Source organism: Argentina silus, assembly GCF_951799395.1.
Source record: "Argentina silus genome assembly, chromosome: 6".
Taxonomy (NCBI): domain Eukaryota; kingdom Metazoa; phylum Chordata; class Actinopteri; order Argentiniformes; family Argentinidae; genus Argentina; species Argentina silus.
The window spans coordinates 17,193,436-17,303,435 of record NC_139660.1 but is presented as its reverse complement, the minus strand read 5'-3'; the positions used below and the strand labels follow the sequence as shown (position 1 = coordinate 17,303,435).

The 110,000-nt window shown below is 44.5% G+C and overlaps 11 protein-coding genes across 17 annotated transcripts in view; 6 read left to right on the top strand and 5 right to left on the bottom strand.

Annotated features, from left to right (window-relative positions):
• Positions 1-14,463: 14,463 nt before the first annotated feature.
• pdcb (phosducin b) lies at positions 14,464-15,079 on the top strand (the record flags this gene model as incomplete). Its single annotated transcript, XM_083672286.1, has 1 exon — positions 14,464-15,079. Exon 1 carries the CDS (start codon positions 14,558-14,560, stop codon positions 15,077-15,079), a length of 522 nt encoding a protein of 173 aa, XP_083528412.1. The 5' UTR covers positions 14,464-14,557.
• Positions 15,080-18,824: 3,745 nt separating this feature from the next.
• LOC310805403 (protein odr-4 homolog) lies at positions 18,825-21,807 on the bottom strand. The gene is made up of 7 exons (XM_083671070.1): positions 21,720-21,807; positions 21,578-21,634; positions 21,269-21,400; positions 20,792-20,873; positions 20,318-20,527; positions 19,485-19,556; positions 18,825-19,053 (listed from the first exon to the last, which is right to left on the bottom strand). Exons 3-7 carry the CDS (start codon positions 21,305-21,307, stop codon positions 18,986-18,988), a joined length of 471 nt encoding a protein of 156 aa, XP_083527196.1. The 5' UTR covers positions 21,308-21,400; positions 21,578-21,634; positions 21,720-21,807; the 3' UTR covers positions 18,825-18,985.
• A 2,797-nt stretch (positions 21,808-24,604) lies between these two features.
• Positions 24,605-44,549, top strand: tprb (translocated promoter region b, nuclear basket protein; the record flags this gene model as incomplete). 5 transcript variants are annotated; one of them, XM_083671844.1, is made up of 51 exons in its annotated part: positions 24,605-24,755; positions 25,072-25,176; positions 25,285-25,358; positions 25,493-25,589; positions 25,686-25,789; positions 26,449-26,613; positions 26,816-26,908; positions 26,996-27,076; positions 27,291-27,378; positions 27,554-27,694; positions 28,068-28,174; positions 28,384-28,581; positions 28,723-28,830; positions 29,124-29,350; positions 29,624-29,787; positions 30,072-30,208; positions 30,536-30,684; positions 30,976-31,138; positions 31,305-31,439; positions 31,672-31,812; positions 31,995-32,172; positions 32,864-33,030; positions 33,307-33,459; positions 33,669-33,785; positions 34,090-34,293; positions 34,495-34,682; positions 34,867-35,014; positions 35,265-35,402; positions 35,634-35,765; positions 35,960-36,090; positions 36,361-36,571; positions 36,920-37,066; positions 37,380-37,578; positions 37,714-37,910; positions 38,354-38,433; positions 38,552-38,748; positions 38,937-39,221; positions 39,329-39,477; positions 39,624-39,704; positions 40,010-40,225; positions 40,326-40,481; positions 41,207-41,300; positions 41,632-41,792; positions 42,139-42,189; positions 42,271-42,362; positions 42,564-42,667; positions 42,790-42,888; positions 43,045-43,186; positions 43,402-43,520; positions 43,745-43,846; positions 44,239-44,549. In XM_083671844.1, 51 exons carry the CDS (start codon positions 24,605-24,607, stop codon positions 44,289-44,291), a joined length of 7,119 nt encoding a protein of 2,372 aa, XP_083527970.1. In that variant the 3' UTR covers positions 44,292-44,549. The 5 variants fall into 5 exon arrangements, 3 of the variants coding, with proteins under 3 accessions (XP_083527970.1, XP_083527969.1, XP_083527971.1); XM_083671843.1 differs by having other exon boundaries at positions 42,136-42,189; XM_083671845.1 differs by lacking the exon at positions 42,790-42,888 and having other exon boundaries at positions 42,136-42,189.
• A 14-nt stretch (positions 44,550-44,563) lies between these two features.
• Positions 44,564-52,987, bottom strand: prg4b (proteoglycan 4b; the record flags this gene model as incomplete). The annotated part of the gene is made up of 12 exons (XM_083672344.1): positions 44,564-44,706; positions 45,592-45,720; positions 46,199-46,306; positions 46,623-46,779; positions 47,149-47,285; positions 47,467-47,553; positions 47,980-48,825; positions 49,003-49,317; positions 50,346-50,423; positions 50,880-51,002; positions 52,271-52,387; positions 52,921-52,987. The coding sequence occupies 12 exons, from the start codon at positions 52,985-52,987 to the stop codon at positions 44,591-44,593; spliced, it is 2,280 nt and encodes a 759-aa protein (XP_083528470.1). The 3' UTR covers positions 44,564-44,590.
• A 1,163-nt stretch (positions 52,988-54,150) lies between these two features.
• scyl3 (SCY1-like, kinase-like 3) lies at positions 54,151-61,014 on the top strand. 3 transcript variants are annotated; one of them, XM_083671319.1, is made up of 14 exons: positions 54,151-54,210; positions 55,455-55,660; positions 55,751-55,966; positions 56,116-56,229; positions 56,526-56,582; positions 56,718-56,820; positions 57,028-57,139; positions 57,380-57,457; positions 57,680-57,819; positions 58,163-58,350; positions 58,602-58,773; positions 58,994-59,164; positions 59,254-60,059; positions 60,295-61,014. In XM_083671319.1, exons 2-14 carry the CDS (start codon positions 55,496-55,498, stop codon positions 60,355-60,357), a joined length of 2,385 nt encoding a protein of 794 aa, XP_083527445.1. In that variant the 5' UTR covers positions 54,151-54,210; positions 55,455-55,495; the 3' UTR covers positions 60,358-61,014. The 3 variants fall into 3 exon arrangements, with proteins under 3 accessions (XP_083527445.1, XP_083527446.1, XP_083527444.1); XM_083671320.1 differs by lacking the exon at positions 54,151-54,210 and adding an exon at positions 54,823-55,077 and having other exon boundaries at positions 55,781-55,966; XM_083671318.1 differs by lacking the exon at positions 54,151-54,210 and adding an exon at positions 54,823-55,077.
• Positions 61,015-61,251: 237 nt separating this feature from the next.
• firrm (fignl1 interacting regulator of recombination and mitosis) lies at positions 61,252-69,865 on the bottom strand. Its single transcript, XM_083671396.1, has 23 exons — positions 69,806-69,865; positions 69,216-69,304; positions 68,906-69,010; positions 68,577-68,717; positions 68,291-68,453; positions 68,058-68,142; positions 67,756-67,894; positions 67,346-67,429; positions 67,171-67,235; positions 66,868-67,016; positions 66,332-66,461; positions 65,937-66,123; positions 65,459-65,541; positions 64,800-64,851; positions 64,390-64,479; positions 64,113-64,298; positions 63,733-63,849; positions 63,539-63,634; positions 63,263-63,373; positions 63,018-63,122; positions 62,805-62,885; positions 62,576-62,710; positions 61,252-61,627 (listed from the first exon to the last, which is right to left on the bottom strand). The coding sequence occupies exons 1-23, from the start codon at positions 69,840-69,842 to the stop codon at positions 61,406-61,408; spliced, it is 2,652 nt and encodes an 883-aa protein (XP_083527522.1). The 5' UTR covers positions 69,843-69,865; the 3' UTR covers positions 61,252-61,405.
• A 2,997-nt stretch (positions 69,866-72,862) lies between these two features.
• On the bottom strand, positions 72,863-74,420 carry LOC310806132 (14 kDa phosphohistidine phosphatase). Its single transcript, XM_083672115.1, has 3 exons — positions 74,224-74,420; positions 73,382-73,506; positions 72,863-73,169 (listed from the first exon to the last, which is right to left on the bottom strand). Exons 1-3 carry the CDS (start codon positions 74,366-74,368, stop codon positions 73,077-73,079), a joined length of 363 nt encoding a protein of 120 aa, XP_083528241.1. The 5' UTR covers positions 74,369-74,420; the 3' UTR covers positions 72,863-73,076.
• A 3,556-nt stretch (positions 74,421-77,976) lies between these two features.
• LOC310806216 (E-selectin-like) lies at positions 77,977-83,997 on the top strand. The gene is made up of 17 exons (XM_083672258.1): positions 77,977-78,042; positions 78,228-78,303; positions 78,445-78,831; positions 78,994-79,098; positions 79,228-79,419; positions 79,606-79,797; positions 80,034-80,222; positions 80,361-80,546; positions 80,796-80,987; positions 81,224-81,412; positions 81,551-81,736; positions 81,986-82,177; positions 82,369-82,566; positions 82,710-82,898; positions 83,011-83,124; positions 83,319-83,340; positions 83,447-83,997. The coding sequence occupies exons 1-17, from the start codon at positions 78,040-78,042 to the stop codon at positions 83,505-83,507; spliced, it is 2,673 nt and encodes an 890-aa protein (XP_083528384.1). The 5' UTR covers positions 77,977-78,039; the 3' UTR covers positions 83,508-83,997.
• A 2,111-nt stretch (positions 83,998-86,108) lies between these two features.
• On the top strand, positions 86,109-91,219 carry LOC310806291 (E-selectin; the record flags this gene model as incomplete). The annotated part of the gene is made up of 9 exons (XM_083672343.1): positions 86,109-86,409; positions 86,729-86,836; positions 87,501-87,686; positions 88,175-88,282; positions 88,606-88,791; positions 89,606-89,785; positions 90,214-90,303; positions 90,487-90,508; positions 90,629-91,219. The coding sequence occupies 9 exons, from the start codon at positions 86,109-86,111 to the stop codon at positions 90,675-90,677; spliced, it is 1,230 nt and encodes a 409-aa protein (XP_083528469.1). The 3' UTR covers positions 90,678-91,219.
• Positions 91,220-91,784: 565 nt separating this feature from the next.
• Positions 91,785-100,200, top strand: selp (selectin P; the record flags this gene model as incomplete). Its single annotated transcript, XM_083672342.1, has 19 exons — positions 91,785-91,844; positions 91,942-92,020; positions 92,243-92,635; positions 92,813-92,920; positions 93,104-93,289; positions 93,408-93,599; positions 94,975-95,160; positions 95,311-95,499; positions 95,693-95,878; positions 96,385-96,573; positions 96,767-96,952; positions 97,104-97,292; positions 97,456-97,641; positions 97,793-97,981; positions 98,108-98,296; positions 98,616-98,801; positions 98,895-99,083; positions 99,369-99,491; positions 99,742-100,200. The coding sequence occupies 19 exons, from the start codon at positions 91,785-91,787 to the stop codon at positions 99,801-99,803; spliced, it is 3,267 nt and encodes a 1,088-aa protein (XP_083528468.1). The 3' UTR covers positions 99,804-100,200.
• Positions 100,201-102,791: 2,591 nt separating this feature from the next.
• lmx1a (LIM homeobox transcription factor 1, alpha) overlaps positions 102,792-110,000 on the bottom strand; it is a gene marked incomplete at both ends in the record, with an annotated part of 8,323 nt that continues 1,114 nt past the window's right edge. The window contains 6 exons of the mRNA XM_083672341.1: positions 102,792-102,934; positions 103,237-103,419; positions 103,759-103,858; positions 104,338-104,415; positions 104,687-104,859; positions 104,981-105,198. Of these exons, the coding sequence (XP_083528467.1) occupies positions 102,792-102,934; positions 103,237-103,419; positions 103,759-103,858; positions 104,338-104,415; positions 104,687-104,859; positions 104,981-105,198 (895 nt within the window). The remainder of the gene's footprint in view (positions 102,935-103,236; positions 103,420-103,758; positions 103,859-104,337; positions 104,416-104,686; positions 104,860-104,980; positions 105,199-110,000) is intronic.

The following is a 110,000-nucleotide window of genomic DNA, read 5'->3' as shown; positions in this document are numbered from 1 at the left end:
TACAAGAAATGACACAATTTCACATTATTGCTTTCTTCTGTTAGCCTTAGAATGACACACATAGTTGGAGGTTAATCCTGCAATGACAGCTTGAAAATCACCATTCACTCACTTACACAATACTAAGTATTCCAACTACAGACCACATGTTACTCATCCATTACATTACAGTTTACACAGGAGTCAGGACCATGGGGTTGGGCGTGGGGTGGGGGTGGATGGGGATAGGGATGAGGGTGGGGGTGGGGGTGGGGGTGGGGGTGGGGGTGGGGGTGGGGATGGGGGTGGAGATGGGGATGGGGGTGGGGGTGGGGGTGTGGATGGAGATGGGGGTGGGGGTGGGGGTGGGGGTGTGGATGGGGATGAGGGTGGGGGTGGGGGTGGGGGTGGGGATGGGGGTGGAGATGGGGATGGGGGTGGGGGTGGGGGTGGGGGTGTGGATGGAGATGGGGATGGGGGTGGGCGTAGAGCTGTTTGCGGTTATAGTGGCAACTGACGTTAGGGTGAAGTTAGGGTCAGTTGTAAGGACTCATGGCCTTATGATATCCATGAAAAGGAACTGAGCTCAACCCTGGGGACCACAGGGTTCCTCTATTATGACCTCCAGTCAGCTCACAGAAAACGCACTCTCATCAATCAGGCAACAGTTTGTGTGGAGGCTAGTGGAGGTTGAAATTGCAAGACGGGCTCATTGCAATGCATGGAACGGAAGGAGGATGTGTTCCCATTTCTATCTCCACCAGCCTCCTCTTGCTTCCACTCACCCCACCATAGAGTACAGCTCTTGGCTCTTCATGTTTAGCACAAGCACAATGCCAGTATTATATTAATCATTCAGAGATATGATCAACTGTCAAATGCGGTCATGGGAACAAATGTTGGGACATAGTGCACTTATCTGGCATGCATAGGGAACGCGGAAACTCTGAGATGCGACAACGGAGTTGACAATCATTCCACTCCTCTCCTCTCCCTCTCTCACTCTCACAACCCCCAACTACATGGAAAATAAGCACTGCACCACCATCTGGACTTTCCAACCGCCGTCCAGCCCAGAAGAATCTGTGATTAGGTTATCCATGTTGTTTGTTACTTCAGCATAAACATTTTCAAGTTGTTGCTGCTCCTTTGACTCTGTTGCTGGTCCTTTGCTGCTCCTTTGACACAGTGTGGGCTTTGAAACCCCTCTGTGTTGGACAGATATATAAATCATTTAAGTTAAAAGTGTAGGAGAATCTTCTTGTTTAGGTGTTCTAGTTTACCTTGCTATGAAATTGACTTAGGGCCTGGAAGCGTGGGCTTTAAAGAGCAGAGCATCATGGTTGTGTATGTTTAGAGGTCGGCGAGTGGGGAATGATGTAGGGAGAGAGCAGATGTCCTCCTAAATGTTCTTTTTTGAGTGGGTATGATCAGAGAAGCTACTGCATATCTGCATATCTACTACATACCTGATATTATCAAAGTGCTAGCAATTTTACAATCAAAAGTCTGGTCTTACATAGAAAGTGTATTATGTCTATATTTTATCAGTGGAATGAGAATGAACGAAAATTAAAGATTAGGTAATGCACACTGTCTTTGAATATATTTTGGAGATTGATTTGAGTTTTTTAGTTGCATTACTTCAACATTAACTCTCCTTTCTTGTTACTTGTGGTCACATGATGTGCGTCCTCTGCCACCACTGCCAGAGGAACTGCAATTTTTACTCACTTGAATGATAAAGTGGAACTGTCTCAAAAGGGCTGTAGTAAAATTCAGATAATACTTCATGCCAGATTCAAACATCTGTATCATATACACATATTCAATATACGTACATACAGTCCATACACCAAAACATTTGGTGCTATTGGCCTGGCATTCATTGTGTGTACTGCGCTCAGGAGGGAGGCTAAAAGTCATTCAACCTGATATTTATGCCTGACTAGTTATGTGAGAAAATGCAGCTAAGGTGAAGACTGTGTGGAAGTTTCTGATAAGATGAATATGCTTTATATGCTTGATGAATATGCTTGGTAAGCGTTCTGAGAAATCAAAATGATATTTGACTACCGATTATACACAAAACACATTTGTAGCTGCTTCTTCTCAGATCAGAATATGTAGCCACAGAACGGTGTTGGCTAATTGAGCAAGCCCTGTGTACTGATTAAGTTAAAGGTAGACTCTGGAATATGACATCACACCTGTGAAAACAGAGAAACTGTCATCAAAGATATTTATCTCTTCTCTGTCCATTTTGAAAGTCTCTGGTAGTTTGTGGATGTGTGGGTGTGTGTGTGTGTGTATGTGTGTGTACATGCTTGTGAGTGTGAGTGTGTTTGGGGTGTGGTATGTGGGATTGGTGGCTGTAAGGGACAGTGGAGGACATCTGGGAGAGCTCAGCTGGTTTTGGTGTGCACTGACTGACATAAACACCAGGGTTTGTTATCGGCGTCACCATGCTGATACTGTTACATCACCCCATTACAAAAGTCACCACCACAACCTGTTTGTGATATACTGGTAGTTCTGAGTCAGGGTGAATGACTATGTACAATATCCATAGTTACTGTCTATGAACTCCTGCCTATCTGTCCCTTAAATGGTGTTATTTCCTAAAGATCTTTAAAGAGATGCTACAGGATGTTTGTATCATTTCAGCCACTAGTTGTAAAATTAGCACTCACAAGCCAAAAATGTGTACACAAAATAGACAAGATATTGTCAAGAAATTACCTAATTGGACAGAGAGGGACACACCTCCCTACTCCCATGAGCAAAATCTTATTTTGCTAAAGTTTGTTGGCCTTCAACAAAATTTGATAAAGACAAACACAAATTCTGAAGCATCTTGTTAAAATGTACAGCCATAATTCCAGTGATACTAGCCTCCAGCTCTAAAACTATAAACCTCTTCAATCCAGCTGTGCCCCCAAGACGTAGAAGAAACATTTGGTCACATTCCTAACATTCCAGGCATCATGAAGCCTACCTCAGAAGTTGGAAAGAAATGTTAAAAAAATATATTTTGCATTAGCATCTTAGGAAAATCATGTAGACAGACACATTGTCATCTTGCTCATATGTGTCATCTTAACACATATGCACACACATAATCCATCTGCTATTTATATTGCTTACTTATATGCTTACTGGTTATACTGTTCATATTGTTTATACTGTTTATACTGTCCATACTGTATATTTTTTAGTACTTCTATTTTATTTTATTTTATTCTATTTTAAAACGTATTGTTGCACTACTCTGTGGCACTGTCACTTTTGCATTTCACTGTATACTTGTATGCACGTGACAAATAAAGAATCTTGAATCTTGAATCTTGAATCATTGCAAATTGTATTGCTGGGAATGCCTGTTATTTGCAACCGACGGATATGGTGTTTTGAGCCACACTGGGTTTGCAAACCTGAATTGCCTAACCTAAGTTTGTTCATGTTTCTTTGGTAATAACAGTATGGGCTATGCAATGTCTATTTGTGATGCAGCGTCCTGGCATACTGCGTAATAGTGGTACATCCTTGATGGTTTCAGTTACCATGTACTCATGTCTCTGCACTTAGTGTATTTTAACTCTCATAGGTGTTGAGCCTCGTGTTATCTCACTTTATTCCACTCGATAAAACTTACTGTCACTGTGAATATGGGGTGGTTACGTCCAATGACAATAGCCTATAGCCCTAGTGTCATGGTGAGGTTATTCGAAGGCGGTTTAATTGCGGGAGGATAGCATTAAAGGCCTAGGTGTAAAATACACGTCCCTCCACTGTATACTAGAGACTATACTATGCAGTCTGTCGAGGACAAGGGTCAGGGTGGCCTATCACCAATGGCGGTTTATCCCTAACCCACTGAGTGAACTCTGTTTGCAGCTGTATTTTGTGTTCCTGCAGTGACTCCCAGTGGTGAGTCTAGTCTACAACACAACATGAGTCAGAGCCCGTCATTCTTCCCCTATGGGAGCTATAAAGGGGGCCCCCTCATTAACAGAAACAAAAACATTACGTCAAATTAGTAATTCTGATTTTAAATCTGTCATCTGTAATAACAAGTAATAACAGGAAGCAGTAGGGGGGGGGGGGGGGGGGGGTTGCCGGTTGCCGGTCGCTGAGTCACTCCCTTTTCCCACTCCACACACGCGCATGGACGCACAAACACAAACAGAGAGAGTGAATCAGGGGTCTCTGCACGTTCAACAAAACCACCAAACCGCTAAGAGGTATTTCCTCCGCTGTGAAATATCCTGCCTGCGCTGACCTTGTCTTCTTTCCCAACCGTATGTGTGTAATGATGAAGGGAAATTTACTGACCCAGTTGACATATCGGTCTGCCTCCACTTGGGCCATGTGTGTGGGGTAACCTGGAGAAAGAGGGGAGGGGGGTGGGGGGCGGGGGGGGGGGGGGGGGGCTCCAGGAGAGTTCAGAATCCCATGTCTGTATCATCCACACAAGTGGAGAGGGGGTTCTTCTGTTTGTATGCCTCTTCTGTACTCCCTGAATCCACTCCTAAGTTTTTGACTTTGGCACAACAAACTCTTTAATTCTTTTTTTTTAATTTAATTTTAATGATTGATTGAAAATTAACTTCATTGAATGATGAAAGTTTGCAGGCTGTGACAAGATTACAGGTTTCTCATTTGTATTTGTGTGTGTGTGTGTGGGGGTGTTTTAGAGAGAGAGAGAGAGAGAGTGTGTGTGTGTGTGTGTGAGGTCTCCAAAAGGTCATGCAAAGGAGGATTATGTTTTACATCATACAAAAAGAATCTGCTCTGTTCTCCTTCAAGTAGACCTGCCTGTCACCCTACACAAGCTGCATGCGTTGTTCTTTGCTCTGTGCATGCCCTTTAATCACTTGGCATTGAGATCCACTTAGAACAATCATTTAAGAGACAGTATGTAACCACAATGAATCATTCAGACCAATGTGGTGGTCATTAGCAATCTTCTCCATACTGTCCAGCACACGTGCATACACTCATACGCAGGCAAAGACTTTGTCATGCAGACACACGCAATCAGTCAAAAACATGTAGACAGATAAAGACACACACACAGCTATGCATACATGCATAGACAGATACAGACTCACTCGCATGCAAATTCAAATATCCCCACACCCATGTTGAAGACACTCAAACAGAAACACGCACACAGATACTCTGACTAAACTCAACTAAAAATTGATTCATATGGGGTGAGCTCACTCCATCAGTGGTTAGTTGTCAAAAATCTGATAGATGCTTGATTATTTATCTACGAGACTAAAGTCATCAATTTCCCTGCAACACCTTAATTCATTCATAATTTATTCATTGATGCATCTGTTACATACTGTAGGTATACAATACAGTATATTCTGCAATACAGTATATTCTCTCATCTGTTGGCTTCACTTGTCAGCAATAAATCAATATCAGCACCTATTAGCTATGCAGGGTAAACACACTCTTTATTGCATCAGTGCTGTGAACCTGATTTGCCTATAGGAACAAAGATACGTTGCTTGGTTTACTGTAGCTACAACGCTGCGTTCAAAAGTTCACCAATGTTGTGAGGAGTTTTTCAGCCTTGATTGATTTGTTTATTAGTTTGACTGAAGCAGCCGCCAGCCCCCAGCTCACCTCTGTGGTCGCAGCCTCACTGTAGGCAGAGGGAGAGAGAGCTGCATGCCAGCGGGAGGGGACTTGGCAGTAAATAAATTCTAACCAGAGGATCATGCCCCCTGGAGGCAAAGAGCAAAACTGAAAATCTCCAAACAAAAAATCTCACTACATCACAAAGTAATGTATTTATCTTTCTCTCTTTGTGTGGATTTTTGAGAAGATAATTATATATTTTACTGTACTGTCGTGTGAACACAAAACATGAGGACCTCTAGGCCTGGATGAGCACTGAAAACATCACGTCCGGTTTCTCAGATCCATTGAAGATCTCCATTGAAAGTGCTTTTTGGTCCAGGTCCAGGAGTAGACTTAATCTGAGTCAAGAGAAAATGGCTCTTACATCTGCAGCGTTCTGTTGCAGTCTATCACCTAAACATCCTTATTCAACTGGGACTGACCCCAGTTCATCATAGGTAGTCACGTTGTAAAAATCCCTGTTTATCATGTTCCTTCACAGAATAAGACAAAGTCACTCTTCCTGTCTAGATAAATAGGCCAAAGGAAAACTACAGCATCATGAAATGACCGTAGTCCACGTTCGTACAGACCACAACTCACTAAGCTAACACTCACACACTGTTAATCATCCATCCCAATAGAACAGAATGGAATAGAACAGAATGGAATAGAACAGACTAGAATTGATGAGAATATTCATCAGTCAAGACAACAAATTGTTGATTTTGGCAGAGAGGCTGTTTAGCCATCCCTCAGACATCTCTGCCAGGAAAAATATTGTGTCAATCATAGCAACACCTTGGTTATTCTCTCTACACCAATGTCAACATTAATTATCACTATTAGGTGTGACACATCTGCAATGTGTACTGTCAACATGAAAAACAAAAACATCCTGCCCGTTTTAGTGGTCTACATATTTCTTTGAGAAAGTAAAGTGAAAACAACAACACCACAAAATACCAATAACATGCACAACCATTCAGCACAGAGATATTGTTGTGCAACAAACGCCATGGGAACCATTACTCAAATAAATTCCAATGAAGTCGCACCTGAGCTCTTAGGCCCGTCCCACGTCATCACATTGAGTGACAAATCAGCCTGGAGTGTGAGGGAATCCATTTTGCAGCTAAGGGCCGGCCTACTGCCCTTCTACATACCAGTGGGAGGTAAGGTGACTAACCTGAGAAATATACCATAAGGAAAAGGCCACATACATTTTACGACAGAGTGGGAGAACTAGTCAAATTGCATTCAAGTGCTTAAACCCACAACATAACACATAACAATGGTACAGGAAATATAGGCAATAATTGTATTTGGATAATATATCATTTCCTATATGGCATTATATTGTACAGTTTTCATTTAGGCTAATGGCACATCAAATTATAACCCTTAGTAGTCGACCATGACGTGAGATGTCTCAGGAAAAAGAGCAATCAGAGTTGCCTACTTCTCAGATGGCAGTAATGTACGTCAGAACACATATGGTTCCTATAGAGTCTCCTCATGATATAATGGTAGAATGATATAATGGAGGAAAATTCCGAAATGGAACTGCACTCACAAGGGCTCTCTCAGCTCTCCACACAATGTCTCGGCTTACACTCTCCCTTTCTCCCTTTCTCTCTCACACACCCAACCTTTCACTCTTATTGTCTTCTTTTCTCTGTATCCTGGCCCGCTTTTCATCCTTTCTTTTTCAACTCATCTCTCTCTCTCTCTCTCTCTCTCTCTCTCTCGCTCTGTTATGACTCAGATGAGTCATAAAACATAAACCATCCACACTTCAATCACTCCTATGGCTTTTCACCATCTCAAACACTGACACATGAATGGTTAATAAGCAATACAATGACATCTCAATGGCATCAAAGGCTGAGCCCTGCCCTCCTTAAATACTTACGTACTGTATATCATCATGTCAACAAAATCAACTAATCAATCACTGATTTAATACTTCTATTAATCTCTCGACACACCTTTCCTGTGTGCCAAGATAGAGCCATCAGTGGAAAAAGATTGTCAACATTCCAAGTCAATGACCAAGTCTAGAATTCTAAGCAGTCCCACTGTAGGTGAGAATGAAGGGTGACTGTCGTGCTAACCATGCTAATGGGGAGGAGTTTAGCTAGTTTCCAAACGCTACGACAGAATAACACATTATTTGGAGATATCGTCAAGATTAAGCAAATTCTGATTCATCTGTTCATTTCATTGGTCATTATTATTGTGTCATCCATTCTGACAATCTGCCAGTGTTATTGTCAGACACACCATATCAATACCTGAACAGATCAGCGGGTTTGATACCATTCCTCATTCCGTTCCATGCATTACAATGAGCCCGTCCTCCGATTTCCGACCTCCACCAGTCTCCCCTGGAACAGATGATAGCTTGAGAGACAGTGCATCTTATGACCAAGGTAATACCTGAGCCAGTTGCATGCTAGCTAGCTTATTGTCTATGCTGTCTAAGCTAGCTTAAGATCTATGGTTCAAGACAGGGAAAGCAGGGGGACAGGGTGGCAGACTAATAGAGAGGATCTATGATGGATGACGCTCTATCCTGGAGTGTGGTGTTAGAGGAAATGGGGTCAATCCTGTTACTAGTCTGTCCGTCTCATTGTGTACACTTACAGTAAACACCAGGGGAGGCTGGTGGAGGTAGCAATCGGAGGACAGGCTCATTTGAATGCATATGAACAGAATGAGGAATGGTATCACGTGTTTGATTCCATTCCTCATTCCGTTCCATGCATTACAATGAGCCCGTCCTCCGATTTGTACCTCCACCAGCCTCCCCTGGTACACACTTATCCCCTTTTATTGTTGGACTGTTTTTGAACTATAGCTTTCTCTCATTCTCCCTTTACATCTAATCCTTTTTCTCTGTCTTCCACTACGGAGCCCTAGTGGACAAGATGCAGGTCATTATTATTCTTAACAGACAAAGGGCTTAGAATACAAATGACAAGTAAGGAAAGTTGAAGCGTCAACAAAGAGAGAGGGAGATAAATCCATATATAAGTGGAAAATCTGGAAACCGTTCAAACTTTCAAAGACATAGACATAGTTTCTATCTCGTATTTTAAATTCTCCCATGAGACTCTAACCACACTCAGCAGAGTCAGGTGTTTCTGGTCATGTGTGAGGCTGTGAGTGTGTGATCACACGCTGTGATCTGACAGTGATCAGATCTGGCAAGATGACACATTGAGTCCATTCGGGTTGTGCCCTACTGTTAACGCACCACCTGTTATACGCAAAGAGAAATCCAATCACTGCATCATGAGTACATTTGAAGAATGATGGGCAGAGTTTTATAAAAATGTACATGTGACATTGTGGCACTTTAAAACCGTCACAAAGCTGGTGATTGGATTGTTACTTGGGATCGGTCGTGATTTGCAAAGTTCTCTCTCAGGTGTAGACAGGCTCAGTTTGACTTTAAGTGATATTCCTAATGAGATTGTGTTTGACACCTGAGCGGGGGCCGTTCTGTGATGTGTAAAGAGGATCTGCCAGTTCTTGGAGTCACTTGCCAATGTAGCATACATTTCATCACCTACTGTATATAATCCATCACCCTTTGGCTTGAAGCGGTAGTGATAGTGCCAGGTGATCAATAAGCAAAGTGTCCATCTCATGTCTTTCCTACCTAAAAAGTGATAGATTGTCTGGGTGATAAAACAGGATTAGGGTTGGCTGTTATTACCGGTCATGTGATCTAGAGACCACTCATAATGACCACTCATAATTCATTGAGAATTATTAGCATACAAATACTCATTATGACAGGTTATTATGATATACTCTGTCTATTTATTTCTTCATTTATTGATGTATTTGTTTATTTGGAATTCACACGACAGGATTAAATCCCTTGAGATGCATCATCTCTTTTTCGAGGGGGTCCCAACAGCATTTCAAACTAACAGGTGTAAAGAGAATAGAACAATAGGTAAGAAAAGATAAGAAATGATAATACTGGCTGGACACAGTGGTCATATCATACTGTGACAGTTGCCACCAATGGTGGCTGGACCTAGAGGAGGGTGAGAAGCTAATATAGAACACCAAACTAAAATAACCTCTGGAGATTCAACAGAACCCGAACCCAGGGCCATCTGACATGCACTCACACCACATCTGTTAGAATAAAGTCCAGTAAGCTTTTAAGCCAGTAGAGACAGAAAAGTTCTGAACAGAACTGATGCAAGCAGGCCTCGATGGGATCAGTTCTCACAGATCTGTGTGTGTGTGATATGTAAGTAAACTTACATTTGCTCTGCAGTGACTCAGCATTCCTCTCCATTTCATTCAATTACAGAAGAAAAAAAGAAAGAAAGAAAGAGAGAGAGAGAGAGAGAGAGAGAGAGATTGGGGTTTCATCAGGGTCTTTAACACGCGCGCGCGCACACACACACACACACACACACACAAACAGGATATGCATGATTTATGCCCCATAACCTAACCCACCCCACAAATGTTTGGCCTAGGCCTGTGTATGCTGTATCACTTAGTACTGAAAGTGTGGTCTTTTTCTTATCTATTATTATTATAAGCTAAGCAGCTTGTGTTCTATTCTAGTCTATTGTCCATCATATTAGGCTAAGCTTGTGATCTATTCTAGTCTATTGTCTATCATATTAGGCTAAGCTTGTGGGCTATTCTGATATATTGTCTATTACTGCCTACACTTCTCTGTCCTCGAAATAATTAGTGGGGAGTCTCTCACCTCGACTCCATGGTGGCATTTGTTATGCCACACTGTGACCTGTCATCGATCTCACCATAGTCTTTACTCCGCTGGATTGTGTGATTTGGTTGTATGAAATGCGTTGCGTTTGGATCGAGGGTAATTTTCATGTCCAACATAATCAACAGTAAGATGAGAAAGCACCGCACATTCCGTGCTTGTTGCTGGCGGTGTTTGGCGCTTTGAAAGTTTCCCGCGTGTAGTCAGTTCGTGTGAAGCCATATGCCTTCGAGAACTGCGAATTCCAGAGCAGAATGCTTTTTTATCTGAATGAGGTTCATCTCGGGGATATGGTGTCCTTGCTTGAGTCGCTTTAACTCCTTGCTTTCTGTCAAAGTTCAGATCTATTCCATTCCTTCATGCAAATATTTCAGACACATCATTAAAAACAGCAACACAAAATGTCTGTGAAAAGAACACACAATGTAGCCCAATTGATATTTAGTTGTTGATATCCAGTTGTTGAACATGGCATCATGCATAACCGTTTTGTCCTACCTGTGGCTTGCCCCCTACAAATTTCTCAAGAAAACATTAAAAACCTCTCATCACTTCTGAGATGTTCGTGGCAGTCTGACAAATGTGGTTCAAATTGCACCAAGTACAAAAACAACACTACGTGGTTTTAATTGCACGCTTTGATAGAGGTAGTTCTCGTGGTTCAATAAGCTACTTGACAGAAACCGGTCTACGTTATGTCTAACAGAGATATCAACACTCATCCGTTTAACATTTCAGTTAACAAAGCACCTCGATGTTTTCTCATATTCTAAATTATAGACTAATAATCTTTGCAAATTGTGACAGATTGACGCATTGTGTAAGTCAATGTCTTTTTTTTTTTCTTATTGACACCGCTCTTGATACTCTTGATATATTTTCATATTGGTAGAAAAATCTACAATTAATCTCATTTCCAGGTAGAGAGCAGAATGGTCGCAATTAATGTGTCCATGACATTAGCCCTATCTCTTTCTTCTGAATCCCTCATCTTTCTTCCCTTGATTCCAACTGTTTAATATCTCTGTCTATCTCCCTTAATGTCCATCTCTCTTTATATATCCTTTTTATCACTCTCTATCTTTCTCCCTCTCTATCTTGCTTGTGTGTTGTCAAACCTTTCCAGGAAAAAGTCTCTAATCTTGCCTGTGGGTTGTTGAACCTAGCCAGGTAAAGGTCCCTAATACCCACACTGAAATAATCCTCTTAGGATCCATGAGCTATTTTGGTGAGGTCCCATCATGATGCCGAGGGCTCCTTCTCTGAAATCTCCTTTAGGCCCAGCCCACACACACACACCCACACACACACACACACACACACACACACACACACACACACACACAATCCAACATTTAACATCTTAATGTAGTGAGTGACCACAGACCAGTGCAAGGGAAGCCACTGACGACGACAGAGTGCTGAAGGAACTACTTCATTTTGACAACAAAATCACAGGTAAGTGGAGAGCGGTAAATATTTAACAGTCTGGACAATGAAGACAAGTGGATGGACATGTTTTTGTGTTGACTTTATCAATACCTGTTTTCTGACTGAGCAAAGCAACCCTGGTCAGATAGCCAATGGAGAAATGTACAACACATACAATATCAGGTGGAATGATGGAGTTCTTGGAGGAGAATGCATCTTCTCCCATATGTGGATGTCTTGGCTATCCATTTATGTCTTGACCGTCTTTTTATATTTTCTATAATTTTAATTAATTTAATTTCAATGTTTTGCATTTAGTGCTTATTTTGGGTTGGTCTCTAGACATGTAAACTATTAGTTTAAGTCTGTGACAGTGGCATGTAAACATCATTTTCAATCTCTTTCGTTGATCTGTCTTCTCCATTGGTTTTGAAAGCAAGATACACACACACACACACACACACACACACACACACACACACACACACACACACACACACACCTTGGACCCTGAATCCACAAACCCACCCCGAGAGCTGGCAGTTGCCATGGAAATACCCTTCCCTGACGCAAGCAGTTGGACAGAGCAGGGTGGAGATTGGATACGAGAGGAAGGGAGGAGGCTGACGACTTTGGCCTTAAGATTGAAACACTGAAGATTAAGTCCATTTAAACCAATGACGTATTGGCTTTGCGTAGGCCTCACAATACCTGCCCAATCACAAGCATTACCTTACACACATAGGAAGACATTGGAATCCCTTTCAAAGTCACTGTAACCTTTGGTGCTTGTCACAGATGTGGGGCTTTTTATGGAGGCTGTGAACAATTGCATTAGATTCACAGATCATCTACTGTAGCACATAGTTGATCATGTTAATTCATAGAAAGGTGGGACAATGTCTACGCACATTCTCTTACAGTATGATATCTTCAGGAATTGGACAGAGACATAGCAGATCAATCTGAAGGAATTGTGTGGCAAAGATTCCCAAGATGTATTTAAGTCCAAAAAGTTTCCTTTAGTGTGAGATCCAAGTGCAATGTCACCTTGGCCATCGTCCTTTCCATTTGAAACTCTCAACAAACTCGACAACAAAACAGGAGAAACCGGATACCGGTGTAATCCACTAACAGCACATTAACTTGATTAGCCTTTAGAGTGACCCTTCCAGCATTCAACACCATAGGCAGACAGGGCCAGAACTACCTTTAAGAGTAATCAATTACTCTTGATTATATAACATGGAGAGATGTTACGAACCGGAAGTGAAAAGGGTAGAACAGTAATTCCAGCGGATGTCAACGGCTCTCCTGTGTGCCAAAAAGGATGACACGGGGCCCTCATGTATCAACTGCCACTAAGTGTTCTCTCTCCTCTATTTCTAACAGATCACTCAAACAAAATGTCTGACATCGCAGTTGATGAGGAGGATCTTGACCTCCCAGCAACCCACACAGGTGAGGGGGAGGTGCTTTCTGATGGTTTTCCACCTGTTTGCCATCTTGTGTATAAGAGTTTGCAGTGGGCAGGAGGGGGACTTATTGACTTTAGTGTCAATCTCAAGCACGTTCATGTTTATCAGAGCTGCATAGCATACCGTATGCTGTGAACTTCCTATTGTACGTCTGGGCTTTCAAATTAGGCTTGTTAGGATGTATGGTATTATTTCATTGACTACTATACAGTAGGTGGCAGGCAAATGACAGCATACTACAGCCATGGTAGAGAGGGGTGAGCAGTGTTACTAGGCAGTAACGTAGCTGAGAGACAGCTCTGTAGTGCTTTGGCAGTTTGACAAACGCTCTAAGCTACTTTATTTATCTGTTCTTACACAACCAATGCGCAATTAGAAGACAGCCGTAAGGGTCTAGTTTAGGCTTTAATCCATCACAGGGATGCCACATGAACCCTAGGACCCACCAGTGACTCACTGCTGCACTTTGTACACCTGTCAATCACACTGAGGCTGTTTTGGTTGTTGTTATTTTCCCTGACTGATTCGGAGCCCAAAACAAATATGGCCACTGCACTGCCCTGGCATCAATCCCATTTTGTTTTTTGGGGGGTATTTTCAGTCCCATTTTGGTGTTTCATAACAATACAGTACACATCAGTCACTGTATAATTTGCGCATCCAAGAGGGCCCCAACTGATGATATAAATATTCAACATTAAATCAGTATTTACAGTGTTATATCACAAAATCACTGTTGTATTGCTTTTATATTCCACCTAACAATGATGATTAATGCCACAACAATATTGCATTAACTATTATTGTATTGATTACTCAAGGTCCAAAGGGAGTGATCAATGACTGGAGGCGGTTTAAGCTGGAGAGTATGGACCAGGAGTCCCTGCCTCCCAGCAAGAGAGAGTTGCTCAGGCAGATGTCCTCCCCACAAAAGCCCAACGACGACTCCAAAGGACTCAACCGCAAGGTCTGTCATATTGCCCAAAATATACAGTATTATGTACAGTACAAACACACAAACCATTAACACATGCTTGCAAATATCCAGACTAGAGGTGTCGACCCATTTAATCCAGATGGCTAAACTACTCCTAAACATAGGGTTTGACCGTAAGGATAGATTGGCTGAAACAGAATCTGTGATCAATGACTTGGTAGACTGCACTAAAAACAGTAGTGTGTAATGGTACAAAGCATTTGAACAGTGCATTGACCAGTAATGTTATTATAACACTCTCCATCATGCTTTCAGATGAGCGTCCAGGAGTATGAGCTGATCAAGGAGGAGGATGAGAAGTGCTTGAAGAAATACCGCAAACAGTGCATGCAGGAGATGCACGAGCGCCTCAGCTTCGGGCCCAAGTTCGAGGGGGTGTACGAGCTGGACAGCGGCGAGGCTTTCCTGGAGGTCATCGAGAAGGAGCACCGCCTCACTGTGGTCGTGGTCCACATCTACAACGATGAGGTCAAAGGTTGCGAGGAGCTCAACAACTGCCTGGACTGCCTGGCCACAGAGTACAACAGCGTCAAGTTCTGCAAGATCGACGCCGTGGCCTCGGGCGCCAGTGAGCGGTTCTCTGACGACACTCTGCCCGCCATGCTGGTGTACAAGGCTGGCGAGCTGCTGGGGAACTTCCTGGCGGTCACACAGCACATGAATGAGGAGTTCTTCGCCACGGATGTGGAGGCGTTCCTCAACGGGTACGGCCTGCTGCCGGAGAGGGAGGTGCCCGGGGCGGCCAACGATGACGAGGACACTGCTGATGTGGAGTGAGAGAGAGAGAAGTGGAGGAGCGGTTGAGGGAGGTGTGTTGAGGAGGAGGATAGGGGTTTAATATGCATGCATTTGATATTAAAAAGAATAAGTTGAATTATTCTTCTGGGTATAACAGTGTAGCAAACACACACAGTCTCCACTGATGTCACTAGAAGTGCTTGAGCATAGAGGGTCTGTCCCCTAACTGAGGGATTAATTCCAGTCCAGTCTGTGAAAAGACCTGAACAGACTGATTATGGATGGTCAGTTTTACTCTTTTGGTTGCATGCCAAAGCTAGCCCTAATATTGTGTAAGGAAGGAATACTTTTTGTTTTGTTATGATTAGGAAGTCACATGGTGTTGACTTGTAATGATTTGAAGTTGTTTGTTAGCTGTCTCTTTTTTTCAGAGGTCACATGACAGATGGTTGTATGGAAGAGTAAATCACATTGTTATTAGCACAGTGTAGCATACTGTTTATATTAATTTAATATAAATTAATTTAACTATCTTGAACAAAACGAAAGCAAACTTGTTCATTCATGAATATCCATTTCTTAGTGCCACATGAAAAAGGCCCTGTAATTGTGTAACATTATTAGAATGTTCTAGAGGTATCCTTCTGGTTGTCAGCTGAGAGTAACTGAGTATCCCTTTCCATAAACTTACAACAACCTACTGTACCTGCCCAGGTACTGCAGATGAAAATGTGCTGTTTAGCTATATCTGATACAACACATCACATCTCAGCTTCTACGATACAGTATATGTTTTTTGTTGTATATTGTCTCATAATAAATCAAATAAACATATACCCTCTTACAGTACATACAGTATGTAGCCAGTGCTGTGGAGTTTGTTACACAGAACTATCTGGAAGAGCCTTTTAACAAGCCTGTTAAATTAATAATGTCATCAGCCCTGAATTATTATGTTTCCTGTGTATTCTTTTGAGCAGATGGCATAAAAGTCATGGAAACAACTGACTTGGTTGTCCAGGAAGTTACAATGGATTTGTTGGTTTGTATCCTGTTTTGTGGGGGCTGACTCTCTACCTAATGCTCAGCACTGTATGTTGTTCATACACTCTCTTCCCTTCTGTGTTTGCATTTGAGTGAGAGACTCTAATATACATTGTGTATTGAAGATTTAAATAAGCTACGGAGTTCTGTCTAAGATTGTTTAATAAAGTTAAACGCAACAACCATTGGGAGTTCTTTCAATTATCCACCTTGTCAGACAGGGAGGTCATGTTGTTGACCAATTAATTTCATTAAGACGTCTCTAGACAAGAAAAACGTTGTTGAAATGAAACTAATGCAGGAACATTAAACGTTAAATCAGGAATATCAAAATGATATAGAGGATAGAGGATAATAGTGATGGGGGAAAGCATCTCTTCCCTAGATACAGCCTGAATGACAGGCTCACACACGTTAAATCACCTTGACATGTAACTACAGTATAGACTTTGACTTGACTTTACAGTGACCCCAGCACAAGTTTAAAAGTTCACGCATGAAACAACACAACATAAAAGCATGTTGAGTTATTCAACCACAGACTCCTATTATTTACCCACAATTATATATGTCATAAATTCAATTGAGCTGCTTCCTATATGCCGAAACTGACAAGACTCAAATGCATGCACATCAACCGCTGGAAGCGTGATCCTGGTTGAACTGTAGGTTGAACTGCGGTATAACTGTGGTTAAACTGTGGTTGAACTCTAACACGAGGAACAGAGTGTTGCCCTGAAGATGGAAGGTACTGTGTGAGATGCTCCAGTGAGTTCATAACACTAATGTAGAAAATAAACCCTTGTCGGTCAGCCTTGATGCTGGCAGCAGTCTCCCTTCACATTCTAACAGGATCTCCAGATGTTAATCTTCAACAGGTTGGCCTTGTGCTCCCTCTGCTTTTGGAAACCTATATGTACAGTATATGCCATTTAGCTGACACTTTCATCCAAAGCGACTTGCATTGCAGTAAGTGCATACATTTTTCAGTATATATGGTCCCAGCGGGAATCAAACCCACAACCTTAGCATTGTTAACACAATGTTCTACCAACTGAGGACCACTATATAACAGTAGAACCACCTTGATCCAATCATATTATGTATATTCTTTATCATCCACAGCTGGGGAAACAGGCTAACATCAGCATTACTCTGCAATACATAATCCTCCATTCAAGTGTCATATTTTGATGAGCAGTCCTTCAGAGATCTTCACTGAGCTGATCAGTTTGTAATCCTCTTATAGGATTAAGGCGTATAAGGAGTATCGCTCTTGTGGCTACCTTGGTGTGCTTCTAAACGTGTGCCAAAGGCTGTGAAAACAATGATGGTTGAGGCTTCCCAATCTCATAGCCAATACTTGACAGACAGGTCATAGACAAGACTATCAATCTATTCTATGCATTCATGACCAATATCCTTAACAATGGCATAAGAAATAATATCGTGTTTGTTACTTTTTATCATTTTTCTAAATTGCATTGAACTATTTGCATTTTTGTAATTGTACCTCAAAAATCTAAAACACTTAAAGGCCTTTTTTCCTGTATTTTTGTAATTATCATTAATTTCCAGTACATGTTAAACATGTGTGCAAAAACCTAAGGCACTGACTGAGCGATCATTAGTCAATTACAAAAGCACTGTGAACTGTGACACACTGACATATTTCCTCTCAGGGGTATAAAGCACAGGTGTTCCTACTGCACACGCACACACACACACCCACCCATACACACACACCAACCTGAGTAGCCTCTAGCTGGGAATAAGTTTCTCTCCAACCGGTCGCGTGTCTAACCTTGATCATGACTTTAGTGATACCTCCCACAGCAGGTTCCATGCCATGAGGTCCTCATGAGGTGCACAAGCGTGTCACGACAGAGTTTCACAAGACGGGCAGCTCACCACAACTAACTTTGAATGGGTGGCGGCCGAGTAACCAAAATATCCCCTCTGTGTCTGTCTGTCTGTCTGTCTGTCTGTCTGTCTGTCTGTCTGTGCATTTGGACTCCTTAGCAGGGACATGTCCCCACTGGCCCGTGTACGGCTCTCACTAACCTTAGTGTTTGTGCCTCTGATGTAGGTGCAAGTCATGGTGACATGCTGTAGGCTACAGCAAGTGCTGCATGAGATTCCTAGACGAGGTTAGGGTTCATGGGGTGAAGTGTAAGACCCTGGCGTATGGTAGTTTCACAGAAAAACATGAAGGTGTTTGGGAGGGATGGGAAAAAGACATACTGTATACTCAAATCAAACAAGATGTAATATTGCTCATCTGGTAGTAAGATAAGGTCACTTCCTGTACATAACCTCCACTATAGATTACCCAAGACTTCCTACAGATTTGAGCTCACACAAATATTTACCCACATTCAATGACTCCCCCCCCCCTCTCTCTCTATGTAGCATGATGGTTGTTTTTCAGTTTGAATTGCAACACTAATGGGAGAGCTTTTGGTGCATGGATACATGGCCTTCTGAAATACTACAATTCACCGACACAAAATCCCACTTCACAGAGCTGATGTCATTACAGTGGAGTACCAAGTCAGAAACTCAATCCATGATGCTCCCCTGTTACCAAAAACGGACAGTAGAATAGAGGGGTGGGTGGTATAATTGTAACTATAGTTGCGGGCTTAGATCACAAGTAAAAATAGGACAGAGGCCTCATAAATGTCTCAGCAAATCAATGGGTCCCTCTAAGAATATTAAATGTATTCGTAAAAGTATACTGTAAACACACATTTTTATATTTTACAGGAATGTGAGAACAACAGCAAACCTTTTACTTTCATTTCATTTCCCAGTCCTTTTAATTAACAGGAATCCTTTGATTTTCTGACTGTGCGTGCCAATCCTGTGGGATTTAGCTGGAAACCTGCACTTCAACCTTCACACGAAGAGGAACAGCATGTAGACGAGACAGGCAACCAGGGCCACTCCAGAGGCTACTGCCACACCTACACCACAACAATAGAGCAGTGAGTATTATTTGCAGGGTAAAGGTAAACGGAAGGAAGGAGGGAGGGATGAAGAGAGAAAGAGGAAGAGAGGAAGGGGGGCTGAGACACTACTAGCATTGCCTCAGAATAAAAATTACAGCCTTGCTGTCACCAACCCCCACTGTAAGGCGGTGCAGTTGTGGTGAGAAGGTCTAATGGGAGTTTCTCACGCTAGGTTCCGGAAGGGCTTTATTTAGTAAACCAGGTTACCATAGTGAAAGAGAGGGGGTGGAAAAATATGCAGTGTGTGTGTTGGATGGGATGAATGGATGTGATGGATGGATGGATGGATGGATGGATGGATGGATGGATGGATGGATGGATGGATGGATGGATGGATGGGTGGGTGGGTGGGTGGGTGGGTGGGTGGGGTGATGCTCACAACGTACCCATGGAGATTCTACGCTTTTGCTGCAGCTTGATCACTGGGAGCCATGTGCTGTCAATACCCTCTTCTGAATCTGTGGGCAGGAGTAACAGCAGAAAGAGATTCAATGGAGAATGTCATGACTTCACTGATGGGTAAAACAGAACTCAGGGCAAACACCAGGTTGGCCAACCAGACATACCACGCCTTCCTTAAACACCACTGCTAGGAATGATGAATGTGGTCAGAGCCTTGCTATGACCCCTGGGTTTCGCTTTTGAGACAAGTGTTGACATCTCTGAGATGGCTGACTCAATGTTGGAGTTATGCATAGCAGAGAAAGGCGAGGCTACTGTAAGTCTATCTATCAAGGCGGGACAGCCTTTACTGTAAAAAAAAAAAAAAGATCTGCTGCCTGGAGCCATCCACTGACTTAAGTAACTGTTCATTTTTTCATGCCTCTCTTTCTTTATGTGTTTCATAAGAATTCCATATTGATGAGTCACCAGTAAACCACTCAGATGTTTGTCAAAACTGGTCGAGACACGGTCTAAACACACACCATGTCTGTGTCATAAAGGCCACAGACATCTGGTGGACTGAAACTGAGGGCCCATACAAAACCAACACCGGTAGCGAACAGAAAAGAATAGAAAGCCATTCCCTGAGTCATCCTAACATTTCCAATAGTTACATCATGAGGAATGGAGACGATGGATGGTAGGCTACAGTTTGTGTGAAGAATGTTTCCCTGCTGTGATGTACAAATATTACACCATGGCCCCACATTACAAGGCTGTGACACCACTCTGTCCCTAGAATAGCAGAATAGTCAGATTTCCCTGCCCGCCGTACCTTGGTGCCATTGCAGCCTGCCTTGGACCAGTTCCTGGGTGACATGGAGCTTCCCTTCGGGCATGGTGAACCCCATCCACTTACTGATCCTCTCCTGGACAGCAGCCTCCGTTTCCGATGGGAGTATGTAGTCACATACAGAGAGGCCCGTGCGTGGCACCTGGACAAACACTCGCTGGGCCAGGGGCTGAGAATCCATGAGCGCGTTCACTATGACACGTACATGCACACACACACACGCACACGCACACGCACACGCGCACACGCACGCACATGCACATGATTTGGTAAGATTGCACACACAAAAAACATAGCGCATCACTAACGCCATCTAGTGTCGTGTAGTCAAAATCACAGCTAACAAAGGGTTCCATACAATTCTGAAAGTTGATGTACTCTACTGTAAAACACATCTAACATCTCAAATGGTGTCTGACACCATACATGTAAACAAGTCGTTGATTCTATACCTACCTAAATTCTCATCGATCATCAGATGTTCAAAAAAGTTTTTGGCACTGCTGTAGACACTCCTCATTATGTCTCTCTTGATATACTGTGAATGATATGACATTGTCCAGTAAGTCAACAAAATTGAGATAGAGGAAAGGAAGAGGGAATGGTGGGGAGGGGAACAAGGACAACATATCCTTCCCTGTACAGGACACACTACATCCATTTCCAGGCCATAGGCAGCCTATTGTATACCGCAGTGGAGGCTGTTGGAGGTAGAAATCAGGGGACGGGCTCAATGTAATGCATGTATGAGGAATGGTATCTGTTTGATTCATTCCATTCCATGCATTACAAAATGAGGAATGATATCTGTTTTATACCATTCCTCATTCCATTACATGCATTACAAAATGAGGAATGATCGATTTCTGCCTCCACCAGCCTCCCTTGGTACCTTGCCACCCTGCCACTACACTGCTGCCTTGAGGTCCCTACCGTAATGACGGTCTTGGCTGTGACCCTTTCAGTATTCATGACTGCTCTGCACTGCAGTTGCCCCTTCAGTCTCAGGATGCAGCTGCACGCCTGCAGTGATGCAGTAGAGGGCTTCTCCTTTAACTGGCCAGTCTGCAAAATGTCCAGAGAAATTCCTCATACTCCATACTCAGCAGACGTTAATCTAAACTATTGAAGATTATTATGTACTGTACTCAATGTGCAACCTCACCAATTGCTTAACATTTACTGTCATTTACTGTCATTTATCATAAATAATTGTGCACTTTGAATAATACTGATACTTACTGTTGGAATCAGGACCTCTGCCTGGATCCTTATCCTAGTTGGCTGTGATGTTCTTCTCTAAAAGAAAATTTGTGTTTGTAAAAACACTAATGTTTGATCAGAATTAAATTGAACATTCAATGTTCAGTTGTGCACTACACACCTTAGTTGGAGGGTTCAAATTGGTGTCATCTGGTAGTTTTGTCTTATTGAGGAGACAAACACTGCCTTGAATTTTATCTGCCCACTTCTGCAGCCCATCCTAAAACATGGATCAGAGGTTTTGTACTGTAAGTACAAGACACAAAGTCCTGTTTACAGTAAATAGACTGATGGGGGTTGGCCTACTTTCATGCACTTGTTCAGACTTTGGGCAGTCTTGTCTTTCATGGGGAACATCAGGTCAATTTCCATGGGGCAGATGACAATAGGCCAAAATACTGTCAGCAAGGGTTGGTACTTCAAACATGCAGGTTTTGAGGGTTTCTGGAAGACACAATGTACAATAATTATAGATGTAAACAATAGAAAGTAGAGAGTTTATGCTTTATCTGTCTCTCTATATGATATTGCAACATTAGATGATGTTATGGCGAGGCTTGAGGCTAAGAAGAGGCTTGTAGTATTGAGGGTTGATCATTTACAGGCAGGTCTAGTATGCTTCCATTCATGCCCTTTAGGATTACCAGTTCTATAGGAGTTTTCCAACTTCTAAAGGAAATTATGAAATTGACACTGCTCAAACCTTCATAACATCAAACTATACACCATCCTCTTTTGTAAAAAGTAAATGAGACACATTCACTGTGGAATTTCAAAAATATTCATCCAGAGACCAGAGGTTTGCTATTCTTCCATTCAAATCAGTGGGGGGAAAAAAGAGAACAGTTGTGGCCGTGTCTATCAACAACAGAATAAGCAACAACCACGCCTTTATAGTCAAACTGTCTCCTCATGAGGCTGATTAGGCTCTATCTATAAGGGAAGCCCACATCAAACTGTTGTGATTAGCAGACAGGTTTAAGTAAGTGTTTTTCGTGTCCCATTGAGACCTTGTATAATAGCTCTCTGGCTGGGATTTTGGAGAGAGCTAGAGGTCTGTAAAGGGTAAAGTACAAATAAATACGTATCGTAGTTTGTGCTTTAAATGACTAAATGCATGGTATCATATTGAAATATTTCAACACTCACACTGGGTTGTTCAATGTCCATCCCCCAGCAAGTGACTCTGTAATGAAACTGTTAAGAAATAGACCTGCCTGCGTGCGTGCGTGCGTGCGTGTGTGCGTGTGTGTGTGTGTGGGTGTGCGTGTGTGTGTGTGTGTGGGGATGCATGCAGTGCAGAGCAGGATACTTTTTTGTGTTGGAACAGACATGAAGCAACAATCTATCAGAAATGTCTTCCTCTGAGAGCGTCCACAGCCTCCCCTCAGATAAGCGTGTTTCGACTGCAATCATTATCTGACAGAAGAAACAAACAGAGAATGTAGTTGGATTGATAAATCGTCAGATAAAAAGATTTATGTTAAGACAAATTGATATCAAATGGAACGTGAAATAAATGAAAGAAGCTTGAAATCAAGAAAAAATTAAATGGTTTCTTACCCGCCTCATTTTATTATGGCTTTCCTTGGATTGGCTGGAAGGGGAAATCACGAACAATCCAGTCACTGACAGTCCTCCAATAAGCATGTGGTTAACCTTTAACAAGAAAGGCAATACCCAATATCAAACATGAATATCAAAACCTCCAGCCTCCAGGTGTCTTTCCCCTAAAGCTTCCAAAGATATAATGCCATAGAATAACCAAATTGATTATGTTTCAGAAATGGAAATCCTCCAGTAATATTAATGATGCCAATGATGTTCTCTCCTCCTATCTCTTAGATCTTTCTCTGGCCTTGAATGTTTATTGGTGTCTGACAGTGTTTGATTCTCTTTTATTTTAATTTAATGTAGTATTTTCTGTGTGTTTCTGTGTGTTCATTTGTATTGTATATTCATTTGTGTTATTCTTGTCTATAACTTGTCTATAAGTGTTCTGTACTGTGTCATGTTTTTTATGTTATGTGTGGACCACAGGAAGAGTAGCAGCTGAGCAACAGCTAATGGGGATCATAATAAACTAAACTGAACTAAATTGTCTCTCACATGTTCCGCATGCTCCACAATATCGGCCTTGTCATGATCAACTATCAGACCATCAGCGTTCTTGCCTGGGTCCTTCAGTGGGATCTGGACTGCAAGCCCTACAAACTCCCTCTAAATGGGAAAGAAATAGAAATGGTTATTACAATCAATAATAGACACTGGCATTGAATGATATCAGAAAGATAATTTTACTTAATATTGGCCCTGAATTGTCCCACCTACCTGCCCAATCAGAAGTCCAATGATGTACGGTGTGCTCGTTTGGAGGGTTGTAAAATATTTCCCCACTATAGCATCAGCTACGAATTCCTTTCCCATGATGGCCAAAGCAGGTTACTTCTGAAAATAAATCAGGAGGTCTGAATGATGAAATACCAATATAACAAAATGAAGAATAATTCAATTAGAACGTTGATCAACAGAATTGACATTGACCAGATTTGGTAGCATAATCATGAAAGACACCCACCGGTACCCAGGGTAGGCATACATTGAGAAACAAAGTTCCCTTAGAATCTTCGCCGGCACTTTCCCACCACTGTGCTGCGCAGTGCTGATACTGGTGCAGTCATTGATACGAGGATACGTATGCATTGTGACAGTGAAAACAGTGCCTTCTTAGAATAGATTTCATCACTGATCAGTACGTCATAAATGATATTGGGGAGTGCATTTTACATTTTATAAACAAAGTAAAGGGCATAACTAATAAAAGTTCGACACAATACTATGTATGTAGCAGGTGTCATATCATACGTAGCAATGAGTCACTGAATCTATTATAATAAATGAGGCCATAAAATAAAACGATCATGGGCCAGTGTTATTTGGCCTGATATCGTTCTCACTTTAGTTACTACATGTACCACCATACACCTCGGTTGTTGAAAAGGGAAAATGGCGGCAGTGTTGCTGCAAGTGCTGGAGCGGTCAGAGATAACAAAACTCCCAAAAGCTGTTCAAAATAAACTCGAAAAGATACTTTCTGATCAGCAATATGAGATAGATTCTCTGAAAGCACAACAGGAGCAATTTAGAGTTGATAGCGGTAAGATTGGACAGAATATAGCTACTTCGTTGCAGATAGCTAGCAGCTAGCCAACTGCTAGTTAGCTAGCTAGCTTACATGTGATGTTGATGTGTGTGATTAAATGCAATGTGGATATAATGGTACATTCTTCACCGAATAGCAAGCTGAACATAGCACTATCATGACTAACAACTTGACTGTATGCAGCCCGGCAACATCCAGTGCAAGCATAGCCATGGCACTAGCAGGCAGCTGCCTGTCGTCTTTGGGGGCTAGGTAGTGATTGACAGTGACTTAGCTTGGTGACTGACTTTTGTTGTTGTCACTCTTGCAGAACAACAATTCTTTGAGAAAGTGAAACTGCTTGAGCAAACCCAGGAAGAGTTTGTGTCCCAAACTGAGGAACACCAAAAACTGAAAGAGGAGTTCACCAAGCTTGGTAAGTGTGGTTGATTCTAGTGCAACTGCAAATGGCCTTTCACCAGCCTGCCCCTTCTTCAAGCTCATTTACGTTGTGTCTTTGTTTACATGTCCTCTTATTCATTAGATGAAGAACTCAAGAGCCTACGGGACAGGAACAAAGAATATGAACGTGTCCAAGAAAGATTGTCATCTGAACAGGTGAGGCATATTTGAATCGTCTTGGTACTGTGGAGTGTGGATATTATTGTGTATAACCAATGGTAATGCTTAATATAGATAGCTCATAAATGTCTCATATATACATATCAGACGTATGTTATGTTTGATTCTAGGCTTCGCTGTCAAAAGCCAAAGATGAATTGGAGGCAGAGAAATGTGAGCTTGTGCGTACTCTGGAGAGGAGATCCCAGGAAGTGGAACATTTGAGTGGTATGTGCGAATCTATGAGAAGGGTACTGTTTACATATCTCTCGCTCTCTCGGTCTCACACTGACTCTTTGTCTCATGTCTGTATTTCCTCACTAGAGGATCTGAATCGCCTTAATGACAAGGTTGTGGAGGTCAACGGCTCAAAGTTGGGGCTGCAGCTCAAACTGGACGAGCTTGAGTCCTCAGAGGTCAACATCAAGGTGAGCTACACTGGACTGGCAGCTCAAATCAGCTCCAAATGAAGGTGTAACAGGGAACCTATTTTCATTTATTCTGTGCATAACTAAGGAAATTCTTGACCACCTGAACTGCCACATTATCTGTGTCTTTGCCTGATGTTCCATCCCTGTACATGTTAATCTATTATTCCTCTTGTGAATTGAGTTGAAAATCTCAAGATTAGGTTAAAATCTACGTTCCTTAATTTAGCAAATTATGAATGTCATTGAGATAATACCTGGGCCTGTATTATGGCCAGAATGACGCATACAACCTTATATGTTGTATCATATTGAATAAATGTAAAAATTAATTTAATTATTTTGTGTTCACTCATTTGTTGTTCAGCAGAGTATACTGATTGAAATCAGCTATCAAATCTCATTATGGATTCCCCCGCCCTCTCTGTTATTTAATACGATATTATTCTACTTTCCTGATGTTTATTTGGTTGCCGTGGTATTGTTTAAGAATATAAACGGTGATATCGGTATCAAAATCAACATTTTGGTTAAGTATTGTGAGTATTATATGTCCTCTTGGTCCTGGGGGATGGAACTACAAGAGAAAAAAACAAGGAAAGAATTCCTCAGGTCCCTATGTTTAACGCGTACTGTTGTGTTGTCCCTATGCCCTCCAGTACAGGGAGAAGCGGATGGAGCAGGAGAAGGAGCTCCTGCAGGGCCAGACAGCCTGGTTGAATGGAGAGCTGAAGGCAAAAAGTGAAGAACTGCTGGCCCTGTCTCGCCAGAAGGGCAATGAGATCCTGGAGCTCAAGTGCAGCCTGGAGAACAAAGTGGATGAGGTAAGGAGGGTCACTAGGTCAGTGTCTCCCAGGTCAGTACTGCTCCTGTAGGATGACTAGAAGCTTGTTTTCATCCGTTTCATCCATCAAGCGTTGAATAGTTTTTCATGTAGAGATTTAACTAAACAATTACCTTAACCGTTTCCATTGTATGCCAGGCATGTCTCAATGTTGTGTTCTCTGTTTCTTTGTTCTATTACAGTTGAACAGAGTGCAGGACCAAGTGACTAGTTTGAAGACATCAAATGAGAACCTTCAGAAGCAGGCTGAAGACATGATCAGCAAACTCAAAGAGGTGTGTAGATTTTTCAGGCCATCCCAAAGTTGCCATTTTGAAACTCCTAAGGTTTCAGGTGTGAGCAATGTGTGTTTGTTTTTTCAGGCTAAGGAGCAACAGGCAAGCATCGAGGAGAAGTTTAGGAATGAGTTGAATGCCAACATAAAACTCTCCAATTTATACAAGGTATGTAGAGCTAGGATTATTAATTAATTAATAACTGCCTTTTTGATGGTATGGCTCTTTGTTTTTGGGTTGATACGTTTGTTCTAAGCTATGCTCTGAACCAACTGGTCAACACCACTTTTTAGTGGCATACAATGTGAAATGACACCATGCACAACACTAAACAGCATTAGCTTTATTAGCAAATAAACAAACCCTGACCTTGTGCTTGCAGGGAGCGGCTGCAGACTCTGAGTCCAAGAGTGAGGAGCTGAGTGGGGCTGTAGAGGAGCTGCACAAGCTGCTGAAGGATGCTGGAGAGGGTGAGCAATGTTTTTGACTGATATGAGACCACACACAAACATAAATCTTACATATCCAGATGTGATCTCTAAAATCTACTCTTACCGATATCTTTTACAGACAGCACCTTGATCCTAATTATTCTTTTTAATAAGCTGAACTCTGATGGCAAACTTGTTATGTCTGCTTTTACAGCTAACAAGGCCCTGGAGGTGAGGCTGCAGGAGATGGATGGTGCTCGGGACAAGATGGCGGCTGAGCTGAAGGAGAAGATCCAGAGCCTGGAGAAAGAGCTGAACAATGCCAATGAGCTGCTGTCTGACGGCAAACACAGAGGTCAGGCCTGATTATGTAGACTCACTTTGTTTGTCAAAAGTTGACATTACCAGTTGCTTTGACTGCATTTAACTGATCATAAGAGGGGTAATCAAACTATTCAGTAGTTTGTATTAGATTGATCTGTCTGTCTGGCCTTTTCTCACTTGTTAAGAACACAACTTTTTGCGTCCTCTCCTCTTGTCCTCAACTCGCTCTGTCCTCAAAAAGCATTGAAGGGGAGAATATGTAAGTTGAGGACGGAGGAGAGGACGCGAGGAGTTGTGCTCCTAACAATTGATAAAAGGCTTCTGTCTTTGGTGCTCTTTGGAATTGGCTTTAAAATGAAAGTGGAGGATGCGCTTTGACCCATTGCATGGTTGTGTGTTTCCAGGCCCTGCTGGTGCTGCCTCAGTGCTCTCAGAGGGGCAGATGACCACCATGTCTCCAACTGCAGCTGCTGTGGCCAAGATCATCAAACCTGGCATGAAGCTGACAGAGGTAACCACAGCAACCGCAATCACTTTGCCATAGTGACAGTGGCAAGACCCTCTGATGGTTCACCTGCAGGGTTTGTTCACTTTCAGTAGTGGAGCAAAGATATGATATGTGCTGATAACCATAACGGTCCAGTGAAATGGGACCAAAGACGTTTTATATGTGTATAGTGCTACGTTCTGTTTTAAGAGTTCCCTCTGTTTTCCCCCCAGTTGTACACATCGTACGTGGATAGTCAGGAGCAGCTGGGGCTGGAGCGTCTGGAGAACAAGCGGGTGAATAAGTACCTGGATGACATCATACAGGAGGTGGAGGCCAAGGGGCCCATTCTCAAACGGCAGAGAGACGAGCATGAACGCATGCAGAAATCTGTGGCCAGCCTGTCAGCAAAGCTGGAGCAGGCTGTTAGGGTGAGGCACACGTGTGTGTGTGTGTGTGTGTGTGTGTGTGTGTGTGTGTGTGTGTGTTATGGACAGGTGGATAATCTAAACAAGCCCTAAAGCTCAGTCATGGCACTTTTACATTAATGCTACTGCTTGGCTCTGTGTCAGGAGGTACATCGCCTGCAGAGGGAGTCTGACGAGGCCAACAAGCGTTCATCTGTCCTGGAGAGAGACAACCAGAGGTCTGATCTGCAGCTGTCGGACATGGCCAAGCAGGTGGGGCTCCTAGCAGAGCGACCTTACTTTGACCATGAAATTCAGTGATACTTCTCATTACTAATTGTAACCGTCTTTTTCCACCCCTGCTCACCAACCTCAATGTTGAAATTGAAATAGGTAAAATAACACAAGTACATGTTTCAATCTGTAGGGTAGGTGCTAAACTAGGGATATGACAGGACATATCACATAGGATCGTAGGAAATGGACTACCAACCAACCAATGCTCTTATCCCTGGACGTTCATTTCCTGCATTATCAATGACATCCCCTGACCCCTACCCCACCAGATCCGTGTGCTGCTGATTGAGCTGGAGGAGGCTCGTGGTAACCATGTGGCCCATGATGAAGACGTGAACTCGACTGACATCAGCAGCACGTCTGAGGTCATCACCCAGCACCTGGTGACGTTCCGCGGCGTGGAGGAGCTGCAGCAGCAGAACCAGCGCCTCCTGGTGGCCCTGAGGGAGCTCAGCGACGCACAGGAGCAAGAGGAGACCGAGACCATAGGCTCCAAGTGAGTGTGTGTGTGTCAGTATATGATTGGGTCTGTGTGCGACCAAGTGTGGAGGTGCAGGAACTGTGACTACAGAGCAGCGATGGAAGTCTTGATCTTGTGGTCTTATATATAAATGTGCTATTGATCTTGTTATGGTCTCGACTTGACTCACTGGATCAAGAGGTTGGGTCTGGGTCTCATAGGTCTAGGCTTGGTCTGCATCTGGATCTTGACTCAATCTCTGCTAAAGAGTAATTGAATGATCATTGACTTCCTCCTCCCCTCTCCCAGGCGTAGTGAGCTGGAGCTGAGTCTGCAGAAGGCTCAGGTGGAGCTGGAGGCTCTAAGGGACCAGCGTACCCACCAGATGCAGCTGGCAGAGTCCATCGTCAGGCAGAGGGACATGTACCGCGTGCTCCTAGCACAGGCCACCGGCGTCAGCTTCCCTCAGCAAGGTGGGATGCCTCAGAGCCACTCACAGCAAAAAAACACAAATGTTTGATACCCAGAACCTATGCTCTTCTACAATCACCTACTTACATTTGTATTTCTACTTACAATGTGCCTACTTGTACATTTGTAAGACTATTTTCCTCTGTTATTTTTGTTGGTGGAAATCAACATCGGTTTCCAACCCCCAGGTGAAGAGGAGTTCAGAGGAACCCTTTGTCCTGCTATATAGATAACAATTTGATAGAACTTGTTTGTGTGTACCAGTCTAACCTTTGACCTCTCTCAGGCACTGCACCCGAGGAGTTCTCCCTGACCTCCACTCCCCGCCTCTCCCCGGCTGCCACCCCTACCACACCCACTGACCTTATCACCATGGCAACCGAGTCCACTGAAGCAGTGGAGGCCAAGGCGGCCCTACGACAGGTTAGCGAGCCCCTGCAATCCTCTTCGCCCCAGAGATGTCTTATACACACTCTGTCACTAGAGGGTAGTATAGTCTCACTTCTGGATCTGTCATGTGAGAGATGTAAAAATGAATACTGTGATAGTCTACCATTAACTAGAGAAATATGATCTTGTTCTCTCCATGTCAGTGTAAAAACAGCAATGACTGATATCTTAATAGAAAAGGTTTTTGCCATACATTGTTTGTGCTAATCGTGTTATAACATCACTGTTATACAAAAACATTTAATAATTGGTAGTGTTGTTGTTATCATGTATGAACTCCAGGTTTGTTTGTGTGTTCAGCTGCAGGAGGTATTCTCCTCCTATAAGAAGGAGAGGGCCGAGAGTGTCAAGGCCGTCACAGAGCAGAGTGAGAAACTGCAGGAGCAGGTGTCCGACCTTCGCTCCCAGAACACCAAGATATCCACTCAGCTGGAGTTTGCCTCTAAAAGGTACGGCCAAAGCCCTCAGGACACAATCAGGACACAACTCAAAGCAATGGCACAAGATGAAATAGGATTTCAGCAAAACTAGTGGCTTTTAACGGAAACTAAAGGCCTGACGAGTGTGTGTTAATATTCAACCCTACAGCAATTAGCAACCAATAAAACCGAGTGCTCAACAAGACTGTGAGCCTAGTGTGCGCAGATACCTCTTCGTGAACACTTCAGCTCAGTCACTTGTTGTAATTTGTCTCAGCAGAACACTAAACAGTGTAATGTGTTGGTGTTTCCCCTGGTCAGATATGAGATGCTGCAAGACAATGTAGAGGGCTACAGGAGGGAGATCGCCTCCCTCAGGGAGAAGGGACAGAAGATGGCCGCAGCAGCCCAGAAGAATGAGCAGGCCATCCACACCATGACTCAGGACCTGAGGGCTGCTCAGGAGAAACTGTCCATGGCAGAGGTGTGTGTGTGTGTGTGTGTGTGTGTTTATATGTATTGTCTATTTCCTTGTAAGTATCTCTCATTGGATGTTTGTTGGTGTGTGTTGCTCATTGGGCATTTGCATTTCGGCTGTTTTTTAATCCACATTGAGTTGAGCTAGATGTGTCCCCTTCGCCCTCCTTTAGGGTCATACTGAGAACCTGCGTAAGGAGATCAACATGCTGAAGCTGGTGGAGTCCAGGCTGACCCAGGAGAGAGAGACCATGCACACCCAACAACGCAGCCAGACCCTGCTGCTCACAAACCTCAAGGCCATACAGGTACACACACATACACACACACATAAGCTTGTCCACACACTAACACTAAGCTCAAGAGGTACAGACACTCAATCACACTGACACACACCAATCATCAATCAATACCTGTACTCTCCATCAATACTTGTACACTCATTCTGAGCCATGATTAGATAGATTGAAGCAGTACTTTCCATGCCAGCCTGTTGATGTTGTATCTTTGTTCTGACCCCCTCCCTGTGTTCTCCTCCAGACCACACTGGAGCGCTCCGACACCGACACCAGACAGCGTCTCAACACCCAGATAGAGAAGCAGGAGAGAGAGATCTCCCAGCTGCAGAAGAGACTGGAGCATGAGGTGGAGCAGCGCCACCTACTGGGCAGAAACCAAGAAGTAAGAGCCCCCCCCCCCCCATCTCAATACCAACCACAAGCCTCTCTACTCTGTTTCTCTGTCTACTCTCTGGACTTTTGTCCTTGAATCCTTTCATATCGCAACCTGGTCCTGTGTATCCTTTCCCCTTGTCTGCCTATGAATGTCTTACACCAGTCTGTCTGTTTCTTCTCTCCCTCCAGGTGCAGCTGATGGATGCCAAGAGGCAGCTGGAGACCCAGGTGTCCCAGCTCCAGAAGACCAGGGAGCTGCTGAGTGCTGCCCAGCTGGACGTCAGCACCCTCAGGCTGCAACAGAGCAGTGGAGAGGGCCATCGTCTGTCCCTGGGTTCCCCCGCCACCCCAACTATGGGCTTCAGAGGTCAGCACAGCACACACACTGTCCTGTTACACAATTACACCAGGCTCAGTGGGCTCTGAGACAACAGAATATTCTGGAGCTGCTGAAAGTGTCAGATGGCCATGAATGTCCTTGAAAGACCTGTTGTCTAAAGATGATCTAAGGGTGAGAATTTGAAGCAGACATACAGACAGGCAATTTGCATGCAGACAGTCCGTGTCATTGGCTAATGGCTATATTTAAGAATGTTGAGGTCATCATTTATTGTCATGAATTTTAACAGTCTGGTTGTTTTTTGCCTTGAAAGTAAATTGTCATCCTAAGTTAGTATCATTGAATTAGTCCCACAAATTAGCCTGTTTTTTTTTTTCATTGAGCTGTGGTTGACTGACTCTCCTTTGCATTACTGCATTAGCCTCCTTTGGTATTAGTGTGCTGGAGAAGTCCTACTTTTCCATATGTTAATATAGGGCAGTCTGAACAGCCATGCTCTCATTAGGTTGAGTTGTTATTTTGTAGTAACTGTAGTGGGGAGGTTGTGTGGTTTTGGAGTATGCACCATTTGCAATGTTATGGTGATTTCATTAGCGCTTGCCAGAAGTGTTATGGTGGTTTCATTAGTGCACACACCAGGTCTCTCTCTCTCTCTCTCTCTGCTTTCTGTGCCAGCTGTGTCCCTCACACCCCTCCTCTCTTCTCCCTTCCCCTCCAGGGCTCCAGGGTTCAGAGCAGGACGCAGAGGATCTGCGTGGCCGCCTCAGGCAGGCCGAGGCACGGGCGGAGGAGCTGGCGGAGCGCCTGAGGACTACTACCTCCAGCCTGGAGCAGTACCGAGCCATGGCCCAAAGCCTGGAGGAGTCCCTGGACAAGGAGAAGCAGGTGAGGAAGGAAACCCATAACCCTTCAACAGTGAACCACCCTAAACCAAGAGAACTGCCAATGCCATATCTGTGTACTACCCTAATGGCATATCAGTGTATTACCCTAACCCCCTGCAAGGGAACCACCCAAACCTCATATCAGTGGACTACCCTAACCCTTTAGCAGTGTACTATCCTAAGCCAGTATCCTAAGTATACTGGCCCTTATAAGGAAACTACTCTAACCCTTTAGCAGTGTACTAATCTCTCTCTCTCTCCTTCCCTCTCTCTGTAGGTGACGGAGCAGGCTCGCTCCTCCATCGATGGCCATGTGAAGGAGGCCCAGGAGCAGCACAGGCAGCTGGAGAGCAAGCTGCTGGAGGCGGAGAAGGAGAAGCAGGGCCTGCAGGAGGAGAAGAGGAGAGCCCTGGCGTCTGTGGAGCAGCAGGTAACACAGAGGCAACAGGATACAAACACACTTGTATACTTTCATGCTAGTGTCTTATAAGCCCATATGGGCTGGGCACCGTCAGAAATAAATGTCAATCAGTCGTAAACATGTTTTCAGCAGTATTTTTTTACAGCAGTATTTACAACATTGCAGTTGAGTATCTCCTCAATCAATTGTTACCTCTGTGTGTGTGCACTGTGTATCAGATGACCGAGCTGAGGAAGAGTCTGAGCAGTGTCCAGGCTGAGCATCAGGAGGCGCTGCAGAGGGCAGCTTTGGCCGCAGCCCAGGAGCAGCAGGCCATACTGGACACTCAGGAGCAGGTGAGGACAGGACAGGGACCAGGCTAACACTAACCTAGCATGGGGCTCAGGCAGCCAGGCTAACATGAGGTTGAGCATGGCTATGGCTAATAAGCATATGCTCTGTTTAACAGTGGTGGGTTTAGGAGTTGGAGCTGAACTACGCAGCGACCCAGACCCTCCACTGTGCGAGACAACACACTCTCCCATTCACGTCTTGTATGTTTTGCATGTGTAATGTATGTATAATGTGTGGAAATCTAGTGCTGATAACTCCTCCCCCTTGATTCAACATTCTAACACTCTTCTCCACCCGCCCACCCAGGCACGTGTGGCATCGGAGGCCCAGGACAAGTATGAGCGGGAGATGATTCTACACGCTGCAGATGTGGAGGCCCTCCAGGCGGCCAAGGCCCAGGCCCTGCAGGCATCCCAGCTCAAGCACCAGCTGGAGGAGAGGGCCCAGAGAGCCAGCGCTCAGCTGCTGGAGGCCCGCATCTCCTGGGAGGAGCAGGAGAAGATCCTCAAGGTCGGTACCAGTCAAGGAGATGCTGGATGAATGGATGAGGTGTTTAGGGAAAATGTGGGAATTGATGGCTGTACAGGTTTGAGGTGGAGATGTTTTTAGTGTAATGTTTATGTGAACACTTTGATGATGGTGATTACATCTGCAAGGTTAGCCAGCACAGGTACACAACAATCTAGAATTTTCTATTTCTCTCTCCATCAGGAGGAGATGTCTAAGGTGGCGTCTCGCTCTGAGGAGCTACAGAAGCAGAACACTCTGCTCCATGAGCAGATCCAGACCATAAGCAGCAAGATGGCCGCCACCCTGCAGCGGGCCGCCAACGAGAGCCCCCTGAACATCTCCCTCACGGAGGAAGGCAACTCCCAGGACCAGGTCCTGGAGATCCTCAGGTAACACTCTCCTTCATCTCTCCCCTTACTCCCTCTCTACCTTCTTCTTACCTTCCTTTATGAGAATGTCCACACTGCATAAGAATTTTACGCAATTCCTCAAAACTAACCCCTCCTTTTTTCTGTCATGATATCCCCCTCTTTCCGTCTTCCTCCTGTGTCGTGACCTGTCCTCTGGTTGCAGGTTTGTGCGTCGGGAGAAGGAGATAGCGGAGTCGCGGTATGAAGTGGCCCAGGGGGAGAGTCTGCGCCACAGGCTGAGGGTAGAGCACCAAGAGAGAGAGCTGAAGGAGCTGCAGGACAGCCTGAATGCTGAGAGGGAGAGGATGCAGGTGAGACTAGAACAAAAGAGGAAGAGAGAGGCTGGGAGTGAGGAGAGTAGAGAGCTGAGTGCATGTGTGCAGGACACAAAACACATGAAAATCTGAAAATGAAACATGATAAATGTTTAACACAAAAATGGAAATTTGAAAATTCATGGGTTTATTTCTTTAAATGAGACAATACTGTTGATTAGATGGGGAAGTTGAAGAATTCCAAAGCACAAGATGATGATAACGCTTGTTTAACCCATTGACCTAGGTGACAGCAAAGACTCTGGCTCAGCATGACGAGCTGATGAAAAAGACTGAGACCATGAACGTCCTGATGGAGACCAACAAGATGCTACGGGAGGAGAAGGAGAGGCTGGAGCAGGACCTCCAACAGACCCAGGCCAAGGTACTGGGAGACTGCAGGGAAGTGATATCTACTGTACTCGACTAGGGTTAAGAGTACCCACCATGGAGATTTGGTTGATGCATTCTTCTCTCTGGAGAACCGTGTGAGAGTCTCTGGGCTCAAAGCATGTTTTTCTCTGCTTTAGAGAGAGATCCTACCTTTTTTCCCCTCATCAATTCCACTGTTTGTCTCGCCCCTCCATCCCTCTCTCTTTATCTCTCTCTCTGTCAGGTGCGTAAGCTGGAGGCGGACATCATGCCCATGCAGGAGTCCAACGCTGAGCTGAGTGAGAAGAGTGGCATGCTGCAGGCTGAGAAGAAGCTTCTGGAAGAGGACATCAAACGCTGGAAGTCCAGAACACAGGTCAATAACATGTTAAATATGGGTTGACACTTGCTTCACAACTAAGACATTCTCCATGTATTTCTCCATATAATGATAATACTAACACTTTAAAGGAATGATTCATAGTTTTCCTAGAGTAGCTATTCAAGAAAGACCTCTCCAGTGACTTTTAATGGAAACATGCTCTGTTTGTTTCCTGCGTGACCCTGTAGCACCTGGTGAGCCAGCAGAAGGACACAGACCCAGAGGAGTACAAGCGTATGCACTCTGAGAAGGAGGCCCACCTCAAACGCATCCAGCAGCTCACTGAGGAGACGGGCAGGCTCAAGGCTGACCTGGCCAGGTGAGACTGGCATAGAGGCTATACTGTAGTTAGCCTTATATTAGCCTGGTATAACCAGCCTGATCTAGCAAGCTCGCATTCTGGTTCACTTGAAACTAAACGTGAGTGCAGTGGTCAGTCTACTTGACCCGGCAACACTGTAGTCGGGATGGGGTGATATGGAGGGGTACACTCCACTGTCCTCTTTCGGGTCAACTGTCACTCGTGGTTGAACTTAATCTATTTCTTTTGTCTTTCATTCTCTCGCTCTCTCTCTTGCTCTCTCTCTAGGAGTGGTGGCTCGGTGACATCTCTGCAGAGCCAGATGCAGGCCTTGCGTGAGGGCCTGGGGAAGGTAAGCGCAGAGAGGGACACCCTGAGGAAGGACGTGGAGGCCAAGGCGCTGGACCTCCTGGAGAAGGGCCGCACCATCAACCAGGTCAAGAAGATCGGCCGTCGCTACAAGACCCAATACGACGAGCTGAAGGTGGAACACGACAGGGTAAACCAGCTGTCTGTCTGTCTCTGTCTGTCTGTCTAAGTGATATGCAGGGGTCAGTGCAAATTGTCTCTAGCAGGATCGTGTGTTTGCATTGAAGAGGAGCTATTTTCTTTTTTTATCTGACTAGCATTTGAAAGATCTATCCTTTTATGACCTAGCCTTAGTCTGGAATTCATCATCTCAAGCAGGAAATGAATGCAACTGTAAGCTCCTCTTGGTTAACCCCTCCTGAGTAATCGAATGTGCTGAATGGGCCAACTCTCCTAACCTGGTTGACATGGCTCTCAAAGTGCAGACACAGCTCTTGACATGCTGGATTGAGTGTTGACTGGGTCTGTGGTTCCCCAGGTGGTGGCTGAGGCAGCGTCTACCCCGGCCCAGGACCAGGAGGCTCGGCAGGCCTCGGCCCAGGAGCTGCAGGACTTGAGGGACTCCGTGGGGCAGGCTGAGACCCGGGCTAGGGACCTGGAGGGCCAGCTGGACAACCTCAACAAGGTCAGAGAAAATGAATCTCTCTCTTTAGTTTGTTTTTGTCTCTGTCTTCTTATTGTTTGTGTCATTGTTTGTTTCCATTATAATAAAATAAATTATAATAAAACTAAAAATTTGATGTATCATTAAAAAGAAAAACAAGGTCAAAGAGATAAAGGAGGCTGGTATCATTGCAAAACATCCTCATACTATGTCTAGACAATGTCCTATTTCATCTAAATAGAAAACGTCTAGGTATTATGTGACTATACTGTACATGTGTCCTGGCCATGGTATGGTATGGTATCTGACCTGGCCATGTTTGTAACCCTCCCAGGTGGTGGGAGAGCGGGAGGCGGAGATGCGTAGCACTCAGGAGCAGTCCTCCCGTCTGCAGGGGGAGCTGTCCAGGCTGAGACAGGAGCTGCAGGAGAAGGCCTCCCAGGAGGACACCCTCCGCCAGCAGATGGCTGAGAAGGAGGAGAAGACCAGGAAAGCCTTTGTTGGCGCCAAGCAGAAGATCAACCAGCTCATGGGTACAGACCATGCTGCCCCCTCCAGACACATTTCACTCCCGAGGACATGCATCTAGCTTGTCTGGCTGGAGAGTTGTTTCTCACCTCTGATCCTTTCTTTTTTTTCTTGTTTCTTTGTTCTTCTTGTTCCTCCAGGCACCAAGGACCAGCTGCAGAAGGAGAACGAGGAGCTGAAGGGCCAGCGGGAGGAGCTTGAGGTCCGAGTGAGCGCCCTCAAGTCCCAGTACGAGGGGCGTCTGAGCCGGCAGGAGAGGGAGCTGCGGGACCTCCGGGAGCAGCAGGAGAGGCACGGAGAGCAGAGAGACGAGCCCCCTGAACAGGGCCCCAGCAAGGTGACTGCTGGAGAAAACACGGTTATCACTTTTTACCCTCGATTTTACGGACCTTTAACCTATTTGATGGAAGTTATGTCCCTCATTTCCTGTTTATTAATACAAATAACAGTTCTCCTGCTGATGTCAATAAAAGTAGCCTATGTGACTATTGAAGTTAGCTACGGCCCCCCAAGTGAGAACGAAAGCCAGCTAGAATAAGCGCAGAAAGTTTTCCTGCCAGGCAAAACTGGTCATAAAATGTTACTATGGTGGCGTGCTAGTGTGGTGCCAATAAAGTCGTGGATAGGTGGTGCTGGTGGTCACATCTATCAATGTGTGGAAGAAAATCACGCATGATTAAGGAACTGAGCAGTGTCAGACTGTTTTCTGTCTAAATGCAAATTTTATCGACAAAGTTTTCTGAATCTGAATGCATGGCTATCCCTCTGTCTCTCTTGTAGGCTCAGGAGCAGCAGAGGACCACGGAGCAGAGACAGATCAGTCTGAAGACCACCCCGGCTGCAGACAGGGACAGGGGAAGGTACAGTATAGACTCACCTCATCTGGATGTCTGTGTTATGACGCCATTTTGTCTTGCTTTGAACTGCATCACAATTCAACATCAACACTTATTCATGCTCCTGTTTTGTCTTCTGCAGTGCCAGCAGCTCTGAGCCCCCCACTGCCAACATCAAGCCTACTCCCCTGGTGGCCACCACCAGCAAACCTCCCGCCAACCCCGGGAGCAAGTCCACCCCCCGGGCCAGCATCCGGCCCATGATCACCCCGGCCACCGTGCCCACCCCCACGCCCACTGCCACCGTCATGCCCACCACTCAGGTGGAGAACCAAGAAGGTGAGTGCTTGTCAGTGTTGATAGTTGTCTAGGGTATATAAATTGCTGTAATTTATATTGATATGGGTGGAAGCAGCAATGAAAGATGAGTTGTTAATGTCAACATGGACATGATTATTTTAGGCTTTTAATGTTTTGCTTACTCTTACACTTCTGACCCTCTGACGATGTAACCTCGGGCCCCACAGCTATGCAGTCGTCCGAGGGCCCACTGGAGCATGTGACTGTGTATGGCAGCGCCAGTGGTTCCGTGCGGTCAACCAGTCCCAACGTGGCCAGCCCAATGCTGACAGTCCAGCAGATCCAGACCCAGACGCAGGCCACTGCCTTCGTCCAACCAACACAGCAGCAGAGCCTGCCCCAAGCCGAACCAGCCAATCAGGAGCCAGCTCCCGTCGTCATGGAGGCAGCCCCCAGCTCACAGATGGAGAGGCCCTCTACCTCTTCAGGCCCTCTACCTCTATTCGGGACAGGTAAGGGATCAGATCAGACTACTTAAAAATAAAAGACTTGAAGTTCTCTCATTGTATTCTGGCCGCCATTTACCATCTAAGTTATGGTGGAACCTGCCCCCCTCCAGTTTCAGCCATGACGTCTTCCATGTCCAAGAGGCCCCGTGAGGAGGAACAGGACAACTCCACGGTCACAGACACAGAGACCCCCCAGGAAGACTCCTCCGAGCCCCCCATCCCGAAGAAACTCCGCATCATCCAGAGGGTGGGGCCAGAGGTGAGCCCAGAGACCCCTTATCAGACATATTGATCTTGAGAAAGATTAATCCCAAAACATGTACAGTAGGTGACACAGTAAAGTCTTTCCAGTATGAAGGTAAATCGTCCATTGTTGTAACTGTGTTGTGGTTCTCCCTTTCCCAGGAGGAGGTGCTAGTTGAGGACAGTATAGAGGCAGAGGCGCTGGTGGCAGTAGAGAGTCAAGAAGCCCCAGACGCCAACCAGGTGAGCCCCACTTGTGTGTGTGTGTGTGTGTGTGTGTGTGTGTGTGTGTGTGTGGGGGGGGGGGGGGGCATTATCTATTTTGCCATGCCTAAAACTTTTAGCCTTCCATACAACTCAATAGAGAAGGTTTGTAATGGTAACCCTGGTTTCTGATTTGGGGGGCCTCTATGCTCCGTCTGAGAAGAGAACTGAGGGAAACACTAATGTGGGACCCCTGGTCTCCCTGGTTTATGCTCTTTCATATGAGGCTATCTATCTATTTCTATGACTCTGTCTCCAACCATGTCTTTCCTCTGTCTCCCCAGGTAGAGGAGTACCCGGTGTTGGAGGAGGTAGATGAGGAGGGCGTGTCTCAGTCCGTTCCCGTGGAGATGCTAACCCTAACCGAGTCTGCTGAGATCATACTCTCCCACGAGACCCCCGACGAACCCCCCCAGCATGACGTCATCGTCATAGTGACCGACACCGAGAGTGAGGATGACCAAGAGGAGGAAGATGAGGATGACGAGGAGGAAGAACAGGTGAGGCCTCAAGGAAGCTGTCACTGAAATGTCCAAGGGGTTTGCTTTGATTTTAGATACTCAAGTGATAATGTGACATTTGACCCCTTTCTCTCTGTAGGACTATGATGAAGAGGACGAGGAGGAAGAGGATGAAGAAGAGGAGGAGGAGGATGAGGAAGAGGATGAAGATGATGCCGGGATGGGCGATGAAGGAGAGGAGAGTAATGAAGGAAGTGGAGATGGCAACGAGGCATATGAAGGGGACGACACCGAGGTTAGATCAACACACACTCACCCAAACCTGATTTATACACACACTTACACACACACACACACACACACACACACACACACTCACTCACTCACTCACTCACTCACTGTCTAATTTCCAGTGTTCAATAATCCCCACACACTCAATAACTCTCGTGCTTCCTCTTGAACCAACCCACTCACTCATTCCTTCCACTTTCACTTACTCCCACACGTGTGACAAACCTGTGTTGTCACTGAAGTTGCGTGTGTGTCTGCATGTGTGCATACACGCTCGGTGTCTTTGCGGTTGGTTGTGTGATTTCAGTGGGATGAATCAGTGTCTAGGCAATAGCCTTGCTTCACTTTGCCTCTGATGTCAGGGCAGTGATTAGGAGTGGCTGTGACGGTGGTGTCGGGAAACTGGAGTTCCTCTAAGGCTTTCAGAGGGGGAGGGGGCTGCTATGCCCCAGGAGTTGGAGTGAGGTGTGGGTGGGGATGGAGCTGTGTGGTCAGGGTGGGGATGGAGGTGGGGGAGGGGAGGGAGGGTTCTCCACACCCTCGGCCAGGGCCTGGCTCTGTCTAGCAGATTTACTAGAACTCATAGGGAACGCCTGGGAAGCGGAAATGAATCATGATCAGCGTGTGTGTTACTGTGCCAATGCAGTCTGGCAGAGTCTGGGACCCATCCCGTAACTCTCTCTCTCTCTCTCTCCTCCCCCTCTCCCCCTCCCTCTCTCTCTGTCTCAGGGTGCTGATGTCACAGACCCAGGCACGGAGACAGAGGAGAGTTTGGGGGCGTCTGACTCCACCCAGCGGCCGGCCGACTCCCAGACACACAGCTGTAAGACGGAAAACTCTGTGACACACTTGGTTGTCCCGTCATTCAATTAGCCATGTGATACTCACTCATAAATGACTTGAGAGAGTTGTAATATGTTAGTGTCTGTCTGGAGTAGAGAGGAATGTATGCACTTCTCTTAGAGACCATGTCTGACACCACTGTAGACATGAGCCTCTTTCAAAATGTTATTAGTAGTTAGTTATTATTATTATTAATAATGAGTATTAGTAGACAGTTATGTAAGAAAGAAAACTCCCCAAACCAAAATGTGAAGGTTTTTAAGGTTCTGTTAAATGTAAAATGTTGACCGTTGTCTCTCCTCTTCTCTCAGTCGAAGCCAGTTCAATGGAAGCCTTCTCCACCGAACAACCAATCAGCAGCTCGGCTCCCCGAATGCCACAGTCGCCACGGAGACCACCCCACCAGCTGCCCCCCCGCCTGAACATCCACCCTCCCCCCATCCAGGAGCTGGGCCCACCTGCTCAGGTCCAGGTGTGTACTGTAGCTGTACACACAAGCCACTGGTTTCACCCCCTACCATCCTTATGGGGCTCAGGACTCTATTATTTTATTTGTATTGAACCTTTAGTTACACTAGGAAATCACATTGAGACCCAAGGGCTCTTTTACAAGTGCACCCTGACACTCAATCAAAACGTGAACGTCTGCATGAGCAGGTCTCCAATTAGGGTCTTAAAATGACTAAAGGTGACTTGGTTTTCTAACCTCAGTCTACCCTGGAGTGTATATAACGGTATCTTCCATGGTGTGTGTATGTGTGTTTAAGACACAGAGTTTGTGTGTGTAGTGCTTAACCACCCGTGTGTTTGTTCAGCAGCGTGTCCCAGTCCGTCGCCTTCAGCTCACCCCTGGGATGGCCAGCAGCGCAGTAAGTGTGTGTGTGTGTGTGTCTGTGTGTGTCTGTGTGTGTCTGTGTGTGTCTGTGTGACATTCTCTCCTCACTCTGCAGCAGCACTTCTTTGATGATGATGACAGGATGGTTCCCAGTACTCCCACTCTGGTGGTGCCACACCGCTCCGACGGCTTTGCGGAGGCCATCCAGTAAGTACCACACACACACAAAGAATCACTAGTTAAAACACTACCACTATCGGTATAGTTGAAACCTCCACTCCTGTTTCAACCCCAGAGTCAGTGGTTACCATTCTGTGTAGTATGTTTGTGACGATTCTCTGTCTTTCTTTCTCTCTCTCCCCCCCCCCCCCCTTTTTTATTTTTATTTATATATATATAAATATAAAGTTCCCCACAGGTGGCTGGTGTACCCCGATTCCGCTTCGGCCAGGACGATATGCCCCAAACTAGCTCCCCCCACTCTGACCTGGGACAGCTGGCGTCACAAGGAGGTACAAGAGGGGACCTCATCTTAACTATCTGTCGTCATCATCGTCCCCATATGTTATTTTACACTACTCTCTCTTTGTCCCCTTGACATATGTCTTTGTGTGTGTGTGTGTGTGTGTGGTAGGTCTGGGGATGTATGAGAGTCCTCTGTTCCTGGCTGCACACGAGGAGGAGTCTGGTGGACGCAGTGTGCCCACCACACCCCTACAAGTGGCAGCCCCAGGTACAGTTCTCAAACACACACACACACACACACTGTAAACACACACCACTCTCTCTTTCTGTATTGGACTGTTATAACTGAAAATAGTGGCTAGGGGACCCAAAACAATATGGCTGACAGTGTAATGCTGATTATTGTATCATCTCTATCCTCCAGTGTCAGTGTTCTCAGAGGTCCTCCCCTCTGATGGTACGGAGCACGCCTCCCAGTCGGTTCCCTTGGTGAGCACGTCCACCCCGGGCCTGTCGGTGCATGGGGAGGAGAGGGACGACATCTTCATGGAGGCTGAGGCAGACAGGTGACATCCTTCATGTGCCTTTACGTTACACCTGCACAGCTCATGTGCCTTGTCACTTGTTTTACTTGAGGTTCATGTTGCTCTAAGATTACTCTCAGACTGATGCAAAGAACAGCTTTTCAGCTTTTGAGTGGCATCTACTCTCTTCAGTAGATGCCACTCAAAATGTAAAAAATCTCTGTGATTCTGACTGAGCATGAATAATTGTGTGTTAGGTCCAGTGCAGAGCTGTCTCTGGAGATTGTGTCCCAGGGGGAGATGGAGGAGCCTGCCCAGCCTTCTGACGATGCCAGCCTGCCCTCCACTAGCCAGGAGCCCTCCTCCAGCTCCGCAGGTACTGACCTCTACCCAAAGTCTTACCAGTTACACCCTAAACCCCTTGTCCTCTATCTCCGTCTTTCTATAAGCCTACTCCACAGCACTCTTACCCCTACCATATACAGTCATTTTAGAGGCATTAAAGTTTTAATTTGCTGGTTGTGGAATTTTAGATTTTGAATCCAATCTGTGGAATGAGGTTTGTTGAAACTCAACTCCTTCTCTCCTCCCCTCTGTCAGACACGAGCAGCAGTCAGCCCAAACTCTCACGACCCACAGCTGGGCGACAGCTACCCGCACCCAGCAACAGACGCTGGACATTGAGTGGCCGCATGAAGAGTGGTGAGATACCACACACACTATCACTCGTATATAACTACAGTATATTTACACACTAATTTCCACCAATTCTGTCCTGGTTCTCCAGGTTTAAAGTAAGCAGTGTTTACACTCAGACAAATGGAAGTAGACATAAAGATGGCACACACATGTACCATGTTCAAGGTAGCACAAGTCAAGACCACAAATCAATCCAGATCCAGATTCATTTTAGACTTTAATTTTATTAATCAAAACATACAGAAGATTACAAATTAATCCGAAATTGATTATTTGTTACCAAGGCATCGCTTTTCACTGCATATTTATACAGGCTCTGTACAGAATTATTATTTTTACATTGGTAAAGCAGGCTTCGTCTCATATCAGTATGTGTTGTTTGATTTGGTTACCAGGGCAGCCGTTGCCGTCCCGGGGTGTTCACGGTGGGAGACGATTCGCCAGATGAACCACCGGCCAAAGATGCAAACATCATTCCTGTCGCCATGGCACTACGATACCGGTTACCATGGTTTTTAACAGAAAGCTGGTTCCTATAAATCCTCCTTATGATGTGCTAAAGAGTCAACTAGTCATGATTGTGTCTCTTAAATTGTATCAAAATCATATTTTTTTGTACGTAGGTAAGTTTGTAAGCGCAGTCCTTGCTGAAGCATTGTGTTTGTTTTATGAATATTATGATAATAAAGTTTGAGATCTGTGAGAACATTGTGTGTGACGTGAGTCTGGCTTCTCATGTTCAGAATGTCAGACTACTCTTGGACAGTTGAAGAAGTCCTTGGCTGAGTTCTTCTGGGGTGCAGTAGTCACGGGGGGAGCAACGACGGGACGCTCATTCTCCATCTTGATATTGTAGTATTTGGCTATAAAATGAGAGGGGGGGGGGGGTGTTAATATGGTCTCAGCCGATGTGAAAGACCACTATGTCCATATATTTCCTCTAAAGCACATTTGTGTATGAAATGTGCAATAGAAATACAGTCTGAATTTATTTGACTTGATGCATTGTAGTATCCATAAGATGCTGACAAACTTGAACATGAACTTTGGCAGCAAACACTGAGGTGTGAGGCAGCCAGCAGTCTTGTTTGTGTTTCTTTACTGACAGAATGACTAGACAGCAACAACTCCCTATGGAGGAAAGATTCTGTTTATTCAGCCTCCTGGGACTGGACCTGACCATGCCAGCAGATGAAGCAACCCCACCCTCCTGTCTCCACCCCACCCAGACACATATGGGAAGTGTCAGACGTGGGTCAGACATGACGTGAGATTGGAAGGTGAACAACGCACTTCTCAACAGACAAGACAGGTGCAAGGATTTCACAGTAACCATCCTTGAGTGCTTTATTCATTAAAACCATAGAAGTGGAGTGATTAGCAAGCTACATAGTTTTTTGATGTGGTAAGATTTTACGACACAACATTAACGTGTGAAAATCGTAACACTTTTTTTTTATTGGGCAAAACAAATAATTTTCCGTTTCTGATTCTGAAAAAAATAATATTACTTTTTGAAAGATTGTCTTTTTTAATGTTTAAATGGCCAAACAAACCTGTTGGTAAATAACATAGTGACATATGTTGGTAGTTCTAGGGTTAAAGCTTTAGGGTTTGTTTTTTTGCCTGAGAAACTTGATAACCAATGCTTCCCATGCTGAGCTTTGAGGGTTCCTGTGTAAATGCTCGTAGTATTAGAGGAACAGGAGAGCTAAAACACCTGAAGTATTGCTGTATGAATGACTTACATCGTGAGAAGAGGAAGTAGTTGTAACCATCGGGTTTCATGCGGGTGGGGATGGACACGGCAGAGGTCACGGTGGAGGGGAAGCCCTTCCAAGTCAAGCGGATGTTGATCTCCTGCCCCAGATGAGAGACTAGCCACAAACAATTCAGTTTAGCCTCTGAAAAACCACTGTGAAACATTTTACTGCATGGCTAGTGAAAAGAAGCTAGTGAAATTCTGAAAAGTGTTCAAGTGTAAAAACATAATTGTTTGTCTAACTGCAGTGGGTTGAACACGCTTTTCTGTTAGTCAGTTGACTTTGACTCATCATTAAATAAATGTTATGGAGTCTATACTGCCTTCCTCCCACACAATCTGCGTAGATTGTTTGTTTTCTCTGTACATCATGTTTACACACTGTGGACCTTGTTCTTTCCCTCCTCTCTCTTTCTCTCCCTCCCTCCCTCCTTGAGCCATGTCTGACTGATTTTTATAGAGAACAAAATGGGGCTTCACTTCTATAAAACATTTAACCAGTTTCTAAGGCTTTCACCATTACCTCATACTGTAAAAATGTTCACGGGGAAGACAAAAGCCAAACGTGGGAACCTCATCATTATAGTACATACCTGCCTGCCTGGCCACACGGTTGCGTACTGTATAGACAGTATACTGGACCTTCCTGCCACATGTTGGGCTGGTGCCAGACTGGTAGGAATACCTCTGCACCAATCCTCCTGTGTGGTCATACAGGACAGACATCAGTATCTCAGAATAAAGGATATGAGATAAGCATGCATGCATTAGACATAACACACTATATTATTTATTACCAGAGTAAGTCACAGGACTCTACCACAGGTGGTGGTAGAAATAGGAGGATGTGCTTATTGTAATGCATGGAATGGAATGAGGAATGGTATCAAACGTGTGTTTGATCTCATTCCATTCCATGCATCACAATGAGCCGTCCTCCGATTTCTACCTCCACCAGCCTCCCCTGGAGTTAGTACAGTATTATTGATATATGACACACTAGCCACTACCACTCACCTCTTTTGAAGAAGTAGACAGATTCCTTCCTCATGCGGTACTCAGGCACAGACAGAGCAGCTGTGATCTGACCTTGCAGCCCATTGAAGCCCACCCTGATCAGCTTAGGGAAGCCTTGGTCCATCATGCCATTCTCAAACCTCCAGTATTGACCACCCTGTGGGGGGTTACAGGACGCATTTTAACATAAAGCTTATTCAGGACTCTCCCTAACTGAACAACTACATAGATGTAGGTCAGGGGTTCCTAAGCATTTGTCGCATGACCCCAAATTCACTAACACTGCAATATAGGCTACAGGTACAATACATTGCTAGTCTTCATATAAAATACAAATGTCTTTATTTATCAAATCATAGAGGTTAGTTTGATTTTCTCAAGAGACCTCAATTTGAAATTAGGGGACCCCACATAGGGGTCCCATGTTTGTGAACTGCTGATGTAGGTCTTATAACATGGGCTCTTGGAGTAGATGAGCCATTTGTCTTACATATGGTGATACATAGGAAACCTGGGTGTACTGTACCTTGAAGAGGTAGGTCTTGCCCTGGCAGTTGCAGCGGGTGAAGGCAGTATCGATGGGAGACGGGACGCCCCACACGTCTGTGATCCCACGGGCAGGACCGGGTACCCTGTTACTGTCCAGCATCCAAAAGTAGTGTCCTACAGGAGGAACAGAGGGGTATCTCCAACATCTTCATGACATTATGTTGCATTCTTTTTAGTAATGCTACTAGATTATTAACATTCATGTCATGCCAACACGTTAGTGAATGTTCAAACATAGACAGACAGACGGTCCAGACGGGGAGGGTGAGCCTAACATCTGGCGTCTGGCACTGACCTCGGAAAACCACGCTGGTGCCGTTGCGAAGCGTTGTGACTGCACCAACGGGACGACCGCTGCAGATGTTAGTGTCATTGCTGTCATCTAGATAAAAGAAGAACACATTTAGAAAAAGTTGTGAGAAAAATAACATTTAAAAACTATATATACTAAAATATAAAGTGAAGCTCGGCCCTTTCAAGCACTGTCGGGTGTGTTCATTTTTTATTGGCTAATGCTTTTTCCTAGAACTGGACACCCCTGAATGTGGCCCCTTTTTTCTGTTCTATGAGGGAGCTGAGTACTTTTTTCCAAAACTAACGGAACTGCTTGACTCGTTACGCTCTGGGAAAGCTGTCCCCTTTGAAAGTTAATCCAGTTAAATTAATACAGTGCAGCTACACTTTGCAGGAACCTCTCTTCATCCAACAAAAGAAAAAACAGCTACTAAACATGAAGAGAAGAGACTGGCAAACCTTCTCAGCCATAACTTTGCAATGTAAACTCTCACATGGAGCGGGTTTGGCCTACCTGCTTGATAGTCCCTGGGGTTGTCTGTTCCCAGAGCTTGAGCGATGTCGGTGAGGGTACTGGGGTGGGTGGGTTTAGGCTTGGGTTTTTCTGTGGACTTGGGTTTTGGGGTGGGTTTGGTCGGGGCAGGGGTGAGCTTCATGGGATCAGTGGTGGTCTCTGGGGCTGCATCACCCCCTTCTTCCTCCTGTGCCGCGTCTGTTGGTGTGACCAGACGGTCTGAGGCTGGACGGGTCGTGATGGCTTCTTTCTGGGTGTCATCCGCAGTCCAACTGTCAGGGGTGTCCCCTCTAGCGTCTGATCCAAGGTCAGTCTCAGGAGCCTGGGGGTCTGCGGAGGGGGATGTGGTCATGGGGGCATCCTTGGGGCTGTCCTGCACTGTGGTTGGGGTGGCTGCTCCAGGGACACTCGGTGTCTGGTCAGGCCTGGTGGAGGCTGAGGAGAGAGGAGTGATGTCTGGAGAGACAGGGGTAGACTCTGAGGCTGAGGGGGAGGCCTGAGTGGGGCCCGTAGAGGCCAGGGTGGAGGCCAGGGTGGAGGCCAGGGTGTCTTCATTCTCTGGGTCTGAGGGTTGAGTGGGTTGGGTGGGTTGAGTAGGTTGGGGGTCCACGTTCTGGGTACCTTGCAGTGTGTCATCAGAGACTGCGTTCTGACCCTCCGGCTCAAATGTGGACTCTCCTTCAGGCAGGATATCAGGGGTGTCCTCTGCAGGAGTAGGCCCAGTTTGAGTCTCTGAGCTCGGGAAGGCAACTAGGGTGGGCTGAGAAGAGGAGGATCCAGAGGGAGTTGTTTCTGATGCAGACGGACTGGTGCTGGAGTCAGGCTGTCCCTCAGGAACACTGGAGTCTGGAAGTTAGAAAAACATGATTAGAAACTTACCATGTCAGGTTTGATTTGATTCCAAATGACTCAACGAAGATGGAGCATGAAACATCTTAGGTATCATATGCTGTAATATCCAGGAACAGTGAGATAGTGAACAGTGCCTTATGCACTTTAGTATGTGATACATAGCTCAGTTACCTGCTGCCTGGTTGGCTGGTTGGGTAGGGGAGGGTTTGTTGCTAGGGGGGGTTCCAGAGGGGGCTGTGGTTGTCTCCAGGTCCTCAGAGAGGGGGGTGTAGGTCTCCTCTGCTGTGGCCTCTTTCTCAGTGTCCCCCTGAGGATCTGTGAGGGAGAGGTCAGAGGGAGCAGGCCCAGGTATATCACTTGGGGAAGGTTCGTACCCACTGGTGCTCTCTGGGATAGGGGGGTCCTCCAGCCCAATAGCGTCAGGGTCCTCCAGCCAAGTGTCTGGGGAGGGTTCAGGGAGGTTTGGGGAGGTCTGGTCCTTCACATCTGTGTGAGCAAAACAAATGTGAAATTCACATTATTGCAAAAACAAACTGACAACCAGCACAAGTCGGGCATTTATATCCAGGTACACAGGTATAATGATAAATTAAAACACAGAAACATTTTGGAAAAAATAATCTCTTTATTACTTGTTACTTGTTGCATAGTCAAAAAGAATGAAGAACACAATCTACAATCTATGTAAATAAAGTAAGCTGTTATATTGTATATTGGGGATATAAAACGCCAATCTTTCTCACCATCTTCCTGATCCTGTTGAGGTTCTGGAGCTTGAGTGACCAGTGGAATGAGTTTGCTATCCAAAAAATCTGAAAACAAATGTCATCATAAATGAAATAACAATCTTAATTATGTTTTTCCTAATTTCCTTGGGTTGAGTTATAGCCATGTATGCCCACACAACTCTTTCTGAGATTTTCTTGAGCCCTTGAGTCAAACCACGGACATTGACGACAGCATTCCTGGCAGGAATCTAGCAAGACTATCCAAAATGATTAAAAAACCACTCAAAACATTGTGCTAACATGACCTTTGAATTTGAACCACTACTCAGCCTTTCCCATATCCTAATCCCTCTTGACCTCATCCTTCCTATTCTCTCTCCCATTTTGATTGAGTCTGTGCCCATTGCCCTCCTCCACACAGTCCACTCATAATGACATTATTACCCCTTGTTTCTCTTGGCCAGTTGGGCTGGGACAGAGCTTGGCCACCTCTGGGGAGAGTTGGCCCCCAGCTCAAGTCACAGAGAAAAGACACAGCGTGCACAACAGCCAACGAGAAACATCTGGGAGTCACACTTTCTAACATGTGTTTTATTGATTTGGAAAACTTCAAAAGGGCTGTCTTTTTTACAGAAAGTATATTACTTCCTACTTTTCTGTTAAAACTGTTTAGTGACTGTTTTGAGTTCAGTGTTTTAAAACGTTGGGCTGTGTGAATACTTGTGTATGAAATGTATAACTCATTTTGATCCATCACTTCCATACGTCCATTACCTTAGTACTCACCTTGGTTCACTTGCTGGTTCTCCTTGGAGGAGGGAGGAGTCACCTTTGTTTGCTCAGCTGGTTGGCTCTGCGGAGGCTCTGTTGGCATGTCATTCAAATATTTAATTAGATAAATGGTTAAAAAATAACCAACTTTCCTATAACCTCTCTAAAGATCTATTGCTTATCAGAGCTATTGCTATAGAAATATACCTTTTGGTTTGTTATCATTTATGTTATTGCATGAACTAGTCTTCGCTGTTGTTGTACTGGCTGGTCCATTGGCTGTTTCTGTGGTAATTACCAAGACAGAAAATAGTCAATAATGAACTGATGCAGACTGCTGCATGCATAATGCTTAACATGCATATTTACATGCATATAGAATGCCATAGAGTGCCAGCATGCTTATATTCAAATGAACAAACTACTTAATACTGTAGCAAGATGCTGAAATAATGTGCTATCTTAACCTGCAATACGTAACGTTAAATTCTGAAAAAAAAGTAGGATTCACTTCACAGAACCATGCTGAATAATGTTGACAAAGCTTGCCTTCTGTGCCGCACTGGCTGCTGTGGTCTGGACAGCACTTGTTGTACCGTGCACAATCAGCATCACAGTCACACAGCCTGCCTCTCTTAAAGGATTCACCACACCGCCCTCTACACGAGTCACCTGTCACACAGGTAAACAACAGCTATCATCAACACAGATATCCCACTGTCCTGACATCTACAGTTGAAGCAGATTTACACCACTGAAGAGAAATGCAATGTGAACATAATTGTATAATATACAGTGCCTTCACTAAGTATTCACCCCCCTGGACTTTTAATGTGTTACAACCTGACTTTAAAATAGATTTTGAAATGTTTACTAATTAATTAAAAATGAAAAGCTGAAATATCTTGAGCCAATAAGTATTCACCCTTTGCTATGACACTAAAATTAGCTCAAATGCAAAAATGTCTTCAACAAGTCACTCAATAAGTTGAATTGAGTGCAAGGATAATAGTTCTGAATTAATATCTTTTGTTTTTACAGGGTACCGGGTTTGCATATGAATCAATTATACACTGTGTGGATTAAGCTGTCACTACCAACTCAGCAAATTTTGTTTTGTTGCAGCTACCACAATTCTTCACACAATGGATGGTGTGGAAACTGAATTGCATGTACTGGATTTGCACTAAACTAAATGCTTTGTAGTAAAACCAAATAAACATATTTCCAACCACTTTCTTTGATGTATCACTTGAATTTACTGTTGCAAACACAATTATGGATGTGAGATAGATTCCATTTAGGAATTATTTTTTCGCCACTTGGTTAAAGACAAATTTTGTAGAATGACTGAGAAGATGTCCCATCAACTGTGCTTTTTCCTCTCAGCCATTCAACTTTGTAGATTTTTGTAAGGCCTCAGGGTAGCATTCCTGAGCCGTTTCATTCCTCTCCATTTGCTCAGTTTGTAATGACAACCTGATCCACACAGTGTGTAATTGATTCTTATGCAAATCAAAGACCCTATAAAAAACAAAGATATTAAATCCAAAATCGCATTAACTATTATCTTTGCATTAAGATGGACTCAATTCAACTTGAGTGATTTGTTGATGACATTTTTGCATTTGAGCAAACTGTAAGAGTGGTGAATACTTATTGATTCAAGACATTTCAGCCTTTTATTTTTAATTAATTTGTAAACATTTCTAAAACATAATTTTCACTTTGATTTTATAGAGTATTTTGTGTAGATCAGTAATGAAAAAAATCTATTAAATCTATTTTAAAGTCAGGTTGTAACACAACAAAATGTGGAAAAATTCCAGGGAGTGAATACTTACTGAAGGTACTGTATAAACTATATTCATGAATGTCATGAATAACACGTCATGAAACAATCACAATCCACAACAACAGGGGATTAAACAAAGGCCTACCGGTTGTACACTGGGATTCGTAGTCCTTACAACACTCATCATGAGTGAGGCAGTCATAGTCACAATGGCACTGGTAACCCCTGTAGTATTCTTCACCACACCGTCCACTGCAGCTCGCTACAGAAGGGATAACAACATGATATTAGAGACCTTCAGTAACTCACAGTCATGGATATACTATATCCACAAAAAGATAGTCACAAGTACGGGCTAGCCCAGTGACTAAGGAGGGAACACATCTGTATTGTTGGTACTGTTGTTAACAACAGTGCAAATGCGTTCCATCCAGTCCTTGGCTACAGCCCAGGGAAAATTAATTGATGTAGCTCAGCAATATCAATTTAATTTTACTGGGCTATATTATCACTTTACTTGTTATATTGACATGATTGCTTATTTAAAACAGTGCCAATATAATCTGTTTTCCCCTCTAGTTAATCATTTGTAACTGAGTAAATAGAAATAGTACACAAAGTCTGCCTTCCCGGAAATTAGTTCAATACACTAGACTTTATGTTAGGTTTGCATAGAGTAGCCACATACAGTACATCATCTCTACCAGATCACTGACAATATTCTCTTTTTTTCAACCCAGAAACACAACAAGCATACAGCATTTCACCTCATTGGTGAATAAAGGAGATACTCACACTGAGCAGGACTTAATGGGAGAGCACAAGCCAGCAAAAAAAGGGCAGAAAGCACTGTTGGAGTCATCTTCACAGCTCTATTTAAACCTGATCAAAATGACAAGCATGGGAGAGAGAAAAGTGCATAAAACACTGTCACAGTTTGTCACAATTCACATAAATCTATTTCAAATGGGCTAAATTTCAGTCAGAAATCATATGACTACAATGAATGAAAGAAGATCTCACTGTACCTTGAGAGAGTGAACCTCAGTCCAAATCCACCTATTGAATGCTTGGCTGTGTCCGCTTTTATAAGGAGTGAGAGTGGTTGCGTTCGTCTGACAGGGATGTCCCCGTGAATTGGCGGATCCGGTCCAATTAAATCCAATCCAGCAAATGATGGATTCACAGACTTCCCACGCGGAGGAAACCAGACTGAACATTTTCCCCCGCTAATGTTTTAAGCAAGACCTGGACCCGTACCAATATGTGTTGACAGCGCTGGATGACATCACAGACTACTGCATGGTGTACCCTTTTTCCTCAAAACAAGATGTTCTTTGCTACAGTAGGCGCATGTTAGGGCTTACATGCATTTCATAATACTGCCTATATCTGTAACACAACCAACCATTATGTCTATTATTATCCACTTGATTGGAATATTTGTTTTTCATTATATAAGAAAGAATGAATCGGCTACTTTTGTTTCCATGAGGATATTGCATGATGATGTACTGTACATGTTATTATGTAATCATCATGGTAATCTATGATTGGAAGCAAGGAGACTTGACCCAGACACACACGTTGACAGTTTGTTTTCATAGGGCTGACTGCGGTTTTGCCTGTGATGTCTATGGACTTAGGTTATCATGAGTCATGCCAATAGTCATGCCACATAATGACCTACAAACAAAAGTGAAATGTACCTGTTGACAACTTATATAGTCAACAACTATCGTGGTAAAGTGCGCCGTCAGACTTAGTGAGACTAATAATGACCAAAAACTACGTTGTTCTGGCTGTGTGGAAAAACTGATAGTGAGTAATGTTTTGTAGCTTACAGTAGCAGGGAAAGAGTATTTAAAAATTGTTGTTTAATTTAATATATCCACATTCACTGTCACACCATTGTCTTACGATAGCACGACTCCGTCCACAGGGATCTGTCTGATAACTCGCAAGACAGGTAATTCAGGCGACGCGGATCGCCCTAGAATTATGACACGTGTGCGATCACTGGTATTCAGTATGCCTAACCCTAACCCAGTATGAATGGCCCTGAGACTGATTGGACTGTACCAAGTAAGTGTCCCCTCTACAAGGGCGCCCTTAGCATAGCAATTTGCTTAAATTATAAGATTTATTGATTTATTTATTGAGTCATGTTTCATGGCTACCATATGAGTAAAAGTAGTTGCAAAAGTGCTGCATGATCTCCCATTGACAAATAGGCTGATTGGGCCTCAAGTAAGATACATCTGATATGCATCATATATGTTTTTGGCAATATAAACCGACTCACAGGCTTAACATGTGCAACAAAAGTAAATGTTACATTTTAACCCTGAGAGCTGAAGACTACTGCTGAGCTGTCTGATCAGACCTGCATACCTGCGTTTACCTCGCGCCACTATCGCATCGACCATTATTAATGGTAGAGGGGAATTTATGATATTTAGTATTTTGATTTCTCATACGTTCCGTTTGAATCAGCAAGTTCTACATGAAAGTGAATAAACTACTAATTAATTCCCTCTTCGAATTGTTTTTAGTTGCATGTTCCTGATTTTCCAAACAAAAATGCATGTCTGACTATAGTCTATCCACTAACGTTTAGCATTTGGCTAATGGTTTCATCCCAATCGCTGACAGGAAGAAGAGGAGCCCGGTGTTTACAGTTAGCCCCTGCCCACAGGAAGCGATTGCTTTTCTCCACGTTAGCAGTATTAAAAAAACCATTTACACAGTTGCTAAATACGTGGATTGGTAACCCACTGGAAGATAAGATTTTATGGTTATTCTAGTAACTACTTGCATGAGCATCATTTGGCTGTCATTGAAGAGCAAGTGACAACCAATGCGATGGCTACCTTTAGCAATACTAGCTGGCGAGCGTAGCCAGTTAGCAAGCTAGCTGTTCATACATAGAAGTGGCTCTCAACTGAACAGGTAATCCAAACTTTGATGTGCATGACGATTAGCAAACCGCCCTGCGGCGCTCCCTGTATAATTGCCAGCTGGCAGTCAACCACAGTCAAATATACATTTACGGTAACTCTGCTCAGTAATATAGCTGGCTAGCGAGATACAGCCAGCTTTCTAACCAGGCAGGTGTAACAAACATATCAGATCGGAGTCAGCAACACCCACCGCTAACTAGTTGGTTCATCATGAGTGTCATTTGCTGTTTTATTTGCATGTCATTGAATTGAGACGGTAGTGTTTTTGCTGGGCAGTGGACATCCTATTTGACGGATTGGGCTGATGCCAATGTTATCTCTTGAATTATGCGTTTTATTACAAATCCCTGTATGTGTGATCGGCAGGCCCCAGATTCAGGATAACCGCGTCCACGGGGTGAGCGACCATGGGCGCGGAGAGCAGTGCTCTGCGGAGCTGCATCTTGGAGGAGCCGCTCTTGACCCTCCCCTCGGGCCTGACCATGTACTCCGCATTGCTCCAGGATGGCAAGCCGGCTTCCGTGTTTGTTCACAAGCAGGGGAACGAAGATAAAGTCAATAAAGCTGCAAAGGTAAACAAACATCATGACCTTAAAAAACACCCCTACAAGAGCATATCATTTCCAGGGTCACTGTTTTACGTTTATCATACATCACACCAGCCCCATGCTCTTCCCCGCCCCGTCTTGCAGCACCTGAAGACCCTGAGGCACCCGTGTCTGCTGCGTTTCCTGTCATGCTCAGTGCAAGATGGGGGCATCCACCTGGTGACTGAGCGAGTGCAGCCACTGGAGCTGCTGCTGGACAGCCTCACCCCGGAAGAGGTCTGTGCAGGCATCTATGACCTCCTGCAGGCTCTGGTGTTCCTGCACGAGAGGGTGAGAACACACACACACACACACACACACACACACACACAAGGATCCTTTGTAGCTGTTCTAGTTCCTGGTCCTGCTTTTGGCCGCATCACAACAGGTTTGCATATGTTGTTGTGATGTGATCTCTTCTCTTCCATTTCTGCCCTCAGGGAAAATCAAGCCACAACAATGTGTGCATGTCATCTGTGTTTGTGAGTGAAGACGGCCATTGGAAACTGGGGGGGATGGAGACTGTCTGCAAGTTTGCAGAGGCTACCCCAGAGGTAACTGAAAGTCTAAAAAATGTTTTCGCTTTTGTCCAAAGCAACTTACAATGAGTATATCAGTCATCATAAGAGAAAAAATCTATGCTAGGACCAGGGGCCATTGGCAGTCACAATGCTAGAAGGAAGGATTTTATATATATATGAAGTAATGTGGTGTGCTCAGAAACAGCACTAATGCTGCCACTTTCCTTTTTTATACTATCACCTTGAACACAGTCTGTTTTATTGCTGTTTTTTTAATTCTCTGATTTATAGCTTGAGTGTCTTATGTTTTCTTGTCTTTGTCCCATAAGTTTCTCTGCAGCATTCAGAATGTGAGAGAGAATAGCACTGTTCCTCCAGAGGAGCGGGTAAGACAAAGAGCGGACTGTAGATGGATGAACATGAAAGCTTATCATTTTGATTAAGACGTCTTGGCATAATGTCTAAGCACTCTTTTATTGAGGATTAATGTTTTCATGAACTCATAGTCATATTTATTACAGGTTGAAGGCTTTCAAATGCTGCCTGATAAGCACGCCCACTCTCGAGACTGCTTCTCTTTCGGAATGATGGTGGAATCCCTCCTCCCTCTCCTGAGTGGCTATGGTGAGTGTAGCTGTAGTAGGTTCTTAAAGCCTGAGGCTGATTGGCTACAAGGCATTCCATTCTTACTTTACATAGAAGAGCACAAACAATGCTCTTCTCTTTTAGCAGAAGAAGGTGGTACTGTGGCACACCTGATTGTCGCTCCTCCTCTACCTCCCTTATTCCTTTCATCACCCCCCACTTCTCTCTCTCTCTCTCTCGTTGCAGTTACTGAGGAGCTTTCAGAGAGTTTGAAGAGGACCCTGCAAGTAGGCCTGTTGAACTCTGACCCCCTGTCTCGGCCCTCTCTCAGCTCCCTGCTGACTCATGACTTCTTCAGGTTAGTTGACAACATTAATTCATTTTTTTTCCTTCTTTCCTTCTTATTTGTTTATCCTTTATTTAACCAAGATTTTCATCTAATTTACAAGTGAGCCCTGGCCAAGAAGGCAGCATATGCAAAGTTATACAGACACAAAAGACACAGAAACAGCATACAACAAATTTCAATTGCTTGGTAAACTTTGGAAATAATTCCTCCTAGTAATAAACCATTTTGACTCTGTTTTCACATCACCAGGAATGACTTTCTTGAGGTCATGAACTTTCTGAAGAGCCTTACCCTGAAAACAGAGGAGGAGAAGAATGAATTTTTCAAGTAAGCCTCTAGTCTATGTGGTCACCCTTTGCGGTTTTGATCACTAGGAAATGGGACTGCTGATGTTACATTCTGTAATAATTTCCTGTTCAGCTAGTGTGTGTGTGTGTGTGTGTGTCATTGACAGCTCGGTCTTTATCTTAGCTTTATACTGATGGATTACCTCACAAAATGTCAATTTCTCCCAATAAACAGTATGAGCTTAACTGTGTGTGTGTGTAGGTTTCTGTTAGACAGGGTCCAGAGCCTCCCAGAGGAGCTGCTAGCAACACGTCTCGTCCCCAAACTCCTCAACTCCCTGGTTTTTGCTGAACCCACAGCTGTTAAGAGCTTTCTGCCTCATCTCCTAAAGCCGAAGAAGGGTAAGCAGACCCTAATTCACACTGCAGGGCCAAACCAAATTGAGCTGTATTAAGCTGGCCTGTTTTCGTATCCACTATAGTTGCTATTACAGTGCTCTGAATTACAATGTGAAAGGAAAATATCAGGCAGCACAGTATGGCCCTGTAGTGTGTAAAGACCCCAGGTGTTTGACAGCGTACTGTGTCATTGTTATTGTGTCGCATTCTGGATACATTTATAAATACTTTGTTATTCAATAATGCATAGAGGTTGTTGATCAGGTATTGCTAAAGGTCACTGTTATAATATACAGACTGGATAGCTGCTCATCCCTCTCCTCCTTGTCTTCCTTTGTGGTGACAGACTCTGGTGGAGGTGGCAGTGAGGAGTGCCTCCTGTCTGTATCACTCTACAGGAAACACATTGTTCCTCAGCTCCTCAAGCTCTACAAGGTCAATGAGGAACATGTCAGGATCGTGCTGCTGGCTAACATACACATTTACGCAGAGTTTTTCTCCCACGACGAGCTCAAGAACCAAATCCTACCTCAGGTCAGACACTCAAGTTAAATTAAACTAATGTGGATTACTGTCTGTGGGCTGGTTTTATGGACCCAGAAGCTTACTTGTGGAGAAAGCACTTTCAATGGAGATTCTTTATCTTCTTTTTTTAACAAGCATTTTAGGCTAGGAGTAGGCTTAATCTGGGTCTTTGAAACTGGCCCTACATAAGACATTTTTAAGCATATTTCATGTTGACATTGCTGTTAAAAATTGCGATCTCTTATTTTTTTACACTGCAGGTTTTGCTCGGAATGAGAGACACCAGCGATTCCCTGGTAGCCATGACACTGCAGAGCCTGGCCGTGCTGGTGCCGTTGCTAGGGGCACAGGTAGTGGTGGGCGGGGAGAGGACCAAGGTGTTCAAACGCATGTCACCCAACTTCACTAAGTCAACTGAGGTCACCCCAGAAAGTAAGGAACACAATCAGGCAGACCGTGAAGAGACTCTGCCTTTTCCTTGTATTGTACTGTACTGTACAGTAATGTATTGTATTTGTTAACCAAAGACATCTACACTCAAACAGCCATAACTTCTTATTCAGATTATATATACTTCTTTTTTTTGCAGTGGCCATAGTTAACTCTAATTAATCCCCCTTTGCTGTGTCTCCCCCTCCCCTCTTCTCTGCAGCCTCTCCTGTCCACATAGTGGGGGGGTCCCATCCCCAGATGGCCCAGCCCTCTAAGGTCCTGAGTCTGTTCCCCAAACCAGCTGGGGAAGGAACGCTCGTTCAGGGGAACATAAACAGTCTACAGGGACCCAGAGAGACCCCCAGCAAATACCCACTAGCACCCACGTCAGGTAATCCCCACTTTATAACCCACACCCTATTCCAACTCCCATTCTGATGTTGTGCGGAGCTTATACTATGTGTATGTTCCTTGTTTCAGCTATAAGTAGAGAAATGTCTCTACCTCTGAATGGGTTCAGTAAAAACAAGGAGGGGGAGGAAGAGGAAGAAGAGGAGTCGTACAGCCCAGACCAACCTGAGAGGCCTGAGGGTCCGGCTGAGGACTGGCCAGACTGGAGTGATGCGGAGGAGGGGGAGAAGGAGCGCAAGCAGCCGGTCCAGATCCACATCCAGAATTCAGAGAGAGCAGACAGCAGCACCAGGCTTCCAGCCACGCCACGGGACGAAGAGCAGGAGCCATGGGACGACTTTGAGGACACAGAGCCCATGTCTGACCTCTCCCCCACAACGCCCATACCTGACCCTGTAATACTGACCTCACCCAGAGGGGGGGCCACTGCACCCCTGAACCTGGCAGCTGAATCCCTGAAGGGGTCCCTCAAACTGAGCTCCACCCTCAGAGCCCCCACGGAGAGGAAGGCAACATCATGGGACAACGGGTGGAATCAGGAGGAGGAGGAGGAGGACGCCAACCCTCAGAAACCGAACAAGTCCCTGTCTGACCCCAGACACAAGCCCCTCATGGCACGCAAGGATGGCGGGACAGGAGGTCTGGGGGAGGAGTTCACAATAGAAGTGAAGAAGAAGCCAGAGCGAGACCCAGAGCTGGATTTCTTTGCAGACATGGTGCCGGATATTAAACTGTCCTCTTCAGTGCTGCTGCTCCCTGAAGAGAGTGGGGTTAGCGATGTTGGACTGTTCGCAGTCGCACCGTCAGAACACACTGATTCAACTATAGACACACTAACACTGACTGCCAAGTTTGCAGCTGCTGACCTTACAGAGGTTAGTGCAGATCTCTAAAAATATGAAAGAACCCTTGATCTCTGTTTCTTTGCACAGGGTTGGGTGGGTAGAATAGGTTTCAAAGGCTTCAATCAATGCTCTTATAATATGCTAACTTTGATAATTGTTGTCTTGATCAGAATTTATTATCTTGCCTTTTCCTTTAGAGGTTCGTTCTGTATTCCTGCGTCATGCGTGCTAAATTGGCTCTTCTCTATGTTTCTCTCTCTTACAGACCGAAGCAGGAGGCTGGGGAGATGGAGAAGACCTGAACTGGGAGGATGAGAATGCTTGGTGATGAACTTTGACCTAGCTGGAGCCCTGGTGTAGACAGACCACTGGAACACTTCAATTCCCAGGTTGCTCCCCCTCTATAGGTCCCATTTCTCAAACAGCCAATCAAAGAACTGGAACCAGCTCCACCTGCAAATGGTCAGTCATTATTTTAAAATGTCATGAAGTGAAAGTGATCATGAAAATGTGATTGGATGGGACACTGAAGAATACGGTTTTTGATTGAGATTTTCACTTACTGTGACTTTTCAAATGTTGAATATGATCATTGTCCTCATTAACGAAGGACCCATATGTATGAAACTTTACTTTTGTACTACAGTAGAATGATGTGAGGGTCTCTTGTTTTTTTGCCTGGGGGGGTTGTACCCAGCTAGACTGGGACAACCAAGAGCTTCTTATAGTTCTATGCCAAATGTCAGAGAAAGCTGGTGGACTGTGATGATACTTATATAAAGCTAACAGACTTTTTTCATCAGGTTTTACTCTAGTTTTACTGTGCCATACATTTCTCACCTCGCAGTTTGATTTTGAGAGGCCTCGGCAAAGTAAGACGTGGTTTCTAGGGGGGTTGGCACTATGAATGAATGTGAAATAGAGAGATTGACGTATATAATTTATTTGTATCTTTCTGGTTGCTGGAATAAAAGGTTTTATGGTATCTTGTGTGACGACGTTTTTTTTTATTAATTTCACGCTCCTGTCACACAAATCTGCTAGTCGACCCAGACACTTCATTGTCCCCCGACGAGACCAGTTAGAACTTCTGAGAACAATTAGCCTATATTTCACACGCAACAAATACATATAAACTGTGGACATGAAAGCTGTGGGCAGTTTTAATGCTCTTGCCTGCTCAATAAAGACTTGAATCAATTAAATAACGTATCCCTCTCTAGTATGTTGTATTTATTCAAGTAGAAAAACAGAAACAACAACATTAGTGACACATACAGACAGATTTATCACAACTGGACACTGGTTCAAAAAATTATGAAAAAGAAAGAGAAACAGTAGTTTGGTAAATAATATTATAAAAACAGGGGAATGAGTCACTCGCTCTTTGCCGGCCAGGCCGTGTTGATCTGGGTTATCAGCATCTGCAGCTCTTCCAGTTTGGATGTCACCCATTGTGGAGCAGAGGCAGGGTTGGGAGTGTCCAGGCCCCCCTCTGCTAGTGCCTGTAAGGCCTTCAGGGCACTTTCAGCTGTCTGGAGGTAGCGCCTGTACTCCTCCTCAGCAGTGGTCTCCAGCCGTGCTTTCTTTGAACATGGCTAGAAGGGAGGTATGAGTCAAGTCATGAAGGCTTATCGAAAATGATTTACTCCCTCCATTGCACTGATATATGACTACATTGGTGACAAATGTAGAGGAAGCTTTGATTCCTTGCGGAATATTACCATATTTAACCTACATATTGGACCTTGGTCAGAAATAATATTAGTTTTAGAAACATGTATCACACTAACTACATTCAATCATAATCTAAAAACTCTGCCAAACAATCACTCAACAGCTATTGTGGGGTTGATCTGGCAACAAAATTAACTTGATCTTAAATGGTCACACTTATAACTACAGTGCCCTGTGTAAGTAATGGGACAGTGAAGCATTTTTTTTCTTCTTTTGGCTCTACACTCCAAAAGTTTGGATTTGAAATCAAACAATTACTGTGAGGTTAAAGTGTAGATTCTCAGACTTTAATTTGATGGTAATCAGAAGTCTGGTGGGGTCAATGGGTCGCAGACTTCAGGCAGTTATTGCATGCAAAAGATTGTCGACCAAATATTAAAACATGAGTGCCTAATTTGGACATTTGATGATAAATCTGTCCCATCACTTGTGGGTACCCTGAAACGGGGTTGTAATTTCTGAATGGTGAAACCAATACGTACACAAATACCATCAAATAAAAGCTGAGAATCTCTACTTTAACCTCATCATGTTTGATTTCAAATCCAAACTTAGGAGTGTAGAGTCAACAGAAGAAAAAATGCAGAAAAATATAGTTGATTCAGTGTGTTATAGGTCCCTAACGGTACCACTGAGGGGACACGACTGACCAGCAAACTTATGGTGAATTTCCGAATTGTTTAAAATGTAGTTAAGGTAAGGTTTAGGGTTTAGTTAGGGTTAGATTTCAGTCAAAGGGATGGTGATCAGACAAGTCCCTTTAGGGCTAGAGGTCGTTTTAGGGCTGGAGCTAGGGTTCCATCCCTCACCTCTAAGTCAGCCGTAGGCTCATCAGTAGCAGTTTCCTCACTGGTCTCCAGCCTCTCATTGTGTTGCTCAATAACAGGCGTCTCTAACTGTAACCTCTCCAGCCGAGTCTCCACTGCTTCCTGAGCGTTAACAGTCTGGAAGAAAACGGGTAATTGTTCCATTTTGTGTCTTTTGTTATATTCAGATCATGATAATACTGAACGTGGTGGTGGTAGTGGCATTCCATACCTTACTGAGAAAATTCACAACTTTGTTTTTGGTCTCCTCTGTGGCCAGACTCTGGGAGATCACCTCCTCATGATTGGTGATCTTCAACATGAAAATGACACATTGATACCAGGTAAATACATATAAGTGAAAATAACGTTACTTATTCTGGAGGAATATGAATTTTAGCATCTAAGAGGAATGCTAAAAGATACAGCACAATTCAAGCCCCACCTCTGCAAAGTGGGCGAAGGCCTCAAGGGCATGCTGGTGTAGCAGCCAGGACCTCTCATCCAGAAGAGCACCGAACAGACCACTCAGCCTGGGCAGCACCTGGCCCTGTAGGGGACACACACACACACACACACACACACACACACACACACACACACACACACACACGATTAAGAGTGACTGAATAGTCTATAATCACTGAAGTTTATTATATTTCTGTAGGTACATTGAGCGTACTGTATTACCTGGCTATCTGAAGGGATGAACACCTTCCCCAGAGAGGCCAGGAAGTCCAGAGCTGCCAACACCACGTCACAACACTTCTCGGAGACCAGGGCACCCACACAGGCAAGGGCCTAAAGCACACAATAACAATCTCTGTAGGGTACATGGTTAGGCCTCACTAATGGGTACTGGATCACCTTGAGCAGTTGGGTGCTAGGAGTGTGTGATTCACATTAAACAGTCTCTATAAACCTGTGTGATGGGAGTCAAAAACACATCAGCAGGAGGTTGGATACCTGGCAGATGACCTGTGGGTCAATGTTCTTTACCAACATGGCTGACATTGAGAGGAGAAGTCGGAGAGTATGCTGGATGACCGGATGGGCCTGCACCTAAGAGAGGGATAGGGATACTTAGTTGGCATACAATCAAATGAAAGGTGAAGGTGTGTGAGTGTGAGTGTGAGTGTGTGTGTGTCCATGCCCCTCACCTGGTTGGGACACATGCAACCCCAGAGTTGTGTGACTATCTTCAGTGCAGAGGACGCACACACCCCTTCTGGAGATTCACCTCGAACCACCACTAGCAGAGACAACAGCGCCATGTTCTGGGGGGAACAGGGAGGTCATAAACAACCTAAAAGCACTAACTCTTAAATGACTACCTCAGCGTCAACTTATGTGTGTTGTGCTTTTGTGCGTGTGTGTTTTTACCAATATAGAAATAATGGCCCTTTATTACAATGACCTTATCTAATCTGTTTACACTGCTGTGAACACTTGAGGAAGGTCATGGTCGTGCTATTCAACACCTACTTAGTAGAGTCCCAAGGCAACTGCAAACAATGGTAATGAAGGTCATTCTCCTCACCACTTTGTCAAGTTGTCCCAGTTTGCATCCAGCCTGATGCCAGTCAGTGACAGTGGCGTTAGCCAGGGTGACGATATCTCTGTCGACCAACTGGCGGGCATCGTGGGAGAGGGCTCTGAGGTGGATGTGGCGCCACACCGGGAGGTTCTCTGCCTGGGAGGGGGGAAACTGCTCCACCAGCTCCATCTATCACATTCACACACAACACCCACACCATGTAAAGACACTTTTAACATTGTTGTCTGAAACCAGTCATTCCTGTTCCCTGAGCTCTGACCTGGTGGTTTGGTGTCATGAGGAACACCATTCGCCTCAGCAGCAGGCCCAGGTGGGACAGCTGGTAACACTCCTCAGGACACGCTTTCACCTGGGGACAGGGAGGTAGTTGGGGAAAGGTGTGGGTAGGTGAGGAGGGGAAGGGAAGGGAAGGGAAAGGTGAGGAAGTATGGAAATGTGTGAGTTTCAGTTTATTGCCACCCCATTGCATGACGCACAGTTACTGACAGGTGTCCCATTCCCCCAGATCCACCAACACCAATTGTCACCTCTGTCGGGTGCCACTGAGGCCTGGGGGGACCACCTACTGACCCCCTGCCCACAAAAAGAGATTTTTGTAGATAGATTTCTACCACTGGGGAGAGGTCATAGACAGGGAGAAAGGTCATGACCCCTGTGGTCTAGACTCACCAGCTGGACCGTGAGGACGACGTGATGCAGACAGAGCTCTGCTGACCCGTACCTGCAGAGAGAACAGAGTCACCGTGTGTTCTATGCGCTGGTAGTGCGACACTAGCACCTATCTTCTAATAGAAAGATGCAGCAAGCAGGAGTTTCTCTGTAAACACTTTAAATCCATGAATGTAGACGTACAGTATATGTGTTTTACACAGGGACTTAGATGATTAAAGGTAGACTTAAGAGATATGACATAGCCACGAAAGAGCGGGGCAACTACCGGCAGAGATAGTTAGTGTAAAGCAAGACAATTCACTCAACAGCCTTTTGTCACACGGCTGTCATGTTGCTCGTGAGCCTACGGAATCGCTAGCGAGTGAAACGTCTTGCTTGGGTGAATCTGAAACATGCATGCAACATCAGACCTTCATCTCTAAAGTCATCCAACTTCCTGTGGTAACGTCCTATTGCTGAGTATACCCCTTAATAAGTAGTATGTGATTGGATTAAATCTTGAATAATTTAGCACATCCTTGGGTAATAGAGTAAATCCTTGGAATGCACCAGAAACAGTCTCTCCAAGTCCCCATTTACACCAGGCTCCATGGATCAAATCTAATTTACTTAATTCAATTCCTGAGATAATCTTCAGGTATGTTCAAAGACGTTACCGGGCCATGAAACACCACACGTCAGTAGCCAGGAGGGCCGTCTGGGTGTCAGGCTGCAGCACAGCCTCCAGCAGACAGCGCTCCTAGAAGAGAGAAAGGGGGAGAGAGAGAGAGAGAGAGAGAGAGAGAGAGAGAGAGAGAGAGAGATGTTGGCATAAGAAAGCAAAGTGAAAAGTTATAATAAAGAACAAGCAAGCTACCAAATGTGGCCTTTGACAGTTTATTACCATAGTACAGTATTACTTTCATCTTATTGAGAGAAATGAAAGAGAGGTAAAATGAAAGAAAAAAATGACCGAAAAAAAGGTTCTGCTAGACATGATGAATGACAGGACATCCCATGTCAACATTTAAGAGACAGGATGCAGTACATACCTATCAGACAAATTCAACTGGTTTCCACTAACCAAGCTCATTGAGTTGTGTAACTCAAAAGTTGTATCTCCTCTAATGAGAACATACAGTATATGGGCCTCACCAGCAGGGGGAAGTGTTGAGGAGGCATTGCTGCCACGCAGGCACAGAGCTGCACACAGACATGGTGGTGCAGGGAGACCCTCCCCTGGGCTTGACCCTTCATCATCACTCCCGGCAACAGCACTGGCACCCTCCTCTCCATACAGCACCGACGGAAACTCTGGAACACAGCCCGGAAGAGAGGGAGCCTAAAGACGAGAGGGGGAAAGAAGAAAGACAGCAGACACCGGTTAAAGAGGCCTTGTTTTGGAGATGTCACAGAACGATGGCATGTTACCAAAAATGCTGACACCAAGAATAATTGACAAAGCCAGATGTTCAAGTTAAGTAACATTTCTAACAGCTGTCAATGTTTGATAATGTGCATATCAGAGAGGTGGGTGAATGGGGGCTTACCTGGGCGCCTCCTCTGGGAACTGACTGCCTTCATACCACAACTGCAGCACCTCCTCTGGCTGGGAGCGCAGCTGCCCCATGACATTCACCAGCAGAAGACATTGAGGTAGTTCAGACTCGGGACTCAACTCTACATACACACAAACAGGTCAAAGATCACGAAGAGTCCAACACTCAAGATGAGGGGGGGCTAGTGGGGTTGCACTACTCTGTGGCACTGTCACTTTTGCATTTCACTGTATACTTGTATGCACGTGACAAATAAAGAATCTTGAATCTTGAATGCATTGTGTTCCAAGCTGACCTCTGACAGCAAAATTAAAAAGGTAGCAAATGTGTTTCCTTAAAGCGCAACATTTGGCAGCTTTAGCCTACGAGTACTGTGAATGTGTTTGTGTGAGAAAGTTGTTGTGTTACATAATAAGTATCTCCCCTCAGAGGAAAGCATTCCTCATCTCTTTGGTAAAATTTGACAGCAAGTCAAGCAACATGTGGACCCAGGAGTGCTGAGGAGGCAGAGGTGTCGGTGGACTCACGCTGGCTGGGGTTTAAGACGACCTCAGCGAAGGGTCTGAGGGGGAACAGCTGGGAGAGCAGGGCGTCCATGGGCACCAGAGCTGACACATTCAGCTCCTCAGAGAGAGGGGAGGGGAGCGCCGGGGCACACAGGCTTGGGGGAAACTTACTGAGGGGAGAAGACAATAACATCAACATAAGGGAGAGAGTGTGTGTATGTGTGTGTGTGTGTGTATTAGTACATTTTGGAGTAATGCCAGGATGAATCTAAGTTGTCAGTTGTAGTGCAGTTGTCACTTTCTCACTTGTAAATCAAACTTCACCTGATGATTTGGAGGTAGAGTTGATGGAAGCAACCGCAAGACTTCGACAGAAAAGCTTTAAATTCCTGTAATGGTGAATGTGACTCACGTGAGCTTGAATTGTACAGCAGGGTCAAAATCATGTAAACAGCCAAATAAAATACAGGGTTGTCACAAGAAAAGTATTATCTTTTACCTTTATGTAATGAACTAATGTGTTGGCAAAAAATCTGCACATCTTTGTGGTTTTCAGGAACAACTTGTATTCTGGGCTGTGTGCCTTTGAAAAATACAAAAGATAAGCAATTCAACAGGAGGAAACAACCGATCTATCAAGGGGACTGTTTCACCTGGTTCTGCCCCTTTACCAAATGCACATTTATGAAACTAATATCATTGGATACAAAGACGGTAGGCGATCTACGGTCACGTAGTGTTGGAATGTTACACTTTTGTCCTAAAAGGACCCACGCCATATTGCAAGCCACCTGAAACACATTCGGGAGCATTGTCCGTGTGCACAAATGTGTATTGAAAACTGCCAGTAGATTGAAATACAGAATGCTGCATCTGTCTATTACCAAGAGTATTGACGATGTCCCATACCTGTAACCCAGCCTGTCTGATCTGCTCTGCCAGCTCCAGGCAGCTGTGGAAGGACGCCTGGAGGTCATCACACAGACATGTGGTGATGTCACCGTGACGAAGCCGCTCCTCCACCAACGACTGATTCTTCACACTCTGCCTGATCAGATCAATTCATCAGCCAATCAATCAATAATCCAATTCATCAATACATGATGCAACTAAAAACAACCGGTTTCAATCAGATAACAGATGGCTGTAGGCTATCATACATGCTGTGCAGTGAAGTAAGTGAGCTTCAATGTCAATGGTTCTACACTTACTTGACAATGAATTTCCATGTGTTGGCATGCAGTGCGATGTCCAGGTTTGAGATCACAGAGCATATATCCAGGAGACTGTGAATCACTGAGGGTAATGAACACACCTTCAATGAGCATCACAGTTAGTATCATTGATAATATAAAAAAATACATGCATATACAGACAGACACACAGCCCTCTGTTTGACTCTTCTAATACCCGTCCGTCCGTCCGTCCACACACGCACACCTACCTGTGATGACATCAGAGACCTCCTCCTCTGAGGCGCTGTTCTCGAGGGAGGTCTTGTCCAGCAGCTCCATCAGGCCTTTCTGGAGGGAGTAGGCCTCCTTAAACAGGGCCTGCAGAAGGTCACCCACCAGAGACAGACGCCCACAATACACCACTTCGCTCTCCTGAGGAAAAGAGTTACACGTTTGAATCTGACACCCCAGTTGTATGTAGTCTCACTTTTTGGTGGAGCAAAAACTCAAAATTCCCATGGTCATACAGGAAGCAATAGAAAATCAATGTTCTACCTTGCAGTGCTGGAAGGTGTCCCTCAGGACTTTGAGGATGCAAGAGGGAAGGGAGCGGATAGCATCAAGGGCAGGGGCCTCCTCAAACGAGCAGACATGACGAACACAGCCAGACAGGACCTCCAATACCTGCACCATTACCTGAAGAGTTGGCAAATAGATCCTCTCTGAATAATGATGTCCACATTTGTATGTATCCAATACACCTCAACGTGACAGTCGATAACAACCAAGCACAAAATCAGACAATAATTTATGTGTAAAGCATCCTGTCTTGTCTGTCATTAAATAAGAAAAATCACAAAATCAATCAGCCAATCAGAACAAACCTGTAGAATGTTCCTCAGAAAAGTACACAGTTCTGTGTTCTGACTGGACAAACCTCCAACTTGGTTTGTGATCTCCTCCATCAGACTGTTAAACATCTTGACCACCTGCAGATATTCCAACAGGTACACGTACACGTACACGTACACGTACACGTACACACACACACACACACACACACACACACACACACACACACACACACACACACACACACACACACACACACACACACACACACACACTTGAGGCTTATGAATGTGAAGAAAATACTTGAGTGGAAGAGAGGAGACGAGAGGAACATTGTTGCACCTTTGGTAAGACCTTGGAGAAGCACTCATCCTCCATCTCTGATAGGCCAAGGTGAGGGAGGAACATGTCTGTGATGATTTTCAGCACACCTGTCAGGAGACAAAACACAAGACATAATATGGCTTTTCTCACTGCAGTTTCTTAGCCTAGGGTTAAGACTGGGCCATGGCTATCTTACCCTCAATTCATACATGCATTTGTTAACCCTGGGCTAAGTGTTATTGGATGATAGCATTCAATTGAAGATAACTCTGGCCCCTTTTTACACTGACTATTTTGGCACAGTCTGTTGTGTGATTTCTGGGGTTAACCCAGAAAAGTCGGTGCTAACCCTGCTCCAGAGCAGGGTCAGCTATCCCCTTGGCTAAAATCAGTGCTAGCCCACTTTAGAATATGCAAGTGTGAACAGTAGTTTAGCCCCAGGCTAAAAGCTCTCTTAGCCCTAGGCTAAGTGTAGTGTGAAAAGGCCTAATGTCAAGAAAGAATGACAACATACTGGAGCAAACTGTGACAGTACAGACTGTCTGCTTATACATATAAAAAAAAAACAGCACACCAAATCATATTACAAATCAACACGTAGGACTTACGTATATGCTCATCCCAGCTCTCTGCGTTTTGATGCATGGAGTACACACAGTTAAGGAGGATCAGTTAGAGCATTGCACTATGACTTTAAATACATCACACTAGTTCACCCTGCAATACTATGTATTGACCCAACACTAATGTCTTTCAAACCCTAAGTAAATTATGTCCTGCGTTCTGTAGAAAGAGGTACATGAAAAGATATGATGAGTTTGGGCAGGACTGATTTGAGCTGCTGTCGACAAATGTCCTGGTTCCACTGGACGACCTCCTCCAACAGTGTGGCCTGCGACATAGTGACACTGACAGTGACACCTCGCCAGATTGTGTCCCTGCATAGAAAATAACATATTCCACAGTGAGTCCCGAAAAAAACGTGGATACTGTGAATGTGCAGTAACATTAGGGAGCAGGCTCAAGTCAACATTGCTCTTCCTTAGCTGCTAGCTAGTCAGAAATATCTGGACAGATTTCAGTTTCTATCTCGCTAGCTACTTGTGGTTACCTTGCAGCTGGTTCCTTTAACAGTTCAAAAATGTCCACGAAAATACTTTTTTTTTTTCACTATTGAACCGCAACATTAACTGTAGCGTGTTTAGAAAAACATGCAAATAGCTCGCAGGCTAATTTCCACTTCAGGAACGGATGCTCAAAGGTTCGCGCGTGGTGTTGTTTGGGTCGGATGTGGCTGCTTTACTTACCAGCCTTTGATTGGCCAAAAGGCTGTGAGTGATGTGTATTCAACCAATCATATACTACAATGGCCAAACACCTATGAAACATACTGTATATCCAGTGACTGAATGATTGCTATAAATGTACCACTGTACATTAGTTAAATTCCAAATTCTAAATTAAAAATGTATCATACAAAGAGAGACACAATATCACCCGAGAGGTTTTAATAGTTTAAACTCTCTTTGATATTATGTCTGATATGATATCATGCTACTCATGTTACATGTGATGGGATGTGATTAGATGTGATGGGATGTGACTACATGTCACGTCACGTCATGCCTCGTCGACATCTTTAGATCTCAATCGCCTCATCCCGTAAATAAGTGGGCTGTGGCCGTCTGTCTCCGTCTTGGCTGTCTCCAGCTCTTCCATGGTTGACAAGTTGAGAACAATAGAAGGAATTTCATACTATCTTTATCTCCACAATTACCTGAGGAAATGAGTCACTCACACACCTCAAGCGTTCTAGCGTATGCGCCATGCGCTATCGACGCAGTTTCAAGTCAGGCAAAATAGCTACCATGAATAGAAAAAAAAAGAATGTGGCTAACAGTGTCAAGAAGGGCACGATTAAATCAGGATAAGAGAGTCTACCAAATGACCAAGACAATGTAGGCCTAGCCTACATTAGTCCTGTAATTATAGGTGACGGACAATTACATTAAATAGAAATTATGTCAAACCTCAGTCAGTTTGAGGACGTATAATATATGCCATTTAGCATATATTATACGTCTTGAGACCGACTCAGATCCAAACAAATGTCCATATTAGTGATCTTAATAATGCCGAAGATTTAGACAGGTTATACTAATGTCAACAAATGGGCACCAAATCAGCACAGAAAAAAACATGAGGGACAGAGTGATTATGGCATATTTTGTATTTTGTTCCAAACTTCAACTTTAGGTATCTTCTTCTACTATGTTTTTACTGGCGATACTTCATTGCCAATCTTGCCAAGCCAACTTGTCTTAAGAGGATCACAATGAAAATAAGCCCTATACTTTATTGTGTAATATCATTTTATTTATGTACCTCATGAAACATTTTTAATTTTGTTTTTATGTGTGCTTGATTCCAATTGTTAAACAAACTAAACTAAACAAAATAACTGGGAATATTTATGTAACCGCATCACGTGTGTGATTTTTGTGTATTATGTCTAGCATTAGTGATTTGTTTAATCTCAATCACTCTAATCACTGAATAAATGGCTATTATTATGATAAGATCTTTGGGTGGTTCTGAAAACCATCTCCCTCTGGCTATTCCTTTGTTCCCTAAGCCTGAGGTGTGAGCTGTTATTGTACAGGAAAGGCTCAACTTCCTGTTTAGGAAACAGGAGTCAATTAATGTTTAATGAGCTTCTTCTTTCAGATTTGAGTCAAGTTTATAGCCATGTTCCTTCTCAAATGTAGCCTACAGATGTTACAAGACTTATTCTTTCATCCTCTATCTGTTCTTTGAATTTTATATAGTCAAAGTGTTTCAAACTATAGTATACTGAGAAATACTGTGGAAATCTTCCGTTTGTATATAATAGGAAGGTTGTGTTCTTATCAGTGTGCAGGAAATTGGCCAGGGAACTCAGTGTGGAAACAGGAGGGAAGATGTTTTTACAGCCGCTGGGAGTGGGTACCTGCAAGAGTGCAGTGTTTCTGTTGAAGTTTGCTGATGACGGCCAATGTTTGTTTCAAGGGAGACCACTTTTCCTCCACATGTTTCCACTATATTGTAATGAGGAATTCTGGTGTGCTACAGAATCTGATGGGTTTCCGTTTCTCTGAAATAGACTTACTGTAACTGGTAGCTCCTGAGAATAAAACCTCCAGGTGACTAATGACAGGGTGAATGCAGACTATCATGCCTTTTTCTTGACTCCAAATTAGAAATAGACTATGAGACATTGAGTTCTCCAGTAGCTTTACCCAAATTCAAATGTCACTTTGTTCATGATTTTAGGGATTCTGTGAGTCCTAATAGATATTGAAATATAAAATGGGATTGAGAAAAAACATCAAATTAGATTTTTTCAAGACATTAACGACAGAGTCAACCACAGTTCGACAGGATGTCCAGGACTCTCCTCTATTTCTGGTTCCCCAAAAACTTTCCCTGAAGGAAACAGGATATGTTTTTGTTTTCTTCATATCATACACAGCTTCCTGTGTGGACTTTACATTTGGCCAATGGTCTCCAGTTCTAAAATCCACCATTAAGGCTGATGGTCAAGACGTTACCGTTTTAAGTGAATACTAACTGCATATCATTTAACACAACAATTTTCAAAACGGACAAACTCAGCTACAACTGGGTAAATTATAAATTGATTTATTTCAATTATTTACAGAATACATTAACATACTTGAAACCCAGATTCTGACACCAAAATAATGTATTGTACTGCAGTCCACTTATCCACAGCATTTAGTGCATTTTTATTCATGACTGTTAGATATCCATATCTGAGTAGAGACAAATGTTGGCCTGTTGTAACAGAAAAGGGTGAAATATTGTACATGCTCCATTCTATTCTGTGTCATCGGACCAGGTGATCTCATAGTCTTTAAAGACACTCTTCAGCTTCTCCACAGATACTGAGTGGTCTGCTTTGCCATAGCCCTAAAACAGGTGGTGAAAATAGTAAGGTAGGTTACAGTACAGTAGGTTGACACTGAATCTAACTTACCAAAAGAGTGATTCAGATAAGTGAAATTGAGGAATAAAAAATGACATGATGAGATTATAATTTTTAAATGTTTTTCTCTTCTATGTGTATGCTGGTGGGCCTCTCATGAAATTGACTTATGACAGGTAAGCTGAAATGCACTTACAGTTGACTCCCCAAACACCCGGAGTTTTTTGTCTTTGCTGTTGTGCTCAATCTTCCCTCCTCCAAGACAGGAGCACTCCAGTCCCAAAGCTTGCATGGCTGGGTCAACCTTCTCAAATATATGTTCTGAAAATCAGATCAAGAATAACTGATGAAGGGGTAAGGGGCAAGAATACATTGTCTAGACTAAGGGATACAATCAGTTTGTCTGCCAAGGTACTCAATCAGGCATATGGTCCTCTGTGGCTCAGTTGGTAGAGCATGGCGCTAGGTTGTGTGTTCGATTCCTGCTGGGACCATATATACTGAAAAATGTATGCACTCACTGCAATGTAAGTCGCTTTGGATAAAAGCGTCAGCTAAATGGCATATATTATACGTCCTCAAACTGACTGAGGTTTGACATAATTTCTATTTAATGTAATTGTCCGTCACCTATAATTACAGGACTAATGTAGGCTAGGCCTACATTGTCTTGGTCATTTGGTAGACTCTCTTATCCTGATTTAATCGTGCCCTTCTTGACACTGTTAGCCACATTCTTTTTTTTTTCTATTCATGGTAGCTATTTTGCCTGACTTGAAACTGCGTCGATAGCGCATGGCGCATACGCTAGAACGCTTGAGGTGTGTGCATCGGTTTTTGTGTGGTAGGCCTTACAAAACGTTTTACAATTCTAATAGTTTGCAATGTAATGCAATTCAATACATGTACAAGGAGTAAGTGATGTGTCTCGCGTGTGACATGCCATCGATCGATGGCTCAGCAAGAGCAACTTAACACGAGAACTGGGCTGTGCGGCAAAAAGCAAAGCTGCAAAGCCTAAAAACACGGCGAACTTACTGTGATACTTGCCGGCACTTTGAGTGCCTCTTACTATATCTTTTAGTTCAGTTCCATCTTTAACTTTGACCCTCACTAAAATATACTTAAACGTCCCTTCTGAATCGATTTCAGCGTCGGGGACTTTTGTCAAAGCGTCTGCCATTGCGACTGTGACGATTCGCACCGCACTTGAGAAGCGCAAACTTGTCACTGCTCCTCTGCCAACGACAGACAGCATTCGTGTGCAGTGCTCAGTGCCTTATCGGGTTTAGGGCGTGTTCCCCAATTTAAAGTGCTAGAGCTTTACTGCAGTAGGCCACTATATTTAATCAAAGATTAGAAAAGCATATGAGTTCCAGTTTATACAGTGTTGGGGAAGCTACTCAGAAAATGTAGTTAACCAAATTACCAATTACTTTACAATTGAAGAAGTTAAACTACACCAAAGCTACCCTTGAGAGAAATACAGTTTGTCAAACTAAAGCTACTTTGAAAAAATAGTTAAATGTATCGAAATTATTATTATTAATAATTAAAAACACGTTATTGATTGCACACGGTTATAGCAATGATGTGGCTTTATTCCACACTTTAGGGAAAAACTAATTACTTTATTCCACACTTTAGGGAAAAACAAATAAAAGATGTACAATCAAATCGGTCACCAATCCACGGATGGCTAGAGTGCGCCATGCATAACGACTATGAAAGTAACGTTATCTGCGCCCCCACAACCAAAACATTAACCCTTAAAGGGCCACCGACCATTACAACATCACTCTGGAGTCGGATGATAACAGGATATGTAATTTATTACACAAAGAGGCAACTATCATAACCTGTTAGCATCCGACACTTTGTAGAACATGTTTCTAGACCAATAACAAATGTTGTCCTTATCTGACACTGAAATCCTGCTCACATGCAACACACAGACCTGTGTTGAATTTAAAGAATTAGTATTTGTAGAACTAGACGATGTCTTCGTCTTTTCTGGTAATCTTGCTGCAATGTATCAATTTCTTCTGATTGTGATGGATGTATCCTTTGATCATAAAAAAAAGGACCCATTTGAAACACAAGCAAATAATGACGATAATAATTTTTAAAAGAAGATTTCCATATATCTATATACTAATTCTAAAATAGCCTGGTGTCCTTTGAACTTGAGGATGGTACAGTGTACGTTAGGCTCCATCCAGTATAATGTTATGCAGTTATAATGTATTTCCACCAGTTGGCAGTAAGACATAGGTCTGTAGTACACCTCTTGTGATCTACTAGTTATTCTAATACAAATGTATTTCATAAACTAGGTGTACACAATAGCTCCTTATGCAATTTATTCCGACAATACATTCAATTACAGAGAAGTGTAAGGCATATTTCTACTCCATTTAGGAATTATAGATAATCTAGGACTACCAACTCTCATCCAAATGTTGCAAGCTCCCTTATTCCATTAGCTAACATTTGCCATTTCAGTCTAAATGACGCTGACATTTAGCTGGCTAAGATAGCGAGGCCTAGCAAGAGTCAAATATATGGCTACCGGATAGCGATGAGACATCTGCTGTACATGGCAGCTAGCTAGCTAGCAAACAAACTCACCTTGATATGTATTCTTAAGTTTTTTTCGACGTGTTTGCTGTGGAAAGTGTATTAACGTTGGGTTTGCACAGCTCACATGTGAACACATAAGTATTTTTGGTGGAATTGGTTAGTTTCATAAATGTGCTTAAGTGTGGCCACAGTGTTTCTGTGTCGTTTTGGTCCTGGTCCATACTGTACTGCGACTCGTACCAAACAGTTTGTGTATTACAGAAGAAGACGCGCAACTGAGAGAGGTGCAACCAAGAGGAAAGATGGGGGTGGTAGGGCAGGTTGAAGTCCAGGGGCTGGAATAATAATGAAATTCCTTTTTATTTGCTGTGTGATTATTTCTTTTTGGGTGAGTAGTGAGTAGGCAAAAAAATAATTGTTTAACTACCACCAAGCTACAGCCAAATGTAGTTAAACTAATAGTTGAGCTACATGTAGTGGAACTACTCCCCAACACTGAGTTTATACTATATGCGAATATAGTTGTTATATTGTCTTTTTTTTGGCAGATCTGAGGTTGTTAATCTTTTGAAATTTGTTGTCAGTCATTCAGTAGTTGTTATGTAAACATTAAACACATGTATCAGTTCCTGTCATGCCTGATACATCAATAATCTGTTCTTTGAAGATAATGGCCTTGTTCTAAAATGTAAGTGGGACCACTCTCTCCAAGGCATTAACAATGAGTGAAAAATGTACTTCATTGAAGTTAACATCCAGCCATTTCCCCCTCTGCATTTACAAGCTTCCCATTACAATTGCTGGAAAGGTTACTAAACCTGCCATAATTATGTAACATGACTGCAAGAACAGATTATAACAGATTGAAAATAATTATTTTCAATTATATATCAATATTGATTAATATTGTACTTGCATGTGATAATCATACTTAATAATATGATGTGATAGTATTACTGTATATTGAGATGTGATAATAATAACCCATATAATAACCCACATAGTTAACATGAAATGAAGCTATTGATGCCTGATTATTTCTCAACCTGTCATTGCTCATTACTTGAGACATCATAATGAAAGTGTATTTGGAATGCCTTTATCATACGCCACATCTTTCCTCTCTGGCTGCCTGACCTTGATTTCAGGAATGGGGAGTTTTTAATGTAAGCTAACACTATTGTTGTGGGAGCTGCCCTCAGATAGGTATAACAGGAAGGAAATGATAGCAGTGTAGGCAGCCAACAGAAGGCCTATACCACTTCCCTAGTGCAGACAACATGTCTGTCTGCCTGTCTGCCTGCCTGTCTGCCTGTCGGTATGTCAGTCTCTCTGGATGCTTGTAAAATGATACTGCAGTAAAAGGTGTTAACTATTTTTTCATTTGCTTTACTTTAGCGTTTTGCTGAGCTTATCCTATAACAAGACATCAATCCAATTAGGAGTGAATTATAGGGCTGTATAGTGAGAGAGTTGATACTGTATGTGATGTTACTATAGGAAACTGCAAGAAATGTTACAGGATTGATATGTTCAAAGGTCTGTACGATCATACGTGAATTGTGTGCCATGAACAAGACATACAGTACAAAAATGACCCCTCTATACTCTTCTATTCATGGCACCAAATACTTTAATTAGTGAACCAGTCCTGAGAGAAAATTAGGTGCATGCTCATATAGTCCTACTGCACATTACACATACAGTGACTCCAAATGTTTTCAATGGCAGCAATAGTCTGCATTGTCTTGGAGCAGTGGGAAATTCAACTGGGAATGTCCCTGGTAAATACTTGGACACTTTTCTAGGTAACTTATCAGAGCCCAAAAAAAGGCAGGAAGCTTTCTCTCCAAATAAACGTATCAAAGTAAACTCATTAACTGAGCATCCCTCAACAGGGCAGAGGTGGCATTAGCAGTAGCTAATGAGTACATTTCCTGCATGCACACCCTCCACTTCCTTTCTGGCACCGTTGGATGTAGGTCTTCACAGAACAAAAACTACATGTCTGTCTGACCAATACAATAGGATGGAGGCCAAACATGTGAGGGTAGAGAGAGGAAAACAGAGAGAATAAAAGTTTCCAGAGTAGGGGGGAAATCCCAGAGTGATCTCTCGCATCCTCTTGGATTCCGGGAAAGGTGGAACTGAGTGTTGGGGGTATAATGTATATATAGGGGCACAGAGCACAGAGAACAGTATCATTTCATAGTCTGGATAAGACAAGACACACATACACATTTACCTGCTGTAGAACAATATAAACTCGCAATGGTAAGTACAGAAAAAATACCTAATTAAATCATTTGTGTTATAAGTGATAAACAAATATATATTTGTGAGTGCAAATATGTGTGTCTGCCTGTGTCTGCCAGTCTTTCAAATTATTTGATATTGATTATGATTATTGATATTGATTATGATTATTTCTCAAACAAATATATTTTGTATATCTGCAGGACTTTTGCTTTGGATTACAGCAAGGCCATGGAGCCAGCATCACTTTATGGATCTCTCTTTCCCTTCTTTACTCAAGTAAGCAAATCTCATTCTAAAGACCTAAAGACTGTACACAATACAAAGAAAAGATAACGCACCTGATTAGGCTGATGAAATCATTATGCCTTCATCATGTGTATCACAGACTGCTAATATGCATGTTTTATTATCCCTCAGTGCTGTGCATGTGGAGCAATGTGGAGGGTTGGTCCTACCATTACTCCAACACCACCATGGACTGGCAGACTGCTAGAACGTGGTGCCAAGACCACTACACTGACATGGTGGCCATCCAGAACCAGGAGGAGATCTCCCACCTGAACAGCATACTCCCCAGGCAGGACAAGTACTACTGGATAGGGATCCGCAAGGTCCAGGGTGTGTGGACCTGGGTGGGGACCAACAAGGCTCTGACGGCCGAGGCAGAGAACTGGGCTGCCATGGAACCCAACAACGTGAAGAACAATGAGGACTGTGTGGAGATGTACATCAAGAGGCAGAAGGACAACGGGAAGTGGAACGACGAGTCATGCAAAAAGGAGAAGACGGCTCTGTGCTACACAGGTGAGTGGGTGGTGTTAAGGGAAGAGAAGAGCATTTCTCAAGTCTCACACTTAGTTTTTCTGTCAAAGAGTCCTTGAAGCTACAGTATAACACATGAAAAAAAAAGTATGACACATGTATGATTTTGATGGTTTAAATGAAACCTTCCTCTCCTGTGTCTAGCCTCATGTCAGAGTGACTCCTGTTACCATGGAGAGTGTGTAGAGACCATCAACAGACACCAGTGTGCATGCTTTGAGGGCTTCTATGGCGAGAAGTGTGAGAACGGTAAGAAAGCACAGTCATGTAATCTCAGTATATTTTCAATATGCTTTTAATGTATACAGTATATGGACCTATGTCATTGTTCTATCAAAGGTCAAAGTCTGAGCCAGTTTTTTCCATTTTTGTTTGCAGTTGTGCAGTGTAAGAAAGAGGAAGTCACTGTTCCTGCCAAAGCCAATGTTAGTTGCTCTCACCCCAACGGGGATTTCGCTTATGACTCTACATGCCAGTACTCCTGTGAGGAGGGTTACCAGCTGAGCAGCTCAGGAACTCTACGATGCACCGCCTCTGAATACTGGTCAGAACAGCCTCCCACCTGTGAATGTAAGTTAACCACAGCTTCAGGAGCAAGAACAACAAATGAGTATAATTATTTCATAGAAAAGTATTGATGTTTTATTTCAGTTAGACAATTTGAACAATTTCAGTGCTGTGTATTGTACTGTATACCTTCTTGGGTTATCTTAGTGCATTAATAACGTGTTCTGTATCCTTCTCCCGTCTCCCCAGTGAAGAAATGCAGTCAGCTGCATATTCCTGTGAGGGGCTCCATGGACTGCTCCCATCCTCTGGGTGCGTTCAGCTACCTGTCAACCTGTGCCTTCAGCTGTGAGGAGGGCTATGTGCTGGTGGCCTCCAGCTCTCCTAACCTGCAGTGTGGAGCCTCAGGAAGCTGGAACGACTCACAGCCTCAATGTGCAGGTACGGCCCGGGATGTATTCTATAGTTAATACCCCATTTCGACAACAACACAAACCACACTGCAGTTGTTGTTAAAATGTCCAACAATATCCATTTGAGTAAATATCAGTTTAGAAATGTGTATGGGACAGGTATAATTTTGCAGGTCTGTAAAAATCAGTTCAATCAAATCCCTGAATTGAAACGTTAAAGACCTCACCCTTGACTTTCCTCCTGGTTCCGTGTCTGTCCTGTAGCCGTACACTGCCCCGCTCTTCAAGACCCAGAGGATGGTTCTATGGCCTGTGGAGAAGACATGGAGATGCGCTTCAGCTTCGGATACAGCTGCAGCTTCAGCTGTGCGGAGGGCTTTCGCCTGCAAGGGGCGAGCACAGTGTCGTGCACAGCTGCAGCTACGTGGAGCGACAAGACGCCACGCTGTGAAGGTAAGGAGGATGTACTTTAGGAAGCTTTATACTTTAACATCTTGAAAATAGTCATCATTTACTGTGTCTGTTGGATTGCTGTGAATGCAGACTGCTGCACTGGTTAACTGTTGTGCTCTCTGTGTGTTTGTCCATCAGCTATCAGGTGCATGGAGCCAATGAGAGGAGCTCACCTGCACACTGAGTGTGACGGAACTCCTGACGAGTTTTGGCCCACCTCCACCTGCAGGTTCAGCTGTGATGCAGGCTTTCAGCTGCACGGTGCAGACAGCATACAATGCACAGGGGCGGGAGAATGGAATACAGACACACCCACCTGTACAGGTACAGTAACACACCTGTGCTATATGTCTGAGCTCATACCAAATCCCATAGAAATACTCTAATCATCACTTTAATAATTTCAACTGCAATACTTTTAATATCGATGGGAATTTAATATCGATGGGTATTGATGTTTTATTTCAGTTAGACAATTTGAACAATTTCAGTGCTGTGTATTGTACTGTATACCTTCTTGGGTCATCTTAGTGCATTAATAATGTGTTCTGTATCCTTCTCCCATCTCCCCAGTGAAGAAATGCAGTCAGCTGCATATTCCTGTGAGGGGCTCCATGGACTGCTCCCATCCTCTGGGTGCGTTCAGCTACCTGTCAACCTGTGCCTTCAGCTGTGAGGAGGGCTATGTGCTGGTGGCCTCCAGCTCTCCTAACCTGCAGTGTGGAGCCTCAGGAAGCTGGAACGACTCACAGCCTCAATGTGCAGGTACGGCCCGGGATGTATTCTATAGTTAATACCCCATTTCGACAACAACACAAACCACACTGCAGTTGTTGTTAAAATGTCCAACAATATCCATTTGAGTAAATATCAGTTTAGAAATGTGTATGGGACAGGTATAGTTTTGCAGGTCTGTAAAAATCAGTTCAATCAAATCCCTGAATTGAAACGTTAAAGACCTCACCCTTGACTTTCCTCCTGGTTCCGTGTCTGTCCTGTAGCCGTACACTGCCCCGCTCTTCAAGACCCAGAGGATGGTTCTATGGCCTGTGGAGAAGACATGGAGATGCGCTTCAGCTTCGGATACAGCTGCAGCTTCAGCTGTGCGGAGGGCTTTCGCCTGCAAGGGGCGAGCACAGTGTCGTGCACAGCTGCAGCTACGTGGAGCGACAAGACGCCACGCTGTGAAGGTAAGGAGGATGTACTTTAGGAAGCTTTATACTTTAACATCTTGAAAATAGTCATCATTTACTGTGTCTGTTGGATTGCTGTGAATGCAGACTGCTGCACTGGTTAACTGTTGTGCTCTCTGTGTGTTTGTCCATCAGCTATCAGGTGCATGGAGCCAATGAGAGGAGCTCACCTGCACACTGAGTGTGACGGAACTCCTGACGAGTTTTGGCCCACCTCCACCTGCAGGTTCAGCTGTGATGCAGGCTTTCAGCTGCACGGTGCAGACAGCATACAATGCACAGGGGCGGGAGAATGGAATACAGACACACCCACCTGTACAGGTACAGTAACACACCTGTGCTATATGTCTGAGCTCATACCAAATCCCATAGAAATACTCTAATCATCACTTTAATAATTTCAACTGCAATACTTTTAATATCGATGGGAATTTAATATCGATGGGTATTGATGTTTTATTTCAGTTAGACAATTTGAACAATTTCAGTGCTGTGTATTGTACTGTATACCTTCTTGGGTCATCTTAGTGCATTAATAATGTGTTCTGTATCCTTCTCCCATCTCCCCAGTGAAGAAATGCAGTCAGCTGCATATTCCTGTGAGGGGCTCCATGGACTGCTCCCATCCTCTGGGTGCGTTCAGCTACCTGTCAACCTGTGCCTTCAGCTGTGAGGAGGGCTATGTGCTGGTGGCCTCCAGCTCTCCTAACCTGCAGTGTGGAGCCTCAGGAAGCTGGAACGACTCACAGCCTCAATGTGCAGGTACGGCCCGGGATGTATTCTATAGTTAATACCCCATTTCGACAACAACACAAACCACACTGCAGTTGTTGTTAATATCGATGGGAATATTTAAAATCTCAGATTTAAAAAATCAGATTTAAGACATGTTGTATCTTTTGATGGAGTCTTTTGGGATAGATCTTGACCTCTCTGTGTTGTTCCTTTATCAGCTCTGCAGTGCCCCCCTCCCGAGGTTCCTCTGGGGGGTCAGGTCAGCTGTGTGGCCCCCTCTCTCTCTGGTGGGACCCCCCATCCTTGGGGCTCTGTCTGCACCTTCAGCTGTGATGAAGGCTATGACCACCAGGGGGCCTTGAGTACAGAGTGCATTGGGTCAGGAGAATGGAGCGCTGTCACCCCCACCTGCACAGGTATGTTATGTTATGTATGTTATGTTACACCTGAGCTGAATGTTCGCATGTGTTTCAGTGTCACTATGATAGTAGGTTAAAGACCCTCTCTTTCCCTTTCTCTCTCTCTCTATCTCTCTCTCTCTCCCTCTCTCTCTCTCAAGTGGTGAGATGCCCCTTGCTTCAGCCTCCAGTCAACGGCTATATCAACTGTTCCTTCAATGCCTCTGATGAGCTCATATACGGATCGGAATGCTCCTTCACATGTGACCAACGGCACACTGTACACGGACCTGAGGTTGTGACCTGCAACCACTACGGCAACTGGACCGGAGAGGTGCCAGTGTGCAAAGGTAAAGAATGGAAGAGTCTCAGAATAAAAACATTAGCATTTCTGTGAGCTCAGTATTCAACCAACAGATCCAGTTCTCGCAAATGTTTGACTGTTTCTCCTTATTCCCACAGCTTTACCTGAGCCTCTCTTCAACCCCACTACCATGGGTCTGGCAGCAGGGGGCACTGCATCTTTATCCGGCCTGTTTCTGGCTGCATGGCTGCTGAAACGACTGAAACAGAACGGTAAGCAGAAATGCCTCGCCTCTCCACTCCACTCTACCACTCTCTAATTATGAGTAATTATTTAAGAATAAGCAGTCTTTTTTAGACAGACACCATTTATTGATTAGATAAAAAAAAAGAAAATTTTGCCTAATTTATGATTACTATATTAATGATCATAGTCATCAATGTGTCCTTTCTTTGCCTCCCTCCAGGTAAACACTTTGATCTGAACAGGTGAGTTTCATTCATGTTTATCGTAATGATAAATCTGTTTATTTAATTCACATTTCATTGTGTTCAATAGTGAAACTCACCCTTCTCTCTCTTTGTTGTCTTTCAGTACCTGGGACATAGAGGAACATCCACAGTCCTACAAGAACAGCATTGACAGCCTCATTTAGTGAACAACCAACAAACCACTGGTGAATATACACATGATGATGACAACAACAACAACAAAATCAACAACAACAACAACAGTCTACTGAATCGCCTTATGATGAGGTGGAGGTTGAGGTGGAGATGGCATGTCTTCCTGAGTAGGACAACAGACTAGTTCTGTTTTCTGACTCTGGGAGAGAGATGATACATGAGACCATACTGAGTGTGAAAATACTCAGAATAGATTATGAGTGACCTACATGCATGTTTTTCTCCCTAAGGGATTTTCATTTTGAACACATTGTTCTACAACCAGCTGACTGTGATGGTAGATGACTGTAATGTATATGGCTGATTCTTCAATAAAAGAATCAGAAAATAAAACTGTGAAAAGCAATATATTTCCTATAATTATTTTATATATTAATTTCTAAACCTATGTGTATGTGATTGCAGTTTTCAATGCATATCAAAGCGTGTTTTTTATCAAATAAAACTTTTCAATACTGACATCTGTGGTCATGCATGATATTGATATTTGATATTTAGCGTCCAATACTCTGTTTATACAATACCAGTCAAAAGTTTGGACACACCTTCTCATTCAATGGTTTTTCTTTATTTTGATTATTTTCTACATTGTAGATTAATATTGAAGACATCAAAACTATAAGGGAACACATATGGAATTATGTAGTAAACAAAAAAGTGTTAAACAAACCAGAACATGTTTTATATTTTAGATTCTTCAAAGTAGCCACCTTTTGCTTTGATGACAGCTTTGCACACTCTTGGCAAGGTGTGTCCAAACTTTTGACTGGTACTGTATATATCAATTGAAAATAGTTCACGGATATTCAAATGTACCAAAAATAGAATCTGATACCACATATCATTATAGACATTATAGTCAACGGGCCTGTGATGTTTTCAGGTAGTGTAGTAATACTACAATCCTGCCAGAGACAGGACCATTCCACAGGAGTTGGACACGGGCACACCTCTCAACACCTGACACAATGGTACAATCCATACTGTCAGCACTGCCGTCTGTTTCAATCTGTTACGAGACTGGCCTGTTTCAATGACTCAGGTCTTTTAGAGGTCGTGTCTGGGTCATTTTAACATACACATCCATCTCCTCTCGTGACCTGTCCCTCTTCTAAGTGGTGGGTTGTTGTGAGTGGTTATATAACACTTTGAGGTATGCTGTGCTCCTTGATGGGGTTAGGGTTAGGGTTAGGGTTATATCCATTGTGTGTTTCCCTGAACTTAAGGCAACCTCTCTCTGTCAGCAACATGGAAGTGGCAGTTGAAATAGATCACCTCAGGGTGAAGGTGTTCCCACCAGCAGTAGGCTACTTGGGCTCTGTGGTACTGTTGGTGGTACTGGTACTGTATGTGCTGTTTCATTACACTACAGGAGCCTTATGCATATCCGCCTCCGGGGAAATAATGGACACTACAATCACAACGGCTTGAAATAGAAATGAACTGTGGATACATACAGTAGCTTACAGTAGCTCATCAAAGGCATCTTAGGCTCCAGCAGTCATCATCATCATAATCAACAACAGCAACAATAACAACAACAAAGACAACAATAACAAACATAATAATGTAAAGGGTAAAACTGGGAAATATATAAAATGGATATGCCCATAAATGGATATGCCCATAAAACCTCATTTACCCTTATTCTCTATACCGTTGGGCGGGCATTTCCAAAAGGACAGGACAAATAAACAGTCACTCATTCAGTCATCACACACCATTCTCTATAATGTAAAGTAAACTCTGAAGCATCCAGGTATTATATCCAGGGCTCAATGGCTAAAGGATTGCATGGGTACATTGACTACAGATAGGAATCAGTAGCGGTATAAAAAACTGTTGCGCAGCCCAAGCCAGACACCATTTTCTACCTAGCTGAGACCAACACCACATTTCTCACTCACTAACAGCACCAGAGAAACACAGCTCCAGATATGGTAAGTCTCTGATGGGAGCTCTTACTCTCTTCAAGCGTGGCTGTCCTGACCATAGACTTATGAATAGTAGGTTGTTTTGCGTTTCTGAGTATACTGAGTTGATAATGCTGTAACAAGAAACTCAACATGAGATAGAGTTCTTACTGTACTGTACTGTATATTACTGTATTGATCTTATTAAAGAAAAGTGTGTTGATTTCTAATGCTCTTCACATACAGACTCAGGGAGTCTATGGACCCTTCTTGAGACAAACACTACCAGTGACTGTGAAGTGGATCCTGATCATAGTCCTCATCGGTATGTATGTACTGTGTCATACTCAATGGAGGCTGGTGAAGTTAGAATTCAGAGGACTGGCTCATTGTAATACATGGAATGGAATAGGGATTCTGTTCCATGCATTACAATGAGCCCATCCTCTGATTTCTACCTTCACCAGCCTCCTGTGATTACACTGTACCTTCAGATATCTGACAGTATTACTTGAGAATGGAGGGATGCATTTAAAAAAAATGAAATAAGATGGAATTATGCAAAATGCTAACAATGAAATTCATTTCCGACCCAACATAGGTGGTTCCATGTGTGGAGGTGCAATGGGTTGGACATATCATTACTCCAATATAACCATGAACTGGATCAAGACCAGAGAATGGTGCCAGACCGAATACACAGACATGGTGGCCATTCAAAACCAGGAGGAAAACGATTACCTTGTTTCCTTGTTGCCCAACAGAACTCAGACTCCATATTACTGGATCGGAATCCATAAAACGGACACTGGAAACTGGACCTGGATTGGAAACAACGGAACATGGGTTGGCAACACGTCATGGGCACTCAACGAACCCAACAATGTCAAAAATGAGTATTGTGTTGAGATTATTATCAACAAACAGACTAACAGAGGGAAGTGGAATGACGAACCATGTAACAGGGCAAAATCCCCAGTTTGTTATAGAGGTGAGGGACGTAAAATGTTAATACAAAGTCTATAAAATACATTATAGATTAAATAACAGACCACCATTGATCAAATGCACTGCATAGATATTGCATTATGTATCCTACGTACAGGGGAGGCTGATGGGGGTAGAAATCGGAGGACGGGCTGATTGTAATGTATAGAATGATATGAGGAATGGTTACTTATTCCGTTCCAAGCATTACAATGAGCCGAGCCTATCCTCCAATTTCTACCTCCACCAGCCTCCACTGACGATGTTCATGATGCATTTTTCTCTCACAGTCCAATGCAATCAAACATCATGCAACGGTCACGGGAAATGCTTGGAGACCATCAACAACATTACCTGTCGCTGTGATCCTGGGTTTGAGGGACACAGGTGCCAAACAGGTGAGCATTGTTAATAGTGTAGGTAGGGTACTCCCAGGTCTACTAGGGGGTGGTGAGTTTCTACAGATACAGTACTGCTAGACCAATACTCTACTTTTGTTTGGCTCCACAACACCTGTAGACACAGAAGAGGGAGGCTGGTGGAGGTAGAAATCGGAGGACGGGCTCATTGTAATGGAATGAAATGAGAAATGGTATCAATAGTCCTCTGATTTAGAAAGAAAGAAAGACTGTTTATTTGCCATGCAATCAATTCACATCAATTGTTGGACTGGGTCTTTTTGCACACACCCCCCCAGAGACAACACACGTGCACACCCCCCCAGGGGGAACAGAGCGCTGGGCTCTGGGTCAGCCAAGTCAGCGCCCCTGGAGCAATTCGGGGTTAAGTGCCTTGCTCAAGGGCACAACGGCAGTGGTAGGGACCTGGATATGATGCCAGCAACCCTCCAGTCACCAGCTCACATCCAGATCCCTCCTGGAGCGGGGATCAAACCAGCAACCTTCCGATTGCTGGCCGGCCTCTTTTACCTCCAGGCTACCTGCCGCCCCTTTTCTACCTCCACCAGCCTCCCATGACACAGAGGTGTGTCTCTCAGTGAAATATAGATGTTTTACTCATGATCTAAGTTCTCCAATCACAGACCTCGCTCGCTCTTTACAGCAGTAACCTGTGGGGAGCCAATCACACCACGGAATGGCAGGGTGAGCTGTTCTGGTCTCCATGGAAACATCTCCTTTGCTTCCTCCTGTAACTTCCTGTGTCTAGAGGATTATAAACTGTCTGGACCAACAGAGGTCAGGTGTAACTCCTCTGGGATGTGGGATCCCAAGGAGCCGCTTTGCAAAGGTATGTCTCTCTAAGCTATTTCTCCCTCTCTATCTGATCAAATCTCAGTAAATACTGCACGATTCCCTCTGTGGTGCTACGTTGTATATGCTCCAGTTTAAGACAAGCTGCGATGCAGGCTTTCAGCTGCAGGGTGCAGCCAGCATACAGTGCACAGGGGCGGGAGGGAGGATTGCAGACACACCCACCTGCACAGGTACTGTGATCAGTCGATTAGTTCAGTCAGGTGTGATAGCACCAGGGTGGGACAACAACTCTGGCTCTCCGGGCCCAGGAGTATCATTTCTCTAGATACTGTGTGCAGCATATACAACAGGGGAGGCTGGTGGAGGTAGAAATCAGAGGACGGGCTGATTGTAATGTATAGAATGATATGAGGAATGGTTCCTTATTCCGTTCCAAGCAATACAATGAGCTGAGCCTATCCTCCAATTTCTACCTCCACCAGCCTCCACTGATGATGTTCATGATGCATTTTTCTCTCACAGTCCAATGCAATCAAACATCATGCAACGGTCACGGGAAATGCTTGGAGACCATCAACAACATTACCTGTCGCTGTGATCCTGGGTTTGAGGGACACAGGTGCCAAACAGGTGAGCATTGTTAATAGTGTAGGTAGGGTACTCCCAGGTCTACTAGGGGGTGGTGAGTTTCTACAGATACAGTGCTGCTAGACCAATACTCTACTTTTGTTTGGCTCCACAACACCTGTAGACACAGAAGAGGGAGGCTGGTGGAGGTAGAAATCGGAGGACGGGCTCATTGTAATGGAACAAAATGAGAAATGGTATCAATAGTCCTCTGATTTCTACCTCCACCAGCCTCCCATGACACAGAGGTGTGTCTCTCAGTGAAATATAGATGTTTTACTCATGATCGAAGTTCTCCAATCACAGACCTCGCTCGCTCTTTACAGCAGTAACCTGTGGGGAGCCAATCACACCACGGAATGGCAGGGTGAGCTGTTCTGGTCTCCATGGAAACATCTCCTTTGCTTCCTCCTGTAACTTCCTGTGTCTAGAGGATTATAAACTGTCTGGACCAACAGAGGTCAGGTGTAACTCCTCTGGGATGTGGGATCCCAAGGAGCCGCTTTGCAAAGGTATGTCTCTCTAAGCTATTTCTACCTCTCTATCTGATCAAATCTCAGTAAATACTGCACGATTCCCTCTGTGGTGCTACGTTGTATATGCTCCAGTTTAAGACAAGCTGCGATGCAGGCTTTCAGCTGCAGGGTGCAGCCAGCATACAGTGCACAGGGGCGGGAGGGAGGATTGCAGACACACCCACCTGCACAGGTACTGTGATCAGTCGATTAGTTCAGTCAGGTGTGATAGCACCAGGGTGGGACAACAACTCTGGCTCTCCAGGCCCAGGAGTATCATTTCTCTAGATACTGTGTGCAGCATATACAACAGGGGAGGCTGGTGGAGGTAGAAATCAGAGGACGGGCTCATTGTAATGCATGGGATGGAATGAGGAGTGTTATCAAACATGGGGGTACGAGAGCATTGATGTGAGAAACAGATAATCTCCCACTATAATCAGTTTGGGTGTCCTAATCAGCCACCGTCTGTCAAAAGGCTCTGTGCGGGTCAAGGCTCTCATTCATGTTAATGAATAATGAACCATCAGGACAGAATGTCAATAATGAAAGGGGGCTTTTGTTTTGCTTGCATTCTCACACTGTCTCAGTCACCTCTCACTTAACCTCTGACCTCTGCAGATGAGGGTCACCATGACTCCAACATCTGCTTCCCCTGTTTCCTGGGGTTATAACACATTCTCCTTTCCAACTAGGTTTGACATGTGGATAAATGTGGTCCAGACTGATATTTTTGGGCAGGCATAATGACAAGTAACCTCAGGTAAAGTCCTGACTAGTGCTACACTCAAACCTGTGTTTGCCCCTAAAGCTGTGGAATGTGCCTCGCTGTCCAAGCTTGATGATGGATCCCTGAACTGCTCAGGAGGGAAACACACTTTCAACTTTACGTGTCGGTTTAGATGTGCAGCAGAGTTCCTCCTGCTGGGGCCACGAGAGGTCACCTGTGGCAGGGATGGTGCCTGGAGTGGGCCAAGGCCAGTTTGTGCAGGTGAATAAATCCTCATTATCGTTACCCTCATCAGTTACTGTTGCTTACAGTACAAAGTCATGGTGTTACAGCCAGTGGAGGCTGGTGGAGGTAGAAATCGGAGGACGGGTTCATTGTAATGCATGGAATGGAATGAGGAATGGTATCAATGGTATCAAGTTACAATGAGTCCGTCCTACAATTTCTGCCTCTAACAGCCTCCCCTGTGTTACACAGTAGGCATAGGTGTCTCAGAGGAGCCAGAGCTAGACTACACTTGCTCTGTTGTTTTTGTTAAAGTGCTGAAACGGTCATATATTTGACTCTATGTCACTCTCTAAATTCATGTGAATGCGGCTAACCATGACATCAGTGAAGAGAAAGAGAAGCTGTTTCTGTGATGGTTGTCTGCCCGGAACCGTTGAACCTGTGGTGTCATCTGTCCTCAGGGTACAAGCACCTTCTAATGGCTCTGTGTGGCGGTGGAGTCCTCTCAGCCCCCTGTTGCATCTGTTTCTGTTTCACACATTGCAGAAAAAGTAAGTCTGGTGGTTGCAGTCCTATTTGGAAATTGTCTATTTAAAGTATACCAAAGAGGATATTATACATAGTGTACTGTACATGATAAGCAACATTTATCATTATCTTGTACACTATACAATAATGTGCAATGTGTCATTGGAATTTCTGTTTTCTTTTGACCTTCCTACTGTTCCTCACAGGAAAGAAACTTGCCCAACCAAGGTGAGTTGATTTCTGGATTTTTGCTTCTAAGCGTCACCTCTGTACATTTGTTGCAATGAAATTGCAGTGTTATTACCATTGATATTCTGTCTCTGTCATTCTGTCGCTCTCGTTACAAAGGGAACCAGAGGACGGGGGGACTCAATCGAATGACACCAGAGATGGCTGAAGGACCACTGAAACCTCATTTATACTTAATTTTTTAATATGATATAATATCAATAATCTACCTATTGTATTAATATGTATGGATCAGTCACTGTCTTACAGTATTAGGGTTTAGGGAAAAAACTAAGTGCATGTTTGTATAACAAAAGAAAAAGAAAAAGCTACACCCTCTTGAACTGAGCGTAACTGAGGAAGTGAGAGTGATTGTACGCCCAAATTAGACAACTTAAATAGTCACACCCAACAGGTGCACGAAATCATGCGCAACCAATCATCAATCAATAGGTGTAATGGCAATCCTACAATGTTGTATGACATACTAGAGATCACAATATCATTTAATGTTACAGTAACAAATGAAGTGCGTGTGTGTGTGTGTGTGTGTGTGTGTGTGAGTGTGTGTGTGTGTGTGTGTGTGTGTGTGTGTGTGTGTGTGTGTGTGTGTGTGTGTGTGTGTGTCCAACCGGAGCATTTGTGAGTACAGGAAAACAAGGAAATGTTTTCTTATATCTCATTGTAGAATGTGGTGGAGCATTGTATTGCCATAATGCATTATTTGTGTAATTTGTGAATAAAAACAAGTAACAAATCCATATCTGTACATGAATATGCCAGTGTGTGTGTGTGTGTGTGTGTGTGTGTGTGTGTGTGTGTGTGGCTTTTCACTGTCCTGGTGCCCCGCTGGTGGAATGAGCTTCCCACAACGATCAGGACTACAGAGCCACTTCCGATCTTCCACCTCTTCAAGCTACATCTTAACAGTCCCTCCTAAAGACCGCTTCACCCGCACTACCCCCCCTATACTAACCCTAACCCTGAAACCTCTTCTCTACTGGCATTACGACTGCCAATGGCCCCTGGTGTGAGCCTTGATTATTTTGTCTTATGATGACTGTTGGACAGATGATTCACTTACTGTCACTTTGCATAAAGGCGTCTGCTAAATGCCATAAATGTAAAAAAAAATGTAAATGTGTGTGTGTGTGTGTGTGTGTGTGTGTGTCTGTGTTCTTAACAGACAGCAGCAGGTCATTGTGATACTCTCAGTGAGTGTCTATATTGCAAAACCAAGTCTTGACTCATCCTCAGAAAGGAAATGAATTCCTAGATGCGAGAGTATGCAGTGAAACACCTCATTTGGTCAGCCTCACTGATTACTGTTGAAGAGGTAAGATTCTACGCTACACATGAACTATACGTAATTACCATGCATTTATCATGCATTAACACGGTCAACAGTTAACATGATTGTTTGTGTATTTCAGATGCTTCAGGGGTCAAACCATCTTAGACAGAGCCCACTCAGCAGGCTGCTACTGGTTGTATTTATCACAATCAGCCATGGTAAGATGGAGCAGCTTCACATTTATCATGCCCAGAAACAACCTGGCTATAGATAGATACTCCCATTACAATGCAGAAATGTATTGGTCTGTGTACGTTTTATTGTTTTTTAATGCTATTTTAGGGTTAGGGTTATGAATACTGAAGCACTTTGCTCTTACTTTTCTATCATTATAACTCCATTTTGACTACTGTAAGTAAATCTTTTACCACTGACCTCAGACTTAAGCATTGAGAGAGGTGTTCAGGCGTGGACCTACCACTCCAGCATCTCCCCAAACCGGAACTGGTACTCAGCCCGCGAGTGGTGCCGGGACTACTACACGGACATGGTGGCTATCCAGAACCAGGGGGAGATAGAGTACCTCAACACCATGCTCCCCAAGAACAACAACTACTACTGGATTGGCATCCGCAAGGTGGGGGAAGTATGGACCTGGGTGGGGACCAATAAGACCCTGACCAAGGAGGCAGAGAACTGGGCCACCGGGGAGCCCAATAACAAAGGGGCCGGCGACCAGGACTGTGTGGAGATCTACATCAAGAGGAAACGTGACACAACCAAGTGGAATGACGCGAGCTGCAGCTTACAGAAAGGAGCCCTCTGTTACACAGGTAGAGAAGCACTGACTGAGGTGTGGTTAGAACTGTGTGTGTGTGTGTATGTGTGTCTGTGTGTGTGTGCGTGTGCATGCACGTGTGTGCGTTTATGATTGTGTGTGTGTTTGATTGTGTGTGTGTGTGGGTGTGTATGTGTTTTTTAAATCCTATGTTAACTCTCTCTCTGTGTAGCCTCTTGCTCAGAGAAGGCCTGCAGTGTTCATGCAGAGTGTGTGGAGACCATAGGGAACTACACTTGCCAATGCTACCCTGGTTTCCAGGGCCCGCGGTGTGAGGAGGGTGAGTTAGCCACATCCCATCCCGTTCCTGCAGAATGCTCACATAACTAAGGCCTAAGCCAATATATAGAAAATCTCCCTTTTTTTATATGGAGGTCAACCAAAACTGTTTTACGGAGTTGGAATCTATACATACTGTATGTGGATCTGTTGTCAGTAAGTTTTCTCTCTATCTTCCTCTCAGCTGTTGCGTGTGAGGCCATTATAGAGCCAGAGCAGGGGTCAGTGTACTGTGGCCATTCTTATGGAACGTTCAGTTTCAACTCATCCTGCCAATTCCACTGTGCCCGTGGGTACCGGCTGGCGGGGGCACCGGGACTACTCTGCCAGGCCACTGGGTTCTGGGACCACCCTACCCCTCTATGCCAAGGTATGAGAAGTAGGACGTTATCTAAGTCCACCCTTTGACTTGAGGTCTTGACCAGCAGAAAGGTTTTGGTTGATGTGTTGATTTGACTGTAAACAGCATTTTCCTTACCACTCCTCAGTTGAACAGTGTCCAGCGTTGCACAGTGCCCCCAGAGGAGGGAGCATGAATTGCAGCAACCCCATCGCCGGCCTGAATAGTTACAACTCTACCTGTGAGTTCAGGTGTGACAAGGGATTTGAGCTGAGAGGGCCTGGAAGGATTCGTTGTGACCATACTGGGCAGTGGACAGGCAACGCTCCCATCTGTGAGGGTATGTATCACTACAGTACCTGAGGTTTCTTGTTGAAAGCCAGGTTAGAGTAAAACATGAATAATGTAATAGTATACAGCTTTCATTCTAATATTGACAAGACAACATGACAGTATGTGAATGAACATGTTGCCACAACGTCTCATTTGACCTTCTATTGTGAAAATAAAACTCTCAAACGGTCACTTTCTCTGTAACATCCTGTTTTGCGAGCGATTACAGACTGTTTGTTAACCCAGTTACAGTTATAGTGACCAACATCCTTTCCTCTGATAGAGCCAAGCCTTATCTGAAGCATGTTGCCATGGCAAGTCACTTCCTGTTCAGACTGACCAGCATAGTCATGTTGGTTGATACTGTGGTTGACACCTTTGTTTTAATTACAGACCTCTACTTTAAACAATTTAACCTATGAAGCATTCCGATGTTACAGTTTGTCCTACATTCAACCCCCCTTCTGGAGACATCATGTCCCCACTTGTGAAATAGTTCTGAAACTTGCTTAAGCAACATATACTATTTCTCATGTTTCATTTCTTCTTTGCATGCAACATCCTGTGTAGTGTGCAAATACAACACACCCATCTAGAAGAGATATTTGTGGTGAAAGTTTTGGAGAAGGGAAACCAGTTAAGAGAAAGACAATCAAACCAGGAGATACAGAAATAGCCACATAAATGATGCAGTATTAGGGCTTCATATCTAAACCTGTTGACATGTGACATCATCTTCTTCTCTTTCATGTCATATACGTACACCCCCACCACCACCACCATCATCATCATCATTATCATCTTCATCATCATCATCATCTCACATCCCTGTTCTCTCCCTGTCCTCTGTCCCAGTGGTGCTAGTGATAGAGCCCAGTACGGTGATAGAGCCAAGCCTTATCTGAGCCATGCCGAGTCACTTCCTGTTCAGACTGACCAGCATAGTCATGTTTGTCATCATTTTACATCACAATACTTGACATTTGACAAATAATATCATGTTGCCTGCATTTGAATGCGGATGAACAGTCATTGTCTGTCAAATAATAATATAAGTTATTTAGCTAATGCTTTTAGCCAAAGCAATTTACATTGCAGTGAGTGCAGGAATCGAATGCACAACCGTAGCATTGTTAGCACCATACTCTACCTACAAATATGTCATCATAATCGTCTATGATAGGGCTGGTATTCACTTGTCATATGGCATAATGCTTATGACAGACTCAAAGTAGAATTCAAGTGAAGTATATTCCACCTTGTTTAGCAAGCCCTAACCATTAACTTAATTTACAATGGGGACATTTGTCATGGCCTGCCATTATGTGATAGCAGCATTCCTACACATGCTGAGTGATGCTTGTATCTGTCCTCTATCCCAGTGGTGAGATGCTCCCCCCTCTCCCCTCCTGTCAGGGGGAACATGACGTGTGTGGACCCCTTGGGAGCCTTCTCCTCCTTCTCCTCCTGTGGGTTCACCTGTGAGGAGGGCTACTCTCTGACAGGAGACCACACACTCACCTGTCTGACCACTGGTCAATGGACCAAACACACACCGACATGTGAAGGTGAGGTAAAACACATGTTTCTGTAGGTTTTTATTTATCCCTCTGAGTTACACTAAATATGACAGTTTATTTAAGCATAAATGAACATTTAAATTATCAGATAAAAGAAGTATCCACTATGAAACATTATTCTTGTTGTTTTTTTGGTAGTGGTACGGTGTAACCCCCTAAACACTCCCCCTCACGCCTCCTCCTTGCGCTGCCGGGACCCTGTAGAGGAGTTCAGTTATGGTTCCACCTGCACCCTGGAGTGTGAGGAGGGTTTTTTCCTGAATGGAAGTAACTCTACCCACTGCACCTCCCAGGGCAACTGGAGCCACGCCCTTCCTGTTTGTCAGGGTAATAGGGCTTCATATCTAAACCTGTTGACATGTTTCATCATCTTCTTCTCTTTCATGTCATATATGTACACCACCACCATCACCACCATCATCATCATCATTATCATCTTCATCTTCATCTTCATCATCATCATCATCATCATCATCATCATCATCTCACATCCCTGTTTTCTCCCTGTCCTCTATCCCAGCGGTGAGGTGCTCTCCCCTCTCCCCTCCTGTCAGGGGGAACATGACGTGTGTGGACCCCCTGGGAGCCTTCTCCTCCTTCTCCTCCTGTGGGTTCACCTGTGAGGAGGGCTACTCTCTGACAGGAGACCACACACTCACCTGTCTGCCCACTGGTCAATGGACCAAACACACACCTACATGTGAAGGTGAGGTAAAACACATGTTTCTGTAGGTTTTTATTTATCCCTCTGAATTATGTCGTGGAATTTAAATAATGGTATTTTGAAATAACATACCGTTAACCTGGGCTGTTGATTCATTCAAAGACTTTATTCACAGAGAATACAAAGCCGTTCAAATTTGCAGTTGACCCCGAGTTTTCGTCTGTCACCTGTCTTTATAGACTTTTACACAGGTCAACGCCTTCTATTCAACGTACCTCTGTTCTTGTTTACTTGCACCAATAACATTCAAGAATTACATTTCGTCATCCAGGGAGCTACTCCCACCTGACCTGGCGCTGGTCAGTCTGTTGAAAGATTGATTGGCCCAGGCTGTTTACAAAAGCCATCTGTCCTGGCTGTTTACAACTGTGTTTATTACTCACTTATCTTGTCTTTTGATCACTCTATCCTGTTTCTGCAGCTTTGATCCATTGTATTCATACCCTCTAGTCAACCATGGAACATTATTCTTGTTGTTTTTTTGGCAGTGGTACGGTGTAACCCCCTAAACACTCCCCCTCACGCCTCCTCCTTGCGCTGCCGGGACCCTGTGGAGGAGTTCAGTTATGGTTCCACCTGCACCCTGGAGTGTGAGGAGGGTTTTTTCCTGAGTGGAACTAACTCTACCCACTGCACCTCCCAGGGCAACTGGAGCCACGCCCTTCCTGTCTGTCAGGGTAATAGGGCTTCATATCTAAACCTGTTGACATGTTTCATCATCTTCTTCTCTTTCATGTCATATATGTACACCACCACCATCACCACCATCATCATCATCATTATCATCTTCATCTTCATCTTCATCTTCATCTTCATCATCATCATCATCATCATCTCACATCCCTGTTTTCTCCCTGTCCTCTATCCCAGCGGTGACATGCTCCCCCCTCTCCCCTCCTGTCAGGGGGAACATGACGTGTGTGGACCCCCTGGGAGCCTTCTCCTCCTTCTCCTCCTGTGGGTTCACCTGTGAGGAGGGCTACTCTCTGACAGGAGACCACACACTCACCTGTCTGACCACTGGTCAATGGACCAAACACACACCGACATGTGAAGGTGAGGTAAAACACATGTTTCTGTAGGTTTTTATTTATCCCTCTGAGTTACACTAAATATAACAGTTTATTATAAGCATAAGTGAACATTTAAATCATCAGATAAAAGAAGTATTCACTATGGAACATTATTCTTGTTGTTTTTTTGGCAGTGGTACGGTGTAACCCCCTAAACACTCCCCCTCACGCCTCCTCCTTGCGCTGCCGGGACCCTGTGGAGGAGTTCAGTTATGGTTCCACCTGCACCCTGGAGTGTGAGGAGGGTTTTTTCCTGAGTGGAACTAACTCTACCCACTGCACCTCCCAGGGCAACTGGAGCCACGCCCTTCCTGTCTGTCAGGGTAATAGGGCTTCATATCTAAACCTGTTGACATGTTTCATCATCTTCTTCTCTTTCATGTCATATATGTACACCACCACCATCACCACCATCATTATCTTCATCTTCATCATCATCATCATCATCATCTCATATCCCTGTTTTCTCCCTGTCCTCTATCCCAGTGGTGAGATGCTCCCCCCTCTCCCCTCCTGTCAGGGGGAACATGACGTGTGTGGACCCCCTGGGAGCCTTCTCCTCCTTCTCCTCCTGTGGGTTCACCTGTGAGGAGGGCTACTCTCTGACAGGAGACCACACACTCACCTGTCTGCCCACTGGTCAATGGACCAAACACACACCGACATGTGAAGGTGAGGTAAAACACATGTTTCTGTAGGTTTTTATTTATCCCTCTGAGTTACACTAAATATGACAGTTTATTATAAGCATAAGTGAACATTTAAATCATCAGATAAAAGAAGTATTCACTATGGAACATTATTCTTGTTGTTTTTTTGGCAGTGGTACGGTGTAACCCCCTAAACGCTCCCCCTCACGCCTCCTCCTTGCGCTGCCGGGACCCTGTGGAGGAGTTCAGTTATGGTTCCACCTGCACCCTGGAGTGTGAGGAAGGTTTTTTCCTGAGTGGAACTAACTCTACCCACTGCACCTCCCAGGGCAACTGGAGCCATGCCCTTCCTGTCTGTCAGGGTAAGACTTACTGCCATCAGAGTTAGTCATGCATCAACACTTTACACTGTAATCAACAGCTTTGCTTTGGGATTATTTTACACAGTAAACGTGATATCCTTGACCCCTCGCTATCCTTTTCTTCAGCTCGCCAGTGCAACAGCATATCCAGTCCCCCTCATGGCACTTTGTCCTGTTCCCAACCCCATGGTGGTCGGTTCCTCTTTGGTTCCAGGTGCGAGGTCTCCTGTGAAGAGGGGTTCCTGCTGAACGGGGTGGCTGATACAGAGTGCACCTCCTTGGGCACGTGGAGCAGGAGCACCCCCCTTTGTCTGGGTAACCGTGGTTGAAACCTCCCCTTAAATTATAGAACAGCTAGGGTAACCCTTCACACCATATGGGGACATACCCCACCTACTGGGCAGTCACAAAGGTTTACATTATAGTGATGGAGGACACAGCTTTAAATCCACATATACACATTTATCAGACAAAGTATCAATCAATCAAACCATTCATCAATTAACAGAAATACATAATCCATTAATTATTACTGTACAATTGCTCAGATTCTCTAATAAATTCCTCCTCGCCTCTTTGCTTTGAAATGAATGTACATGATAACATTAATTTTGTATTTTATGGCTATCCACAGCACGTGAATGCCCTCTGCTGGTGAAACCTCACTCAGGCTGGACAAACTGCACCCATCCTTACTCCCCCTTCAGTTACAGCTCCCAGTGCCACCTCGGATGCAATGCCGGTTACTTGCTGCAAGGAGCTGCCACAATGCAATGTAACTCATCAGGGGTCTGGAGCCAAGAGTCACCCACCTGTCAAGGTGAGAGCACAGACTCGGACAAACCATCATGACATTACAACATCCATTTCAATAATATGATCACTGAGTTTGTCACTCTGATCTCCCCTGCAGTGGTCCAGTGTGAGGCCCTGTCCTCCTCACCCCCCCCTCTCTCCATGAACTGCTCACACCCCCTGGGGAACTTCAGCTTCCACTCCCTGTGCCTCTTCACCTGTGGGGAGGGGTACACTCTCAATGAGACGGGGGCACTAACATGCTCCTCAGAGGGGCTTTGGAGTAAACAAGTGCCCACTTGCAAAGGTAACATGTATTCCTTCTATACTGGCTCATAGTTTATATTGTATCACATCATATAATGTTATAGCATGTAAGTCAAATTGTGTTGAAGTCAGTTGAACAGCACTCCCAACCAAATCTCATCTGCTTATGGTATACAGTATGATGCCTTTGTTTTTGTTTGTTTTTTAACTTATTTGTATTGTTCAATGTCAGCATACGGGTACTTCACGAATGATGATGTTGAAAGATGCCTTTGTTTAGTTTGTGTTCTAAACCTGGTGGTATGGTGACTGTGGTGTGTTCCAGAGGAGGAGATGTCGGTGGGGACTGGGATGTTGATGTATGCTGCAGTGGGGGCTGGCTCCTCTGCTGCTGTCCTCCTACTGGTGGGCCTGGTTATGCTGGCCGTTAAACAGCTGACAAAGAAAGGTGAGAGAAGTAGACAGTTCTGTATGTTTACGTAGGCTACACTCTTACATAGGCTACACTCCCCAAAGAAAATGTAACTAGAACCATATACAGTACGGTTCTTTAACCTGTCCCTTTATGGTTCGAGGTAGAACCCTCTGTAAAGGGTTCTACCTAGAACCCTTTTATCTCTTAAGGGTTCTACCTGCACCAGATGTTTGTTGTTGTCTGTTGCATCATAATGCTTACTCATGTTCTTCCACACACACAGGTGCCATGGACCGTGATGACTTTGGTGGGGGAGAGAAAGAAAATCCTGCTTTTGAGTTATGAGTTTTATATACAGTACCAGTCAAAAGTTTGGACACACCTTCTCATTCAATGGTTTTTCTTTATTTTTTAAAATTATTTTCTACATTGTAGATTAATATTGAAGACATCAGAACTATGAAGGAACACATATGGAATTATGTAGTAAACTAAAAAGTGTTAAACAAACCAGAATATGTTTTATATTTTAGATTCTTCAAAGTAGCCACCTTTTGCTTTGATGACAGCTTTGCACACTCTTGGCAAGGTGTGTCCTTGCCAACTTTTGACTGGTACTGTATGTGTCTGATTACATACTTTATGTTCTTGTGCAATACGGTTTTGCAGTAAGTATTGGATATTGATTTAAATGAGTCGATTGTTTTTTGTGTGTATTTGACTATAGCCCAACACAGTTACTTTTATCCTACATGTAGTTAAACATAGATTTGTTTTTAATATGTAGCTTGTTGTCTGTAAGAATGGCTTATTGCTTTCTCTAATAAATCATAGAGCTCTTATCATATTCATCTGGACTAATGTTTTTGTCCATGAACCAATACTGGAATCATGCATTTCAGACACAAAACCACTGGTTTACTATCATGTCATAATGTTAGTTTAAAAAGAGAAGATTTTTTTTCAATATCTTCACCTGTCTGCTTGGGTCAAAAAACAAAACCTACAATACCTCCCTTTTGGCAGTCCAGTAAGTGACACCCCCCTTCCACACACACACACACACACACACACACACACACACACACACACACACACACACACACACACACACACACACACACACACACACACACACACACACACACACACACACACACACACACACACACACACACACACACACACACACTCCCTCAAGCCTGGCTCCAGCCTCCCCCATTCCCTCAAGCCTTGCTCCAGCCTCCCAGCCTCACTGCCTGCATCACCCCTCTCTCACCCTGCATGGACACCTAAAGCTGTGGGGTCAATAGATAAAGATGGCACATATACTGGAAGCTTGCCAAACTATTGCAAAGTGTCAATCTGGCACATTCACTGGCCTGTCCTCTACTGTGACTGACTGGAGAGGTGATCCATTATCTGATTCTTATGTGCCAGTGGGTACCAGGAATGAGGTCAATTACATTTCAGCTCCATCAAGTCAGGACATTGTGTTGAAATTAGTCCCAGACAGCTCACTGCAGATTTTACATTTTCTGTGATCTATGTGACAAGATTGGGAGATATTTGGACACATTTGGTAGGCCTATACTTGACAATCACGAAAAGATGGGTTTCGATCTTGACACAGAATTATTTATGTTGAGAGTCAACCTTTGCTTGCAATGGTCTGCTTGTAAATATGAATATATGAAATGATCCAGTAGAGATTCTTCTACAACGCGAGCGCATCTGTCTTCGCGCTGAAACAGCGTGACGCCAATTATAACGGTTAAAAGACAGAGGGTTTGTGGCCTACGGTTGGCAAGAGAGGTGCAATAAATAACCGATCCGTTGACGGGCAACCGTTTGGCTACAGTCAGAATAATAATGAGGTTATTGCTGCCCGCTGTGACCGTATGATATCCGTTTGATTATTTTTCCTCATCTCACTGGACACTGCTGGCAACCGCGCCTAGGCGTGCCAAGTGCGCAGTGGAGAGACGCGCGTGCTCTGGTCTGCAGGTGAAGCGTTTGCGCAGTTTGGATTGCAAATTTACCTGATTTGATTATCAATCTATATTTATGAAAATGATAAGGTGGATGCTCTTTACCTAATGCTTTTATGCACAAAACTTACGCACTAAATCTGAATTCTGCCAGATTGCACGCAGACGCGCACGCACGCACACACACACACACACACACACACACACACACACACACACACACACACACACACACACACACACACACACACACACACACACACACATACACACATACACACACACTCTCTCTCTCTCTCTCTCTCTCTGGTTGGCAAAGGCATACCACGGTGACAGACAGTTAGATTGTTCCTGACCATTGACTTGCGCTCTCTGCTCCTGAAGGTCTGATTTCATAGTAGGAAATGTGAGATGGGCTGGAGAGAGGGTTCACGGCTGGGGCAAGGAGGCACAACATACACAGGGGGCTTCATATCTGTGTGTCACACTGAGCATTCTCCCCTGACACAGCTTTCAGCCCCTCCGCTGTCTGGAACCCCCTCCCCAGGGTCCATGCCCTCCCTTCCCAGGAGCGGTGCATTCCAGCTGGGCACAGTGCCTGGGTGGTCCCCTGTTGGCTGGAGGAAAGGAAGGCAGAAAAATGCAGCAAGGGCCTTTGACCAAGAGGAGCACAATGTGAGCGTTGATGATGGGCGGTGCGGATGTGATGCTTACCTGCAGCTGACCCGCAGCACTGTCATAGTCCAGCGTTTACTGTCTGATGGTCCGGCCCCTCATCTTCCATTTGACAACCAGACAGAGATAGATGACTCAGTGACCTGTCACCCAGATCGGATTGATAAGCACTGTGGATAGACTGACCCGGCAGTCACCCTCAGTATGAATTCCCCTCTCCACACATTACAGATCAGCTCTTTTTCCATTTCATCCTGCACAGTTTCGGACATATTTGCCACAATTCAGAGAGAAACAAAGGCCTAAACATTATCTGTTATTTATTCAGTGTTGATTCTGGTTCTGGTCACAAACAGTTAACACACAAAATTCAATAAATACAAATACACAACAAGAGAGAGTTATGTACACCAGTAGGTACAATACATTCTCATCTGACCTTCAAACATAGTGGAAGAGGCCCAAAAACAACATGCAAAACACACACACACACGATCCTCTTGGAATTGAGACCGAGGCCTGTGTAGTGCAGCGTTATTGTAAAGCACTGGAGGTTCCAAACACAGAGAGAGCGGGACAGAGAGGCAGCTCTGCTCAGGGAGGTGAGGGTATGAGTGGGTAGCGTGAGGGAGACAGGCCCCCCTCTCCTGGAGCTGAGTCTTCACACTCAGGAGGTGAAGTAGGAGTCTTGCATGGAGTAGAGGCGGTCAATGGGGGTGAGCAGGGAGGGGTCCCCTAACGACAGGCAGTCTCCATCGCCAAGGTGAAAGACAGGATCTCCGTCCATCTCCCCATAACGGGCCTTGAAGCCTGAGATGGATAGAGAGAAAAAGAGATAAATAATGTATTTATTGGTTAATTGGTCATCAGTTTTATAATAAAACTGTAACTATGTATACAGATACCATATTGTAGAGGTGTGTGTTTCCTTACCACAGAAGTGTGGGCCTACTATACTGTACCTGTATATGGATGTTACCATAATACTCTCTGTGTTTGGTAGTCATCATAGCACTACCGATACAAGACTCAACAAGGCATGTGAGATAAAGTGTGGTGGTGTGCATGATCTAAGGTGTAAGGTGTAGTTCTACAGCCTGCTGGGTGTTTACCATAAGGATGCATGTGGTCCCCAGGCATCTGAGGAGGGGTGAGGCCCTGTCTGAAGGGGTCCATGTCGTAGTCCTGCTGCTCCAGACTGGTCACTATCACTGGCTGCTGCTGCTGCTGCTGCTGAAGGCTGTGGTACGAGCCCAGAGGGTCCAGGGCAGAGGTCAAACTACCACAGGAGGGCGCTGTGGAGCACAGGAGCCAGAGAGCAACAAAATATAGTATAAGTTTGTGGATTTTACAGGCCAATGCATTTACAAACATGTTGGATGTCATCTTCGGAATTAATGTGGAAACAGTATTTGAACAGTTATGTGTGTGTGCGTGCATGCGTGCGTGTGTGTGTATTATGCGTGTTCCTAAATGTTTTCAAATCTGCTTCTTAGTATTATGGTTTAAAATCAGAACTCGCTGGTCCCTGAAACATCATGTCGACTACTGAAGTAACACAGTCATTTCAGTAACTACAGTACAATGTGTCAGTAGTGTGTTATCAGGCTGACCATTACAGTACAGTAGCCTACCTGTGTGATGTGCTGGGTGGTCGTTTTGTTCCTGTGTCGCAGGCTGCTGTTGCTGCTGCTGCTGCTGCTGTTGCTGCTGTCTTCTAGCCAGTTTCTTCATCTACCACATGAAAAAGAAATATCATATCATATACGTTAATACTCATATATATAGTTACATCTCACTCCACAGTCCTGACCCTATACTGGGTCGGTCATCCCTTCAGTACAACACAGTCTCTTCATTAAAACATGGTCACTCAATTGAAACGGATTCATAGTAGGGGGTAAGAACATAAGAACATATTTCATATAGGTAAAAGGGGAAAACCACACACGCACGCCTGCTTTGTAAGGAAATACCGGCCTAATCTGCAGGGGATCTATGAACAAGATGTCATCAGTTTCCTGAATAAAGAGATAACCCAGACTGATTTCCACATTGGCAGCATCGCAGACTGCCGAAAGAGTGGCTTTATTAATGGCGCAAATGAAAGTATCTGGGTGGTTGGGGAGAGGAGGTGGGTAGAGGGAGGGAGTGGTGGACAGGGCTAAGGAGAGGGGGGATAGGTGGCGGGGGGGGAGGGGGCATCATGTTACCTTGGCTCTTTGGTTCTGGAACCAGACCTGCACAACTCGCACACTCAGACCAGTCTCTGCTGCCAAGGTCTCCCTTACCTTGGGGAAGGAGGGGTAAGGGAGGGGGGGAGGGAGAGAGAGAGAGAGGGAGAGAGAGAGAAAGAGAAAGAGTAAACATAAGTTGACCCTCACGGTCTGCATGTACAGTAGACTCTCTACATGAAAATGAAAGTAACCACATGTGCTGTTAATGAAAAACATATCAACTGTTTGAGAAAGAAGAGATTCAAGAGATCAAAGGGTACCCTATAGCCTGTCTGTCTACGTGGTTTTGAGGGCCCCTTTCGAGGTGTAACCAAGAGACCCTTACCTTCCGACAGGGCTTGGAGGAGACCTCAAAGGAAGCTTTGAAGGCTCGTCTCTGCTGAGTGGTCAGGATGGTGCGTGGCCGTTTGGGCCTCTTGTGCTCTGAGTCCTCATCCCCATTACGTCTGCTAGCAGCCTTCACACTGTCCTCCTCCTCTTCCTCATCATCACTTTTACCTGGGAGAACACACCGCTGTATATAATACACATGAGTGTATTATATACACACACACACACACACACACACACACACACACACACACACACACACACACACACGCACACACACACCCTGTACCTGAGTCTGAAGAGGCAGGGCTGGCCAGCCCCTGGTCGTAGTCCCTGGCACAGAGTAGCTGTCCCTCCCTGAGAACACAGCGGTCTCCTGTCTGCAGACGGCATGCACACACACTGCAGCTGAAGCAGCGCAGGTGGAACACCGCAGCCCCCGCACGCATCACCAGATCTGCAGGAGAGATGGCCTCCACACAGCCTCCACACCGCACTGCAAACAGACTGCAGAGAGAGGGGGAGTAGGAGAGAGAGAGAGAGATAGAAAGAGAGTGACAAAGAGAAAAGCATGACTGCGATTTCAATGTTTTCAGTCTCAGGGGCTGATTGAGTGAAAGCTGTTCTATCCCAAGCACTCCTGGTACAGTATCCCTTTTCTCTCGACTCTTCCCGGGCAGGGTTTTCCTATAAGTGCTCTCAGAGATTCTAGGAAAGTTGCTGAGTCGTGCTGTCAATCAAGACTGCCAGCTTTACACCCTCCCCCTCTCAACCACCTCCCTTTACCATCCCACCCCCCCTGCCCCCGCCTTCTTACCCCCCTCCTACCTCCAGACACTCAGACACATACCCCCAGAGTGGAGAGTGTGCGTCTTAGCGCCTGGCAACCACGGACGGGAGCTAAGCCTCGGAGACTGTTACCGCGGCTCTGGCTGCCGTGTCCGAGGCCGTGCTCCTGGGGAGGCAGGAGAATGGCGCTCGGCATGCCATGGCTCCAGCCGGAGGGGGGGAATCAGGACTCCCGGTGGGAGAGGCTGGGCTGCTGCTCCCGGGAATTATCCGCGGAATTATCCTTAAGTCTGCTTAACCAGAGAGGGACAAAGGGAGAGCCAGCCCCGAAGCAGCAGGCTCATTGTCCACTTTCTGGCAGGACGGCATTTTGGGTCTGTCAAGCACGATGATGCGTCATCACTCTGGACCTGGAGTTTGTTGCCACTCTTGATAGGGTCACCGGCGGAGTCGCCATAGATACATGAGAGGATGACAGCTTTTGCTCTCTTTGTTAGAGAAGTGAAAACTCTTTCTAGTTCATAAAGACCTTCTTTTTCTCAGTCTCCAAAGAAATGATGTACAGTACATTTGTTACTGAGGTGAACTTAAAAAGAGGTTTATTCACTGAACATTAGGCCTAGTAACATTTCTACCCCCTATCTAAATAAGTGAGGCTTCATTCTCTGTTGTTAATAATGATATAGATTTACATATTATTTTACTGTGGGTGTTACCTATATTCTCATACGACAATACAAATGGTAAATTCAATAAGATGGTTTAAGATATAAATCAACGTCCCCAAGTGTCATGGTTGCACTCAAACACACACTCAGACACAAAGACACACTCAGACGCAAAGACACAAGACACAAACACACACTCATAAAGAGACACACAGGTTAAAAGAATACCATGGTAGAAACTAATGTCTGGACTACAACATCCCCGAGCCCTGCATTGCTGAGACCTATTAGTGTTGCCGTGGGGTCGCCAGGGAAACTGTGGAGCTCACTCTAAGGAGCTCACAAGGGTCAGACAGGCTGCCTGACCGACCCAAGCTGTCTACCCCAGCGCGTCTATGGCATGTGCATTGATATGGCCAGGACAGCGTCTATGGTATGTGCATTCCAGAGACAACGAAAGATCCATCAAAGTAACGTTTATTAGGAAGCGTGGCATGAAAAATACTGAAAACGTTTGACGTGATTGCTGTCGCAGCATACAGTAATGAACTCAAGTGCTTGAATTCAAATGATGTTATTGATATAATAAGCATAGCCTACAGTAAGACAAGCAGGTTGTAAGATTTCGGAAAACATTCTTTGGATTTAAGACTCATTGCTCTGTCAATCAAAGCCTACTTCCTGTCCAGTTCATAAGATGCAATGCAAAGTACTTCAATGTGTTGTTAATGCAAAGACAAAAGCACCTCCTAAGAACAGAGAGCTGTGGTGTTTAATATTTCAGCATTTCCGTTGACATTATCGGCATGGACGTCCAACCAGGACCAGGAAGGAACACTGTCAGTGTAAGACACGGTCACGGTAAATTTAAACGAGGGGCCATTAGTGACAAGAACATTATTGAGGAAAAGTCAACAAAGACTGCTTCTCTGTTGTTTATTTATCATGAACTGTTAGACACGATATGTCTAATGCACAGGGAAGTGCATAGGTTAGCAGAGGTTCAATCTTAAAGTCACAAGACTCACTTTTGGTTTATGTACAGTAAATGCAGCGCAGGGGTGTGTGTGATCTGTGTTTGAGTTAATGTACATAATAAGTACACACACACACACACACACACACACACACCCTGTAAACCACGCACGCATGTGAGCTCGCCCGCGCACACACACACACACACACACACATGCACACACACACACACACACCCACACACACACACACACATACGCACACACACACACAGTCCACACACAGTCTACACAAACAAACACAGCAGTGCTCTCCCATTGTTCATGTCCTGGCTTCTAAACCTAACCTTTAGTATTGACTGCTAGTGGACATGCAGACAGATCCTGTTTCCGGATCAGGTTAACCTGGAGCCCTTGGTGAACACACACACACAAACAGAGGCAGCATATCCAATAAGGATCTGTGGGTCAAGTGGACCACCGATCTGACCGCAGATCTGACGACCAATCTCTGCACCAATCTATCTGCCACCTGAACCATTCATCCAATCTCCTCTCCATAATCTAACCATCAATCTAACCGTCAAACTATCAGTCAATCAGAACAGGTGTATACTGTATAACCTTCTAACTAGGAACTATTCTTACAACCTTACAACCAGCATAGTTACCACTCCTACCTACTGTTTAACCTGAAACATAGGTTCTGATTAGGTTCTGCCAGACTAGTTCTTTCTGAACCTGATTCAGGTAAAAGCAGCCCAACTCAACCTGTCATCATTCAGCCTCCAAGTAGGCCAAGGGTCTGGTTTGCACAGATCAAATAGGTGAGTAGCAAGCGAGGTAAGATGAGACCCAGACAAAAACTACAGGGGACATGTTTCATCATGGAATGATCCACATTTCTAAGCCTGCTACACAATAGTCTGGGATCAAGAGGAGGGGAAGAGGGTCAGAGAGAGAAAGAGAGAGAGAGGGGGGGGGGGGGCACTAACCTGGTTTCTGAACCCTCAACACAGCCTAAGATGGTAGCAGCACAGGGGTGGAGAGGAAGAGGGGAGATGGGGTGAGAAGCCAAGCCAAAACCCTGGACAGGGCAATAGGGGAACAGGGTGGGGGTGGGGGGGGGGGAGAGATTGGCCCTGGGAGGCGGTACCTGGCATCAGGCCTCCTGCTAATTGGTCAGGTCAGATATCTCACGGTCGGGTGGGCACCGTCCCACCGCTCAACACGGGGGCACCTACACGGGACGATCCAGATGCCAGGGCATGGAACGCCTCGCTCGCCCTGGGCACCGTCCCCGAAAAAATGTCACACCAAACCCACCGTCACTCTAGTCAGGTTCCTCTTGCCCCTCTAACATATGGCACGCTCCCTTCTCTGTTACTGTACCGCCTCCTCCACCTCTCCTCCCTACTCCCTCCCGCAGACGCTCTCCTTTGGCATGGATCTAGTCTGGCTGTCCCCCCCCCCCCCCAAACTCCCCCCGAACCCCCCCCCCCCCGAACCCCCCTTTCCTTTCAACAGTCTCTCTGCTCTTATGAAACAAATGCTTTGGTCATTTTAGCATCATTATCACACTAGCCAAAATCTTCAGCAAGAGTAGAGGAACAACAGCTTGTTTTGGCTCCTTCTACACTGTGATAGCTGTTAGCGTAGCTGCAGAAGCACCAGGGCCTAAAACAATGCCAGAGGATGACTTCAATTCACTGAGAGGGAAACACATTTGGACCGTCGAGTGTGTGTGATGTTTCCAGTCTCGCTGCTTGGCAGAATGACCATCACCAAATTGTTCAGAAATAATATGTGCTGCCTTCTTTTGGTGCAGTTTTCGGTTTGGCTCTTAGGTGAGAGTGTGTCTGTATGTGTGTGTGTGTGTGTGTGTGTGTGTGTTTTAGGGGGGGGGGGGGGGGGGGGGTACGTGCTGCTTTGACAAGGCCATATGCTGTCCCCAGCTTGCCGTTGCCACGCCGATGGGTCTAGATAATATAACACATTTTGACAATGTGTCAGTTGAGCTCTACCCCAGATCGCGGGCTGTCTGTATGTAGAGGTGTGAGTGTGTGTGTGTACGTGTGTGTATACATGTATGTGTGTGTGTGTGTGTCTACAATGGTGTTCTCGCATTCCAGGGCCCATGCCGCCCCTTCCTCTTGCAGTCACCTTGTTCTCCTACTGAACTGTGCCAACTTCCATAGACACACACGAACACACACACACACACACACACACACACACACACACACACACACACACACACACACACACACACACACACACACGCACACACACACACACACCTCTGTATTCTGACAGAACAGCAGAAACATTAATTCACACACATAAGACACAAATGACACGTACTATGTACATTAACTGATGTAGGAATTTGAAGTAACCTCTCCCGGAACATTAATACACACAGATACACAGGCACACACATACGCACACACACACACACACACTATCATAGTAGTCAAGGACAAAGCAGGGACATGGCCGGTGCGTTGTGCAGTCCAGACAGGTGACATGTCACTGAGGCCCCAGCTTGATAAACCACCAGAGCTTGATCAGCATTCACTATAATATAATATTCCCCTGAATTTAACTTTGAGTGGCTTGGGTAGGAATCAAACCAAAATAAAAAGTGAATGGTTTGACTGTGTGTATGAGTATCAGTGTATCGTATTGAATGTGTCCGCTGCAACAATGTCTGACAATAATCAACTCCACATTCAAACTCCACATGGAGTTTGCAGTGATTCAATGTGATGGAATTTACAGGGTGTATATCCACCCTGTCTTCTCTACTACACCCCTTAGGGTACCGGCCCCATAGGAGAAATATTGCAATAGCAAACAGCTAGGACATGATATG

Coding starts and splice junctions, on each gene's coding strand:
- LOC310805403 (XM_083671070.1), bottom strand. CDS start 21,307: ATGAATACTGAAAGGGTCACAGCCAAGACCGTCATTACG. Junction 19,557..20,317: donor CAGGCTGCAATGGCACCAAG/GTACGGCGGGCA, acceptor TCCTGCCCACAG/ATTCAGAAGAGGGTATTGAC. Junction 19,054..19,484: donor AAAGCGTAGAATCTCCATGG/GTACGTTGTGAG, acceptor GTTGTGGTGTAG/GTGTGGCAGTAGCCTCTGGA.
- scyl3 (XM_083671319.1), top strand. CDS start 55,496: ATGGGCGCGGAGAGCAGTGCTCTGCGGAGCTGCATCTTGGAGGAGCCG. Junction 57,820..58,162: donor TCTCCTAAAGCCGAAGAAGG/GTAAGCAGACCC, acceptor TTGTGGTGACAG/ACTCTGGTGGAGGTGGCAGT. Junction 58,774..58,993: donor AACTGAGGTCACCCCAGAAA/GTAAGGAACACA, acceptor TCTTCTCTGCAG/CCTCTCCTGTCCACATAGTG.
- firrm (XM_083671396.1), bottom strand. CDS start 69,842: ATGCATCAAAACGCAGAGAGCTGGGATGAGCATATAC. Junction 67,236..67,345: donor CATTAGTTCATTACATAAAG/GTAAAAGATAAT, acceptor TCACCATTACAG/GAATTTAAAGCTTTTCTGTC. Junction 64,852..65,458: donor GTGTGGTGTTTCATGGCCCG/GTAACGTCTTTG, acceptor TTCTCTCTGCAG/GTACGGGTCAGCAGAGCTCT.
- LOC310806132 (XM_083672115.1), bottom strand. CDS start 74,368: ATGGCAGACGCTTTGACAAAAGTCCCCGACGCTGAAATCGATTCAGAA. Junction 73,507..74,223: donor AAGTGCCGGCAAGTATCACA/GTAAGTTCGCCG, acceptor TCTGATTTTCAG/AACATATATTTGAGAAGGTT. Junction 73,170..73,381: donor GGGTGTTTGGGGAGTCAACT/GTAAGTGCATTT, acceptor CACCTGTTTTAG/GGCTATGGCAAAGCAGACCA.
- LOC310806216 (XM_083672258.1), top strand. Junction 81,737..81,985: donor AGACACACCCACCTGTACAG/GTACAGTAACAC, acceptor CCATCTCCCCAG/TGAAGAAATGCAGTCAGCTG. Junction 82,178..82,368: donor CTCACAGCCTCAATGTGCAG/GTACGGCCCGGG, acceptor TTCCTTTATCAG/CTCTGCAGTGCCCCCCTCCC.